The 121,896-nt window shown below is 48.9% G+C and overlaps 1 pseudogene; it reads left to right on the forward strand.

Annotated features, from left to right (window-relative positions):
• The first annotated feature begins 33,348 nt into the window (after positions 1–33,348).
• On the forward strand, positions 33,349–114,033 carry LOC125079789 (RNA-binding protein with multiple splicing-like; annotated as a pseudogene).
• The last annotated feature ends 7,863 nt before the right edge of the window (positions 114,034–121,896 follow it).

Consider the following 121,896-nt stretch of genomic DNA (forward strand, 5'->3'; position numbering starts at 1 on the left):
GAGAGTGGAGTTTAATTCTCTATTCTCTATGAGGAAGAAAAGTTAACTTGCCTCAAAAAAAAAAAAAAAAAAAGAAAAAAAAGGCAGGAAAGAAAGCAGGACATGAGCCCACTAGCTACATATGCTTAGTGAATGTGCTGTGTATTTTGCAAATCCTCTTAGTAGGGAATTGTTTTATCTCCCCTCTGGCTGGGTCTGCAGCTGCAGTGATGACAGATGCTGGTCTGGGCCCTGCAGACCCAGTGGAAAGCCATAGAGGAGCAGCTTCTGGGACCCAGGCCCCTGGTGGAGGAGCGGCTGACCCCGGTGCCATGGGGTCTGAGGCCCTAGCTGGAGTGCCCTGGAGAACAGAAAATAAGACAGCTGAATGAGGTAGAAGCTGGGCACTGGAGGGGCCCAGCTGGGTCGCTGTGGGCAGAAGCACCCACCGGCTGGGCACCTGCTGTTATAGGTTTTTATTCACTTAATTGTCCAGGGACTCAGGCCAGGCCTGCTGTGATCTCTGATCTCCTGGCTCATAGGTTCCTCTCCTTCCCAAACCTTACTTCTTTGAGCTGCCATGTCCTGGGACTTAACCATAAATCTAATAAATATGTGTTCTTTACTAGGCAATGTTGATATGTGATTTAATCCTCATACCTGCCTACAAAGTTGTCCCCATTTTACAGATGAGGAAAGTAAGGCTCCGAGAGTTAATACCACACAGATCATTAGTGCTGAGCCAGGGTTTGAACCCAGATGTGTCTGGTTGCAAAGCGTGTGCTCCAAAGTTGGCGGTCTCAGCCCGGGTCACGCATCAGAGTCACTTGTGGGACTTGCTCATTACAGAGACGGCAGGAACCCGCCCCAGGTTTCCCGAATCACCGTTCGGCAGATGATGCTGAGGGTCAGCCTGGCTGAAGATCACCAGGAGGCTCCAGGACCCTGAGTGCTTGTCCTGCGTGAACTCGGTGCTATGGGAGCAGGGGTGCTGAGCCTGAGAGTCCATGGTGCTGGGTCTGTGGAGTGTGTGCTTGGGCTGGTCTTTGGCGTCCTGCCATCTTCTTTCCAGTCCTTCTCACTCCACTCCTGGTTAGCCTCCTGCAGACCTCAGCTGACCTCTGGGCTAATGGGGGTCCTGGGGCCCCTGGTCAGACCACCACACCCCTGTTTTCCCTCTGCTTCTGCTGGGCCTGACCTCTGTCCTTAGAGGAGAGTTGTGGGAACAGATCTGGGGCTGCCTGCTGGGAAAATTTGTCAACTTTCTAGGGCCCTGGTCTCCAAAGGACCTGGGGGTTAACTCTATGGCTGACAGTTGGGATGGGAACACTCATCCGCCGCCCGGGTCACAGCATGAACCCAGATGTCTGCTCAGCCCATGACAGCTGAATTCCCTTGTCTTCTGTTTGTTCTTCTCTTATCTCACCTCGGCTGTCTCCCTCATTCCGCAAGCTAGCTCCAGGCTCTTGGTTTGGGCAGCTGGAATGGACGCAGGCTCAAATAGGCATGACCGACTATCAACAGACCACTAGGTGCTGTGCTTTCTGCTGTGAGAAATGGAAGCAAACTCAGCTATGAGACCACAGAGGGGGGCTACAGGTAAGACTGGCAAAAGGAAAGCTGCATGGAGGAGGTGTCAGTGGTTACTGACATGCAGCTTGCTAAGTGTACTGAACAACATCTATGCAGCCGAACATATAAGAGTGCTTAAACATAAACTGCCTTTTATTCCTTCGGGAAACATTTACTAAGGGAATCATTAATCATGGGGTGGGAGGGAATGCATTTTGCTAACCAGAAGTTGAGGCCCCATGTTCTAGGAACCATTTTAGGCATAACCGAGTCTCTGTCCTCATAAAACTTAAATGCATGGAGGGGCGCCTGGGTGGCTCAGTGGGTTAAGCTGCTGCCTTCGGCTCAGGTCATGATCTCGGGGTTCTGGGATCAAGTCCCGCATCGGGCTCTCTGCTCAGCAGGGAGCCTGCTTCCCTCTCCTTCTCTCTCTGCCTGCCTCTCTGTCTACTTGTGATCTCTCTCTGTCAAATAAATAAAATAAAATCTAAAAAAAAAAAAACAAAAAAAACTTAAATGCATGGATAAGATGCATTTGTAGTGTGTGTGTGTGTGTGTGTGTGTGTGTGTGTGTGTAAAATTAAAAAAAAAAAAAAACAGTAAATCCAGGAAGGAGAATAGGCAGTGCTGGGGGAGGGGCAGTTCCAGAAGTTGCTGTCAAGGCTTCTCTGATAAAGTGATATTCAAGCAGGGGTGAGGGAGGGCCAATGAGATAGAGGGGAGGGAGGGGTGAGAGGACAGAGAATGGAGGGGGCTGGTCTACTACTGGATTTAGAGATTACATTGTCTCACCTCTCATCTAACACAGTGGCTACAGCTCAGACCCAAAGGAGGAGGGGCTTTAGGAATAGAAAAACTGAAAAGAGGGAATTTCTCCCCAGATCAAGGATAGAGACAGACATGGGGCTATGGCGTTGGGTGAAAATCAGAGTCACCATGTGATTGTTTTTTCCAAATAAAATATTGACACATTCTCAGAAATTTTCTGATAAAAAAAAAAAGCTTTCAAAGGGTTAAAAACTCATGTTTAAATATGTGATTAGTTATCTGTTCCTGTGTAATAAATTACCCTAAAATTCTGTGGCTTAAATTTTAAACATTTATTATTTCACAGTTTCTGAGGGTCAGGAATCTGGGAGCTGCCCAACTGGGTGGTTCTGACTGAGGGTCTCTCGGGAGGCTGCAGTGAAGACGTTGGACAGGGCTGCATCCATCTGAAGGCTCAACTGGGGCCAGAGTCTCCACCTCTGAGATGATTTCGGCCACATGCCTGACACGTTAGTGTGGATGGCTGCAGAAGGCCCTTGTCAGGTGGACCTCTCCAAAGGGCTGCTTGAGTACCCTGACAACATGGCAACTGACTTCATTCAAAGCGAGTGACTCAAGAAGGAGCAAGGCAGAAACCTCAGTGGGTTTTGTGGTCTAGCCTCGGAATTCATGGAACATTGGGTCTGCAACATCCTATTTGTTACATGGCTCTGTCTTGTTTAGTGAGGGAGAAGGCGACAGAAGGGCGTGACTAGTGGGAAGCAAGGATCTCTGGGCGCCATCTTGGAGACTGGCTCCCAAAATTGGCACCTAAGAAAAATCTGTTTTAAAATGACATGCAATTTGTGTTATTCCAGGAAATTTTTGATAAGTGATCACTTAAAAAAAAAAAAACAAAAACCCAATCTGCTTGACTCTTACTGCTTAAGGCCAGGGGGGCTCCTAATGACAAAAGAGGAGACACGGGCTTTGAGTTCATCCAAACTTTGGGTTAGTTCGGAATTTCACTTGTGCGTGGATGTGTTACTTAATCTTCCTGTGTCTCAGATTCCTCACTTGATAGAGTGGAGAGTAACAATAGCGCCCTTCCTGGGGGCTCTTAGGACTAACAGTGAACAGTACCCATCCCGGTGTGTAGAAGGTGAGGGGTTGAATCCCCGGTGTTACCTGATACGGGCTATTTGACTCTGAGGAAGTTTCTTCACTTCTTTTTGCCTCTCCACTTCTATAAAATGGCAATAATCATAGTCTCTGCTTCATGGGGTTGTTCTGAGGATAGAATGAGCATTTTTTAATAAAGTGCTTAGCACTGTGTCTAGCATATCCTAAGTGCTATATGAGTATTTGTGAAATAAAATAGCCTTAGGTTATAGTAGGAGTTTTGTTACAGATAACTCTCTCCCCTCCATCTAGGCTTTTGCCCCGTGACAGAGACAGAAGGTACCAGAACATATTGGGGGAAAAAGGTTTCATTGCCTTGGTTGAGTGGGCGCCTTTAGAGTGGGTGGTGAGGCCTCCCTGGAGTAGTCTAACGTGTCGGCTATTCCTTGGCTTTCCACAGCCTCAAATCTCCCAGGCTATCCTCCTGTTTTAAAATTTTGTCCTGACTTTTCCACAGTTAGACCAACAGCTGCAATCCCAGACCCGAGGGTCCCCATGGCTCTGAGCATTAGGAGTCATTAATCAGGGGGTAGGAGGGAATGAATTTTGCCCAGCACCTGAACTTGTGACCTGAAAGCCACACGGAGAAAATGCAGTTCCCTTTCAGAATGTCCCGCTCTTAAACATCAGTTGGCAGAAGGTCCCCCGTGAGTCCCTTTCTGCTCAGATGCTGTGCTGGGGGTTGTCAGGTTTGGAGAAGCGAGGAACATAAAGGAGCTTGGAACAGCCGACTCTGAGAGAGGTCGCTAACATCCATGGCTAGCTTATTCTCAACCAGATACCATCAGAGCTCATTTTAGTGCTCATGGTTATCCTGAGGTCATTTTGTCATTGTCCTAATTTTACAGATAAGGAAATGGAGGCACCGAGAAGTTCTCATGCAGTACCTTGCATGAGAACATGCACTTGGGAAGAGATAGAGCCACGATTCAAACACAGGCAGCCTGACTCCAGAGCCCCGACTCTGGGTTCTCTATATGCCATCCTGGGGGCTCCAGTCTCTCGGGGCCATCCCCATGCACCACAGACTCCTCTGGAGAAGAGGACAACAGACCCAGGCAGTTCCCTGGCTCTTATTAGATACTGACCCACTGGTGGCTATGGACAAATCATTGTACTCCCCCTGCCTCAGTTTCCTCAGCTACAAAATCAGATCCCCCAAAGTCCTCCCATCTCCTGGTGAGAAGGACATAGGCATTAGGAAATTGGGAGATTTAGGTTGGAACCCTGGCTTCTTTGGCCAGGTTCCCTAAGTGACCTCTCTGAGCCTCAGAGTCCTTTTCTATACACAGAGGACAATTAAGCACACTCCAGAAGGGTGCAGTTAGAACTGAATGAGAAAAATCATGTTGATATACAGAAGGTACTAGTAAATGTTTTCTTCTCATTCCCACCCAACCCCATAAATATTGTGAAACTCTATTTTTAAAAAATCACAAATCCATTTCTTTATGCCACAAACATTTACTCGTACCAGTTTATCCCCAGATTTATCCTATTACATTCATTCGTCTATCCATCTGCCTGTCCGTCCTCCTCCTACCCATCCATTCGCTCATCCACACATTCATTTCCTCAGATAATTACGCTCTTACTGTCTGCTGTCTCCCAAAGATGGGAAAGCTAAGGGCCTTGCTCTCAAGTAGCTCATAATCTGGGTTCGGTATACGCTGTTGAGTGTCACGTCATAATCAGATGTCCAAAAGTCTTAATAAGTCAGGTTTAAATCACGGGTTGACAGCTCTGTTGTTAAAGTAGCTTTTCCTCCCAAGGTATCCCTTCACTTAGTATCAAGGTTCCATGGTTAATCCATTAGTTTAGCCTATCATCATGTTCAAATCCGTGTTGTTGAAATAAATCCACAGTCAATGTTTGTCTCTAGCTCGTTCATTTTACTTGAAGTGTACAGCCCGGCCAACCTGCTCAGACCAGCTCTGGGCTGTTGCGTATGTATTTCTTAGAGGGCCTCGCCAACACCCCAGGCAGGCACAGCTGCCCTTCCCACCTGGGTAGTGTGCTTTCTCCAGCAGTGCCCACCTCATCTAATTGGTCTGGATGGGGAGCAATTAATGACGTGGAACCTCTTTGAAAGCGCTATAAATAAAGGTGGGGAACCTAAGATTGAAGTGAACCAGAGGTTGCAGTAATGATGACGAATTGTTTCTCCTAGAAGGTTTTTGTTGTTGCGTGTGTGTGTGTGTGTGTGTGTGTGTGTATTTTTAAAGGAGCTAGTTAGCGTCTCTCAACCATGATGACCCCACATCAGGGTAAAGATGGGAGAAGGTAGGGATTCTCTTTGCAATTGGTGATGCGTGATGGATGCTAGGAGGGAGAAGTGTCATGAGTCATTTCTAAGGAGATATGAACAGTACCTGGCATTTAGATATCGGCGGAGCCAATGAAAGGATGTTTTTCAGAACGGAGTAGAATGAATCTGGGTTTCAGAATGACACAGACCTAGCTCAGCATCTTGAACTTGGAAATAGACACAGCTTTACCCTGCTCAGCTTTGATTTCCTGCCTATTAAATAGCGATGGGAATAATGATCTCCTCTCAGAGCTACTGTGTAGAACCGGTGAGATAACATAATGTCCGCAGCTGTGTCCCCAGGAACTGGCCTGGGCTTTTGCTCCTTGAATACTCATTGTAGATGTTCCATGAGAACGTAAGTCCCTTTCATGAAATAGGTTTTATCTCCGTGTCGTCTAGGTGAGTTTCTGGCTTACAGTAGGTGTTTAATCTCAAACAAAGATGAGCCACTCTGCTTTGCTTTTCTTCTCTGGGGTAGATTAACTGTATCAATTTCTCCATCTGTTCACACATGCACACACACACACACACACACACACACACACACACACACACCATGGTATCCATGCCCTTTGCCATGTATCCGCATTTGTTTTCCATAAATAACCACTTCCTTGGCTCTAAGGCTGGAGAGGTGACATGTTTTGGCCAATGGGATGTCACATGTGACAAATACAGAGGCTCAAGGAGACACGGGCCCATCTCTGCTCTTGGTCCAATTCTATTGCCATAAGAAGATGCTCAGGTGGCCTGGTAGGGGGTGAGAGACACCTAGAGAAGGACTGGGTCACCGGACAGCCATCTGACCACTGCTCATGAGAGTGAGCAGAGCCACAGCCAGCACTGCCCAGCCAAACCCAGCCTAAATCACAGACCCGCAGGCTCACGAATGAAGTAAATGCTTTTCGTTTTCAGCAACAGACTTTTTGGGTATTTTGTTACATAGCATTATTGTGACAATAGACAGCTGATACAGCCTTTCCCAATTAATATCTGGGATGGATCTTAAAAAGTGGCCAGGAGAAATAATGAATGTTTCTTGTCTTTTTTTTTTTTTTTTTTAAATCACGCCTGGTAAACTATTTGGTCAGGAGGAAGCTGGCATTAATTGCTTAAATTATTTTTAATTGGAAAATCCCAGCCATCCCTGTAGGGCTGTCTATTGCATAGAGTGTAGTCAGCTGGAATAATAACATTAATGACATTAAAATCTTACCTCCACAACACATTTTAAGACATATGAAACCTTCCCTATTTTTGACAGGTGAGGTGACTCAGGCAGGGTCACATACCTAATGAGTGGCAGAGAACTCTTGATACAAGGCGTATTCATTTTCTATGGCTTTGTCACAAATTACCACAAACAGCGGCTTAAGAGAACATAAATTTACTATTTTACTATTCGTTAGGTTGGAAGTCTGATAGAGTCTCAAAATCAAGGTGTCAAGAGGACTGTTTTTTTTTTGTTTTTTTTTGTTTTTGTTTTTGTTTTTGTTTTTCTGGAAGATATAGAAGTAAATCTGTTCCTTTGGTTTTTCTGGCTCCTAGAGACTTCCTGTGTTTCTTGGTTTGCGCCCCCCTTCCTCCATCCTCAAAGCCAGCTATGTTGGATCTCTCTGACGACCTCATGTGTGGTCCTATCTGCCCAACTGACTATGGTCAAGAAAGTTCCTCCACTTCTAAGGAGTCACATGATGGATGGGGCTCTCCTGGATAATCCAGAATTCTCTCCCTGTGTCAAGTTCCTCCGCCCTAATCACACTGGTGAAGTCCCATCTGCAGGCGAAGTGACAGAGTCACAGGCTCCGGCAGCTCAGATGGGGCCCCCTTGGCAGGACCCCTGTTTTGCCTGCCATATAAAGGGTCATTTCCAGTGACTCATCTCATCAGACTTTGGCGAGTTATTAACCTCTCTCCCCTTCTTCTCCTCTCCCCCGCATCACTGGACCACCATAGTTTAACAACCCCACTGGTTATAAAATCTCAGTGTTTGGGCGAGTAGAGAGAAATGCTAAACACTTTCCCCCGAACAGATCTTGAGGCAGATAGCATTCGAGGACTTTGCGTCCACGGTACTTTCTATTCCTATAAAATCACTTATGGTTAGCTACAGACATGTTTCTGATTAAAATGGTCCAAAGGGTATGTTCCTTCAGCATTTATTGCTTACTCATCTCTCTTGGTGTAAAGAGACCAGATCCTGTAGGAGAAACGGATTTATTTTATGGCGGGGTAGCTGCAGCAGAAATTATTTCATGCAAATGAAGCTTGGCAGTGTGACTTCATGAATAAGAAATGAGCCGGTGTCTCCTCTCCCCATGGGCGATCTTACGCACTGGGAAATTAATTGTGGCATTCGCTGGGTGGCCCCGGCTTCTCTGTCAGGGTTTCAGGCAGATACAAAGATGCTTCCCTTCACCCAACTGGATATAAAACATCCATGCTCCACATTGTAAGTGAACATGGTGGTCTCAAGTCTAAAAGCATCTGAAAACCTTTTAGGACTTGAGAGCTCGGGTTGGAGGTCAGTATGGCACTGAGCCACACTCTAGTGGCCGTGGATTCAGATCACCTCTGACTTGACCCAAAGTGGCCTGGCTCTTTTGAATGACAGTATCCTCAGTGGCTAAGCACCTGGTCCCAGGAGCCCAAGCATCTGGGTTCGAATCCCTACTCTGCTCTTTTCTGGCTACATGACCTTTGGCAAGCCACTTAAACATTCTGTGCCTCAGTTTCCCTATCTACAGATTAGAGATGATAGTAACACCTCATAGGGTTGTTGTGAGGATTAAATAAGTAAATGGGAACAGAGCATTTATAACAAAGCCAAAGAGCTCTATTGACTCTAGGCTATGAAAGTGCCAGAGAATGTTACTTCAGCTAAAATTATAGTGAAAGGTGAGTGCTCTTTGCTGATGATGGTCTTGGCGTTCACAGGGTCATCACGATGAAGTAGAAAAATAAGACTAAAAATGAGAAGTCTTGGGTTCCAGCCCCACTTGTCAACACCCAAATGTCTAGATAATTCATTTACCGTACCCTGCCTCTGATTCCTCATCTGTTGGATGGGATAATGATTGTTCCAGTTATATTAATATATGTAATATTATATTAAGTCAATATAATAATATATATAGTTCCTATTAGTGTAATATAGTTATAATATAGTTAATATTAAGTTAATATAATATTATATATATATACTATGTGTGTATATGTGTGTGTGTATATATATATATATTATATATATATATATATATATATGACAGGGTTGTAAGCTCCAGATTTCTAGAACACAGTGGGATCAAAGCCTTGAAGCTCCGCTGTGTATGTTGCCATCATGAGCCTAGATGAGACCTTTGAAAAAGACCACAGGTAGTTCACTTTAATAAACACCGTGGGGTGCCTGGCTGGCTCAGTCAGTTAAGTGTCTGCCTTCAACTCAGGTCATGAGTTATATATATATATATATATATATATATATATATATATATATATATACACAATTCACCACCAAATTTAGTACCTTAAAATAAAAGCCATTTTATTATAAGTTACAATTTTGTGGGTCAGGAATTTGGGCAGGGCTCTGCTGAGTGATGATTCTGTCCCACATGGCATGGTGTGGACTAAGGTCACTTGTGGAATTCAGGAAACAATAAGCCTATCTGGCGGGTACAAGATGGTTTCACTCACGTGTCTGGTGCCGGGCAGGAGAGAGGCCCTGAGGGCTGGGCTCAGGTGGAACTCTCAGCTGGAGCACTTACATGGGGCTCCATCTGTGTGCTGACTTTGGGGTATGAATTTTGATGCACCAAGAGACAGTGTTCCAAAGGACAGGGGATGGGAGCTGCCACCTTCACAAGGCCTGGCTTTGGGAACCAGCACAATGTCACTTCTGCCATGTTCTGTTGGTCAGAGTGGAAATAGAACTCACCCAGATCCAAGGGGATGATGGGACCTGGACCTCACCTCTGGATGGGAAGCTTGTCAAAGAATTTGCAATCTTTAATCTTCGAGATGATTCTGATTTAAGGATCATGGTGTGTGGACACAAAGTACTGGATAAACATGGTGCTTGTTGTTGTTTTTGTTTTTAATTAGAGAGAGAGACAGTGAGATAGAGAGCAAGCACAAGTAGGGGGAAAGGTAGAGGGAGAAGCCGACTCCCCGCTGAGCAGGGAGCCTCATGCAAGACTCGATTTCAGGGCCCTGAGATCATGACCTGAGTTGAAGGCAGACACTTAACTGACTGAGCCAGCCAGGCACCCCACGGTGTTTATTAAAGTGAACTACCTGTGGTCTTTTTCAAAGGTCTCATCTAGGCTCATGATGGCAACATACACAGCGGAGCTTCAAGGCTTTGATCCCACTGTGTTCTAGAAATCTGGAGCTTACAACCTGTCAAAGATCCCAAGCCTGATGGAGGAGACAAATGAAATGTTTTGCTCACATCAGAGCCATAGAAACATGGAATGTGCTTTCCTTGTGAGGGAGTGAGGGTCCCGCCACTAAAAATACTCAGGTCTAAGCTAAATGACCTCTTCTTAAAGATTTTCAAAGTGGTCAAATGTGAGAGGTGAAGCCATATGACCTGTGCGGTACATACTTTGGGAATGTTTATGAATCTTTGATTTCTGGGGAAGGCATCTAGGTCTTTCTCAGTCCTGAGTGCTACAAATGAGGACAGTTGGAGTGACTCACAGGGCTTTGCGACTACACCCCATGGGACCGGGAGCAAAAGCAAAACCTTCCTCTATGGATAGTCCCCACCACCGACATGGAAGACAAGGGAAGGGAATCAGCATTTTGAGCAGAGATGGGGATGGGAGCAGACTGGCTAAAGCATGACCTCATTAGATCCTCACACCTGCCTTGAAAGATGGTACTGTTCCCCTGACTTTTTAGATGAGAAGACGGAGGCACAGAGAAGTTAAATTTCTTGCCATGGAGTTCAAGATTCAAACCTAGCCCCTTCCCACTTTTGTGTTCCACTTCCCTCAGTGGGAATACACTGGACTAACTGGGATTCATTTGGTTGCACGTGACAGAAACTCCGTTAGAATGGCCTTAGGTAACCATGGAAGGTTACCTAGAGAAGGTAATGGAAGGTACTAGAGAAGCACATGGAGCAAATTAACCCCAAGGAGGATAAAGGAGCCGTTGAGTTTAAGGAACACAGAAACCATGCCTGGGACAGCTCGTACGTAGGGCTCTTGCTGTAGCTTCTGCCTTGGCTCCTCTCTGCATGTGGGCAGAGCTCATTCGTGCTACAGACGGACCTTACCCAGGTGGCAGAAAGCATGGCCACTAACCACTACAAAAATCTCTTACATCCAGCCATAGACACTGGAGGTATGTATAAGAAAAACAGACTGAATCACTTACACCCAGGTTAAAAATCCCCAAGGAAAGGAGGAATTCATTGGTTCGGCTTGGATCAGGTATCCCCAGTGGACCAATTAACCATGGTTTGGAGAGGGTGGGAGGGTCCCTGGAAGACAAGGATGGAGTGGGGAGGGCGAGAAGAAGAAGACGAGTGCTGGTGAGCAAGACTGCATCTCTTAGATGGGGCCATTCCTACACTCATGGCAGGACCAAAAATCACATCTCACTTCCAAGTTCAGCCTGTAGGTGGCTCAGCCACAACATAGGCTGAACGAGGAGGCAATCGGCCTAGATGTGTCTTAGACCAGCTTCTCCAGAGTACAGAGCCCGAGGCAAAGACTAAAATCTGGATGTTTCCTTGGGGGGGGGTGCAAACCCAGGTGACAAAGGTGAGACAAAGGGAAATGGGGTAAGAGGATGTGAAGTAATGCTAAGCGGTGTATTACCTTGATGTCTGCTATCTCAAGAGCATCTCAAAAGAGCCGTGGAGAAACCCCGCAGGTCAACGTGTAGGATCTCTTGGCATGGGACTTCTGTGGGTAGGCAGCAAGGAGAGGCTGTCATGAAGTAGCCCATGGAGAGAGGAAGGAAGGAGAGTGGGTGACCAGCTCCCTCTCGACCCCATTTTCCCCACTGGTCACTGCGTCCAGTCGGGACTTAACTCTACTTCACCCACCCAGTGCCATTAGCAGCCTCTGGGATAGCAGTTCTCACACCAGCTGGCAGAGTATTTCATCCGAGTCTGGAAGAGGTCAGAGGAGCCAGAAACTGCAGGCATGTGGCTGGGCAGGGCCCGCATCCCTAGAACTTACAAGAGGTATGCCACAAAGGGCAGACCTGCCTGGGCCCAAGTCAGGCCCAGAAGCAGCCAAGGCAGAGTGAGAAGCCCCTGAGAAGGCCCTTGGGAATGTTCGTAAAATTTATGTCCCAAGTGCTGTGTGACTTTGCAAAGTTACTGCACATCTCTGAACCCCAGTGTCCTCAGCTATAAAATGGGCTTGATAGTAACCCCCCATCTTCCAGATCAGAAATTATATCAGTTCCCGTTGAGTGTGGTGCCACGCTCATAGCCAATGGTAAATACAGAGCGACCATTATTAGTAGGGTTAGGAGCAGCTCAATTCTGGTGACATTAGCAGGGCTGCTTTCCCTGGGGGAAAACCATTGAGTTTTGGTAAAGACTCTTGAGCTAGAATATTGGGTGGATTGGCAGATCTGAGAGAGTTGGAAAGAGACAAAAAATGCCAGCCAGAAAGGAAATGCATAAAGTATCTGTCCATTGCTCACTCCTCACGTAGCGCCTGCTGCCTAATTTGTGGGAATCATTGCAAAATGGATACGTGGGGCTCCTTGTTTAAGAATTATTAAGAATTTGAAGACAGTGTCAGCAGAGCATTAAACCAGCACAGGGTCCTTCTGAAGGCAGAGCCCTGTCCGACTCTATAGGTCACGTGCCCACAACACCAGGCCTGTGTCCACACTTACACACTGTCAGAGTGAAGCATATGCTGCTATGGGCCAGAGCTTGGCAATGATCCCTTTTCCCTAGCAACCTCTCTCCTCGCCTGTGCCGGCTTGATGGGGTCTTGGAAACATCCCACGATGGGGAGGGATTTTGGAGCTGACTGAAAATCACTCTACCTGAGTCCTGATGGTGTCATCAGCAAGTCAATGTGTAACATAGCTTTTAAGAGCAAATATAGAACATACACATATAGATATAATTTTTTGTGTTGATGCGAGTCTGTGTACTTACAGGAGTGTTGCCATGGTGATTGGCAGGGCCGGCTGCTGTTTCATTTCCCCAAAGAATTATATGGTAATGATGGTCCCCTGGAGAGTTCTTCCAGGGCAAGGAATTATATTAAAAATCTGCAAATCAATGAACAGGTAGTATGTAGAACCTCATTCTCATTAGTTGTAATTAACAGGAGTGTACAACACATTGAAGGGAAGTGGACAATTTGGGCTAGAAATGCAGAGAGGGGACTTCTTTTGGAGCCTGGGTTTGATTCCTCATTGTCACATAAGAGCTGGGTCACTTAATTCCTCTGAGCCTCAGTTTCCCCATTTAGGAAATCAGGATCATTATATCAAATTGTGGGAGCTTTCAAAATAAAGTATATGAAATACTTAGCTCAGTTTCTGGAGTATTGTAGACATGTATTGCATGGTTGTTATATGGCAGTATTAATGAAATTCATAATAAAATAATAATAAAGTTTCCATTTATTGAGGATGCCTACCTATGTGTCCCAATGTTTATCTGCATTATTTCACTTAATCTTTATTTCATTTAATTTTATAGCAAACCTACCAAGTGAGTAAATTGTCTCATTTTATAGATGAGGACACAGAGAAGTTAAGAGACTTGCCTGAAGTCACACAGCTGGTAAATGACAGTGTTAGGATTCAAACCCCTGCAGTCTAATCACAGAGCCCAAGCCCTAAAATGCTATATATAGTTCCCCTGGGATGGGGATTAATAAAGACATGAAACCAGAAAAAGTGCTGAGAGATATATGTAGTCTTCTAGATTTCATGTTGGTTCTGGGAGATTGGTTCTCGAAGAAATAAGGAGTACACTTCTTTCTATAGCAAAGGCAGTGGTGAGGCAAGAGTAGGGGAGAGGGGTTTGCGTAGGCTTCTACTGGTAGGGGCTGCTCTGTGGACCAGCTTTGCTTAGTCCCAGGGGTTCAAAGATCTCTTCATAGGACTTTTTCACCAATTCTTCTGGAGTTGCAGAAACCCCTACCCTGGTCTGAATTATGGGTTAGGATCAGTCAAGATTAATGGGCCGACTCATTGACTTCCCCCTCCAATGGTCCTTCCTCCCCAGGGCTCTGGGGCTGAAGATCTTTGTCTTCCTCCAAATGAAACAAAATCATGTAAATATTCAAGCCCAAAACCAGCCTCTTGGACTTCTCTCCGATGCTATCTGTTTCCTTAAATATGGCAGGTAACTACTCTCCCCAAGGTCTTACTTCTTGAGCTGCTTTCCCGCAGCCTTCACTCCTTTCACTCCTAGGCCCACTCATTGTTAGGCAAATTCCCAATCAGCCTTCATATCTGAGGGAAGCGTTACTTTCCCAGGGAAGCCTTCGCTGACTAACCCCTTCCCCGGGCTCTGCTAAGCCCTCTTGTTATAACTACTATAGCCACCTGTCTGTCTTTTGTGGCATTTATCAAAATTTTAATTAATTATGAGTGTAATGATTTGATTAAGATCTGTCTCTCTCAATCAGTCTTTTATTACTATTGTATCCCTGAATGCTTATAACAATGGCTGACTCTGAATTGGCTGAATAAATACATGAATGGCTAGAACCTCCAAAGTTCCACTATCCGCACGGGGGCGGGGACGGTGGGAGCTTGTGCCTTGCAATGTGAGAACGTCACAGCTTTCCCAGCTTCCTCAATATCAGGTAGGCTGACTGTGGTCCTGCTGAGTGTTCAAGAGAAAAACAAATAAGATAAAACAAAGTCATCACATAGCAGGTCAGTGTGGGAAGGAAGGAAAGAAGGTAAAATTACTAGGCATCTACTGCATTTTTATTTTGTCCTCATAAACCCTACAATATAGGGGAAATGATTTGCATTTGACGAACGAGGAAACAAAAAAGAGAACGGAGCATTAATTGGGGCAAGTTCGTCCTTACTCTGGACCCCAGTGCCCTGTCCTATAAAATGAAGGTGGGATCGGAGGCTGAAACAACACTTAAGAACCCTTTCAACTCAGTCCTTCTCTGACTGAGGCTTAGTCCCCTGACGTTCATCCGTGTATGTGCATGTGTGTGTTAAGTCCACAGAATCATCTGGGACAGGGACACTGTCATCAGTGTGAGCACGGGCGCTGCAAGCTCTCAGGGGAGCCCCCAGCCTTGGATAATTACATCCCAAAGTTCAGACTTCAGATGGACTCTGGGAGCATCCGTGTCCTGTGCACCCTGCAAAGCCTGGAATGTCTTGTTCAGTTTTTATAGCTTGCCATAGGAAGGATTATAAAGGGATTAGATGCAAATGCATTTAAGATTTGGTGGAATCAGGTTTGTATTCCCAGCACCGATAGTTGGGATATTTATTCAACCCAGGATCATAGGATGCTTTTCCTAGCCTTTTCCTGCTGAGCTGTGATAAATGATAATGCAATCAGCAGAGGCAAGATGGGAAGATAACTAGGTGCCCCACCTCCTTTTTGCTGGTTCTCTGGATTTCATCAATGTTTACCCCCTTAAGCCACTGATTTGCTGTCCCTAGAACTCTAAGGAAGAAATGAATTTTCTTCTGGAGGCTGGGTGGTTAAACCCTTGATATTTGCTGGAATTGCTTTAATCTTACCCAAAACTTCCAGCCAGACATGTTATGATCTGGGTCTTACAGGCAGGGACCCCATCCTGGGCAATGGGTCTGGGGGCCTTTTTCTCCTCTTCTGGGCATTAGCATTTTCCAGGAGGAGTTATCACGTGGTTTTAGTTCCTTGACTTCTGTGGTGTAACCAGACTGTTCGAATGGAAAAACAGAGGTTATTTTACAAGATGGGAAAATATCAGAAGGAGACTTGTAATGGAGAGCAGGGACCAAGGAGAGGTATACAGGGAGCAAGTGGAAGGAAGATATCCAGGAGCTGTGTTAGGCCTGGGAGGGAATGAGGAAGACGGCTGTAGGAAGTAAGAGTAACTAATCCTTCCGCAGTTTTCTGTTCCACGCCCTGCTGTAAGCACACTGTGGGTGTGAACCCACTGACCCTCACAGCTACACTCTGAGTTTGATACTCTAATGTGTCTATTTATTTTAAAGATTTTATTTATTTATTTGACAGATAGAGATCACAAGTAGGCAGAGAGGCAGGCAGAGAGAGAGACAGGAGGAAGCAGGCTCCCTGCCGAGCAGAGAGCCCGACGTGGGGCTCAATCCCAGGACCCTGGGATCATGACCCAAGCCGAAGGCAGAGGCTTTAACCCACTGAGCCACCCAGGTGCCCCTATTGTGTCTGTTTTAAACATGAGGAAACAGGGGCATCAAGAGGTGGGAGCCAGTGCTCTTCACCGAATAGCTAGACTTACCCTCTGATAATGGCAGTGATGATTATAACCATGATAATACTAACAGTGGTGGCCACAATTTACTGTTGACCGTGAACCCAGCTCTGGGCTAACCCCTGTCTCCGGCAATCCTACCACACACCTCATAAGGAGGGACCAATTTTTATTCCAAATCGTACAGGTGAGGAGACAGCTGAGAGGAGGTTCACTGGGCTGCCAGAGGTGCAGGCCTCAGAGCCAGGACTGTTCCAGTCCAGAGTCCACACTCTTGGTCACCGCACAGCATCTTTCGTGGGATGCCCAGCCCAGCGAGGACTGATCCTTTTGTTTTCTCACCAAAGAGCACAGAGAAGCGGGTATCTCTTCTTTCCCTCTCTTGAGTTTTCCTTGGCAGCTGTGCCCACGGTACGCAGAGTAAAGAACCCAGAAGAATAAAGATGGGCGCTGGCGGAGAGGACTCGGAATTATCGGTGTAGGAAGACCAGCTCTTTACTTGTGCTTATAAACTCAAAAAGAGCTGGGATTGCACTGAATCTATTGGCACGTGATGTGCTTTTGATGTGCGATGTGTGTGTTTACACACTGCATCTTGGTGGGTCCTTGCCGCAAAGCTATGGGGCACATATGTATTAATCTTGCTTTGTGGTCGAGGGACAGGTCCAGGAGGCTTTGTTGGGGTCTCAGAGCCAGGAAAGGGCAAAGCCTGTCCCTGCGCCCATGTTTCCTGACAATAAGTGTGTGGGTCTTTTGGGGCCATCACTCCAGGGTGCTTGAACCAGGTCCCTGGGTGCTTAAAAAGGGAGGAAGGTCTGATTTCACTTACACCAAATGCCCAGAACAGGCAAATATAGAAACAGAAAGTAGGTTCGTGGTCACCTAGGGATATGCAAGAATTTGGGGTGGGGGGGGCAGGAATAACTGCTAAGGGATATGGGTTTGTTTTTTGGGGTTTTTTTTAAATTTTTTTGGCGGGGGTGAAAATGTTCTAAAACTGGTGACTGGTTGCACAACTCTGAATGTACTAAAAGCCACTGAGTTGTACACTTTAATTGGATGACTTGTATGAGTGTGATCTGTCCGTAGTGCTGCTCTTACCTAACAAATGTGGGGAAGGCGTTTGGGGGTGCGGACCAGGGAGGTCCAGTGCGTGAGAACTGCCATGCTGGGAGTGGGAGCTGGTTCAGGCAACCTTTCTGGTCCATAAAGCCTCTGGAAACAGACACTGTTGACCTCTTATCAAACAATTGTTATTTCTTTTTTTTTTTTTTTAAAGATTTTATTTATTTATTTGACAGATGGAGATCACAAGTAGACAGAGAGGCAGGCAGAGAGAGAGAGAGAGAGAGGGAAGCAGGCTCCCTGCTGAGCAGAGAGCCCGATGCGGGACTCGATCCCAGGACCCTGAGATCATGACCTGAGCCGAAGGCAGCGGCTTAACCCACTGAGCCACCCAGGCGCCCCCAATTGTTATTTCTCTGCCGGTCTCCAACACCCTTCAGTTCAGGCCTGGGAGGTAATGCTGGAGGGGCTCACCGCTTTCATCACCCAGGCTGCTGTGCCCTGGGGACCACCCATGGGGCCTGTGCCCTTGCTGGAGTCCGGGAGAGCCCAGCAGCCTCTCCCCAGCCTCAGGCCTTGCCATCTGGCCCAGCCTTTCCCTTCTGACCTGGGGCACTTTGCATATCCAACCCAGACTGAAAAACAAAGTCCTATCCAAAAACTGCATTTGCCAAATAGGAGTGGATGTAGCCAGTAACAACATATTCTGGTGTCTGATGGCCAGAATTCTGCACACTGTCCTCTGGGGGCCCTGCCTAATGCCTTTTGTACCCCAGCCCAGTCTTTGACATTGCTCAGCCTGGACAGATTCCAAAGGAAATAGACAAACTCTTGTTTTCTTTCCCATCAGGAAACCTCCCTGTTCCCTGGGGAGCTGTCCACCGGGAGGTTCTACTGGGACACTTAGGTGCCCTTCCTCTGAGGGTGAGAGGGAGATGGGGGTATCTGATCCATGCTGAGAGCTGGGGGCTAGGGGGAGGCAGTAGGTGGTACTTTGCAGGCTCCTCTGACTTTGTCTCCTGGGAAAATAGCCTCTTTCGTTCGCTGTAACTGAAACCCATAGCTGGCAGTTTCCTCTCTTGGGCAGCCGCTGAGCGCAGACACTGGGACTTAATTAGAGAGATGAAGGCGGGAGGGAAATCTGAGAGGGGAAGGAAGCTATGGGAAGTGGTACAGAGATGCCAACTGCCAAGTGGTCCAAGTGTCTGGGAAGCCAGGAGGAGAGGCTGTGTGGAGGGTGGGGGGAAGAGGGAAAGAGCTAGTCCCATCCCCTGATGGTGGGCTAGCATCACAGGGTCCCTGCCATACATTCACATTGTATTTTAGGTTCTTAGAGTAGAAGCTCAGTTCCTTAGGATGGGGCAAAATGTCTCATTGGAATTTCTAGATAACTCAGCCAGAAACCATTCTGTTTCAAGCTTTGCAGGAAAAAAAGTAACTTTTGTCTCCTCCTTGTCAGTCCTGGATGGCTTTCCAGCACTGTATCTCAGTATCGATGTTCTACACATCTCTTCACAGGCATGCACCGCATCTTGGTCAGATCCACAAGCAAGGCAATGACAGAATACATTACAGTTTCCACTGGTTTTGACATTGCTACAAAGAGGGAGTACAACCTGCTGTGGAAAAGAAGCAGAAAGTTAGTTCTCACGATTGACTGGAAAGATGTGAGAACTTGGCTCGGATAGTCTGTAGGAGAGCACAGAAAGAGCACTAAAGAGCTCTTTACACAGCAAGCCAGGCTGGGGGGCGGGGCAGCATGGAGGCGTGGTCAGGGCCACGTGATTTCCATCCATTCTCCTATAGCCCCTGGGTGACAAGTGTGATAACTGGATATTTTTTAAATTATTTTTTATTTTAATTTTTAGAAAATGATCTTAATTATTTGAGAGAGAGAAGAGCAAGAGAGAGAGACAGCACAAAGCAGGGGTGAGGAGCAGAGGAAGCAGGGAGCCCAGCACCGGGCTCCATCCCGGGACCCTGAGATCAGCCCTGGAGCAGAAGGCAGATGTTTAACTGGCTGAGCCACCCAGGGGCCCCACTGAGCCCTTTCACAGAAAGGGTGAGACTTGGTTCTGTTGCAGCAGCAACTATGTAATTATCGCCAACTCCGTTCCTGCTGCTTTGTGTCTTTCTGCCACTTACAATGTATCATCCACAGCTTTTGAATTTGATGGGGTGTTATCTTCAACCAAAAAAAAGCTGAGACCGGGTAGTGTTGAAGACCTGATGGGAGGTGTGATGATCCTGAGCATCTCAAGTGGCTGTTTGTATGGAAAATGATGTGTTGGGAGCCAGTGTCCCCCAGGGAAGGCTTGCAGGTTGTCCAGTCAAATCCCAGAATGGTGGCAATCTGATGTGACCACCATGCTCCCATCACTGGGCAGCAGTAACAGGTGTCTCCATGGAGGGAATGGATGGGGGTTGGAGGGTGCTCCAGGGGACAGGAACATGGCATGCAAGCCCTGCCCTCAGGTTCCCAATACTTTGTTTCTTTTGTGGCCAATGGTTAGGGGTTGAATGGTATCCCCCCAAAAGATAGATTGAAGCCCGAACTCTCACAACCTCAGAATGCTACCTTATTTGGAAGTCAGGTTGTTGCAAGATGTGACTCATTAAAACAAGATCATACTGGAATAGAAAGGCCCTTGATCCAAGATGGCTTGTGTCCTTCTAAGAGGAGGAGAGAGACACACAGGGAGCAGACTGCCACGTGATGACAGAGGCAGAGACTGGAGTGGGGTAGCTGCCAGCCAGGGAATGGTGGGGATGGCTGGCCACCAGCATAAGCCATGAACAGGCAAGGAAGGATGCCACCCAGGGTCCCAGAGGGAGCATAGCCTGCTGACAACTTGCTTTTAGGTTTCTGGCCTTCAGAACTGTTAGGACAATAAATGTCGTTTTTTAACCCAGACTGTGGACCTTGTCACGATAGCCCTGGAATATGAACACGCCAGCTCCCGTCATGCCCCACCATCAGCGCCGACCTATAGTTTTTCTTTCAAAATTCTAATACCTGCACTGAGCCCAGCATCCAGGCCCACAGGCCTGCGGCCCATTCTTTCCCATCAACATGCTTTTGCAATGTTCTGCACCTGTTCCTGCTGTGCTTGTCTTGTAGGGAGCCCAGAGCAGGGAAATCTTCATTTGCCCCTTTTAAAGCTCCAGGGAGGGACTGTTTTCCTCAGAACTAGAACAATTTAATTTCCCCCAGGCTTTAACTTACAGTTTCTCATCAGATCCTCTCAATGATGCTTTAACATTGCTGTTAACCTTACTTTTTACAGATATTTTAGGTGAAAATATTGATCACCCATCAGCCCACTTCTCCACATCAGGCCACAAGAGTCCCTCAGGTATGGCTCCCTCACACGTAGCCTAGAAGCTGCTGATGGGACCAGAGTCCACTTTTTCCTCCTCTCAGAAAGAGCAACTCACTAGGCTTTTTATCCCTGATGTTGGGCTTGAAGGTGTATTGGACCTCTCACTCTAGGTGATGCTCCTTAAATCAGCTGAGCATTTACTGCCTGGGAGGGAATCACTGAAGAGAGGATTCTGGGTAGGAGGTCAGGCTGCCTGGGGCCAAATCCTGTTTCTCAGGCTGGTTGGCATGTTGGTCATACTCAGCAGAGCTCCAGATTCTCTGGAAGCCTCCCTTCCCTGCAGTAGCGGCTTTTATGAGGGGAAGCTTTGGACTCAAGAGCCTGACCAGAGCAGGCGGTGTGGCCCAGGCATGCCCCAGCTAGGCCCGGCTGTGTGTCGGGCTGAGACCAGGCCCGGACGACAAGTGTTGAAAGACCCCTGAGCACATCGGCCTTCTGTGTTAAAATGGGACAAGCTGACTGCGAGTTTGGAAACTCAGGTTCTCTACTCCCACTAAACTTACGACTTTGTAGAGTAAGAAAATAATAGTGAAGCCCATGGACTTTAGGTTTTGACCCCCGGATCGGAACATGACCAGCCATGTGATTCTGGGCGAATATCCATCAGCTTTGGTTTCCTTGGCGGCAGAATGAGGTGAAGGGTGGGGAGGGGGGAGGGAGGCAGCACCTACCTGGGACGGTGGGTGTGAAGAGTACATGTTAACATATATAGAAAGCTCATGGCACAGTATCCTGGCACCCAGGAGAATGAATTTGGATTGGTAGAAAGAAAGCAGGAATCATTGCTAATTCCCTTCTTCTGGGCCCGCAGTCCACTTTCCCGGTTGCCAATGGTTGTGCGATGGTCATCTCATGGCTGTGTCTTGCAGAAATGTATGGTCACCGGAGTGCCAGCCTGGAGAGGTTCTGGGGTGTGAGCATGTCCTTGGTGGGGGCGGGGGCTCTTCTGTGGGATCTCTTTCCTGATTTAACACTTTCTGGTTCTGATCCTGAGTGCTCACATGTCCTCGATCCCATCACCGACTCTCCTCCCGTCTCAGTGTCTTCTTGTAAATTGCTGAGCAGATGAAGTAACGCGGCGCCCACAAATGGCCCCTCGGTGCCTGGTGTTGGGTCTAGTTTCACCCACTCCAAATTCACCTCTGTCTGGCCTGCCAATAAGTGATTGTTTTTAGCCCAGCAAGGAGGTGGGGGTTGGGCACCAAAGGCCTAGGAGTCATTCCAGAATTCCAGGTCAAGCCACAGAGCTGCATGAGGCTCTTGGCCAGGCTTATCCAGAAGTTTGCATCTGGAACCAGTGATACCCCCAACAGATGGAGTGGCTAAAGGAGTGGTTCTCAAGCAGGGTTTGGTGGCCACCACGTGGTATGCCCAGCACCTTTTACGGGTGAGGAAACCAATTAGAATCAATGGGCAAAAGTCATTTTGTTATAATCCTAGGGAGAGCTAGGATTTGAACTCTGACCCTGTAGCTCTAGAAACTCCAGCAATGGCTGGCACACCCTGCTGCCTCCTGCCACCAAAGATAGTGGCCCCTCCATAAATATTTGTGTAATGAAGGAAAGAATAGGAGGACACCCCCTTTCCAGTTCTGGCATCCAGGAAGGCTTTCCCTTGCTCTGCCTGCCTGAGCTTGCCATCCAGCCCAGTACATTGGTGTGCTATATTACTCCTCTTGTCTGACCGGACCTGGTCAGGGCAGGCAAGTTCATGGAGATCAGACCTGGAGGGTATGTCCTTCAGCAAATAGCTCTTTGGAGGAAATGAGGCAAACTGTGTGAACATCGGAGGAATGATGATTCCACAAACACTGGCAGGCCTCTTGGGGAGATGCTGTGCCTTCTCTGGGGTGCCGAGGCTGGAAGTGGGATGCCCTTTTGATAATTCAGCTGCAGCAGGAACCTGCTAATGAGCGTGTGTTTATTTTGTGCTACGTAAGGCAGATTTGACGAACTGAGCTGGACGGAAGCATTTTGAAGGAATGGCTCTTTCTCTCTGGCTGAGTCTTCCTTTAATTCTCCTTGGGCCCGGGGGCCCTGAAGTCCTTTCTTTGCTGGACCTGAGAAGGCAGAAGGTTTCCGGCAGGGCACCTGGAGCTGGGCTGTCCTGCTGCTCAGGCAACCCTTGGCTTTAGGGACCATTGGGATGATGGCTGCTCCTAACCCTTGTATATGCCAGGCACCTGTAAACAAACACACATGGCAGTTTTAGCAGACAATGGCCCAGAAGCCAACACCATACCATTTCTAGGCAAGGATCGCCATGTACAGACGAATTTTTAAAATGTTGCCGAAACCTAGAAAAGCATTAAAGGACTTGCCAATGCAGAAGGGAATGAGCCATGGAATGCCTCTGGCATGGCAAAATCCTCCCCATGGCCCGTGGGCTCCCCCGACTGCCTCTGCCCCACACATCCAGCCCTTTCCTCGTCATCACACCCTATTCTGAGTCCCACCCACACCACATGCTTTCTGTTCCCATCCCAGCTCCTTCTTGGCCCAGGGTCCTTGCAAACACTGTCCCTTCCTCTTCCTTGCTTCCTCCTTTCTCCTTCTTTGGGGCTCCTCTCCCTTATTGCACTCTGTCTTTGGGGACCCTAAGGCCTCTTGCAGAGAACATGAGCTCCCCAGTGACATGAAAGATGGTCTGGATTTCTGGGAGGAAGAGCAGGAGAGGCCTGTGGTGTGTGTCCAGGTATCTCTGGGTACCAGACATTCTGCTAGTTTCTGTCATAATCTGGCATTCACAGGAGGCAGGGCTGTGGGCCTCGAGGGAGCAGAGGCCACTACCAGCTGCCACTGCCATTTCATTACTCATCTGCTAATTGTGGCAAATGGGGATTTTACAACTCCCCCGGCCCTCATTGGGAGCTGTGGCAGTGCTTTGATGGGGGCGGCGGTGGGGGGAGGGGTGGAAGGAAGGCCAGCCTGGGAATCCCTTCAAGAGGCCCATGTGTCTGCCTGGCTGGCTCATTTGGGTCCTGCAGGCCTAGTCTGGGTCCTATAACCATTTGGTGATAAGGCAGGGAGGGTGAGGATCCACAGATTCCAGGCCAAATCCTGCTTCTCCCAAGTCCTAGTGAAATCGGCAGCTTGGATCATTCACAACCAGTGGTCATTGGTTCCCATTGGGCTCAGAAGAGTGTCTGGGTCACATGTGGCTGCTGGGCTCAGCTTTGGAGAGGAGAGTGGGGAGACCAAGGACAGAGAAGAGACTTCCTCCTGGAGACCATGGGCCCGAGTGGCCATGGGGAGCCAGAGCCGCAGGGTATAGGGCTGGGAACAGCACAGACTTGGGAGCCTGACAAGCAGGAGCTGGCTGGCTTCAAGTGTGACAGGTCTCTTAGTCTCCGAGTCTCAGTTTCTTCACTTGTAACATGGGAGAAGAATCCTTGCCTCTCCAGGTAGTGGGGAAGATGAAGTTAGATAGTGTGCCTAAGTGCTTAACAATAAAGGATAGCTTCTGAGAGCCAGTTGTCAGGGAGGGAGAAAATTCTTATGCCCTGCCCAGCTCACGGTTCCATTCTTGGCTTATCTTCCATGTTAGTGGGGCTACTGGAGGAGCCCCCCATCCTATCTGCAGCTCAGCACTAATACCATTAATCAGAGGGGCCATCAGGGAGCACTCTTTGAAGGCCAGAGCTTAAATAACGTACTTCTGATCTTGACAAACACCCTGCAAGTAGGTCCTCTGAGATCCACTTTCCAGGCAAGGATGCAGGAATCAGGGAGGATCGATAACTTGCCCAGGGTCACCCAGGGAGATGCAAGCCCAGGACTGTCCCTCTGCCTGGCTTAGAACCAGAGGGTCAGCTGGATCCTTCCTTTCTCTTTGGCTACAATCTTTTGGTTCTTTTTCTGAAGAACTCTAGCCAACTTTATCTGTCCACCCCATGCTCTGATAGGTGGAATGCAGCAGGAGTTAACCCAAGGTTTTGGAGTTTAGACAGATGGGGCTTTGGAACCAGTCCAGCTCTTACTAGCTGCATGGCTCAGACAAGTCATTTGCCCTCTTTGGATCACACCTCCCTGTTTGCAAAGTGAAGATAAGGCCTGCTTCACAGAGAGGTCACAAGGGAGTGGAAGTGTTCAAAGATGTGCTAGGGCCCAGAGAGATGCCAGATTCCCTGTCCCCTTCCTCAGGGGCAGCTGTGCAGCATGGAATTCTCCACAGAGCCACCGTCTGCAGACCATCCAGAGGGTGATGGGAAGACTGGATGGAAAGCTAAAGTGGGCCAAAGGCCTGCCCTTCCTTAGCCATCTCCAAGCCAGGGGATCCAACACTCTATCCTTTTTAATAAGGAGAGGAGTGGTCCAGAGAGCACCTGTTTCTATGGTTACAGGAGTGTGGCTCCAGAGGCTTCTGACTGGGTGATGAAGGGCTGAGGCAAGGCTACCTCCCACCTTCATAAGGCCCACAGAGTTGGCTAAGGGGCCCACAGAGATGCCTCCTCCTTCTTCCCTTTCTCACCAGTTGGGGGCATCCGAGCCCCCATCCCTGACCTCAGCAGGAGCCTCTGGAGCCCTTCTCTGTGGTGAGCATCCAGGCTTCAGACAGTCACTCTGCCCTCCACTGACACCAGGTGGCCTGCATCTGAGGTGTCCCATCTTCCCTGTGATGCAGTCTTTCCACATTGGAGAAAAATCATGAACTTTGAAGTGGGGATTGCTGGGTCATCCTGCGGGAGAGGAGAAAATGTACTAGCACCTCTGTTGTTTCTTGTCTGTGCCGAAAACCTTCCCCTGTGGTCTCCCATGTCAGTGAGATCAAGACCATGTGCCTGAACTGGCACTCAGCATTCTCCACATACCCTGACTGGCCTCTGGGGTTGTAGTGATCATTATCATTATTATAGGGAATCATGATGACCGTTGATTAACACGATCAATCATCCACATTTGAGGACTCACAAACCGAGAAGCAATATCCTAAGAACTTTACTTGCGTTACCTCACTGACTGCTAATGACCACCATGGGAAGTACGGGTGAGGTCCCCATTCTCCAGTGAGTTGACTGAGGCCAAGGAAGGGTAAGTCCGGAGGCTGTTGGACTCCAAAGCTCAAGCCAGGGTCATTCTGTGAGACCGTCACCCATACATCCAAGGTCCCAATGCTCTCTTCCTTCTCTTGACTGGTCAGTCTCTGGCGTGCCTTCCGCCATCTTCCCTCAAGCTTGCTCATGCTCTTCCTCTCCCAGGAAGACCTTGGAAGCAGCATGGAATAACGGGCAGGGCTCAGGCTCCAGAGCCAGGCTCAGCTGGGGTTGGAATTCTGGCTGTACCACTTCCCAGCTGCTGAACTATTTAAGCTCCCTGGGCCTCAGTTTCCTCACCTGGAAAATGGGAGCATGGCATGGCACTGGTTGATTGTTGATTTGATGAGTCAAGATATGCATAGCATCTGGTTCGTAACACTATCTCACCTGTCCACGTTCTGCCTAAAACCAGAGGCTTGGTTCTGGCAGCCCCTACATTGATAACTTCTCTGACTAATGCAGTCTGTTGACACTTCTTCTTCCAAGTCACTCTGTGCCACCACTACGTCCCTTCCTCATTCTATCTCTTGAAGGCAGAGGTCGACATTGACCTAGTCCTATCCCCTGTATAGTACAAGAGCTTGATACAGATTTGTGGAGTAATTGCTTTTCAGGGTTCTTCACCATCTGCACCTTGTCTCTCTCTCCAGCACTCTCACTCTGTACCCCCAGTGTCTTCACCCTGTGCTCTCCCATCACACGCCTGTGCCCCATCATGCCCAACTGCCTGTGCTTCCTCAGACATCAGTGTCAGTGTTCTCTCCTACCTCCTAGTCCCTCTGTCTGTATTATCCTTCTCTATTTTTTTCCTGGGTAACTTCTGCTCCTACTTTGAGATTTGGCTCAGACATTCTCTCCTCCTCTAGGAAGTCTTCCCTGATATTCCAGGCTGGTTAGATACCCTTCATCTGTGTTCCCCCAGCCCCTCTGCTAACCTCTCCTAGCACTTGTCACAATGTATTTGCTGTATTTGCCAAGTTGTCTATCTCGGCAGCTAGATTATGATCCCCTCGGGGCAGGGACTATGTCATGGCCATCTTTGGGGTCCTGGCATTTGACACAGTGTTCACCATAAAGCCAGTGGTTGTTGAGTGGATAGAGGGATGAATGGACGCATGAGTGCCTTCTCAACACTAACTATTTGAAGTATCTGCTGACTGGGTTATGCACTGTCTATGCCCACGATGTGACTTGGCCACTTTTGCCTTTGCATCCCAGAGACTGCGCCAGGCTGTTGGGGATAGGACCCAGAACTACAGAATTGTGTCGAAATCTGCATGTGCATTTCATGCTTCCAATTCAAACCTTGTTCATTAGCACAGCAATTAACAGCAGTGCCTAATGACAGATGGTCCGGCTGCGTGCCTGAACCCCTGGCTCCTTGGTGGGCTTGGAGTGGGGCAGAGACGTCTGGCAAGGTTGATGTTTTCATTGATCTAGCAAGTCTGAGCTCCCAGGGCTGCCGGCTGTGGAGACAGTGAGCTGACGTCAGCAGTGCATGGGTGGAGGCTGGGCCTAAAAGGGCCAGGCCTTAGAGCTAGCACTTGGAAAGTTAAATTAGGGAGGGTGTCCTGCTTCCATTCTAATCCTAGGATTTTTTTTTTTTTAAATCTGACTTTCATATTGGGAAGCCCTAGCACAACACTCCCAAATTTTCTTAAGCCAGAGAAGCTCTAGGGAATTCTCCAGGAGATGGTGTCTCATTCCTATTAATTCCTTAGAAGCTTCTGGGCTTTCTACAATTATTATATAGAATTGTAATGATCACGCTTCTTGGCTTAAGCTAACAGACACTTGGAGTTTAGTATTTAGAGTCATGTGAGATCTATGTTTGTATAAACACAATTATACTTAAGCCACTTTGGGGAGAGAATTTTTTTCTTCCTGTTAATCCGTGGTTTGAATTAGCTCAGGGATTATTACCTTGTGAATGATATTCATTTCTCCATGAAAGAAATATCAAATTGGCATTCAAACGGCCATCTTGGTCATAAATTCAAGCCAGATTGTAATGTCCTAACCCAGAGCAGATCTCACAGACCTGGAATCCATCCCAGAGTTATCCTGCTATCCCAAGATAGAGCTAGAAAGATCTTCTTGTCCAACCTGCACACACAGGGAAACAAGGACCCAGAGAGGTACATTGACTTGCTTAGGAACACACAGCAGGTTAATGGCCCAGCTGGATCCTTTTCCCTACACCAGGTTTCAGAGCTTCAGAAATGCTCAAGTTTCGCCCTGTGCCAACCCCAAACCACTCTAGCAGAAATTCTTCAACAGGTGTGGGATAGACCTCCTTCATGGCCTGTGCACAAACTCTGAGTGAAAGAGAAGAGAGGGTGTGCCCTGAGGAAGGCTGTGGTCTGTTGTTAGTCATGCAGAAACCACACATCTTGCTTTGAGAGATGTTGACAAGGAGCCCCACTGGGGAAGAAGGTTAGCTAAGGTTTAGAAGTGCCCTGGTATGAAGCCTTTGGGATGTGGCCCTTCTCTTGGGTGGGGTACGGGGGGCAGAACTGGGGGAAAAGCCTGGTTCCCCTAAGTGCCAGCAGGAGAAATACACATGGTGTAATTACTTGTCCTCAACCTGCAACTTCTTACCCAGTGGACAGGCTTCCTTGAGAGAACCTTCCTGTGCTCTGTTCATTATAGGAGGTCTCACCTTCATCCAGCACTGATCTGTAGTTCTCGGTATTTGTCTGATGACCTGCTGGGGTCACCTTGAGGACGAATCTTGGTCCTCTTGAGTCTCCAGGGTTATGTGCTGCTTGTCACCAGGAGAGAGAAGAAGAGATTCCTGGGACAAATGCCTTAGAGCTAAGGTCCAGGTGTTCTTGGTGACCCAGGGACAGGTCCTGCCTCTCCTGATATTGTTCCCCTCCTCCCTGTCAGGGGATGCCAAGGCTTAGGTGGGCGTTGTAAAATGTTGGCCTGGAAGAAGTGTTCATTCTCTCTCAGAGTCATGTTGTGTGTGTCCACAGCCCTATTCCCTGTTGCCACTGGGGTAGACCTGACCTCTCTGTCTTTTTATTTTTTATTTTTTTAAGATTTTTCGTTTTTAAGTAATTTCTATACCCAACATGGGGCTCGAACTCAAAACCCCAAGATCAAGTCATACACTTTATGAACTGAGCCAGCCCGACACCCCTGTCTTAGCCTTTTTATTTTTAATTTCATTTCTTTTGGTCTTTGTCCTTGTAAAAATTTGTCCTGGGGCCCTATGGTGGAAGGAGGGCTCAGGCACACATTCCTCTCTTGGGCCACAAAGACATGATCAAAATTTATCCAGTCTCAGAGACATTTTCTTTTTTTCTTCTTGAGAGACAGTTTTTTAACAAAATATAAAGGTAGCAAGAGGAACATTCGATGGGAAAAGTATGTCTCCTATAACCCTTCATCTTATCACCACAATTTGCCCTTCCAGTCTTCACATGGGTTTATGTATTTCACATAATTCTAACTTTAATAGAAACGTAACTTTTATTGTCTTTTTAAAATTTAGAAAATTAATTTACATGCAGTATTAGGACCCAGAATAAGCTTGCGTTACTTTGTTCAACAGAGAAACCCCAGAACCACTGGCTTAAACAAAAGAGAAGTTTATTTCTCTTTGAGGTGAGAGCCTGCTTTTACAATGACCACTGCTAGTAGGAGTATATTACCGAGCTACTTTGTTCCAGCGGGTCCCCTGTGGCCGGAATTTCTGTAGAAGTCCCGGGTCCCTGACGTTCCTGCCCCCTTAACCACTGCTGGGGAGGGAGAGTTAATTAGTGCTCGTGCAACAGCATCTCTGTCTGTCTCTCTCGCTGCGGACAACCATGCTGCCTTGCCTTTAATTTTCTCAGATGGCCTGTATCAGGCGCCAGGCGAAGATCCTCTGGTCTCCAGGGAACATATACTCTCCAGCACATTTAAACTCCTTCCTCTGAGCTGGAGGGGGTAACCCCCCAAGGTAGCTCCCTACACCTCCCCCAGCAGCTCTCTCCAAATCCAGGACCCTCTTGAATTTATCAGACACTGACCATGAACTTCTGCAGCTTGGCCCTCACTGTACTATGCAAAATATACACTGCCTTTTTGTCTGTCTTAGGGTCTTGGCTGAAATGTACGTTTAGTCCTGATTCACAGGCTGGGCTAGTCCCTTCCGAGTGGTGGAGCCTGTCTCCCACCAGAACTCCTACAGTGGGGAATCCGTCAGGCTCCCCGAGTCTCCTCTGAGGGTTGTGGATGCCAAGTTGCCAGGTCACAAGGAGAGAACCCCCTCTTCTTCCCTAGTCTTGAGGATTAAGCTACTGTTTTTCCTCCTACAAATGGCTGGGGCATGGTAGGAGGATTCTCCAGGAGCTTTGTGAAAATGAACCATGCTCATTGGCTTCTCTGTGTTTTGTGGCTGTCATGAAGGATTAATAACTTCTGCATCAAGGAAACTTAGTGCCTGGCCCCAACCCCAGCCACACTTTTCTAATCTTGGAGAGGACCAGGGAGCAGCAAAGGGGATGAAAAAACAATGGTAGAAGGAGAAAACAAGAAGGAGATGGATTCGAGGAAGACCCTCGGCATGAGCCACTATCAGTCTGCCATGGTGGGCTCTGGGCATTTCCCCCTCCCCTGCAATTTGTAACAATATTGAGTGCTTCACAATGTAGGGGCACTGCTGAATGGGCAGCACACAGGGTCACATCTTTTATTCTGTCCTTTGCTCAGCCTGCCAGGGACTGTATTTCTCACATGCACGGTCTGCCTTCCTGAGGCCTGACGCCCCGTCGCCCCAGCCCCAAACCGGGGACAAACCTGGCAGGTACATAGAGGCCCTCCAGGAGCATTTACCATCGCCCTGTAGAACAGAGCCTGTTTCCTTTAACTGCGAGTCTGCCAAGTAAAAAGGCTAGAAAAACAGTGGTTCCCATGTCTTTGGATTTTACAGACCAATAAAATCTTTTAAAAATGGGAAGAAACTTTTTCTGCCAAGTAAGGACATTGAAGAAAAAAGAAACTCAAAAAATGAACACTTCCATCATTTCATAAAAGAAAGGACATCTTAGCACACACACATACACGTGCATGTGCGAACGTGTACACACACACACACACTCACACACCACGTAATCTCAGTGTAAACAGCAGACCTTTATGCTAAATGGATTCAGATTTTTGTATGAAAAGTCCCAAAACTGTCCTTACTTTTCTCATCTTGTTGGCAACACGTTAAGACTTCACAGTAGCCTGTTGTTTGGATTGAGGCTTGGAAAGCGCGAACTGACGTTACTGAGTTAGTCATAAGGTTAAGTGGTCTCCAGACAGCTGCATCTCACTGCATTTGCTGATGTCAATGTTTAACACGTGGTGTGGATCCCTGAGGTCTCGCTGGGCACTAGGTTTATGTGGGGATACACATGGCTCCCTGACCTCAAGGGAGTGTGCACTTAAGTGAGGGATATTCGAGGGGTATGGAAATGTCACCTCCTCAGGCAAGTCCTCCTAGACCACCCCATCCAGAGTGGCAGCTGAGACCCTCACCAGCTCCAGTAATTTGCTAACATGTCACTTTTTTTTTTTTTAAGATTTTACTTATTTATTTTAGAGAGAGAGAGAATGAGCGAAGGAGAACATGAGAGGGGAGAGGTCAGAAGGAGAAGCAGACTCCCTGCCAAGCAGGGAGACCGATGTGGGACTCAGTCCCAGGACTCCAGGATCATGACCTGAGCCAAAGGCAATTGCTTAACCAACTGAGACACCCAGGTGCCCTGACCTTTATTCTTTTCCTTCAGAGCTCTTGCCTTCATGGAAATTCTGTTGTTTATGTCTTTGTATCTTCCTTTATGGCCCATCTCTGCTCTCTGAATGTAAGCCCCACACCCACACCTGCCTCCTTGCCAAGGTGGCTGTATGCTAATGCTGGGCTCTGGTCCTCCTGCCTGTGACCTCTGACCATTTCCAGCAGCGACTGGTGAGGGTGGTCCTCTTGCTGCCACCAGCGTGCTTTGCTGGGCTCAGGACTTCCTCGGGAGGAAGGGCAGTGGGGAGGGAGCCTCTTGAGTTGTGTGGGGACTGCCTCAGGATAGGGCTGGGTGTCCTGTGGTTGTCTCTCTGGGGATTGTTGTGGTTACAAGGAAAGTGACTATAAGCTCCTTCCATCCTGTGTGGCTGCAGGAAGGCAGGCTAAGCTGAACCTCAGAGCCCCGCCCGGGGCATCAGGACCCAGGCAGTGCACATTACGTTTGTGGGAGAAGCTAGTTCGGTGGTAATAATGTGAGTTAATATTTGCTTAGAATTTGCCATGTGGTCTGTGCTTGCACCAGAAATGCTCCTAACAATCATAGAAAATAGATGCGATCATTATCTCCTCTTCATGCGTGAGAACACCGTGGCTCAGAGGGGCGAGATAGCTCCCCCGAGGTCGGGCTGCTGATGTACGACATCGCAGGGACTGGAATCCCAGCCTGCCCTCCCTCCCACCAAGTGCACACACACACAGCTGGGCTCTCCTCTGACTAACGTGTGCCCAGCTTTGGTGACAAGCCCCAGAGCTGCTCTTGCTCTAGAGGTTGGAATAACAATAGTAATACTAGAAATAAAAGACAGGGAAGACCTGCTGAGTGTGAGGCACTACGCGGGTGCATTGTGAACATTTACTCTTTGAAGCCTCCCATGAGCCCCGAGAGGTAGTGTTCTCATCCCTGTCGTGTGGATAAGAGACAGGCTCAGACAGTCTGAATGAATCTCCCAAATCACACATCCACGAGGTGGTAGATTCAGAATTTGAACCCAGGTTGGTCTGACTTCAGTGCTCCCTCAAAATCATCATCCTGTGGGAAAGAATTCATTCAAGCAATATTTATGGAGTACCTACTACATTCCAGGCATTGGTCCAGAGGGTAGGGATTAGGGACTAAACAGGAGAGACAAAAATCCATGCCTTCACGGGGCTCACATTCCGCTGAAGAAAATAGACAATAAATGCAGAGAGTGGTAGCTATGTACAATTTCAGCTAATTATAAGTTATTTTAAAAATTAAACAGAGTAGTGAGGCAGGGGTCAGGGAGCTCGGGGGTTCGGGGAGACTGTCTTAACCACAGGCCCCCTCTGGCTGTTCCCTGAGTAGAAACTGCAGTTCCGGGACCGAGGGTGGGTGATTGCTAGAATCCAGGTAAGGAACCGGTGTGGCTTAGATCAGGGCAGTGGTGGTGGGTCAGTGGGAGGTGGGTAGATTCAGGATTTATTCTGAAGTGACTCAGTGAAACTTGTTGATAGATTGGAGGTAGATTGGGAAAGAAAGTGGGGGTCAAGGGTGACTCCCAGACTTTGGCCTGAACGACCACAGGGATGGAATTGCCGGTTGCTGAGATGGGGCAGGCCGGAAGGTCAGGAATTCAAATTTATGATTTGTGTTGGAGGTGTTTATTCCCCATCCCAAAGGGAGATGTTGAAAAACCATTGTGATTTATGAGTCTGGAATTCAGAGGGTGTTCTGCAGTAAATACATACCATATTTCATCAGATAGAAGATGCCACCGATTGGGAGACCACTGTTATTTTATGTACTACTATGAAAACACTGCTTAAACTAGGGCACATCCTAACTTCAAAGATATTAAAATGTGTCTTGGAATCAACAGGATATAGTGAGTTTGGGAGTTTCCATTGTAGAGATGGTACTACAGGTGATGGAAGGTAATGAAATCACTGGGGGAGTGATGGAACCCAGAGAGACGAGAAAGGGAAATAAAAAGACTCCGCCTACTGGGCAGCCATGTTTCTAACAGGTGTATGCGCATCCCGTTCCAGCCAAATGCAAAGTCAGGCAGGTAAACCTCTTCTTCATAGGCAGATGCCACTGAGACTATCCTGGGGAGAGGCTTCAGTCTGAGGGTGTGAAGCTCAGAGTCAAGGCCCCGGATACAACACACGACATAACCCAGCACCTGCTACTCAGTGCCATCCAGAAAGGCTCACCTGGGGTCAGGCTTGGCCTCAGTTTCCTCATCAGCAATACATGCCTATGATGTCTGCTCTACCCTCCTCAAAACCAGAAAACAACACAGTCTCTTCTTTTTCTGGGCCTCCGTTCCTGCATCTACAAACGAAGATTGGACACAGGAACCCCTGAGCCCTGTTTCAGCTCCAGCATTGTGAAATCAACACTAGCTGCAGCACTTTGAGCGTCTGGGAGGTGATTTATATAAGTGTTAATCATCATAAACAATGATTTAGTCATCTTGAGGAAGGTCAGAGGGCCCAGAACCCAAAAACCTGTCTGGACCCTGTTTGTCAGCGGTCTCCCTCTGGGTATCACATTTCGGGAGCTCTAGCTGCTTTTCAGACCATTGAAGGGCCACGGGGGTTCTCTTAGAAAGCTGACATCTAAGCAGTCCATAGGTTTTGTCAGTTTTGACAGCTGCTCAGAAGCAGAAGTTGCAAAGAATGCTTTGAATGGCATCTACTTTGATCCTGAAATTCCTCAAGCACTGCGGCCAGAGTTGGCTAAGGCAAACACGAAGATGGCCGAGAACATGTTAGTGGGGCTCCGAGCCCCGGTAGTCCTCTGCCCAGCACTGTACCTCGCTCAGTTCATTGCCAGGGGCCATCTGAGTCTACAGTACCTGCACTTCACCCCAGGAGCCCTGATGTGTGGGCCCCGTACCCTCTGTAGCCAACAGAGTTAGGCCTCGCTCTCCCTGGTCCCACTTTCACCCGTCCTGCCTCACCCCATGCCCGGATGCACTGGCTCCCTTCCTCTGAGGCGACTTCTCTGGCCTGGAAGGTCCGCCAGGTCTGCTGCATGCACTTTCCAGGTGTGTGATGCCGGCTGCAATCTGTCTTGTGGGTATTAATGCGGTCTTCAGGGGCGGCTGTTGTTCTCAAGCTGTTCTACAAAAGTGGAGCATGCTGGTTCTGAAAAACCTTGCCCAGGTTGGATCCCTTCAAGACTTGGACACAGCCTCTATCAGGCATCTGTTTTTCTAAAAGAAATAAAATATAAAAATATTTTACTTTTCTACAGTATATATATGTGTGTGTACATATATATATATGATGTAATATTTATACTATATGTACATATATTATATATATAAAGATCATTCAGAGGACGTGTATTATTAGTCCCATTTCATAAACAAGGTAGCTGAGGTGAAGCACTCAGGCCATTCCTGGTGGTAGAGCCAGGCTGCAAAGCAGGGTATTTAAAAGGCTCCAGGAGGGGGCGCCTGGGTGGCTCAGTGGGTTAAGCCTCTGCCTTCAGCTCAGGTCATGATCTCAGGATCCTGAGATCGAGCCCCACATCAGGCTCTCTGCTCAGCAGGGAGCCTCCTTCCTCCTCTCTCTCTGCCTGCCTCTCTGCCTACTTGTGATCTCTCTCTCTCTGTCAAACAAATAAATAAAATAAAAAAAAAAAGATTCTCTCTCTCTCTGCCTCTTCCCCCACCTCTCCCTCTATTAAAAAAAAAAAAAAAGTAAAAAAAATAAATAAAAATAAATAAATAAATAAAAGGCTCCAGGGGCACCTAGGTGGCTCAGTCAGTTAAGCATCTGCTTTCAGCTCAGGTCATGATCCCAAGGTCATGAGATCAAGCCCTGCATAGGGGTCTCCCCTCAGGAGAAGGGAGTGAGTCTGTTTCTCTCTCTCAAATAAATTAATAGCATCTTAAAAAAAAATAAAGCCTAGGGCTCTAGATTCCACCAAGCCCCCTGTCTCTGATGTGTGGCACTGACACATAATTCTCAAACTAAACTTCGTTGCACCCCGGTCAGAGCCCATGGGCAGCCCCTTCCCGTAATATGACAAACGAACTTCAGGGTATTGGCACACAGAAATGGGGAAGGTAATTTGTTTCAGGGCCTCCCATGCTCTTATGGGAAATGGAGTGTCTCCTGGAAAGGTCGAGAGAGAGAGAGAGAGACAGCTGGCACTGGATGTGGAGGTAACTCATACCGAATCCTGTGGGCTCGGAGTCCAGTGCTCTCTTAGACCATGTTTTTGCATGTCGAGGGCTGGTGTCCACAGAGAGTGGTGCTGAATGGTGTTCCCTTGATCAGAGAGGGGTTGGCAAAGATTGCTTGGTGTTCTTTGTTGCCATGAGAAGATTCCTTAAGCAGGAGGTGGGAGGGAAAAAGTAGATTGGGGTGAGTTTGAGTGAGGGGACAGACAGAGCTAGCTGTTGGCCTAGGCCTAGTCACAGAGCTGACCAGAGTCAGTTGCTGTCAGCCCTTCAGTGAGGGTTATAGTGTAAATCTTGGCACTGGGGGACAGTCCTGGGCATTGTAGGATGTTCTGCAGCACCCCTCAACTCTACCCACTAGGCGCTGGTAGCACCCCACCTCCGCCCCAGATGGGACAACAAAAAATATCTTCAGACATTGCCGAATGTTCCCCGAGGAGCAAAACTGCACCAGCCCCTTCCCCAGCATTAAGAACCATTGATGTGAACAATTTCCTCACCCTCCTAAAAAGATCATCAGCTACCTGCTTGCTTGCCTGTCCTGGGGACTTCCTGAGAATTCTGCATGTGGCGTGTGACCACAGGGCTGGGTAAAAGCTGGGCTCCAGTGTAACCAGGTTCTTCCTGTCCTTTTAACAATTGTCCCCTGGAGCCACCTCACAGTGAAACCTTCTCTGGGACTGGTGCTTTCTCTCACGCCTCTCCATCCCTGCCAGGTACCTTCTGCTTATCCTCCGGCACACCAAACGTGTTCCCACCTCAGGACATTTGCACTTGTTGACCTCCCTAGCTATGCTTCTCCTTCTCATCATTCATGTCTCTACTCATGTTGCACCATCTTGTGGACCCTCGTTGATGGTCATTCCTGTTACAACTTACTGTAGCTCTCTGCTTGAGCATTTTCCACCCTCTGGTATCATATTGTTTATTAATTTGCTTATTTGTTTCTTGCATTCCTCCCCCACTAGACTGTAAGCTTCCCAAGGACAGAGACCTGGGCTAGTCTGTTCCTTGCTGTATCTGCAGTGCCAACTGCGGTGCATGGCTCATTGTGGGTTGAACGGTTTGGGAAAGCACTTACTGAAATTCTCCTCTGTGCCAGGCACTGTGCTAGGGGCTGAGGATGTCAAGGTGAAGAGCACAGTGCCCGCCTCCTGGGAACTAGATGCCTCGTGGAGGGAGAGCAATGAAGTGAGGATAGGGAGGTATGGGGGCATGGAAAGGGAACAACAGATAAACCTGCTTGGCAGGTGAGAAAAGATCTCTGGAGAGGTAGTTAGAGGGAAAGGGGGAATGCACAGCACCCACACAGTCACGGGGGTACAGAGGGTCATGGGAGACGCCCAGGGGACAGGGAAGGAACATAGCACAAAGCTCTGTGCTGGAAGAGTAACCATCTGATGCCTGACATGAGGGTGGGGGAAGGTGAGGGTGTGGAGTACTTGAGGCCAACTATGAGAGGCCCCGACTCCCATATGAGGATACTGTGACCCTACCCATAGCAAAAATGAGCCACCAAGGCAGCATAGCTAACGCTTAAGAACGTAGGCTTTGAAATTCATTTCAGACCTTGGTTCAAATCCTTACTCTGACACAACTGAACTATGTGACTGTCCCAGAAATGTCACATCTTTTAACCTCTATTTTCTCATTTTTGAAGCGGGATTCACATTCATCTTGTTGAGTTGTTGTGAAAGTAAAATGAGTGCTTAGTACAGTGCCTGGCGCACAGTAAGGACTCAGGAGCTCCTTGCTATTCCTCCTGGTGTGGTTAACAAGGACATATTGGAGGTTTTCCAAATGGGCAAGGGACATGATAGATTAGCATCTTAGCAAGATGGCTCAGGCAGTGGTGGGAACAGCAGGTGAGATGGGAACCAGGGAGAACTGGTAGGAGGTTGCTGGAAGGAAAAGGGAGGTGAGGGGAGGTTGTGTGCATCCTAGGTCCCGGAGCATCTACTATAGCAAACTGTAGTGGCGGGAGATATGGCCATACTTCACCCCTCAAAGAAAGGGCACAGGGCATAGAGGAGGAGCCCCCACTCCTGACAGGTAATAGACACCTAGGTGAGGACCAGGTGGGGACTACAACTCAGCCTAAGCTGAGAAGCTAAGAGCCTCTGGCCCCCTGGAAGATGCAGCTAGATCTGCATTTCAGATGGCTTGCACCCCCGGAGAAGGGGTGGCTTGTCATTTGCATGGGTGATATACTTTTAATTAAAATGGTAATCATTTGAGCATTCCTTAAAGTTTTACTTTGGGAATTTGCCGTCTTGCAAGCTCTGCCCTAATTAACATTCTCTTTATCTCTTATTAATAAATTATATCTCAGCAGTTTCATCCACCTCCTTTGATCATCGAGGCTCATCATTTCTGAGCCAAACTCCATTCCATATTGACATTTAGGGTACAATGGGCCCAAACCAGGGGTTTGAGAATTAGGGTTCTCAACTCCCAACAACATGGAGATCCATCTTCTTGCTGCTCAGCTGGGCCCCAGGCAAGCACACAACATATGTGCCCCTGAGGTCAAGAGTATTAACCCCGTGATACTTACTTTGAGGAGTGACCAGAGGCAGTGGTCACAGATATATTAGGACCCAGGACCATAACTAGGAAAACAGAAGCAGAAAAGCTGGCAGGGTAGCTCACAGGCTCCAAACCCAGGCCAAGAAATGTTAACTAGCCTGATTCAGGTCACAAATGCCAGTAGTTGAAGATTAGGCAATCAGTAGAGACTAACATTTTCTGGGCATCTATTATGTGCCAAGTCCTACGTTATGGGCTCTATGTGCATGGTGCCTGGTACTATATCAAGCCATCTAATGAGGTATAAACAGTTTTGTCTCCAGTCTCCAAAAGAGAAAGCCAAGTCTTGGTGAAATTAACCAACTTCCCTAATGTGACCCAGATGCCAAGAGGTCCACTGGTATTAAAATCAAGGTCTGTTCAGTGTCAACGACTCTTTCTGTTCACTGCACCATGCTGGCTGCTTTAGAGCTAGGATCTCTTAGATCCAACTCCTCTGACCTGTCTTTTAAGGCCCCCTCTGGAGGGTGTGTTAGACCCTTACTACTCTAGCTGTGGTCCAGGGATCAGAGGTACCATTAGCTCACTTGGGTTCATGTTACAACTACAAAATCTCTGTCCCCAGCCCATACATGGAAAGGATCTGCATTTTGACAAGATCCTCCTGTTGTCGTAATGTTCACTAAAGTTTGGGAAACAAATTAGAGATTTGATATTTGTTCAGTACCTACTACTAACCCTTGTGCACCTTCCAAGGTCAATGGTATTCCAACTGAACCATGGAAGAGTTAAGTGACCTCTCCCAGGTCTTACATGCAGTTAGTGGCAGAATCTAGATGTGATCACTAGCCTTGGCCTTGACCTGGATTCTAGGAATTGAGGTCTAAGGTTATCCCATGTTTTCAGGTTAGTGTCCTTGGGCTTTAGGATGATGGCAGCGGCTACTGGGAGCCCTTTTTAGCATTCCCCAAAGCCCAGCTGGTATCTTCTACTTCATCCTAGTCAGATTGTAGGGACGTGAACTTGGGCACAAATGTCTTTGCTTTTGACAAGAATTATAACTGGCGAGCATGGAAACTGATTATTTCCTGGAGAGCAGGAGTTTGGATTGGCAATCGTACAGAGCCTTGATTAATGAAAAATGGAAACATTAATTAATTACCTTTCAAAAATTGACTTGTTACAGGAGACAATGGCTTTCAAATTGCAAGGTTCATGGTGGGAAGGAGATTTTAAAAGGAGTCCCTAGGGGTCTACTAACAACTTCTCATTTGTGTTGAAGGAAAAAGCCAGTGGACCAACAACACTAGCCATCAGGGAAATGCAAATCAAAACCACAATGAGCTATCACCTCACACCTGTTAAAATGGCTATTCACAAAAAAGACAAGAGATAATGAGCGCTGGTGATGATGTGGAGAAAAGGGAACACTTTGCACCATTGGTGGGGATGTAAATTGGGGCAGCCTCTATGGAAAACAGTACAGAAGTCCCTCAAAAAAATTAGAAATAGAACTAACGAATGACTGAGCGACTCCACTCTTGGGTGTTTATCGAAAGGGAATGAAGACCCTTACCTGAAAGGATGTCTGCTCTCCCATGTTCACTGCAACATTGTTTACAATATGGAAACAGCCCAAGTGTTTATTGATGAATAGGTAAAGAAATGTGGTACACACACACACACACACACACACACACACACACACACGCACACTGGAAAATTACTTGGCCATAAAAAAGAAGGAAATCCTGCCATTTGTAATACCATGGATGGACCTTGAGAGCATTATGCTAAGTGAAGGAAGTCAGACAAATACTAATACTTTATGATTTCACTCACTTGTGGGATCTGAAGAAACCAAACTTGTAGAGATTGAGCACAGATTGGTGGTTACCAGAAGTGGGGGATGGGGGGTGGGGGATGGGGGATGGGGGGATGAGAGGAATAAGTGAGTGAAAGGGGTCAGAGCGTATGAACTTCCAGTTCTAAGATGAGAAAGTCCTGGGGATTTGATGGACAAGGTAGTGACTACGGGTAACAATGCGGTACTGTGTATTAGCTGTGAAGAGAGCAGATCTCACCACACACACATGCAAAATGTAACCACGTGAGATGATGGAGATGCTAAGTGGACTTATGCTGGTATCATGTGGCAATACACACAGATATCAAATAATTACATTGTACTCCTTAAACTTAGACAATGGTAAATGTCTATTTTAGCTCAATAAGGATGGGGAAAAAACCCGAAAATTTCCAAGTTAAAGAAAATAAAAGCCCATAGAACCTTGTAAGGATGCTAGTGTGGGTGCTGCTTCATACGGTATTTGTTTAATTTTCACCCACCCGATAAGAACAGCAACAGTACTGACAACGTATAATATTAATCATAATAAAAGCATCCAACATGAGGAGAGACTATCCAGACGGTGCCAGCTGATGTTCTAAGCCAACCTCCCAAAACTTCATGGGGCAGGTTTATAATTAGGTCTATTTGTCACCCCCATTTTACAGCTGAGGACAGGGGACTCAGGGAGAGTAAGTGACTCACCCAAGGCACCCAACCTGATAAATAGTGGAGCCCAGATTCACACCCATCGCCCAAATGCCCTTTCTCTCCATGCACCTTATCCCTCCTGCTGCTTGGCTTCTGCTGGCGAAGCCATTGAGGCCGGTGGTTACATTCTGGAGCTTTAGAAGGGGTCACGGGTCAGCAGCTAGCAAGTGGATGTCCTCTTTTCCTCCTGCTCTTTAGTGAATTCTGGATACGGTCGCATTTACCATCCATCTCCAGCCTGGCTTTCTTGAGCTGGACACAAACTCCCAGCTATATCAGATCTAGTCCAAGTGCCTTTTTCAAGTCAAACAGAGCTGGGTTCAAGTCCTGACTTTGCCATTTTTTTATGTGGCCTTGGCAATTCTATGTCTGTGGGTATGTGGAAATAATGATAGCACCTCCCTCATGGGGTGCTGTGAGGATTGAGAGGGAAAAGGTATGTGACAGAACTGGCCTGGAGGTTGCATTTTGCAGGGAAAGCACCTGAGTTCCAGAGGAATGAGCAACTTGGTGAAGTTTCGAGGCTTCTCAGGGAAGGGGCCAGAACCCAGACCAGGCCCCTTTCCTCACTGTCCCTTCTGCAACATTTGTGCTCAGCGGTAGGTTTGATGAGAAAAATTATAAAGCATCTCAGCCCATTGAAGAATCCCTCTTTGCTTTTTTTTTTTTTAAAAGATTTTATTTATTTATTTGACAGAGAGAGATCACAAGTAAACAGAGAGGCAGGCAGAGAGAGGGAGGGAAGCAGGTTCCCTGCTGAGCAGAGAGCCCGATGTGGGACTCGATCCCAGGACCCTCTTTGCTTTTTGGTTACCATATCTAAATATCATTGACATTGGAAGATCCCAGGTAAAGGCCCAGTAACCGAGCCAAGCTGTGACTTCTCTGGAGTGGCCTGGCCCACATGGCGCATGTCTATCTTTCAGCTTAACCCTGACCTTTTCTGCATGGTCTCTCCTGGCCAATCAAGCTTTGGAAGCTCACCGTTCATGTCTTAGTGCAGTCCTCTGTTTTATTTTCAAATTACAGCATTCTTATTTATACTTATGCTTCATGTCATAGTGCATGTTGGTTTGTGTTTTATTTAAGTAATGTCGACCATTTTCTTTTTTTTTTTAATTTTATTTTTTATAAACATATATTTTTATCCCCAGGGGTAAAGGTCTGTGAATCGCCAGGTTTACGCACTTCACAGCACTCACCATAGCACATACCCTCCCCAACATCCATAACCCCCCCAACCTCCTCCCCCCATCAACCCTCAGTTTGTTTTGTGAGATTAAGAGTCACTTATGGTTTTGTCGACCATTTTCTAATTAAACTTTTTATTTTGAAATAATTCACATGCTGCTGTAAGAAATAATACAGGGAGATGTTGTTTACCCTTTATCCAGTTTCCCCCAAGTGTCAAAACTTGCAAAACTATAGTGTCAATTCACCACTAAGATACTGACATTTTAAAAAATGTATCTTTTTTTAAATGTATCTTTCCGGGGCACCTGGGTGACACACTTGGTTAAGCATCTGACTCTAGGTTTTGGCTCAGGTTGCGATCTCAGTGTATTGACATCGAGCCCCACATAGCGAGGGAGATTGTCTCTCCCTCTCCCTCTGCCCCTCCTGCATGTGCTCTCTCTTTCTCTCTCAAATAAATAAATCCTTAAAAAAAATTTCTTTCCACTAGAAATTAAGGCCATTATATCAATGATGTTGTCTTGTTCAACACAATATTCTCAACATCTAGAACAGTGCCTGACAGATAGAAGGGTATTCGTTTGCTAAATATATGAATAAAATGTAATATAAGAGCCCTGTGTCGTTTGTCATTCATTCCCTTTCCCCCACCCCCAGTCTGTGTGGGTCTCTGTGATACCCAGGCACCCTTACCGTTGAAAAGTCACAAGTTTCTCCAAGTTCTGTGTACTGGGTCTCATTGAGATAGTTAACCTTCAGGCTGGGGTGAAGACTTTTCCAGGGCTAAGTACGCATGCATAGTTTGGAGCGCATCAATTTCCAGACATTCAGCTTGTCTTTCTACTCTACAAGACTGATCTGCCCAAGAAGGAGAGCTATCCAGAAGGGTTCATTCACATAGGCTCTGTTCCCACCTGACAACAAGTAGACCCTCTCATCCCAAATCTTACTAGGATGTTTTGCCCTTGGATTTCAGACCACCTGAGGTATAAAAGGAATAAGTTGAAATGTTAGTTTGGAGTAAGTCATCTCTTTATTTTTATTTTTAAAAAAGATTTTATTTATTTATTTGACAGAGAGAGACACAGCAAGAGGGGGAACACAAGCAGGGGGAGGGGTAGAGGAAGAAGCAAGCTGCCTGCTGAGCAGGGAGCCCAATGTGGGGCTCCATCCCCAGACCCTGGAATCATGACCTGAGCCGAAGGCAGATGTCTAATGACTGAGCCACCCAGGCACCCCAAGAGTAAGTCGTCTTTAATGATTAACAGGGCACCTTAAACTCAGAGCTTCCTGCCTTTCCCCGCATTGTGCATGTTCCTGTTATAGGCAAAGCATGGTGCTGGAAATAAAGTCGTTGAGCTTGTGTTGAGAGGCCTTGAATCCAGAACGCACAAAGCAGTGTAGGTTGGTGATACCTTGACCTTCTCAAGGTACTTGGATGTTTTTCAAGACTACCGTTTCCTTTCAAGCTATATTGGTAAAATCCATGGGTAAAACTTATATGTGCTCTCCTTTCTATTTGATGTGCTTTATTCTATGAAGGTTGTTCAAACTTATTTTTTTTAAAGATTTTATTTATTTATTTGACAGAGAGAGAAATCACAAGTAGGCAGAGAGGCAGGCAGAGAGAGAAGGAGAAGCAGGCTCCCTGCTGAGCAGAGAGCCTGATGCGGGGCTCGATCCCAGGACCCTGAGATCATGACCTGAGCCGAAGGCAGAGGCTCAACTCACTGAGCCACCAGGTGCCCCCAAACTTATTTTTTTAAATCACAACCTGAAATATTTATTCCAATGATACCTCCTTCTGTTTCATCTTAGAAAACATATAGCGTTTTCTCCTCTCCGTTAACACAAAGTAAACTGTGTACATGCGTGATGACAACTTCTAGATAATCCGTCTAACAATTCACAAATGTTTTTTCAACATTCTTGTGGGGGATGGGAGCAAAAAGACTGAAGACTACAGACACAGCACAGCCATTTGGAAAGCCATTATCAGCTGCCATTTTGATTCAAGATTTAATGTCATTGGCATTTTGAAGCCTTTTTACTGCATCCCAAATTTGATGCAATTAGTCTACTCCCTGAAAATTTATCAAGAAGCAGCCAGGCTACACATGCTCAGGGTTGAATAGTTCTCTTGAAAGAGGCCTCACTGTGTTCAGCTGATAATCAAACGAATGGCTACATTGCGATAGGTCACCAAGGGGGACCCACTGCGCCCCCATCCCTTATCCAAGCCTGGGCTCTGTTTCTTGCCCGATAGGAATGCATAATCCCATCAGTGCCAATGGGAGTTATGTGCCTGTGTTACTGGAGACAATAGGCCATCTGAGAGGAACAATTGTTCCCAGCAACTGAGGGGGTAAACACGATTGGCTATTCCCAGCCACTATCCATGAAGGGCCTGGCTGAGCCCCTAAAGCCCTTTCTTTGTTAGGCTACAGAGCTGGAGGACGGAGGACATGGCCTGCCTTCTTCTGTGGTTGCTGTCCTCCACCTCCAGGGGCAGCCTCTCTCTGGGGCATCTCCTCAAGTCGCAGCCAAGACTGGGGCATCTCCCGAAGTCGCAGCCAAGACTCCTTCTCCTCCCTCTTTCTAGAGACAAACCCAAAGCCCGTTTTTCTAGTTCATCCTTCACGATGAAATCATAACAGTATCAACAATAAGAGTGACAACCATTTATTGAGCACTTATTACTAGCCCAGGCACTGTCTTTTGTAGACATTAAGGCATTTAGCTACAAATGCTCCTGGTAATTCTGCAGGGCAAATATTATTGTTCCCATTAAACAAGGTAAAACAGAACCTCAAGTAAGTCAGGCTTCTGGTAAGCTATAGAACAGTTTCAGACCCCCAGGGCTAGTCAGTGTCCCAATGCCACTCTCCAAGTTCTGCTAGTATTTCCCTCCAGACACTCCTTGAGACCCAGTCTGAGAATGTGTAATATACCTGCTCACTCCACCCCAATCCCTTTCTTGGAGATTCCCAATGCATTTTACTTTATTAAAAGTTCTAGAAGTCCTGCAAGAAGGAAACATGTAACTCAGTACATTCCAAGCGAGGATCCTTTTTTGCAAAACCCAGATCATGTTTTGCTAAGTGCTAGCCCACATTGCGTCAATGCAGGGAGGCTGGCTAGAGGAAGTCCTAACTGGGTCCTGCTCTTGCACTCACAGACCCTACGCCAGAGGTGGAAGTAGAGCTCCTGACTGCTGCTTTGGGTTTGGGGGTGTTCACCAGGGGGGCATATCCTCTCATAGTGTTCCAGCGGCAGCACAAAGCTCCACCTTCCAGTGGCTGTTATCCGATCTTCTACAGCAAACATGTGACCCAATTTCCCCTAACAAGGGAAGAAGACAAGTTGGTCCAGGATATAGGGAAGGAGAGTGAGCGGGCTGTATTGAGACTTTACTGCCCAGAGATGGAGCTGACATTCAGTGGGGCTGGAGTTTTTATACACATGAAAGTGTTGGGCCCTGTGGTCCACCTCTGGGCTGGCAGTCCGTGGCACGGTCCCCGGGTGATTTCGGCTGTCCCTGGGGCTCTCTACAGCAGCAGGCTGAGGCCAGGGCCACTTCACTGTGCCCGGGGGCTTCTCCTCTACCCTGGGATGTACTCGCAGCTGAGGCCCCTCATCTCTTGGTCCCACTGGAGGGAAGGGACAGAGCCTCAGGCGTTAGGCAGAGCACGAGGTCCAGGTTGATGTGGGACATGCCAAAATGACATGTCATGGGGATTTGTGGGCCTCGCTGGAGCCATTTCCTCCAGGGGGTCATTTTATTTAGTTCCAATTGGACCCTGTGATTGGTCTCAGCCCTGGGCCACCTGGTGTCCTGGCTCCATATGGCAATGGCTAGGAAGATGTCATTTTTCAATTGAAATATGCTTCTGCCTTGCTGGGGATCAGTCTGTAATTGCCTTGGGCTGAAAAGGGGCTTTGATTTTTAAAAATAAGCCGGGAAGTAATTTCTCCACCTCTGATGTGTCGGACTGATGGGTCAGTGTCTTCTCTATTAATTCAAACTGAGAGTCACAGCATGGGAGTGACAGGCAGGGTTTTAGAGGTCAGCAAGCCCTGCCATTGACCTCATATGGGAATCCCCTCCACCTACCCTTGACAGATGGTCTGTAGCCTCTGGCTGAGCACCGCCACAGACGGGGAGCTCACTCTCTCACCGCTCAGACCTACCTGCTCTTGGCCAGCTCTCAGTAACCTTCACCCCATTTGGTGCTAATAATGTGTGCTCTTTTCAGGAACACTTGTCATCTGCCATACCATGCGAGGTATTTTGTCTTATCTGATCTTCACAATAACCCTCTAAGGTAGAGACTCTTATTCTCCCTGTTTTGAAGAGTGAGGAAACAAGTCACAGAGGGTTAAGGAAGTTGTTTGGAGTTCCACAGGCAGTAAGGGAGGGAGCTGGTACATTCAGGAAAGATCATTCCAGAGCTCTCAAACACTTTGCTTCCTGCCTTGGGTAAGAACAGCCCATGTTCATCGAGTAGGATCCGGGCTCTGTGCTGAGGCGCTCCGTATAGATGGTCTCATTTCATTGTAACAAGCTCTGGAGTAGTTCTTACTGCGCCCAGGGAGCGTAATTCAACTAAGGTCACCAGCAGAGCCACGCTTGTCAAAAGCTGTAGGGCTGCCATTCTAGAAACTGAGACTTGGGAGATCTGGAAGTTTGCCTAAGGTTTGAGCTCAGAGTGGCAGAGCCAGGAGGTGTCCTGACTTGGACCACAAGCCCTTCCTCGGCCTCCTGCTCACCTCCAGCCCTGCGCCTTCCCTCTCCTGCCTCTCCTACCTCTCCTGCCGCCTGGGTCTTCTGAGGAGAAGCTAACCCACCTCCCTGTAGCTTTACCACACTTTCTTGTGGCTGCTTAAACACAGGTCTAATCACCAAAGTTCGAGAACCACCCGACTAGAGGAAGAATACTAAGAATTCCTTCCTCTGTTTTTGGTCATCTTCAGAAGAGGGTCCTATAAAGCAATGGGTATTTGAACGTCAGAAAGTTATGGGTTCCAATGCCCACTCCCCAGTTTCCTCTCTGTGTGACCAAAAGCTAATTGAATGACCTCCCAGAGGTGCTGTTTCCTTGTCTAGAGAATGGAGATAAAAATGACCACCTTGTAGGTAGTCAAGTCTGTCTCTTTTGGAAGAGGGACTTCCTCCTGGAAGTACTTTCTAAATGTATCTCTGACATTCAAGGAAACATGGCTGAGCTGCTGATGATGTATGTCGCCAGCCAACATGGCAGCAGCCACTGCCATTGCTGAGACATCACTGTGCGTGCTGTTTACTTGCACCCTCCCATGTCTCTTTGCGCTTCCTGTATCCTCACGACAAACCCCACCTAATCCCACTGGCACAGTCTCTCCAACTTGGGCTCCTCCTTTAAAAAGAGTTTGGCCCACTGTAGGAGTTAAAATCCATGGGTTTGGGGCACCTAGTTGGTTCAGTTGGTTAAGCGTCTGCCTTCGGCTCAGGTCATGATCTCGGGGTCCTGGGATCGAGCCCTGCTTTGGGCTCTCTGCTCAGCAGGGAGTCTGCTTCTCCCTCTCCCAATCCCTCCCTGCTCTCTCTCTGCTCGCCTTCTCTCTCTCAAACAAATAAATAAAATATTTTTTTAAAAATCCATGGGCTCTGGAGTCAGGTGTTTTGCCGTTTTGGGCTGTGTGATCTAGCACAGGTCAGTTAATCTAGCTGAGCCTGCCTCCCCAAACTAGAGTCCTTCAGGCTTAAAGACATATTCATAGTAATCCGGCAGTATTTCTCTTTCTATTCCTTGCCCTCTACCCTCTTATTGTGGCCAGCTGGGAGGCTGAGCTCTCAGTGGCACTAAATGCTATTTGTCACCGCCTCTTCCTCTCGGGTTTGCAGGCTCGTGCTCTCAAGTTAAGCTGAAGGATAATCTAAAAAGCATGATAATGGACACAAGCGTACTTGATCGTCTTATAAAAAGTATGGTTCCAATGTAAACTACTTCTTTTGTCCTTCCAGGCCAAATCTTGTGAATTAAACACACTAGTATGGCAATATGATTTGCATTATATGCATTCATTCAGATAAGATTTCTCGAGTGGCTTGTAGGTGTGTAGTGATTAGTACTGTGCCTGGTATATAGTAAGTGCTTGATACATGTCTGGTTGCTGAATAAATGATTGAATGAATGAATGAATGAATTACTGCTTCTTCAATGTAGCAGTGACATGGGCAGAGCTGGCTGCCCTCTAAACCAAGTGACTTAAGGGGTGTGAGAAGGAGATAGACTTTGGTTTCAGACCCTCTAACTCTTAAGTTCTTTCTACTGTGAGTTTCCGATATGAGCAAAATGGGATCCATGATGTAAGCCAGCCACAGGTTTCAGGGGTGACAGTGTAGATGGCAGTCACTATAAAGGTCAGGTTCAAATCTGTCATTTCCAACACTCACTGGTTCTGGGACCCTAGTTAGGCAGGGTTGGAAACCCAGTGTTTTGAGTGACCATCAATACTTGGACTGGGTTCACTCTCCTGGGAGTCCCCATTCCACACCCGAGAAACGAAGTCAGTCGGGAGTTGTGTGGCTGTATTTACTGTATTTTGCTGTCTATGCTGATGGCTGGAGTTGGGAAGAGAATCCACTCTTTGGAAGTAAGGGGGTTTACTCTGCAGCCTCTTCCCAGTTCCTCACCCCCTGGCTGCTTAGCTGGCCACCTTGTCCTCCTGGAGACAGTGAGCGGAAAGCCTGGGAAGCCGGAGTGGGCAACTGAGTGTAAGTATGAGGCCTGGCTTTGGAGCCACGCAGAGCTGGAGTGAGCCTGACTCTGTCACCTGTTTGCTGCAAGACCCCAGGCAAATCTCCCAGGCTCTCCCTCAGCCTAAATCCTTGCGAACGACTTAAAGCAAAAGGATGGGAATGGGAATCCTAACACCTGCCTCATTGATAGGTTTCAAGGATGACCTTGACCTCTACACATGGGTCCCCATGTGTAGAGCACCTAGCATGTGCCTGGACGATAGTCAATGCTAAATTCTCCACCTCTCCACCCTGCTTTCAGTACAGGAGGTCGTGACGCCAATTTGGGATGGAGAGGTTGCTGTGTTCAGACCCCTTCCCCCAAGTGAAGCTGCTCTGGGCCTTGTGCTTATTTTCTCGAGTGGCTACTGCACGCCGGAACCCTCCTAGCCCAGGTGGGCATTTATAATTGGGAGCTCCCAGGAGGGCCACGTTACTGTCCAGCCCCAAGTGGCCACTGCTGCAAGGTTTCATAAGGTGGGCAGATGTGCATCTCAACACTGCCTCTGGGGACCTTGGTTTGGCCATGGCAGCAGACAGAATTATTTGCTACATGTGCTCTATCTTAGTCTCTTTCCCTGGGAGACCCTGCTGGGGTTTAAAGACTGGCATTTGAGGTGGGTGCGGCCTCCAGGGACAGAGTTCCTTCCTGCAGCCCATCTGTACCACCACGTGGATGATCAAAGGAAGACAGTCCTGGCGGGTGGTGTCGCCTTTGCTGTGGGGCTCCTGTCTGGAGGCGCCACTCATTTGAGGAGCCGGCCCTGAAGAGGTAGGAGTCAGTTTCTTGTCAATTGAGTTTAGACTGAGTAGGCCAAAGCACTTTTATTTTTCCTTGAATGTACGAAACATTTGGGGGAATGATCTAATAGTTACCACCTTTCTTAAGCGGAACTCTTCTGTTGTTTGCCTCCAAATAGAATTGTGCGCAGTAATCGGATACAAATCTGTGCTTCGTTGTAAGGAGAGCCCCGCAGAGAGGGTTGGGCTTCTCCCCTCACTGAGGAGGTTTCCAGCAGATGTTCCCAGGGAAGCCTAGAAGCCCATGGAGCTCTGTTTCAAAACCAAGGGAAGTCCTTCTCTAGGAAACCACAGCAAACTGTGTTCAAGCAGGCATGGAAACAAATAGATATTTCCTTGAACAGAGAGCTCATCCCCATTTGGTCTTAATTTGGAGTCTCTAACAAGGCCCGGCAGGTTTCTGAAGAGCAGATGACAGGGGAGGCTGGGCCCCCAGCTCTGAGACTTCCTCCTCTTTCAAGCCTGGCTATTTCCTAATTGCAGTCATACTGAAGGCGGGACTGATGGACTGATGGACCGGTGGGGGTCCGGCTGCCGTGACGGATGCAAGCCCTGTGGCGGCCCCTGCTGGGGGCCCTGGGTACGGGGCCTGGGTGGCGAAGGCCGAGCCACTGGGGGCAGGTAGGAGGACAGCCGGGCAGCTGGGCAGTGGAGCTGGCGGGACTGCCTCTCCTTTGATTCCCAGGCTCTCCAAAGCCACCTGCAGGGTGGGCTGACGTGGAGGAGAATGGGGGAGGGGGATGCACTGAAGGAGGGGCTCGTTCCCATGGTAACCACCCTATGTTTTCCAAACTCTGGTGTTAATCACCCTGGGCTCTTTGGAGGTGTTGTCTATTATTTAAATTGCCTTGGGGGAATGTAGAAAAGGTTTTCTTTCCCAGGTTTTGAGCTAGGGTGTGCTCCTGTGCGTTTGCTCTCTCTCTCTCTCTCTCTCTCTCTAAAGTTCCCCCAAAGTAAATATAACCATTTTAGACTCCCTTTTTCTCCATTTTTGTCCTTGAGATGGGAAGCTCCAGTCCTAACACATCTCACTTTCTAACCCCCAGGTGCAAATATCTCCCCAGTCTATACAATGAGGAGACTCTGGGCTCCCTCTAGCCATACAACTTCTGACTCATTCTGATCAGGGTCTGGGAAATCAGTTGAAATTGAAACCAGAGTTAATACCTGGGTTCTAGAAGCTTAGCTTAGCCTCTGTCCCTTCCTTCTGAATGGCGCAGGTGAAGAATCAGGGGTGGGTGCCCAGAGACTCTGTCCTGCATGCCACTATGGGGGTCCCAGATATTGACATGGGGGGGTTCCTGTGCACCCACTTCCAACAGGGGCCTCCCAGCCCTGCGTTGGGGTGTGCTGCTGCCCTGGGGTTTAGTGATCCTCTTCCTGTAAGTTTGGAGGCCAACTCTCAGGTGGGAGAGTGGTTGTGAATTAAGGCAGCCGAGGCCTGCGAAGCCATCTGTGGAGCCCAGCTGAGGGCCAGAAGCAGGCCTGGCAGATGGAAGGCTCAAAAGAGGCTGGAAACCCTTGAGCCCCCTCATCCACCCCCAAATGTAATGCCAAATTTAAAAAAGTACTTCATCATGAAACACAGAACTTGGACATGAAAACAGCTTCCTTCTGCTTTTTCTGACTGCGAACTCTTGGTAAATTATGGAAACTGGTTTCCTTCTCCCACCACTGCTCTCCTAGGCCCCCTTGGAGGCAGTGCCTGTCGTGGGTTCTAGCTCTGCGTGCCTCCGTGCAGTCAGGCGTGGACCGGAGGCTGCTGGCTTCTGGCTGCAATTCCTGTCTTCTTTCCCTCTTCTGTGGTTTCCCAGGTTTTCCTTTCTTCTTCCCTTCCCTGGGGGCCCTTTCCAAAGGAAATGGTAGGGGCTGAGAGGCTGGGGGAGAAGGAAGACTCTGCCCTGCACATTCTGCTTTGCTCTGAGGCTTGCCCATCCTTGCTCCTGGACTAGTCATGAGAGTGATAATGATCATGGTAATAGAAATAGGAAAGGTCGTGAGAACTCACTTTCACTACAGGATCGGGCTGGCTTTCTGAGAGGTTTCTGGGCTCCGATTCCTTGCTAATTAAAGCAAAGCAAAGTGCAGGCCAGAGAGTGAAATTTCAGTGTCTGCAACTTGGTGGGTCTGTAAGAAGTATTTGAGACCCAGGGACCCTCACTCTGGCTGCCGTTGATCTTCCCTGAGCATCTCCATTCACAGGGTGCGTCTGTTCCTTGACAATTTCATGGCTGGTGGTAATGGATATCTCCAAGGAACAGTTCACGAGGATCAAAAAAGGAAAGAAACTTCAGGAAAGGACATAACAATATAATGAAATCCTGAAACAGCAAACATTGGCAATCAAAGGGAAGGCAGATGAAGGGGAAATTCAGTTACTGCCTTTCGCTCCTGCCAGCAAACATCTCCACAGCGCGCATATGGGGTTCCAGGTCTAATTCCGAGTGACACGTCCCAGGAGGTGGGACCTGTTCTTGTCTCCATCTTGCAGGTGCACTAATGGAGGCAGAGAGATGTCAAGTCATTTTCCCAAGGCCACACGGATAGTGGACGAGTGGGTCTTCATGGACACATGTCGTCTAGGGCTACTGTTTGCCTTTGTAACCAAAGAGGGTGCCCTTCGCCAATGACCTGCCAACCATGAGTAATAGAAAACTTAAAAACATTCTAAAGGATAGTGTTGAAACGTGTAAGCTCCTCAAAGATGAGATCAATTCTGTTAAGTAGAGGGGACTTCTTCTCTTCATACCCTCCTTCTTGTCTGAGCCAGGGATACAGGGGAGAGACAAGATAGCACCTCTTTCCAGATACTGATTCCCCAAGCAAGAATGGTTCAGAGGTCATCTGGGCTCCCAAGCAGGTGAATGTCTCAGCTTTTGGGACCTGGAGTCATTCTTCTCTTTATGAGCAGGATGAGATACTAAGAGGGACAGTTCTTACAATTACAGGCTTGGAGGTTTGTCTTTGGCTCCAAAGCTGAGGCCAGGTGTCCCCACTTTGTAAAGCAGGGCCTGAGCTGTCCACACTGGACTGGTTAAGAGGTGACTAACACCATCCTTGGGGCTCCTACTTCCGGGGTGAATAAAGGCAGCCAGGGGAAAGATTGTCTGGAACCACTCAGAGAGGTTGAAGTTGTCTTCAAGAAGGGGGGCTGGCATCTTATTCCCAGCCAGGTGCCTACTAGTCCTTGTGGAAACCCATAGTGCCCTCTCTCCATCATGTGCTGTACCTTGGGATTGAAGGACAAGTGTTCCCAAGAGCCTGGGGATTCACCTGACAAGAAGAGATACCCCTGCCTTCAGAGCAAGGAGGGCAGCAACCGTGAGAGAGTGTGACCTTTCCTCAATAGGGTGGCAAATGGCCAGTGAGTGGTAGCCAGGCTGAGCCATTTTTCAGGACCCCACCGTGGAGGGAGGGCTGCCGGCCAGGGAGGTAGGACTTCAGCACCAGACTTTCATGAGAATGCTGGAGGGCAGGTTCCCAGGAGGAGTGAGAGGCCACCCCACAGGATGAGGAAGCCAAACTGTACCCGTGTGCACTAGGCCACCTGCCATCCAGGGCTCCCTAAGCCAGATGACAATGACATTACTCACATTCCTGAGTCAGAATCTGCCCTTTCCCCCATAGTGTCCGATTCCATTTTCCCACTCCCCCGCCCAGTTCTGGAGGGACCAGAAACAGGAAGGCAAGGGGAGGGGAGGGTAGATAGGACTGGGAAAGCAAACCCCTCTTCCAGCCCTCTTCTGCTCTCTGGGTCCACAGCTCAAACCTCAGCCAGAGACAGAAGACATACACAGAGTTGGGAAAGAGCCACGTTTTTATTTAGATTGTACTAGACTTCTTATTACCTGGAGATGAGATTGTTCAGATACCCAAAGGCAACCAGAAAAACTCTGGGACCTGCTTGAGATATTGTCCAGGGATGAGGAAGGGAAATTTGACAGGGCAACGTCGGAAGGGAGAGAAGAAGAAAGCTCTTCCTGATGTTCATTTAATAAACCGGCCACATGAAGGAAGTCAGTGGGTGAGAAACTCCAAATTTCCTTCCAGAGCCCCTCAATGCCCCTGCCTTGTAATAGGAAAGAGGAGCAGAAGAGGATACACATTCATTAACCATTTACTGAATGCAGGCCCTCTGCCAGAACCTTCTTCCCTAAAACATCATTAATCCATGGATCCAAATAATCCATGTTTGGGATGAACAATTCACAATCTCTATTTCATAGATAAGGAACCTGAGACCCAGGGGTCGGGTGACTTGCCTGAGGGCACCTGTGCGTGGTCTCTGGAGCGGGGATTAGAATTTATAAGACTCTTGGGCAGGAACCCTGTTTGTGTGCTCACTGCTCAGTCTTTAGGGCCTGGCACTTAATGGGTGCTCGGTAAACATTTGCTTAATCAAAGCCTGCCTAGCAGCTCGCCCCTCTCTTTTCTTTCTGGAAAGGTGTGTAGCACGCTGATTTGTACTGGCGATCGGGCTCCAGACTGTACCTGCTGCAGGGGGACAGACCACGTGCTCTCTTCCACGAGGGACCCCCTTATCGTTACCCCCTGAGGAGGGGCCTCAGAGAGGTCACAGGACCCAGCCCACCCCCATCCGCGGGCGTGTCCGCCTTCCCGCGCCAAGGCCCCAGGTGGCTGCTGGAGGGGGGGCGGCGCCGGCCCCCCCAGGTGTTCCTCGCCCACCAGGCCCCGCCCCCGCCCCGCCCCGCCCGGCCGCGCCCGCAGCCGCCAGGTGTGCGAGCAGTCAGCTTCTGGGGCGTTGTGTTGCGGAACATTCGAATTGGCAGGGCTGCCGCGGCTCCACACCGCGTTGCTCAGACTGGTAGCTGAAGCAGATGTCTTGTCAAAACAGAGTAAGAAACTGTGAAGAAATAGTCTGTGAAACCCAGCCATGTCCTGCTTCCTCTCCTTTCTGGGATAAAATAGCAGTGGGGGTAAAAAAATGCTTTTTAGTTCTGTCGGAATGGTGCATTTCACGCGAGACGCGTGCACAACTTCTAGAATTGTTATTCTAGGTCAGATTCATTCTCCTGCCTTTCCTCGCCCTTGCCTTCCTCCTTTCCTGCCCCCCCCACCCCGCCCCTTTCTGGGCCTCCCCACCTCTCCTCTCTCTGGAGAAGACTTTAGCCGCCTGACTCCACAGCCCTGGGTTCCAGGGGCTTCGGAGACCAGCTCGTTCCCCTTCCCTTTGTCTGAGGAGCAGAGGGGAGGCTGGTGAATAATTGATGAGGGGCTGCTCTCTGTGGAGGCCCAGGGCTGAGACTGGGGTGGCTTGGGCCCCCGGAGAGGGTGCAAGACTGGCCTATTTGGGAGCCTATGGGGTGCAGAGGGCAGGGGTTCGGCAGGGGAAAAGTGTTCATCACCTATGGTTTTCTCTTCTCCCCTCCTGGGACCACCGGGGTAACCGGGAACCAGGGACAGATGGAGCCAGGAGAGGGGAGGGGTGTATGTGACGAGTCTGCAGGGAATTCACCCTTTATAGCCACTGGGTGTTCAACCTCCTCACCCTGCAACAGCTAGGGGACCTGGAAGCCGGGGCCTGCCTTATTGGGCTCTGGGCTGCTGAGCTCAGGAGCCAGTCCCACTCCAGCCTCCTCCCATCCCACCCAGAGCAGGGCAGAGTCACCCCAGCCAGAATCCCGTTCGGGTCAAAGAACCAAGAAGAGGCGCCACTTGTCACAAGGCTGGGGAACAACATGAAGTGGAACCACTTTGTGGCAGGAAGGACAGGGAGAACCGTAAATTATTCAGTCTTGCAGATATTAGAGGCATTTTGGAAAGAAAGTGGAAAAAAAGATTATTTCAGGGCTGTAGTGGGAAAGGGCTGAGCCGCGTTATTGGCCAGCGTGCTGTGAAGATTTTCTGCCTTAAAGTAGCTTTCTTTGCAGAGCTGTCTCCTGGGCAGCAATTCTACCCAAGGAAGAATTTGCTTACTCCTTTAGCATTAATGTTGCATCCTGAGTGTGTGTGTGTTTGTATGTGAGAGAGAGAGAGGGAGAGAAGGAAAGAGAGAGTGTGTGTTCTACTCAAGAAGGTGAAATGAATGTGTAAGCAGAAATTCTTCTTGTCCATTGCATGAATGGAGGGATAAAGAAGGCAAATTTCAGCAGCCCTCTCTCCCCTCAGCAAGGCTGTGTAAGATGCTTTCCATGGACACATTGTACAGGAAAACGTCACTTGGGTGAGGGGAAGCTGTTCCTGTCCCTTGAAAGAGCCCTGCCCAGATGGACTCCTGAGACGGACAGCACTCTGGATGCATGGTCCTAGCCCAGCCCAAGAGGCCCCTCAGCCACAGCCTCTTTCTAGAAGGTCCCCCAAACTTTCCCCGTCTCTAGAATCTGAGCTACAGGAAATCAACGTGCCCTCCCATCCGAGCTCTGGGCTTCTCACATGTTCCTTGCATGGTCTTGAGCAGGACCCTCATTTTTCAGGGGGGAATGTGAGGGCTCTGCTCCAGAGTTTGTCCAGACTCCCTGAGGAAGAAAGAGTGGGGGGGGGCACCCCTGCTTCACTTCACAGATTCCCTTCTGGTGCCCTCCACTCAGGGCTCATGGCCTTCAGAGCATCAGGATACTCAAATGAAGACAAAGCGTGCACACATGCACACACACACACACACACACACATGCACACACGTACACTTTATCTCTCCCTCTTTCCCTCCCCCTCCCCCTAGGGTGGCTGAAGAAGTCTTTGGCTACTGTGTTGTCAAATGCCCAGGGACCGGTGAGCTGGGATTACTGGTGGCCTCAGTCTGGTCTGAATCTCCACTGCCAGGCTGCATTGTTTGTAACAAACGGTTGTATTTAACAGAAGGGCCCATTCAAGCACACTTTGGCGTGGCAAATTGAATCCAGCCTTGGCTGCTGCAGAGCTGAAGGTCTAGCCATCCTGTTTTTGGGGAGACACGCCACAGCTGCTAGACTCCATGGAAAGAGAGGTTCAGAGGCTGGACCCAGCTCTCTGTGGGAGTCTGGGAAGTAATCAGATGGTGGAGGCCCTGCATGGGCGGCAAATCCTCTGGGCTTTAGGCAGAGTAGTGCTGCCCTCTTCTGGCCAGTCTGAGCTAAGTCACTGCCTGGGCAGCGCAGGTTCTCTGATGCTCCCTCTGGTCTACTCAAAGGGCCTTGCACCCCGTAGAAAGGGAGGCTGGCTTCTGTCCTCCCACACTGAGAGAAGGGGACAGAGCATTCAATCTTATTGCCTCCTGAAAAGCTGTGAATGGTTTTTCTTTTGCTCTGTGCCTGGGAGGTAAAGCAAGATGGGTGGGGCAGCAAGGAAACTAAGGCAGGGCAGTGCCCTCCAAGGGCACAGAAGTGCTGAAAAATCTACATCTAGGTTTTCATTTTAGTGTGTGAGTCTTAACTCTTTATGTGCAACAAAAACTCCTTTTGGCTGCTTGGTGAGCCTGTGAGTCCCTCTCAGCGTGTTTTTAAATGCACGCAATATAAAACATAGAATCTCCAAGAACACCAATGGTATTGAAAAATGAGTATCAAAATATGAAAACAAATTTGGAATTTAGTAAAGTGTGTGTTCTTTTTGCTACTGCAAGTAATAAGGATTATCTAGCAGCACGTCAACTAGGTACCATATATATGAAGGAGTGGGGAAGGCCAACAGGATTTCAAAATACCTGCAAAGATGAAAATGTGGCATAAAAATGCCTGACATTTCTATCACTGATGGTGTGACTTGTTCAGCTAAGACTCATTGTGATTTGATGCTTGTATTCATAATGGGTGGAAATGCTGCATTCAAGTTAGAGGCTGATGAAATAAATTTGTCACGTTTCCCATCCAAGTTCACGTTCCTCTGAATGGACCCTGATTTTAAAACCCATGCATCTTTCTTTCTTTTTCCCTTTCTCTTCTTTTCTTTTCCTTTCCTTTCCTTTCTTTCTTTTTCTCTTTTTTCTTTTCTTTTCCTTTCCTCTCTTTTCCTTTCTTTTTCTCTTTCAATTTCCAAATTTTATGTAATAAACATGCATTACTTCTATAATGTAAACTAATCAGGGGGAAATTAAGACTAAATAAAGGCTAAATAAGACTTAAAAAGCAAATGAACAAAGACAGTATGATTCAGACTTCACAACCACTTGTGTTCTCACGTGTCGTCTCATCCACTCCCAGGTTCACTCTGTGAGAGATACTGTCCATATAGCTATTTGGTGGGTGAGCACTTTGACGCCAAGGGAGGTTAAAGGACTTGTCCAAGGTCATACAACCAGTAAATGATGGAACCAGAACTGAAACCCCGGTCTGTCTTTCCGGGAGCCCAGACTTTTACCTGTTAGACTCTACTGATTCCTACAGTCTGTGGCTAATGATAAGTAAGTTGAATGTGGTGTTTGTGTGTTTGATTTATCCTAACTGCTGGAAAGGAATTTCAGTGCAAACGTCTCCCTTTGGCTGAATGCTGTCTTTGCAATTCTTGGATGATTGATGGTATGTTGGGCTTGGAATAAGAAAACTAAGAGTTTCTGGAGGCTTCAGGTCTGCTGATGGTTTGAGTAGGGACTTTCTCTTTCCCCAAATGCTCTGATCAGTTCTGTAGGAGCCTCGAGGCACCTTAGTTTGAGCTTCACATGGGATGCAGTGAACATGACAAGCCCTGGCTAAAGCAAGATCCAAACAGAACAGAACAGAGCTGAACTTCAGTTGGGAAGGATGGAGTGGGGTCATGAAGATTCCTGAAGGAACGACAGATTGCTGAACTGCCTTCTTTAGCTTGGGGCTGTGTATTAGGCCAATAGGAGGTTATAATGGTCAGTGGCCACTGGAGGGCAGCATTGAGTCAGGATTACTGAGGGGCTCTTGGTCTGGTTCATATGTGAGCCCATGGGGAGCTTCCTCTTGGAGAAGGGGATGCCCCTGTGGGACCACACTCAACAGGGATGGTCTCTTTAATGACTCTGAGAGGCATGACCTTTTACAAAGAGGCAGTATAATGTGGTGCTTACAAACGTGGACGATGGAGTTAGCCTGCCTGGGTTAAATACAGTTTTGCCATTATTGGGTGTGCAACTTTGGGAAAGTTATTTAAACATTCTGTGCCTCAGTTTCTCCATGGGGAGATGAAGACAGATGAATTAATACAAATTAGGCACTGTTTTATTTGTCTACTTTTGCAAAACAATCACCCTAAATGACTATTTATTTGCACATGATTCTTGAAATAAAGGCAGAGCTCCATGGGGGCACAGCCCTCTCCTCCATGCAGTGTTGGCTGGGACAGCTCCAGTGGGGCTGGGAGATCCAAGAGGTCTTCCTCAAATGTATGGCGCCTTAGCTAGCGGCTTGCTGAGCTTCTCTTTTGAGTGGGTCAGTCAGAATATTTTTAAAAGGTGGCTCAGGACTCCAAGAGAATGAATGAGTACCAAAGCTGCCACCGGCTTCAGACTCAAATAAGGAGCTAGCACAGAGAAACTCGCACCACACTCTGAAAGTCAAAGCAAGCTACAAGCCAGCCCAGATTCAAGGAAAAGAGAAAGAAGCACCGTTTCTGGCTGGGAGCAGGGACTTGCACCTTAGCGATGGGAGGAATTCTGGGTGGCCCTCTCTGCACACAATCCAACACAGATACTTAGAACAGTGCCTGGCACGGGGGAAACTCTCCAAACATGGGGCCCACGGTGGCCACTGAGCAGACCAAGGCTGAGAGACACTGCAGAGATTTTCCCAAGCTCACACAGCTGGGAAGGGTAGAGCTGGCATTTAAAGGCAGATCTTTCTGAATCCAAAGCACATTCCCTTGTACATTGCCCATATAAGCTGTGTGCCTTTGGCCGAGGCATTTAACCTCTCTGAGCCTTTTTTTCTTCATGTGATGTCAGATAGACAACTACCTCATACAATTATCGTGTAGACCAACGAAAGAAATACCCGAGAAAGCATCGTATAAGCTATGAAGCATGGTGGGAGCTTGCATTATTTTGAGATGTTACTTTGAACCTCATTAATCAGAATTTGTCTCTTGCTGGTAGGATCTGGATTCCTGTTTACCTTCTTTGACACCAGCAGTGAAATTAAGATAATTTGGGGTGCCTGGGTGGCTCCGTTGTTAAGCGACTTCCTTCAGCTCAGGTCATGATCCCGGGGTCCTGGGATCGAGCCCCGCATCAGGCTCCCTGCTCAAGGGGAAGCCTGCTTCTCCTTCTCCCCTCCCCCTTGTTTGTATTTCCTGTCTCCATGACTCTCTCTCTCTCTGTCAAAAAACTAAATTAATTAATTATAAGCCACTCTTATCTGTTTGGTAAGAAAGTTCCCAAGAACTGCTTTATATGAAAGATGAGTCTGGAGACAGGAAGTTGCCTTCTTGTGAAGCCTCTGTCCTCTTCTCTTTCCCAAGGCCAGCCTGGTTCTTGTATTGTGTCCTCTGGCCGGGCTCCAGAGCCCCCTTCTCAGTAGACCACTCTGTGCCCTGGGCCCTTCTGCTCATTGGAGGGCGGACAGACGGCCCTCCACCCCTGCCTGAACTACCTGGTGTCTCCAGTTCTTGAATGGCCTCTCTGTTAGCCATTCCCCTCACGTGCCTGCTCCATTGGAGCTGCGGGGACCAGAAGCTGTGCTTTTATTAAATTTCATCCTCATCAAAATTGCATTTGGTGGTTTTCCAAGTTATGACTTCCTAATTAGCTCTTTGCCGAAGCTATTTTTCATTGCTTCACTCAGGATCAGTGGTCAAATAGCCCCCATTTTCCTGACGGTTTGGCCCCCTTTGATGATGTCCCTCGCCGAAAAAGAATAAAAGAATGAAGCTATGCTTCCTGAGCCATCCAATCACTAACCACAGCTTCGGAAAACCCCTGACATTCCCAGGCTATCTGCAAGCCAGACATCTGCTTCCCGCATGCAGGAAAACAGCCCCTCCTTGGGCTGGGGGTGCTGGCAGTGGGGCTTTACAGACTTGCTGGGTTCAAACCTCAGCTCTGCTCTCTCCCAGCTGTGTGATCTCGGGCCCATGAATCAGATTCTCTGGGCCTCAGTGTCTCAGTGTCTCTGGGTCCCTGTGTAGCTTGACTATGGTCCTATCTAGAAACTCCCTGCCCTGGAGAATGCCCTCGACAACACTGACCACTTTTATTATATTCTGAGGAAAAGTGAAATACCATGAAGGAATAATATGAGGGCATAGGGAACCCGAAAGGACTACACAAATCCTGGCTTTTACTACCATGAAGAATAATTAGCTGTGTGGCCTTGGGTAGCTCAATTTAGCTTTCCAGATACCTGAACTAGAGAGTGGGTTATAAACACAGTGGCCTTCGACAGGCAGGGGTATACTGGAAATGAAGTGGAGCCAATAGGAAAAATGCTATGTCAACAGGTATTACTATTTAAAAAAAAAAAAAAAGCATGTGGTAGAAAAAGTTCCGAAGTTAAGTGAGTTTAGGGAACTGTGAGTTAGACAAAATTGAACAGGTGTCTTTCCCTGGGCTCCTCTGAACCTTGAATGGGCCCACCTGCACAGCGCGTAAGGGAAGAAGACCACATGTGGGTAACATTTCCAAACTTCTCAGACCACAGACCCCTTTTCCCACTAAGACGAGGGTTCTACCGAAGGCACCTGCCAGGTTCCCCACCTGATCTCAACCATCCCTTCCAATTCTGACCTTCAGCCAGCCCTGTTTTGCTTGGGTCTAGATGGTCAGGAAGAGGAATGTCTCATCGATGATAAAAGACAGGAAGTGTGGGTTTTTTCCTTTTACTGTTGGTTTTCACCAAGATTACAATAGGGCACAGCTTGGTGTGGCCAGCTGTCGGTGAAACACAGGTCTGTGCGGAGATGATCCTAACTGAGCTTCCATCGGAAGGGATCAGGGGAGAGGAGGGTGGGGGGCCAGGGAAGGGACACCGTGTTGGGGCCCGTCTGTTATTTAGGGAAAACCAGGAATCACCTGGACTTAATGACCACCTTGGCCTAACAAGGGTGAGGTTCAGACATCCAAGGCCTGCAATGAAGGCTGTATGAGGCTGGCTGTTGCTTTCAGGGCACTGCTACTTTGATTGAATGTCTCCCCTTTCGTGAAAGAGGTAAAGTAAATCAGTGAACAACTTGTGAGCTCCCAGTCTTACCAGGCATCCAGAAGTTACTTAATCATTTTCAACAGCTTTTCTACTTCAGATACATGGTAGGGAGTCCCTGGGGTCTCAGTTCAATCGCTGTGAACTCCAAATTCCATGGCCTACACGTAGCTAAAGCCCTTCCTAACATTTCTGCTTCTTATACCTCTTGGACACTGAGTGCCTCGAGTGGGACCCCTGCCCTGCATCCTCTTGGCCAAGATCCCACAGCCTGTAAGTCGGGCTGGGTCAGGCTTGGCACCTAGCCCTGCCTAAGTGGAGAGGCTTTTCCACTGTCCCAGGCTGCCATCCCTGGGGGAGGAGGAATGGGCTGTGGGCGGGGGGCTCCTGGAGATGTGAGCTGAGGTCTCTGATGTGCCTTCATTCCGATCTTCCCTTCCTTCCTGCCGTCACCCCGGGCCTGGGTGCCAGCCATCCGGAGATGCAGGCATCGAGCCTCCAAAGGGGTAGCCTCATGCCTTCGTGCTTTATTTCATTTAATCCTCCAACCATTCCCCTGACAGTGGTAGCAGAGGTTTCCCCTGCTATCCCAAAGTAAAGCATTCCTGGGAGACCTTTCCGAAGACGAAATGGGGTAAAACAAAGAAACAATCACAATTTATATAGGAAAATTTCTCAGCATTCCCAGACGCCCTCCCCAAATAACCTCTCTTAGGCTTTTCTGATACCTTAGGACACATATTGATAATGGCTGTACGAAATAAACCGAGATAGAGCCCAGATGCTCGATGACGCAGTTCAGAGCTGTGGGGCTTGAGGCCGAGAGGCTGAGCGTAGTTCCCGGGGAAGGCGCATGGTGGCGCCACTCTTGCCGTTGGAGTGCGGAATGTCTGCAAGGGCTGCCTGCAAAGTATACACTGAATGCTGTTGCTTTTTGTCCTTTTTCGTAGAAGCATCGGTCCGCCTCAGATGTCTTTCCGTTAGCCAAAGGAGGTACTAATGGAAGCCTTTTGTAATAGCAAAGCGGTGTAAAGCAAACTTTCGAGAAGATACCTGTATTATACTCATTGTACAGATATCCTTATTCAGGTTAACTAGTAAAAATAACAAAATACCACAATAGCTGACATTTATGGGGCTCTGGCTGTGTACCAAGTGTTACCTATATTGTTTCATTTATCCTCACATCCCTTTATAGGAAATATAAATCACCTCCAAGTGAGCAGATTAAGAATGACAGTGACCAAGTTATGCCCAACTCCCCACACTTTGGGGCCAGATCTCTTCCTGGACGGTGGCAAGCCTAGTGGACAATCAGAGTAACACCGGGGGGTTCCACACAAACTTTTGGGACATCTTGAAGGTGTCAGGTGTCCTTTAGGGAAGCACAAAACCTTTACAATAACCGCCCTCTTTATGAGACATGGGCTAAGTCTTCACTTAACCTCTTTGACCCTTGTTGGTTTGGGGGTTTCCCCCTCCCCTTTTTTTCAATTTCAGGTTTTGGTGGCCCTGGAGCTTGAATGGGGCTTGAGACTAAATGAGCAACAGGCTAGAATTCTAAGATGTTTGAGTAGGGATTATGTCTGCATAGAGCTGGGTGATATAATGAATCTCAGAACTCAGGAAGGAAGGAAGGAAGGGACCATGGAGAACAAAGTCCAGTGCCTCATTTACAAAGAAGGGAAGGGAAGCCCAGACTTGATAGGGATTTACTCAACACCGTAGCAGTAGTTCTGGGGCTGGAGCCCCAGCTGTCTGTCTCCTGGTATGCTGATATCCTGCACTCAGAGCCTGCAGGACAAGGCTGTTTCATAATCAAGTTTCCACTGAAAGCCAAGCATAGGCCTTGGTGGTATGATTGGTGGCATGTCAGGGAATCACTGGCCATTCCTCCATTCCCTGACCACCGATCTACTCCAATGAGTTCACCCTGGGTCCTGAAAATAACATCACCCTTGAACTTGGAGTAGGTCCTACTAAGAGGCCTTACCTACCTGGGGAAGGTATTAACAGCAAAGCCCTAATTGACTTAACATCTGGGCCCATCAGAAAGCACACACTGAGACATCGGACAGCTAAGTTTGATTGCTCCAAGAGCCAGCAGGAAGCCAAAAGAAATACAGAAGCTGCAAATATGGGTACATAGAATTTTCAAAGCTTAGAGACCTCAAGTCCTCTCATTGCTTAGATGGATAAACCAAGACCAGGCAAAGAGGCTTTTTCAAGACTGCTCAGTTTTGGGGGCAACACCCTCCCCCCCAGAAGCTCTCTACTACTTTCTCAGCCTCTCCTCTCATGGGCCGCCCTCCTGGTGGATCACCGAGTGGGGTGAGGGGGGGCGGGCAGGACTCTACCATCAAAGTCCCAGCACAGTCTGGGTAGATTTTATAGACAAACTTGGAGGCTGAGGGTCAGATTTACTCTTTGTCCTCTTTTGACCCAGAAGGGACCCTTACAGACCACAGTCCATTTCTCTGCTTGTAAAAACCATAAATTAAAATGACCACCTTAGTTGTTATTTGAGCCCTTGGATGGTGAGGCAACCCCCCTGGCCTGCAGTAGATCTTGCAGTAGGATCCAGGAATCAGTAACCCAGAATTCACCAATGTGCTTATTAAAATGCACTTCTGGGTTTTCCGCGACTCTCTGAATCCAGATCTATGGGAACGAGGCCCTGGAACTGGCATTTTAACATGTGCGCAAGGGATATGCATGCACCCTGAAGTTAGAGACCCACCGCTAGTGGTGGAACTCAGGCCCTGGAGTCAGGCTGCCCTGGGTTCTAACCCCAGTTCTGCCAGTTACCAAATGTGTGGCCTTCAGCACCCCTGAGCCTTGGGTTCCTCATCTGTAACATGTGCAGGCAGAAATCATGATGACCTCATGGGGTGATTGAGAGAGTTTAAGGAGGTAAACCAGGTAAAGTTCTTGGCATCTAGAAAGTGCTTAATAAATACTAGCTTCTACTAATGGCATTATTCTTTAGAGATAGTCCTGTTTTCAGCTGTGCACATGGAAGCTACATGGAGGTCCTGTGGGTCCCAGGAGCCAGTCCTTCACCCTATCTCACTCCACCCCTCGAAGGGGGGGGGATTTGCTAAAGAAGTCAGCCCCCCCTCCCCTACCCGCCACAATCCCACACTGTGGCAAGGGTCTCTGGGCACAGTGACAATGGCCACCTGCAGGGGGAGCCATACACACACATTTCCACCCACAGCCTCTGGGAACCCCTGTGGAAGAGGGTTCTCAGTGGGGAATGGGCTGAGGCTGGGATCAGCATGTTTTCTCGAATCTTCCTTCCACTGCAGAGAGGACTGTCTGGGGATAGTCACAAGGCAAGGTGCAGCTTTTCCTCTTGCTGCTCCAAAAGTGAGACCTTGAGCTGGCTTGATGCTGGGCCTCTCTCCTGAGGCCTCTGAAAGCGCCTCGTGGTTAGAGGTTGATTTTGTTTTTGCCACCCAGTCTGGTCCTGGCAGAGCCTTCGCAGAGTGCTGGCCGCGGCGCCTTTCTAAGGAGACTCTTGGCAGAGCTGTGATCTGGGCCTTGTGTTCTTTTTTCCATCTGAAGGAGCACAACTGCGTGGGGTGGCTACCACACTTAGCCAACCCCCTTCACCTCAGAGTGGGGGTGAAGAGTGGCGTGGGCGCGTGAGGGTGCACAGACCTGCCCTCTGATCCCAAGCTAAGTCATCTCCCGTCCTGCCATCCCCTAGGGTGGAGCCCATCACCATGGTTTGAGCACCTACTGTGTCCTATTTGTACCTCATGAGCATTCTACCGAGGTGGAACGGAGGTTCAGAGAGGTCTGGTGACTTGCCCAGGGCCACACAGCTAGTAAGCAAAGATAATGATGCCACATGCCACCAACTGAGAGCTTCACAGATTTGTGGGCTGGATGGTAGCCATATCACATGCGCTCAGTCCTCCAACAGACAAGTCTGTAAACGCCGGTGTCTACAACCCTAAAGCCTTCTTCTGCCCCTGACTCCACACTGCCCCAAAATGCTTCAACAGGCTGCTCTATTTCCCCAGTCTTCCAAATTACTAAAATTCCTGTTTGTCCCACAATTAAAAGTCCCCTCTTCCCTCTTATCCAAGGGTACTTTGGTGAGAGTGGCATGAGTGGCTCAATCATGGTCCCAGTTTTTGATTTGCCCCAAATTCCTAGCCTTGAAAGCACCGATTCTGTGCTCATCTCTGCTCCTAGAAGCCCACAGGTCAGAGCATCTCGAGTTATGGGGCGACTTCATCCCCGGAGAAGCCCCACTCCCTTGTGCACCCCTTTTGTGGTTATCTGGCGTGGGCTCCGGGTAAGCTGGACTGCAACTGACAGCCTAGATTGACAGCCCTCCTTTTTGTCACAGGAGTGGATGCCAGCAAAGTGACTGCCTCAGTCCACTCGCTGCCTTGAGCACACCTAAAATACACCACGTCCGTGTGCAAACACGCCTGCTTTTGTGAGCACCCGCCGAGATGTGCATTTCAAAGGTGCTGTGGTGAAGGAGTCCCGGGCCATCTCCGTTTTCCACCCAGCCCTCTCTCCATCCGCGGGGAGCGCCAGCTGTGGCCTGATGTGGACCTGCACCTGGAGGAACAGAACCTATAGTTTCTCCTCCTGGAGCGCTGGGCTTCCTCCAGTTCACGCTGGAGAACTCTGAGGTCGGTCCACGGCCACTACTGCAAACAGACCGCGGGACGGCACCCTGCATCCCCCTCGCAGGGCTAACCAAGGGGGTCATTTTCATTTACAGCTGTTCACAGGCAGAGAAACGGACTCCAGTCTGGAATGAAGGGCCTCTCTGAATCCAAAGGGGACGGGGGCTGACTACCACCTTAAGCCTCAAGTTTATCTGTGAGCTTGAGTTCTAGGAACACCATTTGGCTCAGTTATGAGATTCTGTCACTGTGACAGCCAGCCCTGTGCCAGAGAGATGGGGAGCCCGGGCAGCTGAGGGCCAATGGCCTAGGCTTGGTACTGCCTGGGGACGTAGGCATTTCTGAGCTGCTGGTCAGCTAGGAAGTTCACGGGGCAGAGAAGGGGAAGAGCAGCTGAAGGAGATCTACTGTGGGTGCCGCTTCCTTATAGTCCCATCATGAAGGTGTCTGTAAGCTCAGTCCAGGTATCAGAGCCAGGGAAACTGAGGCCTGTGGAGGCCCAGTCACTAGTCTGTGGTCACAGAAATGTTCTAGGAGCAAATCGAGGGACAAATCTAGGGACAACTCAAATCCATGCATTTTTGCTATTGCCCGTGAGATGGAATTTCCCAAGTACCATGGAGGTGTCTTCATGTGACTTATGGAAGGGGGCCCACGCTGGCTGTGGCTGTCGTTTCTGCCGGCAGTGGGAACGCTGTCCTGGTGAGGGACGATCGACGTCAGACCAGAGACTGGACGACGGAAGGTTGTTTCTGAAATATTTATCCCTGCAAAGTAAATATTTCTGTCTCCATCGGTCCAGAACTTCCCAGCTGACAGCTTCCTACATACTTCTTTTTCTTTTCACTTTTGTCTGTGGACCTCTTGCATCTAAAGGAAGAAAGGCAGGCGAGTGACCCAACCGGGACAGGGACTGGGGGGGCCGGGGCTATGGAGGGGAAGTATCTGGGGGGGCGTCCCACGTGGTAATTCTGGGAGAAGACTCAGCTACTGGAGAACCAAACTGGGGCTTTCCGTGTGGTTTCGGGTCAAGGTATATGTTTCTCAGCAGTCATCTTGCAGGCTTACTACTGTAATATTCTCACATCCGTTCCCTTCTCTCCTGTCTCATTAGTCCCCCTAAGAGAGTTCAATAACTTGCCCAAGGCCATACACCTAGTAAGTTCTGATGTTCCATCTCCCCAGGGATGGCCTTGGCCTCTGCTCTGTAATCAGAAGGCCCTTCATGAGCTGCACCTGCTTTTGTCAATAGGCATATCCTTGGGCCTCTCACTGTGGTGCCCTCTGTACCGGGCATGCTGCGTATCAGTCCCTCGGACACATGCTCTCTTCCTAGACCTTGCGCACGGGCCACTCCTGCAGCCTGGGACCCTCTTTTTCATGTTATTCTCTTAAAAAAAAAAAAAAAAGGCCCTCATGGAAACTTCTTAAAGTCCTTCTTAGCCTACAGTTCCCCTCTTCTGAGGGGTCTCCTCTCACTGATCTACCTGCTCACTGACGTACACACACCCTGTCCCCGGCCTCACCCCTGGGTAAGGGCTCCCTGCACACGTACACACACACACACACACCCCATCCTAATGCCGATCACACTTGGTGTTCTCATTTCGTCTTCTGATTCGCCCGGACTTTGAGCTCTCTGAGGGCAGGGCCTGTCTCACAGCTGCAACCCCAGCAGCTGACGCAGGGCCTGCCTCCCAGTAGGTGCTCCGTAAACGTTGAGTGGACGAATGTGTGAGCAGGGGAGGGAGAGCACAAGGCCCTGTACTTCGGCCTGGCCCATAGTCCTCCATGCTTCTCACCTACAGTCTGTGTGAGTCTGGTTAAAGGGCTCATCGCTCTGTGCCTCAGTTTCCCCCTCAGAAGAGTGGAATTAGTCATGGTGTACCCCGAATCTTCCAGCACTGTGCCTGGCACATGGTAAGGGCTTCATAAATGATGGGGATTTTGTTCTAAGTCATACAATGATATTCATTTGTATCTCCAGCTGGGGAAACCTGTGTTAGGTGCTGAAGCTTGCCAAGGACAGTTTCCCTCCCAGAAACAACAAACCACCAAACCGACAGAGGACAACATTATTCCTTTTGAAAAGCTGGCCTCAAATGTCATGGTACAAAATCTCATTTTCTCCTTGACTTTTTGTTTGGGAAATGCTTGGTCTCGGAAACCCAGGGAGGACTCTGCCTTGGTGCTTGGGATCAGGAGGCAGTCCTCCAGTTCTCTCAGGTGTGCACTTGCTGCCTCCACTGTCCAGAACAGACCTCTCCCCTCCCCCGAAGTCCAAGGGCCACCTTCCTCACCGCCTACGCTTCTCAGAAGTCACCTACTCAGCGTGCCGTCCATGGATACCCAGGGATATTCTAGCGGCCTCTGCTCTACAGAAAGCTGTAGGTTTTCCTTCTTAGCACATTACCTGACAGACCATATTATCTATTTCTTTATCTAACTGATTGTCCCCTCTCCCTCCCCAGCCCAATAACTAGGTAAGGGGTTTGAAGTCAGGGGTTTTGACCATTTTGCTCATTGCCTTTTCTCTGGCGCCCAGAACATGCCAGGCACCGAGCATGGGCTCCATGCAGGTTTGTTCCAGGTTTGAGCATACAGCTAGGAAGGAGGATGTGCTGGCAGGTTCTGAATTTAGAACTCACCTGGTGCAGGTCTGTGCTTAGTAGAGAAAACCAGTCTGTGCTGAGCTGTCTCTCCAGGCCAACCTCGGGCAGTGCGTGGCACATGTCATTTCAGTCCATCTTCACAGTAGCCTTACAGAGGAGAAAGTTGGGGCTTGGAGAGATTATGAGACTTATCTGTCACTGGGCAACAGAGCCTAGGGACTGTGTCCTTCCACTGGTCAGAAAGCGATGCCTTGGCCCTGCCATGCACCCCAGCCTGTCAGGGAGGTCTCCCTGGGTGGTCCTTGAGCTTGGAGGCTTTGCAGGGCCAGAAGGCCCATCCCTCCTCACCTTTCTGTGTGCGTGGGTGCCCTTGGCATGTGCGCTGAGTCAGGTGGCCCAGGCAGCTTTCAGCAGTTGGAGGTGGCAGGCTAATTACCAGCTCCAGGAGTAGCCGCGGGGATGTGTAGGGAATTGTCTGAAAAGTGTGCTGAGAACCGTGGCCTGGAACAGCACTCCCCCTCTACCACCTTTCCTGGGAGAGTGGGATGCAAGGTCCGGGCCAGGACAGGCAGCACGTGAGTGTGGGGGGTGGTTTCTGCCAAAGGAAAACACTAGACCCGGCTTAGAAAGACCTGGGTTCCGAGCCTGGCTCTGCAGCTGACTAGTTGTGTGAAATGGGCCGTGTTTGCTGAATACCCCCGTGTCTCCCACTCATAGCATCTCGGGGGTAATCCACGTGTACCTTCCAGACTTGTGGGTACGATCCATGACACTGCCCAGGTAGCATGCCTACCTACCCCACGTGCAGAATAAATCGTAGCTCTTTTGTGTTTATTCCTTGCAAGCTACAGCCTCCTCCTCGGTAAATTGCAAAATGTAAGGTTTCATTCAGCAGAACAGCCTGGCGCACAGTAGATGCCAGATAAAAGTCAGTCCCTTCATCTTCCCCTTCCTGTCCTACACCAGCTTCCAGACCTGCGTTGTCCTTGGGGATGCGATACCCTGGCCCTGCCCTGGAGGTTTGCTGTGGGCTCATGGTTAATGGGCCGTCTCCTCAGCGCAGGAGGGCTGGGGCCTGGGATGATCATTTTGGAACTCTCGTGTTAGAAGCCCTCATCCCTTCGTCCTTCTTTTCTCTCTCTGCATTTTCTTCTCCTTCTCTCTCTCCTTTCTTCCTTCTTCTCAATTCATTTGAGGACCTACAAAGGGTCAGGCATTGTGTTAGGCACTGTGAAGACAGCTGTGAGCAAGACAAGGTCCCTGCTATCGTGGAGCTTCAGTCTACTTGGAATCCAGCAAGGGAGGAGAAAATAAATGTACATGAAAGCAGAATGTCAGATTCTACTAGGAGCTGATGGAGAGGGGAAGCAAAGCTGTTTTAAATGTGGAGCCAGGAGAGGCGTGACTAAGGAAGCACTATTTGAACCCAGACTTGAAAGATCAGGTTGACCATCTGTGCTCAGCATTGGGAGGAGGGGTTTCAGGCTGCAGAGCGGCACACACAAAGGCCCTGGGGAAGGATGTCCTCTTTCTTGGGGGCAGTGGGCCCCAAAAGGAAGCCACAGCTCTGCTCCTGCAGCTCAGGCAAGGCAGACAGGCTTCATCTCTAAGTGTCGGCCCCACTTAAGATCCTGCTCCCAGGATGTCCTTTCTGCAGTTAATTTGTTGCAACTGGCAGAGGTTAATCGTGTTCATGTTGCTCAGGACCCATGCCAAGGCCGGCCCTTCTCACAGATGCTGGTTTAAATTAGAGGGGGTTTTTGCTCAAGACCAGATTCCAAACTGGTCCTATTTCTGAGCCTTCCTATTGGGCAGACCAAAGAATGTTGGCTGAAGCTGGGATCATCAAGCACAGGTGGGAGATGCCTGATCCTGCCAGTCCAGTGAGAAACAACTCAGAGCCCACCAGCCCCCCCACCCCCAAACCTGTCTGGTCCCTGCTGCAGCCAGAATGCCAACCAGACCTGCTGATCTCCCATCCAAGGTGCTCCACGCTCGGCCCCCACCTTACTCCTTCCTTCTCCTCTCTGCACACACCCTCCTGCCTAGCTCTCTGCCTCTGCCCACCTTGCCTTCTGTCCCCGCAGGGAAAGTTCTACTCATTTTCCCTGGCACTGCTCAAATTCTGCCTCCTGTATAAGGTCCTTACAGATACCTCCCTGGGGGAATCCTCTTCTCCTTTATTCTCCTAATTTCTCTTATGCCCCTTTAAGGTATTGGCGATAGTGTCGATCGAGTTGGGGAGACTGAGTTCCACCCACGGCATGAGCACCTGGAGGGCGGGGGCTGTAGGTGTGCATCTGCCGTTCTGGGGCCTCACCCAGGCTCATGGGTCAGTGGTTCAGTTGTTCGTTCAGCAAATGCTTATGGAGGGTCGGCTCCAGACCAGGTGCCAGGAGAGGCAAAGGGGAAAGAGCTGTGGGTCAGCCTGCTTCTTGTTCTTCAGTGGTTCCTAGCTTCGTGCAGGGGCCAGGCCATGAGGACACCATGGGAATGTGGAGGCTGAGCAGATCAGGGTGGCTGTTCTCACAAGGGGTGCCCAGGAAGGCTTCTCAGAGGAGGTGACAACTAAGACATGGAGCCAGGCAGTGAGGGGTAGGGGGCAGGATCACTGGCCCCAGGTCCCCCATCTAGCACATGGTAGAATGGCCCGCAAACTGGGGTCCATGTCTGTGCCAGAGTGGGTTCCCCTCCTTCTCCACACCCCCCAGTTGGCACCCTCCTTTCTGATCCTGCTCCATGGAGTGAAAAGGAGAAGTATCAGACCCACTTGTCCCCAGCCTGGGCAGCCGTGCCACATTCCACTGCCAAACCTTCTATTTCCAAGCTACTTCAGATCTTTGACTACTGCCCTGGTCCTCGGAGTCACAGAAGCTGTCAGCAGAATATGAGGCCAGGGAACAGATTTCCCACCACGGGGGATTGTGGGACAGTTTTCTTCTTACTCATGGTTTTTTCTTTCTTTTCTTTTTTTTTTCCCCCCTTTTTTCAAAATAATGCATACTAATTGTAGAACATTTGGGGAGAAAATACGAATCACCCATAATTCCGCTGCCCGGAAATAACCATTGTTAAGGCTTTGCTGTATTGAAATAGCTATTTTGGGATTTTATTTAGAAGTTGCTACAATGTATAATTACTGCTTATTAATTTATGCAAAGACATGAATATGATTAACTTGTATATATCGAGCTTGTGGTAAAGATTGGCACACTCTAGTGCCTGGAAAGCTCAAAGAAAGAAAGAGGGAAAGAACTAGGTCTCACCACTCCCCTGTAACTAACACCCTTCATGCAGATAAGGCAAGATCCAAACCCTGTGATCGAATAGACCTTCTCTCACGTATCCTGATGGTGACCCATCAGATAGTTATTGTTCTTATCTCCATTTTACAAATTAAAAATAGAAAAATAAAATCAACAAGACGAGACCAGTAGGCCCCATAACCGAGAGCACAGGGCTGGGTTGCCGTGCCTGGGATTGAACTCCGGGTCCGTCCTGCTTTCCAAGTGCATGTTCCTTCTCCCTATCACACCGTCTCCGTGGCCTTATCAGAAGCCTTGGAGAGAACACGCACATTGCCCTGATAGATGGCCAAGCAGAGACAACTAATGGCTGTCCACTGGGTGCTACCCTCATTTCTTTATCAAGCCCTCTGTTGGACCAGCCTCTGGGGGACTCTGGATGTTCCTCCGGTCGCTGTGAGATCTCAACCCTCCAGGGAGGGAAAGGACCACAGAGGATCAGCTAGCTAAGACGGTCACTGCATTTGAAAAAAAGAAATAGGGTCTGAGATTGTAGAGTCCCCAGGAGATACTCCTGCTGGCTGCTGGCTGGAAGGCCTCCCAAAATAGATCTCATGTCATGATTACAGCAGCCTTGGCCTGACCCTCAGCTTGTAGGCTCCACAGTGACTCCTACCAGCCACCTCCCACAGATCAGTTGATACTCCAGACATAAGGGCACTTATATGGGCAGGGCGTTGCAGGCTGGATTCTGCAGGCTGAGATGGGATGAGAGGTATAAATCGTGTCCCAGTGTGCGACACCTAGAGAAAGACAGGGCAGAATGCGTGCTTGTGCAGGGGAAGCCTGGATGGTGCTACAGATGGGACAGAGGTCCCCGCTGGCTCAGGATAGAGCAAGTGCCGAAGGAGAGGTGGCTGCTAGAGGGGTCCCACATCGGACAACAGTGGCTGGGCCCTTGTCTCCCTGCCTTGCTCCGTTACTGGTTGGGACTGCCCAGAGGAAGGCGTGCCCTCCCTGCCGCTGGCTATCAGGTGTTTTTTTTTGCAGGAGGAATTGAGGCATGCATCTCTGTGTCTATCACACAGGGAGAAATCTAACCGTTGCAAGGACTGGAAAGCTCCAGTTGGTTTCATCAGTGAATTCACACCACATAAAACAGCAATGTGGGAAGCTAAATATATTCAGAAGACTGCTGGCTGGGCCTGGAATCAGACCATAGGAATTATAAAATCGAAATTCTTTTTTTTTTTTTTTAAGATTTTTAAAATTTATTTGAGAGAGAGTAAGAAAGAGCCAGAGCACAAGTGGGGGAAACAGCAGAGGGAGAGGGAAAAGCAGGCTCCCCGCTGAGCAGGGAGCCCAATGTAGGGCTCGATCCCAGGATCCTGAGATCATGACCTGAACTGAAGGCAGAAGATGCTTAACCAACAGAGCTACCCAAGGTGCCTAAAACTGAAATTCCTAATGGCATCAGGGTAAGATAGTCTGACAAGGTGAGAAGCCGACTACTCTTACTTTAGGCTTTTATTGTCACTTATATTGATTTGCAAGGGCTGCCATAACGACGTGCCAGAGATTGAATGGCTTAAACAACAAAAATTTGTTTTGTCTCCTTTCTGGAGGCTGGAAGTCCAAGACGAAGGTGCTGGTACACTTGATTTCCCCGGAGTCCCCTCTCCTTGGCTCATAGACAGCTGACCTCTCATGCCTCTTCACATGCTGCCCCTGATGTCTCCCTGTGTGTCCTAATGTCCTTCTGATAAGGACATGATTCAGAATGGTGAGTTTCTAAGAGACATAATTCAGCCCATAACAACCCCTAGTCCTTCTTTGGGCAGACAGTGTCTGCCTAATGCAACTGGCCCAGACACAAGTCTTGCCTTGATGAGTTCATCCTGCCTCTACAGGGAAGGGACAGTTGACATGGGATAAACTTTAAAGAGGTACCTGACCATGAAGGGCCTTGGATGGCAGACTGAGGAAGTTGTACTTTCTTCTGAAAACCAGGGGAAATTCTTGGGGGCAGTGGCATGATCAGATGCAAATTTTTGGAAGATCACTTTGCCCATCGCTTGGAACACAGGTTGAAGGAGGCAGGAAAGAAACTACCCGCTCACTCCCTTCCGTAGGCTTGAGGCGGGTGACACAGCACAGGGTGGGGAGAGAGAAGACCAGCCGCTGGGGCCTGGCTGTCCATGGGACCGTGCTGGCCCCTGGGCTCCGTCCCCACTCCTCCTGCCTTCCCAGATTGTCACGGTTAGCCCCACTCCGGCCCCATTTCTTCCTCTGTGTCCTTCACCCCCTATCTTTTTCACAGCTCTGTTTCCCCTCTTGTCAACAGATCTCTCAACAAAATGTTTTCCATCATGGCAGGCTATTTTTAGGCCTTTATCAGAGTTCTTTCCTTCAGTAATGAGCTCCCTGGCACGGGGCGGGCAGCCCAGCCCAGGCGTCAGCAAGCACGGCGCAGGCAGGAGGCACGGGGCCTGTGGGCATTGGGGAGAGGGAAGAATGGAGCGACCCAGGCTGGGCTGGGCCTGGGGGGGGGAGCTGTGTTCTGCTCCAATAGCAATGGCAGCGGCAGCGGCGGTGGTGGCAGCAAGAGGCTCATTCATTCCTCATTCCAATTTGTTCAAACCGTTCTTTAAGAAGGCAGCGTGTGTGGAGGGCCTCGGAAGCAGACAATCAGTGACAGGCGCCCAAAATAGCCTCGGAATCAGCAGCGTTTTGTTTTGCTCCAGGCTTTTCATGCCTGCACGGGGAGGAAAGAAAGGATCCAGAGCGTTTTTTGCGTCCAAACACACATCTTTTCTACAATAAGACAAATGACTTGTATTCCTGCGTATTAAATCCAGCAGCGTCCCCTCCCCACCAACTGCCCTTCTCCGAAGACTTCTCCAACATTTCCTTTTGAGGCCACAAGAGAGGAGATCAGCAGCTCAGGCAGGCTCTGGGGAGTGAGCCCCGGACTCGTTGGGCTCCGCCTGCACTCGGCTTTCACAAGCCGGGGTTTTAATAAATTAGCACCAGTGCTCGTGCTGCTCCGGCTGCTGGGACGGCTCTCAGGAAGGTGCCGTGAGTGAGGGCCAGGCCCTGCCGGAGAGACAGAAGCCAGTGGCTGGCCGGTGGAAGCCCAGTGGTCCCCAGTCTCCGGTTATACCAGCCTTTGCAGAAACCCCCGCGCTGTTTTCCGGGGCAGCCCGGGGTCCCCCTGCCCCTCACTGGGCTTACAGGACCAGCCTCCGCTTCTGCAGGAGACTCCCCCATCGCCGGGAAGGCCACGTATGCCAAGAGGTGTTCCCAGGGGAGAGCAGGAGACCTTGGACCCCAGTCTTAGCCCCAGGCTGATGGCAAAGTGACCTTGTCCAAGCCGCTTCCCACCTTGAGACCAGTTGCGGGGGAATATACTCTCAGAGCATGGCACTCCTTCTCCTTTGGAGCACTTACTTGTGGGATCCTTTGACCACTTAGATCATAGGTCTGCATACTTTTTAGGCCCCTGAGCCAGCTCTGGCCGTACACACTTAAGTCTGTATGTCTATGGCTGCTTTCGCAATACAATACCAGAGCTGAGCGGTGGCTGTGTAGAGGTGGTCTGGACCCTAAAACTGAAAATATCAACTCTGGCTCTTTCAAGGAGAAATTGGCCAACTGCTGGTCTAGCTGGTGAATCCCATGAAAGGTTTAGGGACACTCTCAAGTTTAACTCAGCCAGGAAGTGGCCTCAAAATAAATATGAATGTGCGAGCCTCAATATCCCAGACCATTGGGATGTTCTCCATTAAGTGTGTACAGGTAGAGTTGGAATTTGCTTTTAAAAAAAAAAGAAACCCCTCCCAGAAATAAAAGCCATCTGATGCATAGGTGGGTAAACCCAGTATCTAGCGTAATGTTCCTGAACAAGGTCACTATGCAGGTAGACACTCTACCAAATCCTAGCCACGTGGCTGCAGGAAAAGTTCTATACTCCTCTGAGCCTGCCTTGTAAGATGGGTCTAATAATATTTCTTTTGTAGGACCATGATGAGGGTTTAGCAGGATAATCTAAGTAAAGTGCTAGGACAATGCCTGGCAAATATTGGGGGCTCTCTCCAATCCTGGCTCCCCTTGCTGGTCACACTTTTCAACCGGGTTCCCACTGGTAATGACGTGCCACACCCTGATCTCTATCTGAAAGTCTGTCCTGAGCAGCTGACGTGGCTAGACAGACAGAGTAAGGGTCCTGGGACCATGAGAGGCAATAGGATGTAGAGGTTCAAGTACTTTAGAATCACTAGTTCAGATCTTGGCCTTGTTACTGACTCACATGACCTTGAGCTTGTCAATTGACCTCTCCGAGCCTCATTTTCTGTATCTGAAAGGTGGATTTAAAAATGGGCCCTTCCTTGCAGGGTGGTAATAAAAATTAATTGCATGATGTGTGCTGTGTGTTCAGAACAGGACCCAGCACTCAAGAGTGCCCAACAGTAAGCACTTAGTTGCTCTTCCCTCCCAGCTAAGTTGGTTCGGGGCAATTCCAGCTTTTCCCAAATTCTACCAGGAATGGGGTCTATGGATGTCTCTAGGCCCCTCGTGGACTGCACCTCGGCGGTGAGAAGCTCTGAGAAGTCCTCTGTTTTGTCTCACCGAAGTGGAAAGTTCTATAAAACCCAGCGGCACTGCGTGCCAAACCAGCCCGCTAGGCTCCTGGCATGGGGACCAAACAGTGACTTTGAAAATGTGTGTTTTCCTGGATAAAACCTCTAATTGGACAATTGTAGGTCTTCTGGCTGTATGTAGACTTTATGACTTCGAAAGCTCTTAAGCTGGGGTGAGAGAAAATTTATGAATGGGATTTCATTATTTCTGTAGCACTCTGACTCATGCTGTTGATTCAGTTGTGGGGCTGGGCTTCTGTTACTCACTAATTTCTCTTTGCCAGGTGGTCCTGACTCCGCCTGATTTCTCAGTGAGCAGTGGGGGCCTCAGCCAGTGCTGTCAGAGACCCAGAAAAGGGTTTCTGGCTGCTTACGAAATTGTCCTGGACCCAGATTGATTTCCCAGGCAAAGGAATATGGTGCTCGGGAATTTCTCAGGGAAGCTTTACAGTTTTCTCTTAAATTTTGAAAGCTCGTTTTTACCAGGCTGTTTAAGGCCCTTGCATAGAACACCCTCATAGTCTGCCTTAAAGGCATTGGTCTTAGAGGAAGGGCCGATTCCTGGCTGAGGGACATTTTCTTTGGGTGCCCGATTCTAAGAGATCTCTTGAAGGCAGTCAATGGAGCTACAAAGATATGTCTCGGTTGATATAGCAATGAAGCTGACTTCACTTAAACATAGCATTGGTTAGGGTAACAAAAATCTATAACAAAAAGATTCCAAAGTGTATAAAGGCTCAAATGCAATAGAAATTGATTTCTTACTTAGACCATTGTCCAAGGCTGATCTATCTGGTGACAGTGGGTGGCTTTCATCCACCTAGTGATTTAGGAACCCTGGCTCCTTCTACCGTATGATCTCACAATCCTCTTAGAACCTTGAAGTAACCTGCATCTAGCCAATGGAAGGTGAAAATGAACGCAGGGAAGGCTTACCCGCTTCACATAAGCCTCGGCCCAGAAGTGACTCTTTTAATGTCTCATTTTCCATCGGGAAGGACGTGGCTACTCCTAGATGCTAGGGGGTCTGGGGACTGCAGTCACTTACTGGGAGACCCCTTCACATGGACAGCTATGTGCAATGGAGGGAGTACATGAATTTTAGAGGACAATGAGTAGTATTTGCTATAGAAAGGGAAATGGACCTTTCTATAAAAGATTAAATACAGATAGGATGTTGTTGAGTCTAGCCTCTGGCCCAAAATGAGGGCTATAACTGTCTTTGTCTTTGAATCCTCATTCCTTAGAGCAATGCCAAGCCTATAGCAGGTGCTCAGTAAAGAAATGTGAAAGGACTAAGTGAGGGGGTGAATATCCTACCAGTTCTATTTCTTTGTTCCCTGGCTTGGGCCATGTAAAAGAAAGATTAGGTTCCTGGTCAGCTGGCGGCGTTGAGGGTATTCCTGTTGGGCCCCGAGTCCAAGTGTTGGTCAAATGTCCCCCCAACAGAATCCAGCACTCATTGTTACGTATTCAATACTTTATAAGTTGCTTTTATTGAAGAGAGTAAAGGTCGTATAAATTTGGTCCTCTCCCGAACAATCTAGTGTATGGGTGTTGTACCTAAGGATCCACAGGATTTCTGATTAGAAGGTCCCTTCAAGGACATCAAAGTCCATAACTGCAAATGTGACCCAACTCACAAGCTAACACACTTGGCCCTGGCTGGCTGGATGGCCTTAGATTCTGCAGGAAAATGTGCTGCGATTGACTAGTGATAGGTACCACAGGCAAGAGGTAGGACAATGGTAAGCTAAGATTTTGAAAAACCCTATCAAGTCTAAGATCCCCATAATTTATATGTAGGGGTGAAGCTCAGAGAGGAGATGTGGTAGGCAGCTGCCTTAGAAGATTTCTGTTGGAAGATCTGGATGAGGAGGTAATTAGAGCCAAGAACTAAATAGAGGATAACAGAGAGAAAAATGCTGAAAAATTCTCTTGGAAATGTGGGGGGGCCAAAGGCAAGGGATTGGTCTGTTCTGGTACTTCCAAGAGAGAAAAGTAGAGACAGAGTACAGGTGAGGTCCAGCTTGGACTTTGCAACTGGCATGCTTCCTACTGAGCTTGATCAACTTTAGGGGGGTATTATGATCCAAATTGTATCCCCCAAAATTCATATGTTGAAGTCCTACCATCCAATACCTTAGAACATGACTGTATTCCAAGATACAGGCTTCAAAGAGGTAATTAAGTTAAAATGAGATCTTTGGGGGGAGGAGTCTAGTCTAATATGACTGGTGTCCTTAAAAGAAGAGGAAAGTAGGACACAGATACATGAACAGTGGTGAGACCATGTGAAGACACAGGGAGTAGACGGCCATCAACAAGCTGAGGAAAGACACCTCAGAAGAAGCTAACTCGGCTGACACGTTGGTCTTAGATTTCTAGCTCCAGAATCATGAGAAAATAAGCTTCTGTGGCTCAAACCACCACATACTTCGTTATGGCAGCCCCGGCAAACTAACACAAGGGGGAAATGAAGTCTGCTATTCCTGCCCGGATTTCTCTCAAACACATGTGCCTTGGGCAGTTGCATGAACAGGTGGACAATGGGCAAATGGCTGGAGTTTAAAGCTCTCAAGGTATCCCGTGGTGACCTGGACACAAAGGCACCATCCAACCCAGGAGCACCACAACTCACCGCCAATTGGTCCTGCCTCTGTCCCTCCCTGTGCTACCTGCTGGGGGTCCAGAGACACAAGGGTCATGGCCCCCAACCCAGGTGAGCTCAGTCTGGAGGGAGAAAGAGAAGTGCTGTGTTTCCTGGGTTCTAAGATGACAGTGATTATGAAATACTTCATTGATTTAGCAACAGTGTTTCAGGAGGCAAGAAATACTCCCAAATTAATGAGAAGCATAGATTGTCAGAACCATCCTGATTTTAGTGAAATAAAAATGGGACCACCTGCATGTCTTTTAATCAAAAAAGTGGAGTCAGTCAATGATTAGAGTACCAGGTGACAGGTGCTCTTACAGGGAGGGTGTCAGGGAGGTTGTCATTGTTTCTGCCTTGGCAGGAGGTCAGGACCCTAGAGAGGGGACATCTGAGGAGGAGTATGCCAGGCAAACAAGTCAGAAAGGGTATTCTCAGCAGAAGGAACAGCATCGGCAAAGGGGGATGGGTGTATACTTATCTGCAATGGCTACAGTGTGTCTAGAGAAGCGAACAAAGGTGGGTGGGCAGACAGAGCAGCCTGTGAAGTGCCTGGAATGCCTTTCCCAAAGCCCACTTCATCTAGAGCACAGGGTAAGGAATGAAGCCACAGGCCAAGAGGCAGAGAGCCCTGGCTCCATTTAGAACAGGAGTCCCTGAGGCAGACAAGCTATAGCAGCTCCTCTCTGTCAGCTGCTCCCAGAATGGAAGCACAGACGCATGGCAACCAAGAGATGGTCTATTTAAAGCCACTGGTGAGTAAGTTCTAGAAAGCACACTGAAGATGAAGAGGGAGAGAGGGAAGGAGCAGGTCAGGAAGAAGAAGCTCTGAGGGGGAACGGCTCTGCTCCTGCTGGGCACACTGTGGGGTTTAGGACAAGTCCCTGCCTCTCTCTCGGCCCCACCTTCTTCAGTACCCAGTTGTGGAAAACCATGTGGATGCAGGAGCTAGTCACACAGGTTCAAAGCCGGATCTGTGTCCTTCGGCCAAATTACATAACCCTTGGGTCAAAGTCTTTTCTATGTTAAAATGGGATAATAATGGTACCTACCTTTTAGAGTTGCTGTGAGTATTGTGAGATAATACACAGAAAGAACTTTTAACAGCATCTGACACATGCAAAATACTCCACATCAGATATTGTGAGAAATGGTGATGGTGGTGATGATGATGGTGATGATGGTGATGATGATGATGATGGTGGTGGTGGTGGTAGTGGTCATGGTGGTGATGATGATGTTGGTGCTGGTGTTAATGGTGATGATGATGGTGATGATGTTGATGATAGCTGTGTAGGACTAGCTTAGCAGGTTTTGAACCTTTAAACCATGCAAACTTTCCTCCAACCTCTTTGGAACGTCAATGTGCAAGAAAGCCTCCATTGAGTTCTTTTGGTGTAGGCAGGAGACCCTGAGCCCAGGCCCTCAGCATCCCCTTCCCCAGAGCTGTCTCCTTGCCCACCTGGAACCCTGAGGCTCCAGAAAATCAAGGTTGAAAGCAGTTGTCCCAGGGGATCTTTGAGGTTCCTCTCAGCTGCTCCTTTTTATCTAATTCTTCCTTGGTAGCTTGAGTGTACATCTGGAAAAGCTGTCTATACAGCTCAAAATCATTTTCCCAAAGCATCAGCTGAGCCAGACCCCAGGAAGAGTCCAGTAAAGGCAAAGCAAAGTGGACGTTCAAGCAACAATCCTAATTGTAAACACCCACAGACAATCAGATACCAGCCCCACAAATTTTTAAGTCAATAAAAAATTTTTAGCCAATAAATTTTTATTTAAGTAATTTTACATGTTATGATTCATTCCACTACACATCAAAGTCACCTTAGTTCCTGCAAAGTCTGAATCAAGTTATCATCATGACAGGCCTTTTTGAAAGATCTTATGTACCTCTCCATCCCCCATTGTCTGTCAGTTAGCCTTGTCACGGTTCTCTTAGCTGAGAGAATTTTCTCTTCACTTGAATATGGACACAGTGATGACATACTTCATCAATCTCCCACCTAGGATCTTTGGACTCTAGTTTCTTCAAATGATTCACCTTAGAGCTCTGGAAGTGGGATTGCAGAATGTACATTGCTGTTTTGGCTAATGATCTAAAATGTATTATTCCTTAATACATTTCTAATATGGAGGTCATGTTACTTCCAATTTTCACTCATGACCTTAGCAAAAAAAATTACAGGTCTTATCATGTCACCATTGCAATACATTTAGAGACAGAAGAATGATCTCTGTCTCAGTTTAGCTGCATTAAGAATTTCTAGACACCACAAGCAGTGGTCCCCATTCTCATGGAGAATGAGGCTTCACCTCCACATTTTTAAAGAGAAGTGATGCACATGTGACTGTCTCTACCGGTCACAGTCTGGGTGGTTTCCCATTCCTTTGCCTCTAGACCATTGGCACAGCCACTGCCCGGTGTGTTGTACACCACCATGGTTGTCTCTTCTCTACTAAGGGACTATGTCTTGTTCCCAAGCACAGGGTCTGCACTTAGCAGGTGCCTGATAAGTCATCACTGGATCTACTGAACGGGATTGAATCTGGACACCTCTATGAGGTCAGCTCCAAGCTGGGTTCAATGAAGACCTAGAGAGTCTTGGATCCTGAGCAACACAGAATTTATTATCAGAGAAGGAAGATAAATAGGTACAAGTGTGATAGGTTCCTAACCTACTGTTAGGAAATAAAACTCCAAAGCCCACGATAACCATTGTGGGGTCCTAAGACACAGAGAGGTAGAGGTTACCTTCAGGATCTGCTGGGGCTGGGCCTTGGAAGGACCCTGGAAAACTTTATCTGGAGGTCTTAAAGGGACCTCAAGGACCTCTTCACTTCCTGGGAGCTCAGAACCCCCTGTGCAGCTCTGCGTGACTATTTCAACATAAGCAGAAATCTGGCCCCTTGTTGTGTACATTGTTTCCATTGTACATGCACTGTAGACATTGCTCTTTCAACATCCACAGCGGACTATAGAGGTTACAGGGAACCAAAACTGGGAGAACAAGCCTAATCCCTAGCCTATCATTTCAAGCCAGTCATTTTTGACTGCTCACATTAATCTGCCTCTGCTTCTGGTCACATGCCAGCTGTTTTAGCTACCTAGGGCTTGTTGCTCTTCTCTAAGTGCTTCCACCCCTTCAATGACCAGGTTCTTTCTGCCTGACTTGCCTTTTCCTGCACCACTACTCCTTCCACATCTACGGAGCTCCTACTCATTTTTCAAAACAATCCCAAAATTCCACCTCCTCCAGGCAGCCTTCCGAGATCTCTCCAGTTGGAATTATTTTACTCCTCCGTCTCCTATACTCCTACAGAACCTACATGGTATGTATGACATTCTGCTTGGGTTTGAGTTACATCTCTTACTTTAGTCACTGTGTTATAAGCTTGACTAGAGCAGAGATTTTTATCTTACTGGCATTTGTACCCACATGTATATGGGAAGTCTATGGATTTTGGCTTCAATTTCTAGGTCTTTTTGGGTGTGTGAACATAGGCAAGTTATCTAATGTGCTTAAGTCTTAGTATTCTGGTCCATAAAATGGGTGTAAAAATAATCTTCCTCATAAATTTATTGTGAGCATTAAATGAAGTGCCTTGTATACAGTAATAATGAAAATGACATAATAATAATAATAATGAGAGCTAATATTGATTAGGTACTTACTTAGACACTCATTTAGAACATAGATTGTAGGGTGCCTGGGCGGCTCAGTCAGTTGGATATCTGTCTTCAGCTCAGGTCATGATCTTGGAGTCCTAGGATAGAGTCCCACATCCGGCTCCTTGCTCAGCAGGGAGTCTCTTTCTACTGGTGCCGCTCTCCCCTACCCCTGCTTGTGCTCTCTTTCTCACTCTATCTCTCAAATAAATAAATAAAATCTTTTAAAAAAAACATAGAGGCATCCCTCATACCCTTCCCCTAGTTTTCTCTGGTGGTTATATCTTACAATTGTAGCACAGTACCAAAATTGGGAAATTGACATTGTTATGATGATGCATATGTAGGTACATGTGGTTTCATCACTCGTGTGGATTTGTGTCACCACGGCCACAACAAGACACAGATTTACTATCTCAGCAAAAACCTCCTGTAGGCTATCCCTTTATAGACATACCAGCCTTTTCCCTTCTACCATCCTTAACTCCTGGCAACCATCATAGATTCTCCATCTGCAAAATTTTCTCTTTTCAACAGTGTTATCTGAATGGAATGACACAGTATGTGACCTTGTAAGATGGGATTTTTTTCACTCAGCAAAATCTAGCCAAGTTATTTTGTGTATCAATAGTGTGTTTGTTTGTTGTCACGGAGTAATATTCTGTAGTATGGATGTACCATAGTTTAACCATTGAAAGCATCTGGGTTGTTTCCCTTTGGGGCTATTACAAATAAAGCTGCTGTAAACATCCATATATAGGAGTTATTTGAACATAAGTCTTCATTTCTCAGGGATAAATGCCCAGGAGTACAGTTTTTGGGTTATATGGCAAGTGTACAGTTAGTTTTTTGAGAAAGAGTCAACTGTTTCCCAGAGCACCTGTGCCATTTTACATTTCCACCCGCAATGTGGGAATGATTCAGTTTCTTCACATCTTCACCAGCATTTGTTATCACTATTTTTTTTTTTTAAATTTTAGCTGTTCTAATAAGTGTCTGGTGGCATCTCATCATGGCCTTACTTTGCATTTCCCTAATAGTTAGTGATGTTGCATACCTTTTCACATGCTTGTTTTCCTTCTATATATCCTCTTTGGTAAAATGGCTTATTCGTGTCATTTGCTCACTTTCTAATTGAATTGTTTCATTTTTTAATGCAGAGTATTGGGAGTCCTTATATATGCTAGGTATGGGTCCTTTGGTAGATACGTGGTTTGTACCATTTGCTCACGTGATCCTCATAACATTCCCATGAAGAAGATACTAAGATTTTTTTTGGTTTATTGGAAAAGGCGGTTGAGGAAGCAAGAGGTTAGCACGATGCCCAGCACACAGCAGGTGTTTAGTGGATAATCGCAGGGAGCTGTATGCAGATGGAGCTCAGACTGAAGGCACATGCAACTCCTGGTACTTTGGAGGAAGTATTTGGAAGAATGAGAAGATGGAAGTTGAAGCCAGCCATCTGTAGGGCACTTAGTACCTGGCCATCAGCCCCATTTAACAGGCTGAAGAGTTGAGGTACAGGCCATGAGCACAGACTTCGCTCTGTCTGGAAGTCCTGGTAAAGCTGCTAAGACTGTTCCTTCTTTTCATGTGCATCCTACCTCTCTCTTGTACTGCAAGTTTAATGGACAGCTGGCCAGTTTCCACCTCAGGGTCTTGTTTATAAGGCAAGGGATTTCTCCTGTGCTTGCCCTTTCCAGGATGCTGGGAGGCAGCCGGCTGTCATGGGAAGCATAGAGCCAGGAGTCAGAATGCCTGGTGCTGGTCCCAGCCTGGTGGTGGCTAGTGTGGGAACCGAGTGCTTAACTTCCCTGAACTTTCCATCTGCACATCTCTCAAATGGGAGAAGCAATAGGCATTCATGAGCAGTGTGGCTGTGCAGATTATGCAGAGTGCTGAGGTTGAGAACAAGGGTTTTGGTAACACACATGAGTTCAGAATGGAGCCTTCCCTTTTCTGTGGGTTTCTATGTAAGATTTCTATGTAACCTTGATCGAGGAGCTTACGTTTTCTAAGCCTTGGTTTCCTTATCTGGAAAATGGGGATAATCTCAGTTCCTACCTTAGAGGGTTTGGGGGAAGATTAAACAAAATGATGCATATCAAATATTGACACAGATCCTATATCAAGATGAACATGATTCATGCCAACTAATATTTACTGAGGACTTACTTTGTGCCAGATCTGCTTGTCTTAAGTTGGGTTCATCCACAATAAGATTAGGCACCAGACAAGGATATAGATGTAGGAAGTTGATTTGGGAGGGGACCCCCAGAAGCAGAGTGAGAGAGGAGCAGGGAGATGAGGAAGGTAGTGCTGCTGTGGGCCACTGGGGGAGGGGGATGCTCAGAATCATTGCACAGGGGGAGGTGTTTATCCACCAGCTCCGGGTCTTTAGAGGCTGAGATTGGCTCCTGGGCTAGTCACTCGACCACAGTTTACCTGCCCCATGCTTGGGCTGAGTGTATCCCCACAGCCAGAGAGCACCCTCGAGACAGAGACTCAGGATGCTGTGGGCGCGCACATGGAAACTGGACCATCTCCAAGGGCACATGGGTGGTTCTGGCAGCCACTGTTCCACTGCCCTAACCACTTACAGTATTAACTCATTCCATCCCTACAACAATTCCATGAAATGGGCATGATTTCTATCCCCCTTACAACACAGTTCCCAAATACACTCCCAGTAAAGAAATGCAGCTTCCGTGAGACAATACTAATCCGTACCCTGTGCCATACACTCTGAAACTTTCTGGTTTTTCTTTTTCCTTTTTTTTTTTTTTGAATCATGTTATTTTTAAAATGTTATTTGTCACCCACTAAACTGTTTCTATAACCTAGTAATGGGCTGCAATCCACAGTTTTGGAAAAGACGGTGCCCTCACATTCTATTTAATAGGACGATGTGGATGACAGTGGTGATATCATAAGGCTGGCATAGGGACTGGTGCCCAGAAGGTGCCCAGAGAATGTTGATTTCCTTGCTTGCCTTCCTGGCAAATCAGAGCCTGCAAGCAGCTGCCTCCCTGGCTTGCCGACAGAGGCTTGGGCTGGCCCCACTGTGTCTCCTCCTCTGACCCAGACTTGCCCCGGTGGGGACTGTGCAGCCTCCTCCCTGGAGATGGGTACCCTCTTGGGCTGTGACCTTCAAGTCACCAGCTCCCCAGAAGCCAGCCCCTCCTTGGGAGGCAAGGTTATGCCCTGTCCCCACGACGCTGTCACTTCCTTCCCCTGAGTCTTTCTGAGTGAAGATTGTTCCCCTAATCAGGATGGAGACGCAGCTCATTACAAGCTGGTGAGGCAACGGCTCTGTGCTCTCGGCCCGAGACAGGCTGTCTGGGAGCTTGGCCAGCTTCCCACTGCCCTGAACGCCAGGGCAGTGGCCTCAGAGCAGAGCCAGCCTCTGGGTTTGTTTGCCCCCTTCCCAAGAGACAGAGGCAGACAGACACTCTACGATGATCTCCATGGCTTCCACTATTGTAAAAAGCCAACACAACGTGCCGCTTCTAATAGCATCAGACCAGCACCCACAATAACAGCTAGCATTCACTGAATGCTCATCACCCACTAAACACTGTGCTGAACGCCTTCTATGCAGCATGTTGTGTAGTCTATACTGCAAACCCACTAGAGAGACATGATTATCCCCACTTTGCAGATGCAGAAAGTAAGGCATGGAATGTTTGGGTAACTTGACAAGCCCACCAGGCAGCTGGAAGGTAGCCACGCCCAGTTGTCCCCCCTGATTCTACACCTGCTCACGTCACCATGTTGCTAGCAAGAATGTTCCCCTTCCTTCTGGGTTCTGACCCTGGCTTCCCTCTGTGTAGTAGCCAGGTGAGTTCCCACAGATGACATCACCTCTCTGAGCCAAGTGCACTCCTCTATAAAGCAGTTCCCAATGGCACCTCCTTCCTAAGGCCATTAGGAGGAGTAAATGAATTGATGTGTATATGCATCTCTTGGAGCTCCTGATAAGGTTAGAGGTGCTTAAAAAACCTTTTTATACAAGAGCCAATTCAGCTCTTTCCCACTGACTTGACAGTACCCTGCAGCCATTTCCCAAAGGCATGATGTCATCATCCTGAGAGGGAATGGCAGCCCTTCTAGAAACTTCCATGCACCCCTAGGCTTCTCACACTTGTGCCTTGTCTCGCCCCACTGCCTGACCATACTGACTTCCCCGGCAGAAATCTCTGAAATGACTAAGATCTCTTGGAGGACTATGAAGAGGCCATTCATTTCCTCTAACAACAGACCCCTCCACCCGGAAATGAGGGGAATGGAGTGGTGGCCACAGAGCCTGGTGCTGAAACACTCGTTAGCTGCAGTTTAATTACTGCCTGCAGTATAGGTTTTTAATAACAGTAAGTACCAATTAGTTGCTTGTTACTTCAGAAATAATTACTGATAGTGGCCCTTTGTCTTTGTTTTAATTCCACCTTCATTCTCAAGCTGCAGCAGGCTAACTGAAAAAAATTGGGGTTCCGGGGGTGCATGAGGAGTGTTTGCACAGAACTGTGGATTTAGCTGGAATGCATGGGTCGGTCTGAAATGGTCATTCGTCATTCCTGATGATACCTCTGCAGGGAAAAGCCTGGGACCTTTATCTTGAGCAAAGGGTGGAGATGGGGTTCTGCTATCAAGGGCAGGAGGGTCTGAGACTTGTCACCTGCCGCACAGAGGGACTACAGAGCTGCTGGCCTCCAGTTGGGAACCATGCCTGTTCCTTGCCCCTCCACTGCCCGGTGGGGGGGAGGGCCAGACCCCGGTCACTAACCACAGCAGCGACAGGCACAGCCAGATGGCAGAGCTGTGTCTCAGTGTGAGGAGGGGCTGTGCCATTTCCTCTGTGGGGACAGAGCCCCAGTCTCAGCCACACTGCTAATCTGTGGTCTAACTGGGCCTTCCTGCCACACCATGAACTTGGAAATGCCAGGGGGACCTCAGAGCTCTCACTGCACCGGCGGCCTGCACAGCGATCAGCCGTCTGGGCTCCCTGGGAGTTGCGCACAGGTAAGGCCATCTGCAGCTTTGTTCCAGGCACCACAGTGGTCTCCTAGCTTCCGGGAATCCTTCTTGGGTCTGACCTGCTTTCATGCTGCTTTGATGTTTTAACTTTTATTCAGTTGCACCTGTGAGAATATTGTAGTGCCAAGGAGCTAGTGTCTATTGAAACTGTGTGGCCGTTACAGCTAACAAGTGTTGGTTACTTATTATATGCCAGATCCTTCTCAACATGCTTAGGACATATTTACTCATTTCATCCTCACAGACAACTAACTCTCTGAAGTAAGTACATTTATTGGCATCAGCCCCGATTTGGAGATGGGGAACCCAAAGGACACAGAAAGGTCAAGCATTTATCCAAGATCACCCAGCCCGTCCATGGCATAGCTGAGGCATTCCTTCCCAGGTGGTTTGGCTCCTTGGGCAAGCCCTTTCTCACTAGGTCATCCTACTTCTTATTAGAAAAACCTGAACCACTGAGGAATAAGGTGCATCTCAGTGCAAATACCCCCCTACCCCGAGTTTTCTTGGGTCAGTTCTGGATAATATATTCTTTCACGGCCAGGTTTTTTTTTTTTTTCTTTTTAAAAATTTCTTGTGCTGATTTTTCACTCCAACTGTGTTCTCTGAAAGCTTCTCCCCATGTGGACCTTGCCGGGAAGTTCCAGCCAGATGCCCTCACTTCCTAGTGTTTCTGTTGCTTCAGGGATGAATAAAATGGGCCAGGAACCTTTTGGATCCAGCCCAGGTGCCGTGACTCAAGCCGCCCTCGCTGGAAGGTGACCGAGTCCCCTTCCCCATCATGCTGGCCGGCTCTCAGCCCTTTGCAGTATGTCCTGTCCCTGTTCCCTCATGCCCATCTTGTCAAGGGAAGAAGCCACACTGCTGAGCCAGGAATTTGCTTTTTTCCCCCACCATGTTCTTTGGTCTCTTTCCTCCTGAGCATCCTTTCCAATGAAACTGCAAACTGTTTGTCTGGAAGAACCTGATGAAAATGCGTCCTGTCTCTTGTTTTTCTTCTTGCCTCCTGTTCATTTAATCCACCAGCCTGAATCCCAGTGCTATCTTACTGTTAATAATCTGGGCCCTTCTGCATTTGGAAGCTCATTTGGAAAACTGTGTCCACAAGGCAGAAATGCTCCCCTTCATCCTGGACACAAAGGGGCCCTTTGAAGGTGCAGAGGGTTTGGGATTAAGAAAGTAAGCAAACAAGCGTGGCCTTTGAGCAGAGGAGTGTGGGAGGGTGGGAAGAAAAGAAAACAGCCTTATGAAACTGGGCCTCAGTTTACTGAGGGAATTTATATGTGCACATGCTGTGCCCATTCCATGCTCATGTCCCAGAGTGTCGAGGAATGTCCCTGCAGTCTACTCCAGAGGCCCGGGGCTCTTGCCAGAACCCATGATGGCCAGTCTTTCTGAAGGGTCAGATGACACGTGGGCTGAGGGGCTGACCAGCTCAAGGATCCGTGTGTGGGAGAGCTGGTGCCTGTGTCCCATTCCCGGGAGTTTCCCCTTCCATTGGAGGGCTTCCCTGTGCCTCTCTTCTCTCTAGCTCTTCCCCTGACAGCATCCAGAAAAATCTCAAGCCTCAACAGGTCATACTACCTTTTCTTTTCCTCTCTTTCCAAACTGATCCACTTCCCTGTCTTAGCTTCCAAACAGACCCTGAGAGAGGGACCGCCATGCCAGTCCCAGTAGTTGACTTGGGAAGTGATGTCCCGCGGTGTTTACCCACCTGCTCACACGCCTTGTTGCTTGAAGGGCGCTCCTGGTGTGCGAGCAGCCCAGCACTTCTGGCCTGCCCTGTCTGCTGGTCCAGCATGCCCCTCAGAGAGAGAGTGCCCCCCACAGAGCAGCACTGTCCCTGCTGGGAGTGACCGCTGGGCTGGGCCATCAATGATGCCATCAGTGATGCCATCAGCGGTTTCTGCTGGAGCACCCGAGGAGTGTGATGCCACCACCAGATGGGACAGAAGGAGAACCATGGCCAGTATTTACCTCTAGCCTCTAGCTGGTTGTGTGTGTATTAATCTGACTGATTCCTCCACAACCTTGGAGGTAGGGCTGTGGTCTCTACAGTGTAGCACTGCAGCTGAGAACATGGGTTCTGGGAGTATACATGGGTTCAGGTCTCCTCTTTTCAGCTGAGCAGTTGTGTGACCCAGGCAAGTTACTTAGCCTCTTGGGGTCTCGGTGTCCTCACCTGCAAGACAGGTGAGGAGAGTGCCTATTTTATAGGGTCATTTTGAGGATCCAGATAGCAGATACGTATAAAAGGACTTAAAACAGGAGCTGGCATACATTAGGTGTTCAATAAACACTCGCCATTGGTTGCATTCTACAGACGAGGAAATTGAAGCTCAAGTTGGTTGTCCTGAGCTCAGGGTTGTAAAGCCACCAAATGGTGGATGCAAGACCTTACGTCGGGCTCTCTGCAGTGACTGTCCCTGCTTTTTCCCTCTGCCATGTGATTCTGTAATTGTTAGTACACGAGAAGGCACTTTATAAACTGTAAAGTGCTCCGCACATGCTTTGCTTACGTGCTGACTATGTCTTGGTCCTTGTAACAGCAGATACAGTCTTGTTTTCTTAAGAGCTCTAGTCTGGCGTTTGAGTTCTGTTATCTGTCATCGCTGTGGAGCTGGCACTGGGCACAGAGCCTGGCTGGATGTCAGCTAAGTGGATGAGTTGTCGGAGGCCCCAAGACGGGCTGCCCCTGATGCCCCCCCGCCCAGTCACAGCTCCCACCTTGGAATTTCTGTTCGAGTCAAGCCCTCTCCCTGACCTGCCCCAGGTGCTGCCTCTCCCTCCTCCCTCCACCCCCAGTCGGAAGTGCTCCCTGCTCCACACCACCTTCTGCCTGCTCCCGCGGTCATTGTTACCCATGCCACTGCCTCCACACTTCCTCCTTCCCCTTGCGTCCCCCAGCACTGACCTCCAACCCCCCCGACCACCCCTCTACTTGCTCCCACCCCCATCCCATGTGTGCCCCATCACGTGCCCCTGTGAGCGACTCTCTCCCCTCCCTGACTCTAGGTTCAAGGGCAGAGCATTCATTCCTCTGTTCATCTATTCATCTGTTGTAGCACCAACCACTGTACCCCACTGGGTAACTGACTGGGAAATCGGGACCCATCCAATAAAATCATTCCATGACTAGAGGAGCCCAGTCCCCAGGGAGGATGGCAGGCAAACCTCACAAATGACGACAGTGAGTCTTGATGGGGGCACAGAGCTGAAGGGCCGGGAGTCTCTTTCTCCATATGGTAGAGTCATGGAAGCCCTTACAGAGGTGACACTGGAGCTCAGCTGCTAGATTAGGGTTGATTTGGCTACAAGGAAAAGCGGCCTTCTCAGGGAAAAGCCAGGTCAAGGAGAAGTAGGGCAGAGGGAGGGTGAATATGGGAGAAATACAAGGGAAACTTTGGAAGCAAAGAACAGGACCTTCTCTGTGGGAGTCGGGGAGTCACCAGGACCCCTGGTCTCCTTTGTGGTCAGTGTCCAATCTCCTCTCAGCTTCCTTTACCCACACAATGCCAGGCGGCCCGGCTCTGAGCCTGTGTGACTTTTCCCTACCAGTGCCCTGCAGTCTCACCGACAGTTTCCAATGCCTGCGACGCTGACCAGCCCAAACTGGGCCACCTGTCCATCCTCGGTCCAGTCATCTTTGGCTGGGGAAGCAGGGTCATCTAAGTACAAAAGGGCCACCTCGGACCCAGCAGGACTGGGAGGCAAAGGACGGCATCTCTACAACAGTTCTGAAAAGGAGTGTGTTAATTTCCTGGGGCCGTCACAACAGATGACCACAAACTTGGTACCTTAAAGCAACAGAAGTTTATTCTCTCACAGTGGTGGGGGCCAGAAGTCCAAAGTCAAGCTGCTGGCAGATTCCTGCCCCTCTGAAGCTTCTGGGGAAGTGTCTGTTCCGTGCCTGCCAGTCTGCTTCTCTCTCTGACCTTCTCCTCACTCATGCTCTCTCTCACTGTCTCTCTCTCAAATAAATAAATAAAATCTTTAAAAAAAAAATTAAAAAAAAAAAAAAGAAGTGAAGGAGGGAGCCGTAAGTTTTCTCAGGGAATGGTGTTCTAGGCAGAGGGAATAGAAAGTGCAAATGCCCCGAGGCAGGAACATTCTTGGCAGGTTCAAGGAACAGCAAGGAAGAGAGTATGGCTGGGGGCAGTGAGCAAGGGGAAAAGAAGGAGGTGATAGCATCAGGGAGGAGGTGGGGTTGGTCCTGTAGGACCTCTTGGGCCTTAGTGAAAACTTGGCTTTTATTCCGGGTAAAGGGGTTTTAAACAGAGAAACATAATCTGACTTAAATGTTTTAAAGAGATTAGTCTGGAGGCTGTGTGGAAGAGAGATAGGGGTTCAGGCAGGGCAAGTAACATAGGTTACTGGAATCGTGGGGACAAAAGGTGACACTAGCTTGGAGTAGGGTGTTGGTGGTGGGCCAAACCAGCCAGATTCTGAATACACATTAAACACGGAATTGATAAAATTTGCCGATGCACTGCTGGTAGAGTCTGAGAGAAAAAGGGGAATAAAAACATGACTCCAAGGCTTGGGGCCTGAGCAACCGGAAGGATGGGGTTGTTGTTTACCGAGATGGGGAGCCAAGGAAGCACTGGGGTGTTCCAGGTGGGGTCAAGAGGTTGGGGGCATGCTAGTCACAGGTGGTTTGGGACATACGAAGTTACTGAGCTTTGCTTTGTGCCCAGCAATGTTCTCAATACCTCCCAGGTATTAATTGCTTTGAAACTCACAGCAACCCCGTGAGATGTGTATGGTAATATCAGTCCCACTTACTGGTGAGGACACTAAGGCTCAGAGAAGTTAATTACCTTCTCCCACGGTCTCCCGGTGAGTGAGCCCAGATGCGTTCCTGACGGCGCTACACAGGACTGTGGCTGGCTGTTTGAGAGGTCAAGGGGAAGAGGAAAGGCAAGGAATATTTGAAAGAAACACACCCAGGGGGGATGGCGACAGGCCCCCACCTGGCCTCCGGGTTCTCATCATCTTCAGGAGAATCTCCTGGCCCTCCAGCCCAGCCCCATCTAAGATTCTCTCACAAGAAGGGTAAAGGAACACACCTCTATGCTGACTTTAAGTGTATTTACCCTCATTCCCTCTTGTTCTGTTTGTGAAATGCCCGCTTCATTTCTCTCTACTTAAAAAAAATACACCGCAGGGGGGAAAGAAATGACTTAGTGGAAATGTTTACGTTTCCGGGCCCAAAGTCATTTCTAAATATTATTTTTTAAAAAGAAAAGATAATGCAAAGTGGCTGAGGCTGTGCCTAGCCCAGGAGCCCTGAGCAACCGAGGGGGAGAGGCTGGGAGAGCTGAGGGCGGGGGGCTGCACCCGGCCTCACAGACAGAACCTTCCTGGCAATGCTGCCTCCTTTGCTGTATTTGTTTGACTGGGAAGGATTCATTCTGGAGCTGCCTTTTTCTGAGGGCTTCTGCTGGGGACCCTGCAAAATGGGTCATGTCTCCCGTTAGCTTGGTGAGAATTTAGATTCAAGGCCTCCGGCCCAGGCAGTGCCATGTCCCCAGGGTGCCCTGCTCCTGTGCCGCCCCCGGCAACCTGCTGCTTGTGTTGGAAGCTGTCAGGGGAGACAGCAGGCCGGTTATTCCTGGAAATCGGGGTCTGTGGAATCACACCAGTTGAGACCAAAGCCAAAGATGAATGAGAATTAGCGAGAGGTCTGCATTCAGGACTGAATTCTACAATTTTATCTGTTTGAGTTCCATTTAAGCACTCATAATTGCTCAGAGCCCGTTCAGCAGAGAGGAAGGAGGGGCTGGCTTGATTTCTTGAAGAGTTGGGAATAATTTGCGACCGGCTTCTTGGCAGCACAAACCAGGCTCCTTTCTTTGGCTGTCAAGAACCTACACAGGCTTATTTGCTTTTTTTTTTTTCTTTTTTTTTTTCTTTTTATTTCAAAATGCATTGGGTATTGGAGACTGTCACAGGCCAGGCAATTCGCTGGCTGCTTTCTCATTTGTTGCTTTATTTATTCCTCCTCCTAATCCTGAAGTCTCAATCTTTAATACTCGCTTATGGATGAGGAAACTGAGGCTCAGAGAGTCCGCCTGCCCCACAGGTCACAGCTACTGAGTGTCAGGGTGCCGGGCTCTGTGTCTGGTGCTCCTCTCTGACTGCCAGCACCCCCTCTCCAAACACAATAGCACCTCTGTCCTTTCCACCTTTCTCTCTCTTATCTGCCGTTCCACCACCGCCCTCCCAGCCCTGTGTCTCTGCTCCTGGATATGCTCCAAGCAGGTACCTGATGCGAGTCAAATCTGAATCCAAATCTCTGAGCCCTGCCCTGGCCCTGCTCTTACTCTAGAATAACACACCGGGGAGCCCCAAAGGCCAGAAGAAGTGAAATTACCTCTGCTGGGAGCTGTGGCTCGCAGAACACCATGGAAGTCCAGAGAAAGGCATCCTATAAGACCTCGCTCTTGTTTCTGTATTATTACCCTGATGATTTCTTGGCTTCAGTGCAGTCAGAAAGTGGGCCGGCAGCAGGGCCTGACCTGAGATCTTGCTAGAAGCCCAGAATCTGGGGTCCCACTTCAGATCCACTGAACAAGAAACTGCGTTTTAGCAAGACTCCAAGTGATTCAGAGCATATACCCTGCAGCTGGACGGGCACTGTTCTAGCCGGTGTATTCCCTTCATACCCACAGCCCAGGTCCCAGACCAGGGAAGGGAGCAGAGGGCTGTACACAGCTGGGCTCTATTCCCCTCCCCACTGGTGAGAGGCCCTCTCTTGTTTTGTGTCCCTTGGGGTTTGGTGAGGCACAGTGGGAAAGTGACCCCAGCTTCACAGCCCTTCAGCTTTTACTCAGATGGGCTCCTGGGGCATGAGGGTGACCCCGAATCCTGACTTCTTTCTCAGATCTCCTTGTCTGCCCTTGGAACTGAGAGCCCTTTTGGCCCAGAACAGAAATAGGATGATTCCTTCTTAACTTTCCTGCTACCTCTGAGCAAGGCCTGAGGACCAGTTCTATAAGGCAACCCCACCTGGTGAGAGAAGAGGCCGAGCTGGGCCAGCTGTCATTTGAGGTTGCAGCCCAAGGGTGATGGGTTCTGCATTTAAGTGTATGCAACAGATGCACTTGACCCCCATCCTGAAGGCTTTCTGCCCCGTCAGCAGACTGTGCTTCTTGTTCCAAAGACAAGAGTATGTGGCCTCAAAGGCTGTCTTTTCCACTCATAGCTCAGCTCCTTGCCTTACAAGCCTTGGAGCCTCCGGTGAATGGGTATGGCCAGCCTGGGAACCCTGGTGGGGGATGAGAACGCAAACAGGTTCACTGAGTGGGATGTGGAAGGGGAAGCTCAGGTTACAGGCTTCTCATCACAGCATGGAAGAGACGCTTCATGCCAGAGGGAACCAAGGAAAAAATATTTCATGCCTTTTGGAAGCCTTTCAGCAGAGATTCTTCAACCAAGAGAACTGCCCGCCAAACCCTAGTGTTACTTCTTTTTTTTTTTTTTTAGATTTTATTTATTTATTTGACAGAGATCACAAGTAGGCAGAGAGGCAGGCAGAGAGAGAGAGAGGAGAAAGCAGGCTCCCTGCAGAGCAGAGAGCCCAATGTGGGGCTCGATCCCAGGACACTGGGATCATGACCTGAGCCGAAGGCAGAGGCTTTAACCCACTGAGCCACCCAGGTGCCCCCTAGTGTTACTTCTTTACCATCCTTCATTTTGACACTAGATCGGGGGCTAAGTGCAAGAACCCCCCTGTAGTGAGAGCTATTTCCTTCGGGGAGCTGTGCTACCCACGAAATGCAGTATCTCCTCATGTGCCCAGATACCCAGAACTGCCCTATTCTCCCATTTCACAGATGAGGAAAAGAACAGTGACAAACGCAGGGACCACCGCCAGTAGGAGCCAGTATTCAAATCCAGCTTCTGGTGCCTTTCTGAGTCATCCTGTTCTACTATGTTCAGCATCCCGGCAGAGAAAATGGGCTCCATTCAGACTTTTCAGAGCTCCGTCGATCAAATAAAAGATCTGGGGTCCTTCTGGTAGCATGCATGTTCTAACTGTAAAAACAGAGGTACATTTACAAATGGTAAAATGCCGTCGAGCCCCCTGCCTCTCCTTGGGCCCCCCACCCCATTCCCCTTCATGCCCTCTCCCGCACAGTACCCGGGATGTGAAAAGAAAGCACAAGAAAAGCAAAGCCTACTGCCTGGCCGTGCTTATTAGTGTGTGACCACAGTGATGCCCTTGACGTTTCTCAGAGGAAGGGGTGTGAAGGCCAAATCCACTTCGGCTCGTGAGCCCCTCTCTGCACAAAGGTTCGATTGAGGGGAGAGTGTCCGTTTATTTTGAGGAAACCAGTCCTGTGTCAGCCATGATCTGGGGGAGAAAAGATGTCCGTATGCCATGTGGGCAAGTCCCATCACACACGTGTGCACGTGCGCGCACACACACACACACACACAGTCTGGTTGTACGGACACTAGGAAATAAAAACTCTCCTGTGAGAAACAGTTTCATCACTCTCTTCAGCGGCCAGCTCTGTTGGTTTCCTACTGCTACTGTAACAAATTACTGCTAACTTTGTGGCTTAAAGCAACACAAATACATTATCTTCTGGATGTCAGAGTCTAAAATCAAGATGTCAACAAGGCTTTTGGAGGCAATAAGTGAGGCCCTTTCCTTTCCTTTTCTGGTGTCCTTAGGCTTCCCACATCCCTTCTCTGGAGCCCCTGGCCCGCAATCTGTCCCATTACTGGGACCTGTGTCTTCACGGCTCCTTACCCTCTCTCGCTCGCCCACATCTCTCTTCCATCTTTAAGGACCCTTGTGATTACAGTGGGTCCACCTGGATAATCTAAGATTATCTCCCTATTTTAAGATCCTTAACTTAATCACACCTGCACAATTTCTTTTGTCATGTAAAGTAACATCTTGGGGGGGTTGCTCAGGGAAGTAGGTCATGGAGATCTCTAGAGGACCATTATTCTGCCGTACACACCAGCACAGGCCTTTGTAAAAGCAGATAACACATGAGGTTGATTAATGAATTAATACACTGCAGGCATATTTTGGTCATTTGCATTACTACCAAAAGGACAGCAACTGATTCCAAATACAAAATTGGGACAAAGATTGAAGTTGACAAAAGGAAAAGGAGAGGAGGGAGAGAAGGGCATTGCAAAAGACATCAAGAACAAGTGTGTAGAAACACAAGGAAAACTTGCAGAGGAGAGGGAGAGAGATCTGAAGGAGGGTTGAGGGATGGAATGGTGCTCCAGATGGAGGGGACAGCACGGGCACATGCCTAAATGCAAGATGGGGCCCAGAACAGCTCTATCCTGTTGGTGCTGGTGCTGGTGGTTTGCAGGCTGGGCTCCTTGGGTAGACACTGAGCTCTCTGAGAGCCTGGACTGTGTCTGCACTTCCTTACAGCCCTGAGAGCTTAGCAGACCGACCCCTGCAGGCTTCCTCCAGCCTTAACTAGGGAGGCTGTAACCATTCAATATGTATGATTAATTGAAAAATTGGTTCTCGGCCATGCGAGCCTCTGTGCTCTCAAAGATTCTACTCCTGCTCTGCTTTCAAAGCCCGAGTGGAAGGGAGAGGGCCCTGTTGAGGCTGTCCTCGGGGGCTGTGGTACAGAGATTTAAACTTGGCCTCAGTCATGGTCAGCTCAAGCCCAGCAGCATTAGCAGCTAGCCTTACATACCTCTTACCACTCATCTTCCCAGCAGTCCTGCAGGCCAGGAACTAGTCTAATCCCCATTTCATGCTGAGAACACCGAGGCAGGGGCCTCCTCCTCGGATGCCCCAAATCAGGTCTGACACTTGCTCCTTGACGCGCTGCCGTCTCTTGGCGAGCAAGAGGCTGTCCTTCGTGTGACAGCAGTGACGTCCTCAGGGACATGGGTGAGGGTAACGGGGAATGTTGAACTCTCCATCTGGGGGTTTTGCCAGGGAGCTCCTCTCAGTTCCCGAAATAAATCCCTTCTTTATTCCATCTGCAAGAGTTTAATTCAATCATCTTTTCTCTTCATGATTCAACTTTATTCCAAAAAGGATGTGAGGAAGCTTAAAATATATAAGTTAATGCAAGGTAGTAACCTCTATGCAGTCAAGAAAGTCAGAGGAAAGGAGGCAGAGAAAGAGAGAGGAAATCAGGAAATTATTTCCAAGGCGATGAATACCATGAGCTGAGACGTGCTGCATGGATGTGGGCTCTAACTGTGGCTCTGAGCTTTCTCTAAAAGGGACTCTCAAAGTCCCAGATGTCTCTGACTGCTTTATAATATAAATATAACACAGCCTCTCCCAGGTAAAATGCCTTGTCGCTTGGAGATCTTTGTCATCGCCTGCCTACATCCAGTTCTCCAATGGTGGCCTTCAGTTTTAGAGAGGAAGCCCAGAGATCAACCAGCTTAAGAACAGATGTTGGCATTTATTCTTATAGTTCTACTGGTTGGATGGTTGGATGGACGGACAGACGGATGGACAGATGGATGCAGGGGTAAGAGCCCGAGTCTCCCTGCCTATGTGCCTGGACATGAAGTACCACTTCGGGCTCAGGTCTGCCCCTTCCCAGATCAGATAGACATAGCTGGAAAAGTTCCCCCAAGGGACTGAGGTCCACCCAGTGTCTGAGCTGAGGCTGTGAATGGAATCAGAGGCCTTAGGAAGAGAGATGTGTTTTTAATTTTTCTTTTTTATTATTGTTCTGAATATGTCTTCCTGTTTCTTCCCCAGCCTGTTTCTGCATCAGACAGGCCTTGGGTATGGGTGGATCTCCTGGAAAGTGCTGCCCTTGGCCTCCCAGGCTTGGTCTGTCCTGTTGTTTACTCTCTGATGGGGAGCTGGCTATCTCCTGCCCTGTCCAGGCTGTAGTCACGATGTCAGGATGCACTGAGTGGGAGGGCATCTGAGATCCAAGCCAGAACCCTACCAATAACCTTCCCTTGGACTTGAGGGGTCGCTACAACTCTCCCAGCCTGGCTTTTGCTGGGTTGAAGCAATTTTTATGGTTGTTAAGAGCCAAGCAGCCAGCGTTGGAATCTCTGCTGTTTACGGGCTATGTGACCTTTGGAATGTTAGTGAACTTTGCTGTGCCCTTGTTTCATCAATGATTATATATTACTTACCTCAAAGGTGAGGAATGAGGATTAAATTAATTAATTCATGAGGATTTATTAACATAGTGCTTGGTCCATGGTAAGCAACTCAATAAATGTGACATAAGATGGCTAAAAATTGCCCCCAATTGCCTTGCCCACCTATTAGATTTGCTGTAAAACTCAAATTAGCCATTCATTCATGCAATAAATAATTACTAAGTGCTTTCTACCTGCCCCACCTGGCCCTAGGGTCTAAAGGTGAGCCGCCTGCCTTTGGGGCCCTTTTGTAAGAGGGCTCTACAGACGCAGGTTGTCCACACCAGTGGGACGGGGGTGGTCTCACTCACATTTGAGCCTCTGAAGCAGACATCTTTAAAACATGACCAGCAACGCAGTCCTTCTTCAACTGGAGTTTATGCAGAACCCCAGTTGATAAAACCAGCAAAAATCCCTGGCAGCTCTGACTGGAGGGGGCTCCAAGGGGGCTGGAGTAGGGGGAGTGGTGACACTTCCAGGCTGCTGGCTCTGTGGCTCTCCACTCCATCCCCAGCCCTGGTGGCCCAGAAACCCTTAGGCTACTTAGAACACCAGTAGAAACCCTTGGACCTGGAGGGCCTTATGTCTGTCTTTGAGTTCCACACGTTTCTCTCTCTCTCTCTCTCTCTCTCTCTTTCTCTCTCCCTTCTTAATTATAATGCTTATTTTTAGAGCAGTTTTATTTTCATAGCAAAAATGAGGGGAATATCCTCCCATGTCCCCACATATAGGCAGCCTTTCCTGCTATCAACTTTCTGCATCAGAGTGCTACATTATTGCCCCAAAGGCAGTTTCCATTAGGGTTCACTCTTGGTACCCCATTATCTTTTAAGCATACATCCCATCGACGTGGTGGGTACACGTCTGAATGCTGGGAGCCCCCCAGGCACCCAGCTCCATGGGCCAGGTGGCGGATGTCATGCTGAGTGGAGGGGCCTGTAGCTTTCCTCTTCTCAGAGCCTCTGTCTGGAATTTCCCTCAGCTCCTTTTATACAATGGATTATGATCAGAACTTCCCTCAACCCCTATGTGCCCTCTGTTTTTTGGAACTTTTCCTTAAAGACCCAATCGGCCACCATAAAATTCTCATTTTTAACATCCAACATGGTCCTCTCCTTTGTGACTTCTGGACTACCTCCTGGACCATCTCTTCGTGCTCACAATTAACGTCCAAAAGAGAACCATAATAGAGTCACCAGGTGGCTGCATGCCCCAAACTGAGGAAAACTCAGAATTCATTGCCTGACAGGCTGGGAGGGTTAGTGCCCACTTGACTGGTTGACTTCCTTGACAATAAATACCTACTATATGCACACACACACATGCACACGTGCACATGCGCACACATGCATGTGGGCACACACACATGCACATGCACACGCACACACACCCACAGAGTTTTTCAGCACTTAAATGGATTTACATTCACATTTAAACTCCACTTGGGAAATTTTCCTCATCTGTAAAATGGGTATAACATAGCACCCCCTCATATGGTTGTTGTGAAAGTCAAACAAGATAATGCACGTAAAGTGCTCAGGCCAGTGTCTGGCACGGAGTGAATATTCAATTAATATTAGTTGTTTTCATACTTATTGCTATTATAAATGCATTTCATACACATATTATCACATATTTCTGAAACATACAGTGTTATAAGGAATCAGCTCGGAAAGGGACAGCATCAAAGGTGACAATGGAACGCTTCGTGTAGTTAGTGGTATTGGGCGCTTAATCACACTGACAGCCTTCGTGTATTGAAAGGCTATAATGTGCTGGGCACAGTGCTTCAAAAGCGATGTCAGTGAATCTTCCCGAAGCAACCATTAGGGTAGGCTTGTGGTTTTTTGGTGTGCTTTTGTTTTTTCCTTTCAGGAAATTGAAGCCATAAGCCTATCAGCTGGAGGCTCCAACTGCCTCTGTATCAGCCACTGGGGGACCCCGCTGTCGATACAAGCCCCTGGCCCGACCCCACATGAGCTCTGAGCTGTGTGTGTTCATGGTCCCCACTTTCTCTGACAGCCCACACAGAGCTACACAGCTCAGGGCCATCTCTCCTGACTGCAAAATTTTTATAAGCAGCACACAATGGAAACATTGGCACGGTGTTTTTCCCTATTTTCCAAAATAGAGCCCTGCACTATGTGGATGTGTCCACATGTAGTCCTGTGTGTCCCTGTCAGGGTCCAGAAGCCCAGGGCATGCAGCGTCCGGGTATTTCTGTGCGTGTGTGTTTAGTGTGGGCCCACCTCTCTTGATCAGTATTCAAAGATAACTGTTTCTGCGTCTGTGGATATGTGTGTGTGTGTGTGTGTGTGTGTGTCTGGTGTGTGGTCACTGTCGATCTGCTGGCTGCTCTGCTTCCCCCGGGCAGTGTCCACAGGCTCACTCCTCCCTGTGCGTGTGTGTTTGGAAGCCTGGGGCCATGCCCACCTCTCTCCCAAGGGTGTCCACAGATGCGTGTAAACGATCCCTCTCTTCTGTTGTTGAGATTCTCCTAGGACACGTTGGCCAGCAGAGCAGGGGGAGCCAGGAGAGGGAATGTTTAGTCTGGCAGGCCGGCCACAGGAGACTCCCTGTGGAGTACCCAGGCGGGGCGAGCCAGGCCCCAGGGCTGCTCCGAGTGCTCCGGTTGGTGGAGAAGACAGGGCTCTCAGAGGGACAGGGCGCTCCTGCTGGGGCAATGCTGGGCTCACGACAGCTCCTCTAGCAGGAGGGGCAAGCCGGCTCTTAGGCAACCCCAGTGCCACTGAGACGGGTTCCTTAACTTTTCTTATTTTCCTTTGCTTGATTCCTTTCAGTCCTCCGAAGAATGGGTTTTTGTGCTGGATTAAAGCTGGGTGAGCACCGGCATGAAGTCTGGGGTCTGGCAGAACTAGGACTGAATGCTGGCTCTGTCATAAACCAACCACATCATATGGGGATGGGGATGGTTACTAAATTTCTGAGCCTCAGTTTCTTTATCTGTGAAACAGGTATAAAAACAGTGCATTGCAGGCTTGTTTGGGAGCCTACGTGATGAAATCTGTGTCAAGCCCTTCTTAGGTTCTCTATCACTTCTTGTCCCCCTTTTCTTTGTGGAATTCTCTGGGTACCAGCTTGATGACCGGACCTGCAGGGCAATGCCATGAATTTCTAGCAGAAGAGCTATTTATTTCTGGTGACCTAGTTGAGGGACAGAGAGGAAGGCTCAGCTTTGCAAATGGCTTCTTTTGACTTGTTATAACTTTAGTTTAAACCCTGGCACTTGATGTTAGTGGGTGTTAGGAGGGCATTTTAGGAGGATGGTGGCAGCTGGACGAGGCGCAGGATGGAATTTCGGCAGAAGGCACGCACCTGCCTTCCCGACAGGAGTGAGGTTTCTGAGCTGGTGACCAGCCCATGGGAGATCATCAGGCTGTTCCTGGACTGGTAGTCGGGGTGACAGGCTACTTGCTGCATCACTGTACAAGGCTCTGGTGCTGTGAGGAACTGTTCTGGGCAGTGGGCATTCCACACTAAACAAGACGGATACAACCGCTGTCTTCCAGCCACTTCCCCTCTTGTGGATGAAGACACAAAAAAAAAAACCCCGCAGGAACCAAGAAAACCCGTATCAGCTAGTTTCCAGAACAGCAAGTGCTATGAAAAAGATTAACTATGGTAGTTGTGATAAAGAGTGAATGGTGAGATGTAGGGTGCCACTTAGATAAGGTGGTCCTGGGAAAGGTCCTGAGGAAATAGCTTTGGTTCAGACCTGAATGATAAAAAGGCAGAAAACAAAGATCTGGGGTGGGGGTGGGGAGGAGGAGGAGCTTCTAAAGTCCTCCTCTTCTTCAGAGTCCAACTTCAAGTCCTTACAGTGGGCTGTCAAATCCCTGTACAGTCTGACTTGCTTCTCTATTATTCTCCCCCAGGTCATTCCTCTCCAGCCATACTGGCACACAACCACCTCAGGGCCTTTGCATTTGCTGTCTGTTCTACCTGGAGCATATTCTCATGGATAGTCACCTGGCTAACTCAGTCCTTCTTTCAAGTCTTGCTTAAAGATCATCTTTTCCATGGGTTCTGGATTCTTCCTTACCCTTTGCTCTTTTTTCTCTTAGTCATCATCTTCTAATATTTAATTTACTTATTTATCCTTTATTGTCTTTGTCTCCCTTGTAGATAATAAGACACATAAGGGCAGGTATTTTTGTTAGGTTTCATTCTTTAATGTAAACAAGTACCTAGAACTGTGCCTGGGATATTATTAGGAGTTACTTAATAAATATCTGTTGGACAGATGATGGATGAATAGATGGATGGGTCCCTGGTGACTCAAGACTCAATCTTATCATCAGGAGAAGCAGTGAATATGGTCTGAATCTCTACCATGGGCCCAGCCATCTGCTAAGCTGTGGCAATGGGAAGCCCCAGATTTGATACAGAGATAGGACTGGACAAAGAAAAATCAGCTGAAAAAAACCTTGAGTCATGTTGAAGAGAACAGGGCACTGAAAGGAGTTACATGGTTCGGAGACCATGAGAAATCTGAAAAGGGGAGAGTTAGGGGAGGGAGAGGGGCAGAAACAAGTGGAGTAAGGAAGAGAATGGCCTCCCTGGAACCCAGGGTAGAGAGTTCCATCTTTCCATCTTGGCTAGAGCTGAGGGGCTGGGTGGCAGGAAGAAGATGGAAAGATCCACCACAGACACATACATGTGTACACACACACACACACACACACACACACACACACACACACACCCCTGACCACACATTCTTAAAATGCAGTCTCAAATGTCTGGCTATAGAAGCACACTGATGTTCCCACAGACCTGAATTCATATCCTGTGTCGTCTCCTTACTCAATATGTATCCTTTAGCAAGTGACCTAACAGTTCTGTGCCTTGTCTCTGATCCTGGGCTAAATATTCCCTACTTCATGAGAGTATTATAAGGCTAAAATGTGATAATCTGATCACTGAAAACAGGCTTTGGAGTCAGGCTCATGTTCAAATTCTGGTTCCAACTTTTGCAAGCTGTGTGTCCTTGGGAAAGTGACTTAACCTCTCTGTTTCTCAGTTTGTTTTCATTGTAAATGGAAATCACATCAACCTTATAATAAAGTTATGGAGATGAGATGAGACAATAAATGGAAAGTGTAATATGTGTCATTTATGATATGAAAAGGGTCAGCGCATAGTAGGGCCTGGCACTTAGTGGGCCCTGAGGTGCTAAAAAGATATTTGGAAAAGGTGAGGCTGGCTGAGGTATATAGGATCAGTTGGGGGCCAAGAGGCTCACACACTTGCTGTGCTGGGCTAGGACTTTGTGGTCTCAGGGACCATGCCGGCCGTGGGAGTGGAAGGTTGTCCATAGTGCAGTCCCCTGGCCGTGAGCCACAGGAGCTGCTCTGACCTATGCAGTCCCAGTTTGTGCAGTGGGACAGAGTGCCCCGGACTCTTCCGTGTGGCCTTTTCCCAAGTGGAAAGGTTGATCACCATTGTCTCTAAGGTCCCCTGCCACAGTTCCAGCCTACCCATCTCCTGGACTTCCTAGCAGACAGCCCAGCATAGAAGAAAATCTGGTAAGAGAGCAGGTGCCCTCCTGGGCTTCGGTCCCCCTGTCTGTGCCCTAAGGAGGAGGGAATGGAGGGGGATATTGGTTCTTCCTGCAGGGTTGAGCCCTTGGGCTCCAGAGTCGGGGAACCCCAGGGCCAATCCCAGCTCTACCTGGGCCTTGTTGTACAAGTTCCTTAACCCAAGCCTCAATTTCTTCATCTGTCCAAATGAGATCATGGTAATCCTAGCAACCATGGCTGTAAGGAGGCCTAAGTGAGTTTATTCCTGTGAAATGTTCTGCACGGGGCTGGTGCATGGCAAACACCCAATAAATGACGGCTCCTCTAGTCACCCGGGAGCCCTCCTGTTGCTGACACTCTTGGAGCCGGTGTGTCTCCCTCCCACTCTGCCCCGAGGGTTTGGCTCCCTGGATGCTCCCTGTCCTGGCCAGGAAGCTCCTTGCAGCCCAAGACAAGGGAGTTGGACTCATCAGGAAAGAGAGGAGCCAGTGGACATTATGTTCCTTCCCAGGAATGGGAAAGTGGGAATGTTCCTGGGCAAGGACTAGGGCTCTGGGGCGAGCTCGCCCGGGAACATCCTCCCCCCATTCCCTGCTGCCCTGAGCCCTGCTGGCCGGCCGTGCTGAACCCTGTGGGGAGGCAGGCGCATCAGAGGCAGCCGGGCCTGCCTGACTCCTGGCACATCTATGCATGCACACACGCAGTTACAGATATCCCCGTAGCCGTAGTCCTACACACACACGGTGACACACACCCACACCCACATGGCCGCGTGCTCATCTGTGTTCTTGTGGACACATGTAACCCACAGATCCTGAAGTCTGGGCCCTATTCACACACACACACACATGCATATACAGGGCATTTCTTCATTCCCACGTGCCTACCCATACCCACAAACACACTTGGATTTACCCGCACAATCGCATGGGGATTGGCACTCCTGAGCGCACTTACAGAAACACGCACACACGTATCCAGGTGCACCAAACTCCCTGGCCTTCCAGCCTTCTGGCAGCATCTGTCACTATACTCTCCAAATCAAACAGCTCACGCCCTGTCCCCTCTACCCCAAGAAGCAGCCTCTCCCCAGTACTCCCAGACGTTCACCTGTTCTAGCCCAGTGCATCGGTCTCCTGACCTTGTTCTCAGCACCCCCTCTCCCGCCCCATCATCCATCCTCATTCCACAGGGCCACTGAGGTTCTTGGGGCCCCAGACTCCTATAGGAAGTACATGAGTAGGCAAAAACAGCTCTGTCTTCTCAGAAACCAGGTGGCCGTTCGCTGTCTCCCTGTCCATGTGTGCCTCCTGCTCCATGCCGGGGCTCTGTCTTCCTTTCCCTTGTCGGCCTCCTCTCTCCCACGCCATTTCTGAGCCCACGCTCCCAGGGCCACTGCCCTGTCTTCACCCATCCCGCCTCTGGGCCTTCCAGGGAGCAAAGCTCAAATGTCATTTTAGGCAGACCCATTTTCCCTTCTGTCATGTTTCTCCTTCCCCTGCCAGGCCAACGATCAGAGAAGCCATCAAGGCATTTTCCTAGAATAATAGTAAGAAGAATAGTGATGTCAACAATAAAGCCCTGTAAAGCAACTCCCCCAAGGTTAACCATGCCTCTAAAAGTAGGGAGAAGTAGATGCTAGTGGTGTTCAGTATCTGTGGTATTTTTATCTTATGTACACACATACACACAAACACACACATACTCACGTACACACTCACACAGCAGGCTTAGAGAATTAGTTTTCTTTCTCCTGCTCTCCCCCTCTTCTCCCTCCCATCTTCACAACAGTTGCTGGAAATGGAGAGGCTGAGCCCCTAAATAGATCCCAGAAAGGCAAGGTGGGCTCAGGTAGGAAGGACAAATCCTGGTAGCAAAGGGGACATGGCAGAGGCTGAGCCGATCTGTTTCAGATAGTTCCAGGGGATCTGCCATCACACGAGGCACTTTCCTGCCTCGCACTGTTTGCTCTCAGCGCCTCCCCTATTATGGTCCCATCAATGGTCCCAGCTTTGCTGGTCCAAGCATCCCCTTTTCAGAAGCCCTCACCCCTGTCAGTCCAGGAGGACTCTCCCATTCTGTACTCCTATGGGCTGTCATGGGCACTTTGGATAAGGTTTCCTCCACCTCCTGGGTTGTGGGGCTGCCATGGGGGCCCCTCTCTCTCTGTCTCCCCAAATCTGTTGTGAGCTCCTGAGGAATAGGGCCCATGTTCCCCCACCTTGGAGCCCCTAATAGAACCACATAGCCTGGCACAAAGAACACTCAATAAATTACATATCTTTATCTTCATTTCTCTGGATCTGTATGGGATAAATATCTACACCATCTCTATCCATACTCCTCTGCGAAGTAGTTTAGAGCAGGGAAGGCTGCCTGGTCCCCCCAAAGGTCCTCCACCTAAACAACAGGAAGCCTGATTTCTGGGTCTGCCTCTACCACTTACTGGCTTTTTGACACGGGATAGATCATTTCGCTTTTTCAGATCTCTGTTTTTTCATGTTGAACAAGGAAAGGCAGGAGTTGAACGAGGACAGTGGTTTTCAAACTGGATTCTAAGGAACCCTAGGGTTCCAGAAAGATATGACGGAGAGCACAGCAAGAATGGAGGAAGGCAAAGGCTGCTGGCTGGGGCCTGCGACTACCAGGGCGGCGCCTCCTCCTTCTGTTTTATCCACTACAGTTCCCTACAAGATTACAGTCTGACAAAGGGTCCTGTTGCTAAACAGGGAAAAGGAGAACTGTAATGCCAGCCTCGATGCTGCGACCAGGTCTTTCCAGCTCTGACAAGCCAGGATTTGTCACCTCTGTCACCCTGTAAAATGCCCATGTAGAGAGAAAGCAAAAATAATTCTTTCTTTATGGATATAGGGCTATCTTTCCTTTTGTTTCTGAAGTCGGTGACCACCTTTACCTCCCCACCAAGACTAGGGTGCTCTTATAACCTCCTCTTGCCCAACGTCCTCACGTAGCAAATGAGGACATTTGAGAATGTCACTCTTGGGGTTTCTAAGGAGACCTGTATTCAGTGAGTGATGAAGGCAAAGCCTCCCCAGCATAGAGCATGGCCCCTGGAGAGTGTGCTCTAAGTGGTGGCTCTGGTGACCCCTGGAGCCCCCAGAGCCTCTCTGGGCATCATGCCTGGCTCGTGGCTGGGGTTTGCAACCCGAAGGTGAAGATGGCTCCGTGATTAGGAAGCAGTGTGTTGTGAGACATCTAATTAGCCATCGTCTTCCTGGGAGACAGCTCAGTTGTGTAATTTTTATTTCCATATTTTATACACCCTCCATCAGCAAAAGAGACCCGAGCCAATCTTTCACCAGCCTCACTGTTTGTTTGCATTCCAGCTGTGCCAGTGGCCCCTTTCTAGTCTTTCCACGGTTCCCACCCACCGGGGAACTTGCCTCCTGGCAGGCGGGGTAGAGGTGCAGGGAATAACTCTGACATGTTGCTTCAAAGACCCATCTCCAAGACCAGCACACTGAGAGCAGCCGTATTGGTTGGATTTCCTGTTTGTCTGGCTTGGTGGAGGGTGACTGCATACCCATGTACTGTAGGGAAGGGGTGTATGGCATGGAGGACGCTAGGTTCGACATCAAACGGGACCCACCTTTGTCTAGCAATTTCATTCACCTCCCGGAGCCTTGGCCTCCTTCTCAGTTAAACCGGGAACCTAGTACCTTTCGTTAGGAGGCTGTTGCAAGGCTCTGTCCTTCAACACGTATGCCCTGGGTTCCTCTGGATGAAAAGATGTTCGTGGTAGAGCTTTGCAAACCGAGAGTGCTGTCTCAATCGGATTATTCTCACAATTGCCGTCTGCCCTCGATTATTCAAGGAGGTTTTATCAAGTTTAGATGATCCAGACTCGTTATTATGAGAATATTAGACTGGCCAAGCCCTTCCCGCCTGCTGTTCCCTGTCTTGTGGTTTTCACCTTGGTCAGTTCAAAAAGGCTGATTCCTTAGAGCAAGCCCAGTAGGGAGAGACGTACATCCTGAGGTTATTATCGATGGCAGTTTTTCTCTCCCATTGGGATACACACTCAATCTCTCTCTTACTTGGGCATCTAAGTAAGACTTGATAGGTGCTATAAAAGAAATATAAGTCAGATTCCTGACTTCCACGGAATCTCTCTAATCGGGAGGGCAGAGATCCTGTAGCAAGTACTGTTTTTATGAGCAAAGTACTTCATGGACAAAACACTTATCCTCATATGCTTCTCATCTGAACCTTTTAAGTGGATATTATTAGTCCCACTTCACATACAAGAAAACTGAGGCCACATAGCTGGTAAATGGGACAGCCTGAATTTGCTGCCTCCCTTTGACACTGCACCAAGACTGCCCTGTATCCATCTCCCCCTCCAGACGCTAAGCTCCTCGGGGTCAGGAGCGATCTCTTCCCATCAGAGTGCCTGGTAGAGGCCCCCTCTTCAGATGCTGACCACTGAACTAGCTCATTCTGAGGCCCAGACTCCTCCCAGTCTCTCTGCATTCCCCTCCCCTCCTAGTCACATCCCAGAAGGACCTCTGCCTTCCCGATCTGCCTGCCAGCAATTCAGGGGCCTCTGCACAGCTGCCAGGTTGTTGAGGCAAGCGAAGGCTTGACCGGGGCCCGGGGCTCCTGGCCGAGCTCCTGGATCTGTCTTCCCAGACAGAGGGGAGGGCCCTGGCATGCGGGACCCTGGGCCCTTACCTGCCAGCAGAGCCGGGGGCCACTCACCCTGCCAAGAGGCTGCGCCACTCACAGCTGCCAGTGGAGACAGAGCCCGGGAGGCCTGGTCAGTGGTGGCCTGGGGGTTGAGAAATGTGCTGGCTCCAGTCTGACTCCTTCATCTGAGAAACAGGGGAACCTGACCCAACAGCTCAGTGTTTGTTTCTCCAGAGTCTGGAGCAGCCATACAAATCAGGCCTGCCTGACAGAGCCTGGGCCCCGGGGAAAAGTGACCTGTTTCTTTACTCTCTCCTTCAGCCCATGTTCAACTTCTGAATGTTTTGCTCGGACCAGGACTCATGGGCAGGCCTCATATCTGTGCAGGGCCAGGCCCTGGGTGTCCCGGAGAAACTAGGCATGTCTCACTTCTGCATTTTCCCACTGAGATGCACTGTGTCCCTGCTCAGAAGACTGACAGGCCTGGGTTGGAGTTCAGCTCTGACAAATACCAGCTGTGTGGCCTTGGGCAAGTCACTTAACTTCTCTGAGCCTGCTTCTTTATTTGCCAGATGGGGGTAATAACAGCAGACTTCCAGAGTTGTGAGGACAGATGCACCGAAATAATACATTTAAATTGCCTAGCACATGGGAGAGCTTTAAAAAGTTACACTCAGGAAGCCAAGGCTTCCTGACTTTTTCTTGCCTCTCACCTGTGTCTACAACATGCAGAAAACCCTGAGCTCTGGCTTCTACACCAACCACAGTCTAGCAAGTTTTCTATGTGGGCTCCCGCACAGCCTGGGCTACTGCATCTCACTGTGCCCCTATTGACCTCAACACATACAAGGGAGGGAGGGGGCACTGTGTGAATGTCCATTACCAAGAAACAGCCCATTCACAAATCTATGTGTTAACATACTCCATCCATCCATTCATCAAACATTTATTACTTCTACCCTGGGAAGGGACCCTGAGAATGCAGACATGAACAAGACACAGTCCCTGCCCAGAATCTAGTTACTAGAGCAGGTGGACAAATGAAGAGATAAGATTCCATGGATAGGGGACATTAGTAGAAGAAAAGTGCAGAATTATGGGGTACTTCAGAGATGAGGCTCCTAACTCACCCTGGAGAACCAACATAGGCTTCCCAGAAGAGGGGAGGCTAGGGTTTAACAGGGCAATTAGGGGTTTTCTAGGCAGAAAATAGAGAGAAAGATGTTGTAGGGAGAGAAGACACACACACACACACAATGGCCTATGGGCTAAGAGAACATGCACGTGAATTAGAATGTGCCAGCTACCATAACAAATGTCCCCAAGTGTCAGTGATGTCACACAATCAAGCTCTGTTTCTTGATATTGCAAAAGGTCCAGCACTGGTGTTCCCAGCTGGGTGGTTCTAGCTACTCTCTTCCCAAGATGATTCAGGGACCCAGGCACCTTCTATCTATGACCCTGCCATCCTTTAGAGCCTCAGAATCCATCACTGTTAGCCATGGCTCCAGGAGGAAGTTGCCTTTTAGCAAGTACAGAGTAGTATCTCCATCAGCCTGGGTGAAAAGTTGAGTTGAGTTGAGGAAAGTGGGAACAAATCAGGTAACAAATTGGCAAGAGATGCTGTCTTACTGGGCAGCAAGACCAGAGTGTTGCAGGTGAGACAAACCAAGCTAAGGAGTCTGGGTTTAATCCCCAGTGTAGTGCAGAGTCATCAGAAATGTTGAAGCAGGGGAGTGATGTGATCGGATTTGCTTTTGAGACTAATTACTCCAGCTGCAGTGTGGAGGAGAGATTGGAAGAGAGAGATTGGGGGCAGTGGAACCAGTAAGAAAGGCAGTCTGCTGATCCGGGCAGTCTTACCTTAAGGATAGCAGGCAGGTGGGGGTTGGCAGGAAGCCAGGGGGTCGGAAGTCATCCTAAGAGGCTGTCTGGGTCATCGACTGGCATCTGCATTGCTGCAAAGCTTCAAACAGCTCTTGGGTCCATATCTAGTTCAATGGCTAATTGAACCTCATGCTCGTGAAATTAGGGTCAATACCGGGCAGCTTGTTTGAGTGCTGTTCCCACCAGCCTGAGTCTCATCTATTAGGGACGTGGTCAATAGATGTGGACAACACATTTGCCAGCTCCTGAAGGAATCAGACATGTTTGTGTTGTTCTCTGAACATCTGCATCTTTCTATCTGGGTCAGGCTCTGTTTTCCAAGCCAGTTTCTCAATACCTTTGTCTCCCCTGAGGGAAGCAAGGACTTGCCCTGAGTATCGCTGGGAAGATGGAGATTTGCTTGCCCTTGGAAAGGAGCTCTGGATCCACAGCTGTCTGTCCTCCAGAAGACCCCCTGTAACTCAGGGGCACATCACCAAGAAGGGGCTCTGTTGCCCATAGTCCTTGAGCCCAGGAAGCTGTTCGTTTGCTTCATGCTGGGAAAAAGAAGAGATCCAAGTCTCTGCAAGCAGTTCTTTTCTTGAAATCTTTGGGCCTTTCACTTCTCTGAAGGATGCTGGAATTTCAGGTTGTCCCACACCTTCTGGGCTAAAATACAAGACCTGGTTGGTCCAGATCCACGTGTATAGACCCACACCCTGTGAATGTGGCAATGACTTTCCTCTTTAAAAAGGGAAGCTTCAGCACTGCAAGTTGAAAATATTCAAGTGGGTCAAATGTGGTCCAGGGCAGCCCAGCCATTCCCAGCGGAAGCTTCTTTGAGGTAGCAGGTGGAAGGACTTCCAAGCCTCCTTGTTTCTTCTGTCTATCCAGGAGTTCGGCTTTGGTCTCCTGGCTACATGAAGGGCCATGACTTCTAGCCTCTGTGTTCTTTGGCTACCGGCCTTACATCTGCCTTCAGTCTCTGCATTAGTCCCAGCTTACCTCTGTGGTCATGACCCCCTGACGCTGTTCCCTTTCCCAACCGAGCCTGCCCATACACATGTAAGGTGATCGGGGGTCCTCTGTAACTGGTGGGGGTTTTGTTCTCTTTGTTTCCAGAAGACTTCTTAGGCTAGACTAGCAAATTGGCTTTTATTTCAGTAACAAATTTCTGATGAAATAAAAGTAGCTATCATTCATTGAATACCTACTGTGTGCTAAACATTCTATATATGTTATTTTATGAAGTCATCCCAGTAATCCTCGGAGATACATATGGCTACCCCACTTATAAGGGATGCTTATAGGATTGTATGCTTCATGTCCCCCTTTCCAGGAGCCCCTTCTGCAAATCTGTAGGGTTTCAGCAGGAGCTACCTGGTTTCTGCTGGATCCCCACCACTGGCGCCCTCATAAGTGATCTCAGGGTAAGCACGTGACAAAGGCGTCACCAGCTTCTTCCCTCGCTGGGAAGTCTGGTGCTGGGACTGAAAGAAGGAGATCCGTTTCTCTCTCAATGTCTGAGCAGTAATGGGTAAAATACAGGGACCTTCTGTAGCCATGCTTTCTACCACATGAATCAAAAAAACAAGCCTTGGGCTTGAGAAAGCAAAACTTTCTGGAAGCAATAATGTGGTAGAGTGAGATAGATGTGGTGGGGTGAAACCGAACAGGCTTTGAAGCCTCGCTTTGTCAGTTACTAACCATGTGGTTTGGACCAATGATACTAATCCTACTATTATCCAACACTTATTGAGTCCTTGCTACATACCAGGCATTATTCCAAATGCCTTGTACGCAGACTTACATATACTCTACATGTGTCCTCAGAACAACATAAGGTGGTTTCTATTATCATCCCACAAGGAGACTTTTTACCCATGAGGACACAAGGGCCCGGTGCAGTTATCAATGTGCCTGAATGTACACAGGTGGTTGATTGCATCTCTTGAGCCTTAACCTACCCATCTGGAAAGAGAGAGAGCACTGGCCCTTGTGCAGAAAGGGATTTACACAGCAGGCTGAGACTGCCATCCTTTCAAAGGTTGGCCCTCGTTTGGAGGGTTTCTGGAGGGCTCCCGCTATTCCTTGATAAGGGAAGGGTGGCTCTTCGTGCCTAAAAGAAATGTGCAAACAACATGGCTTTTGCTTAGGGACTCCTGACACATCTCTCTGTTGGTCCTGTTGCATAAAGGAGAGGGCGAAGTAGATTCATTGCTTTGGAGAGGGTTTGGCCTCCAGCAGTGGGTACGGAACAGATCCTCTGTGAGCTGCCCCATGGGGAGAGGGTATGGCCCGCGCCGCAGAGGCCTCTGGAGCCCTTCCACCGCCACAACCATGACTATTTTTACTCCTCAGATCATTGTACTTTAGGACTGGCATCCTACGTAGGATGGCAAAATATTTCTAGATATTTTATCTGCAAAGGAAGTATTTATTTCAAGAGGTTTTCCAGCCTTTTAATAAGGTTGTGCGTGGGGAGGACACTTTCCGTTGCTGTATTTTTAGGTTGCTTCTCTGGGAAACTGAGCACCACTGGCCCGCAAATGTCGACGAAGCAGAAAGAAACCCGTTGCTGATAGAGGCATTCATGGTCTCTTCTTTCATTCTCAGAGAAGGACATGGAGGCCCGGAAGAAAGATATTCTGGGTGTCTCGAAGGCTGCCCATGGCCGAGTGAGGCCTGGCTACGTGGCTGGCCACGATGATCCCCCCCCGCCATGCCCGCCCATCGCCACCAGTCCAGTGGAGCCAGGGGACCCCACCCTGACCGACCAGCCTTGTGTGCTCGGGAAAGTGGAATAGGAAGGGGGGAAACGTGGAGAAAGGGCCCAACCATGGGATCCCCTCCCAGAAACGGGCAACAGAGTGTAGACATTCAATTCCATCTAAGACCTGGTTGTCCGCCGTGGGATAATTTATCTGAATTCAGCAGGGCTGAGAGGAAGGAAGAAAAGCAACTAATGGCCTCCTGCTTGTTCATCAAAATCAGTGCATTTATGTAAATGAATCCAGGTCTAGAAGTGCCAATAAAAATGACAGAACCCACTAAGCAGGTTATTGAATTCAAAAACACCATTTGGGCTTTAAAACATCTAAATGGTTCAGAGCAAAGTGGGACTTGGAGCTGAAGTTATCCATTTAACAAATTCCATCTCATAACTCGGTCATCTGGAATGGTATTTCCCGAAGCGGAGCTATTAATAGTAGGTATTCTGGGAAGAAAGTTTGCTTTGGTCAATAAGTTTAGGTAATGTACTAGTCAACAAAGTTGAGTGGGTATCTTTACTGCAGAACTTGTCAGAGCCTGTGTATGTGCATTGTGAAACTCCAAGAGAAGGTTGTGGTATAGTATTATAACACACACGTATACATATATGTATCATCTAAGTATCTTTAGTGTGTGTGTGTGTGTGTGTATGTGTGTGTATGTATGTATATATATATATATATACATATATATATAAAAAACACAAATAACATACATATAATGCTGTACTTTGTAATATACAGTATTGCCCAGACTTATTCACCTGAGGATCTCTTGCTATGAAGCATCTTATGGGACCATCATTTCAGGGCCTACTTTAGGAAACACAGTTTCAGATTGTGTTACCCTCCCCCCAGACCTAAGACAACAGGGGTAGGCTTTAGCTAGCTTCATTTTCTAAGCCAGGTGGCTGGGTTGTGAGCTAAGGGATGCAACAATAGGGCTTGAAAAAGATGACAGATTGACTTTTGGTCCTTTGGGGACTCTCTAAACTGGGATGTGTTGAAGTCCAAGACCCGCACCCAGGTGCTGCCCCTGTGAAGGGACATCGTGGGGCTGACGGGGCTCAGCACACCCAAAGGACATTTCTCCTGGGTTCACTGCTGTCTATCAGGCTGTGGGTAGACGGCCCTGTAGCTCGTCTGCTCACCATCCCAAGCCAGCAGGGGCTGATGACCTCCTGGTGGGCCAGGCGTCCATTTAAAGTCTGGGGGACAAGGATCTCGAAGGTCTCTCCCAGCCCTGGGATTTCCGAGTGCAGGTGGTTTGACCTTGTGAAGTGGACCGATGACGGCTTTGTCCAGTCCCCTTCCCTGCTACATTCAGCCCATGAGCAAGCCCCTCACTTCTGCCTACAAAGGAATCTCAAATCCACCCTTCTCGGTCTACTTCCCCTGCCACGATGCTAGTCCAGGTGACCGTCATTGTCTGTCTGGAGTACTGCAGTGACCTCTTAGCAGGTTTCTCTGCTTCTACTTGTGCCCTCTTTTAACCAGTTCTGCACAGTGATCAGGGAGTTCAGCCTCTTGGCAGAAGGGCACTTGCCTCCCTGTGACCCACAAAGCCCTCCCTGAGCAGACACAGCAGGCCCCCAGCATCTGCCGGCGTGTGCACTCGAGGTGTGAAACACAGTTCCCTCTGCTCCTCATGGGACTGGTCCTTCTCACCCTTCAGGTGGGGCTCAGATGTCACCTCCTCAAAGAGACGTCTGTAGCTACCTTATTGAGAGGAACACAGCCTTCCATCCCCAAGCGTGTACTCATGCTCTCTATGTTTCTGAACACTTGGTCTGCTTTCTTCCTAGCACTTAGAATAATCTGAAATATCAGTTTTACTTACTTACCACCTGACCTGCCTCCCCCATCTGTCTCTCCGGTTTCCATCTAAAATGGAAGTTCCCCAGAGGCAGAGACTTTGTGTTGTTCGCACTGTATTCTCAGTGAGAACAGCGTGTGGCAAAGAGAAGGTACTCACCAATGCTGGTTGAATGACTGAATTTCTTAATAACCACTTCATGTATGTGGGGGGACAGAGGGGTGGAAGGGACAGGAGTTCTCTCGCTTGCAAGCCTTGGGTGCAGTGCAGAGGCCACACAGAACCCCATGGGGCCCCCTAGGTCCCCACTTTCCCACAGTGGGCTGCAACCCCGGGGGTAGCTCTCTCCAATTCCCACCACTCCCTTCAAGTGTCAGCCAGCCCTGCCCAGTGACACTCCTAGGAGTGGACCAGTCCATGAAAGTTCTGGGCTGTTTGATCCGACCTGCACCGAGAGACAGAGCCCTTTCCCCAGTGTGCGAACTGTTCAGCACAGGGTTAGGAGACCTTCCTTCCCAGAGGGCTTTTTGAGCAGAGAGACTCTCATCCTTCTGGGGCTGTGTAGGACAGACTTCCATCTGGGGATGGTGAGTGAGAGAAGAGAGGGACGCGGATGACCTCAGGAGTCAGGAATCGGTGGCGGCTCCACACTTGTCGGACCTGGAGTTGCACTGCTGGGTTCTGCTGCCTCCTCACCGATGGCTCCGATGGCTCCCTCTCCACCTGGGCTCTGGCTGCGCCAAGGCGCTGTGCGCTGAGTTGACGGCTTTGATTAAGGAGCTTTGATCTCTGTGGAGCATCTCGGAATAATATCTTTTCTCTCAGCATCTGCGCCAATTCCCAAAATAGTTTAGCCCAGCCAAGCAGGAGGGGGGCTGGATTGCCACGTGTATTATATGAGAGATTTAAAAAGAAAAGGCAGCTGCAAACAGTCAGGGGTGTGTGTGTGTGTGTTTGTGTGTCTGTACGCACATTCGTGTTACTGTGGGCACCCAAGGCCCCTGGGAGATGATTACCATGCTACCAGTGTGCACCGGGCCCTGTGTTCACAGTGGTTGCCCGCTGGGAGAGGTGGCCAGATTGCAGCAGTCAGCCCCTTGAATCAAGAGGCAGTTCTGTGGGACAAACAAAAACATCAAAGACCTTTGTTTCTATTTACTTGGCTTTTGCTTGTTTTCATGAAGACATTTGGAAACCGTAGGCCAGGTTGCCTGCTGCACGGCGGTCTGTCTGGTGTGGGTCTGGGCTTGCGTACGTGGAGTGGGAATCGCTGTGGTTTCGAGGTGTCCATCCCGTGGGCAATTTTATGTCTGTCACAGGATGGGTGTGTTTGTGCTTCCTGTGACATACTTGGGCACATGCTCGCTGCAAAGTTTAACCACCTCTGCATCAACACACGGATGTCTAAGTGTCCCGGGTTGGAAGGTGGGCACCAGAGTCCATGTACTGTGATGCCTGCAGGTGCGCTTTCTCATCACGGGGATGGATGCCCGGGGCCGTGTGGGTGAGCGCACATACATCCATGGTCTAGCGTGTTGGGCACACATGTACCCTGGCTGTCTTTTGGTGGATTGGGCATCCTGGAGGGGCATGGTCTATGAACCAACAGAAGGAGGCATGTGTAGTTACATTTGCCTGGGGTGAACTCCAGAAACGAATGCTGGGGAAAATGTGTTTGATGTCAGGGCATTTTGAACTGTAGGTCATTAGTTTTTCCCCTTTGGTACCCCTCCCCTGGGAGCTTTGTCCTTGTCTGTAGCTCCTCCAAGTGGAAGAAAAACATCTCTATTTGAGACCCCTTTGTTCCTCTATAGGAAGCATTCCTCCGTGCTGGGTGTTTGCGTCAAGAAGCCTTTGTTCCTATGGTGGCCACAGGCCAGTGGATATGAATTTATGCATCTAACATAACCCGTTGTGGTGAAGGCTTTTGTACTGAAGCTGAGAGATGTGGGAGCCAGGAGGCCGGCTGCGGTCTGACATTCCTTCTGATCCAGCCATTCATGTGGGTTCCTTTGCTTGGAGGATCCCCCAGCGATGGGTCGCGGGGCAGCCACGGAAGCTGGGCCCTTGCTGGAATAGAGAATAAAGCCCTGGGAGGGAGTAGTCTGTTTTCTAGGGCTATTAAGGGGTCTGAGCCTACAGGAAGAGGTCCAGAGGTGGTTGGGTGGTTGGGTTTCAAGCTAAGGGGAAAGTCAGTAACAGAGGTGGGATCTGAAAAGGTCCCAACTCCAGACAGATGGGAAATCGGGCTAGGGCAGACTATAATCGGGGTACTGCAAGATGACCTGGTTAGTGGCATAATGTGTGGCCAGGGGTGGGGGGTTGGGGGCTCGATGGAAGGCCACATCTGCTATTTCTCAGTGCTAATTGCCTAGAGCACTATATTGGGAAGAACTCTTAGGCCAAGTACATGATTATGGGGAAAGATGATGATGGGTATATGAGTTTCCTATTGCTGCTGTAACCAGTTGTAACCAATTATAGAACTTTGGTGGCTTGTAACACACAAATTTATTCTCTTCCAATTCAGGAAGTCAGAAGTCCCAACACATGTCTCCCTGGGCTAACATCAAGGTATCAGGAGGCGCTGCATTCCTTCTGGAGACTCTGGAGGGTGGGGCAGGGAATCCATTTTTCTTGCCCGTTTCAGGTTCTAGCAGCTGATTGTATTTCTTGGTATGTGAGTTTCTCACGCTGCATCTCTCTGATACCAGCTCTCCTGTCTCCCTCTTGCACGTAGAAGGACCTTTGTGATTATGTTGGGCCCACCCAGCTCATCCAGCATCATCTATCTCAAGATCCTGATATTCGCCACATCTGCCAATTTCCTCTTGCCATGGCACGTGACATATTCACAGAATTCAGAGATTATGACGGGGACATCTTGGAGGGGCTGTACCTCATCCTACCACAATAGGGATAGATTAGTAATGTTTGCCAAGGCCTTTGTAGGAATTTGGGGTGATAAGAATGCCAGATAGTCGCCATCCCTGGTCTGGTACCTGATTAGGGTAGAGTAGGATAAGGGATATCAACAGCCTTGTGGGAATGGGGTGGGGGGCCATTTATTCAGGCTTTTCTCCATGCCAGGCACCTGCTATGACACGGAGACATGTCTCATTCATTACCAGCACAGCTCTTTGGGTGGACAGGTAATTAGTATTTTACAGAGGTGAAGACTGAAGCCCAGAGAGTTTATGCAACTCACCCGAATGCACCCAGCTGGTAAATAACAAGGAAGAAAGGCAAAACCAAGGGACACTGTAAAGCCGCCCCGTGGCTGAGGCAGAGGATAGGGCAGCTTCTGACACAGCCACAATGTCCTTTAAAGTGGGGCTGGCCACAGGGGCCGTGGTGCCACCCTGGATCGATGACAGCGTCTGACACAGAGCTTTTCTCGGGAGCCACGCCCCCCTTGCAGATAGATGCTTCCCCGGCTTTGCAAGTGGGGTTGAGTGAGAGGCCAGGGCTGGGGGCTTCAGCTCTATCAGCAGAAATGCTAATGGCCTCCCTAGCAAACGTCAGAAAATGCACACCCAGCATCTCTGAGTGTGACTTTGCACGAACGTGGTTTGTGTTCCAATTGTCTTTATTACCAACCTGGAGGGGCTGGTGGAGTGGAGCTGGATGAGAAAAAAAAAATGGATGTGTGGGGTGGGAGCTCTTTTTTTTTGTCTTGAATACAGATATTGTAATCAGCACATCAGGACTGTTAGAAATGGAGCAGAAGAGGCCAGCAGGCTGGCTTCCTCCTGCTTTTTGTCTTTTGGGCTGTGTGGGACAGCCACACATGACAGGTAGGGACGTGGGTTTAGGACCCCCTCGCAGCTGAGGTCCTGAGGTGGTATGTGCTATGGGCCCCAGACTGGCCAGAGGTCAGAGGGCAGAAGGGAGGGTGGGCTCAAAGCAGTCCAGATTCCAGACCCGGGTTGCTCACGAGGGTGGGGTTATGTTGGAGTGTGTTACTGGCCAAAGGCAACCGCGACAGGACGCCTATTTGGAAGGAATCATACAATAATTTTCAAATAGCAGCCATGCTCTAGGCACGATGCTACGTGCTTCAAATATAAAATCATCCTTCCTACTAACAACACTATCAAGTCTGTATGATCTATTTCCCCAATTTACAGCTGTGGAACATGAGGCCCAGGAAGGTTAAGTAACTTGCATGAAATCACACAGCTGAGTGTGGCAGAGCTAGGACTTGAACTGAGGCGTAAGTCAGTTACGCCTAACTATAGCCATGTCTCCTTGAGTACTGCAGGAGGACATTATCCCCCATCCCCCAAGCCCAAGTCTCCAGAATTTCTAAAGGATCCCCTGCAAGCAGGGGGCAGGGGGCCAGGCAAAGCCAGCATCTTCTGCACAAGGCAGAGGCTGGGTAAGAGACAGTGCTTTTCCTCCAGGTCTCTGGCTTGAGCCGCTGTCGCTGGCTCTCCCTCGGTCTATGGTCCGGACTGCCCAGATATAGTTCCCGTAGCAAACTGCCTTCGGCTCGTGGAAAACCACAGCCCCTAGGGGCCCGAGGCTGAACGTACGCATGTCTGCACGTGTGTGTGTCTGTCCACCGTTGCAGATTCCAGTTGGGATCCGTCATTGGATTCCCAGTAGGTATGGAGATGTGGGCTCTATGCCCCCGTTGATGCCACCATGGAAGCGTGCAGAACAGCCCTCGGGTCAGACCTAGGGCTAAAGCCCCGACCCCTTGATCCCCACCAAGCCTGGAAATTCAGAAACCTAACCACAATACAAAATGAGCATGTACTGGATGACTGGTGTCCACCCTCACTGACAGCAGCCCCGGCGCTGTCCTCCATCGCCATTCTGACTGGGAGGCAGGCAGCATGGCCCCTCTACAGATGTGGAAACTGAGGCCCAAGAAAATTAAATGACTTTCGTCTGCTACAAGCAAGTGGGGGCATCAGCACCTGCATCCAGATGTTCTAGCTCTCGAACTTGGATGTGCATGCCCACCTTGCTATCCCCGTGGCCCGTCCCTCTCAGGGCTGAGCCCTGACTGCTGACAGATGTGGAATGCATGCAGAGAGAGTCAGGCCTCCTGACCCACTCTTTCCTGAAGGGGGAGAGAGGAGGTGGGCTGTGGGGACCTGGAGAGGGAGGTGGACTCTGGCTCTGCCTCCCATGTCTGCTTCAGGGAACGCTTGGAGACGGTTGGTCACAGAGCACCTAGCATGTGCAAGATACAGTGCAGGACTCTTACCTTAATCCCCCACACCGCTGTGAGTTAGAGGATTTGCTTCATTTTACAGAAAAATGAAAACCTGAGAGGCTGAGGCAGTCAAATAGCTTCCCGGAGCCTGCGTGGGGCAGGGGCTTTCTGTGCGGGATGGCGGCTGGGGGTGGCTGCTTCCTCAGGAATTGTGGGAGCCCCCAGCTCGGGATAGTTGTTACTAAAAACTCAATTCTATCTCCTGAAAATGAAATGTCTTGTATTAAAATCGAAGGCAATAACTCAAAACTCATCACTTGAATCACTTTCTTAATAACTTTACTACTCTGTATGTACTGTGATGGAAAGACTATTTAAAATACTACATAATGGTTAGTTAAGCACACCTCTTCCCGATGCCGCATTCAGAACTGTCCCATCGGTCACTTGACATGAGCCATATGTGAATCTTTATACCACAGGAATAAGCCAACAGTTCAAGCTGGGGCTGGTTTTATTTTTCCTGGACAGCCAGCTGTTTACCTGCACACCACTGCCTGAGAGGCCTCACATGTGTCATGTCCCAGGGCAGCCCAGTAATCCAGAGGCAGGTGGCCAGGGTCAGGAATCTGAGTGGCTTAGTCCCCACTAGGGATGGCCCTTCCCTTGGCTGGGTTATAAGCTTTGTCCCGCAGTCACTGCTGGTGGCGCTACGATGTGCTGGGTAGGACAGTCCTGGAGAGTGATTGCTGATGGGGACCCCTGTGACATCACCAGGGTGTGCTCTTGCCACTCTGCTATGTTTGGCCTTTGGGGGGGACAATGGCAATGTCACACATTTGTCCTTTGACCATCCCACTTTGGCAGTAACACAACTCAATATTTGCACAATTTTTTTTTCCAAGATTTTATT

Source organism: Lutra lutra, chromosome 10 (genome assembly GCF_902655055.1).
Source record: "Lutra lutra chromosome 10, mLutLut1.2, whole genome shotgun sequence".
Lineage (NCBI taxonomy): Eukaryota > Metazoa > Chordata > Mammalia > Carnivora > Mustelidae > Lutra > Lutra lutra.